General features: G+C 37.0%; 1 protein-coding gene across 3 annotated transcripts; it reads left to right on the top strand.

Annotated features, from left to right (window-relative positions):
* The first annotated feature begins 19442 nt into the window (after nt 1–19442).
* RBM26 (RNA binding motif protein 26) lies at nt 19443–74772 on the top strand. 3 transcript variants are annotated; one of them, XM_064645972.1, is made up of 22 exons: nt 19443–19552; nt 32099–32217; nt 32834–32970; nt 33848–33936; nt 34507–34718; nt 36016–36276; nt 38464–38703; nt 40135–40275; nt 40650–40790; nt 41819–41930; nt 42718–42877; nt 44229–44393; nt 47662–47793; nt 48810–48881; nt 52060–52188; nt 54368–54442; nt 55084–55254; nt 61978–62082; nt 64610–64819; nt 67156–67242; nt 70358–70471; nt 74542–74772. In XM_064645972.1, the coding sequence occupies exons 1-22, from the start codon at nt 19482–19484 to the stop codon at nt 74629–74631; spliced, it is 3033 nt and encodes a 1010-aa protein (XP_064502042.1). In that variant the 5' UTR covers nt 19443–19481; the 3' UTR covers nt 74632–74772. The 3 variants fall into 3 exon arrangements, with proteins under 3 accessions (XP_064502042.1, XP_064502041.1, XP_064502043.1); XM_064645971.1 differs by having other exon boundaries at nt 40135–40302; XM_064645973.1 differs by lacking the exon at nt 52060–52188 and having other exon boundaries at nt 40135–40302.
* The last annotated feature ends 33450 nt before the right edge of the window (nt 74773–108222 follow it).

Here is a 108222-nt window from a genome sequence, read left to right as displayed (position 1 = left end):
GTAAATCTTGACAGCTTTCTCTGTCAAGAAAAAATTTAAGAAAAAAATAAAGAAGAAGTCTTTTAATCCTAAATGGATAATTATAACAATACCAGCATGAAAAAAGTAAACGTAGGCTAACAAGATCTGTCATAGGCCACTCATGTCAAAATTAATATTTGAAAGAAAAATTCAGGTGACATAATAGTGATTAATTTTGCTGAGTGATAAATACGATTCCTACAGAGAAAATGTGACTCTCCTGCAGCAACCCTCAGGCAAATATCTGAAATATGCTAGTACAGAAAGATTCCTCTGTATGGCAGATGTTCCAATGAAGACCTTGCATTAATGTTGCCAAGTAACAATAATAAAAAAAGATAATTATGAACAGTGCTTGCTTTCTGTGACAGATCTATGGCATAATACAGAAGAATATCTTATGACATATAATGAAGCATGGGTATTAAGTGAAGCAGGTAGGAGGGAAATTTGTAAAATATAGCTCAAATATTCTTTCAGGTAATTCTTCATCAAAACTTATCCTGCATATCTTTTCCCAAGAATAAATTTTACAGGAGAACATTGAGATGTCTGAAATGTAAGAACATATATAAGTGCTTTCAAGGCTGAAGACAGAAAAATAGAATTATTTGACTTTTGAAGAATATAATTTTCACAAAGTGAAAGTGAAGGCAACATTATTTGATGGGTATTTGAGATGTAATTTTATCTACTCAGTTGTTAAAGGCTTGGGAGGGGTGTTTATGCTTACACTTGGTTTTTAAACAATTCTTTGCTAATTTTATCTTTCTGTTCATTTTTCTAATAATAAAAATGGGCCCAAGCAAACACCTTCTATGCCTTTCAACCTAACCCAGGATAAAATACACTCTAATTCTAGAGACATATGCATCTGAGTCCAAGTAGCATCCTAACTCTAAGGAAAGCTGAACACATCTTAAAAGTTCTAAGCATTCTCAGTTTCTTATGTATGTAACTAGTATTTAAAGCAATGCAAGCACTCAAGCTAGCTAAATCTGAGACTTGGCAGGACTACTTGTATTCTTGAATTTAAGCACCCACTTAATTTCTGTGAAGTCACAGGAGTTACATATTTTCACAGAATCACAGAATATTCTGAGTTCGAAGGGACCCACAAGGATCGAGTCCAACTCATAAGTGAATGGACCCACAACCTTGGCTTATTACCACTGTGCTTTAACCAGTTGAGCTAATCTCAGGGTTTTCATCTGAAATACTTTTCATTCAATCTACATTGTATATACCAACAAGCATGGTACTTCAATGGCTATATTTTTTTACCAGTTTTGTTATTTAGGAGGTATTTCCCTCATAATAGATTAGCAAAATAGATGCAAAGCAAAATAGATGCAAATCAGTCTTTAAATTAGAGTTTTCTATAATAGTCTAGTACAATACTAATCTGTCAATATGTATGAAGTCTACAATTTACAATAATTACAGAAACAAAATGTACATGTCTGTCAATAAGATGCTGAAATAAAAGAATGGTGATCAGTCCTTATTTCTGCGCTCAGGAATCCTGACTCTGCACCCTGTTGTGAATTAGCAGTGCAAACAAACTTCAAAAGGAAATACACATTCCCAAGTTTCAGCCACACATGTGCCTTGGGCGCTAGTGTTTGAAGACAAAATACACCACATAGCAGCCAGAACTGTGTCAGGAAGACCTGCATTTTCAAATACAGTATCATATTCTTGCTTTGAATTACTACAAGCAAAGATGATGATGTTCCTTCAATCACAAAGGAAAATGGTACTAATGAGCAAAGTGATAGAAGAAAAGCAACATAAAGTGTCTTGGTATAATGAATATACATGAAAAACAAGTCAAAGTTCATAAAGCACAGAACATTAAAAAGGCATGAAAAACCATGGTTATAGTTAAGCTAAAGACATGGTTTTGAAAAGTCTAGAAATCAGACTGATATTGACACTCCGTGGGATTTGTGGACTCTTTGTAATAAAAATAGCCAAGAATAGCAAGGGTGCTTATAGTAAGCTTAACTCTGGGATATTTTTCTCCTGTATAGAAGATCCACACAGTGAAATGGATAGAAAACTACTGATCTTTTTCATACATATATGTCGCTGATAATGTCGGAATGGCCAAAGCGACACAGATATCAGATGTAGTCCAGGTGTAAGGTGAACAGGAAGCTGTTTATTGCTCTCAAGTGTTTCTTTTATACTCTTTGTACACTATCGTGCCACAACACAATTGGTCAAAAGTCTCAAGCATAAAAAACTGTAGACACTGCACACACTCTTATTGGTGACACTGAAGACACTGTCCATGCTGTGACATGCTATTGGTGACACTATACACATTTTGATTGGTGACCTTTGGTCTGGGCTGCATTACATTTGTTCCGTCCGGCATTACAGTAAATATTTCCTAAAAGTTGTTTACATTCCTCGTCACTAATTGCCAGGCTGCTGACAGGTTCTCTGTCAACCCCGACACATATATAACCTGAATGGAGTATTCAAGAGAAAAATCAACAGTGTTATCCCTATGATAATTTATTGATGTACTCAGTTGTATTGTTTGTTGCCAACACATTACTAGTAACATAAATAAACATGCCGGTGTTTTTTATGTCTATATTGACAGCTACAAAATGTATATATAAACAGGTTATGTTGACTTACTGTTACACTGGTAAAAAGAGCAAGATGCTGTGGTAGCATGAATGTTATTTCTGCAGCCTATTTACAAATTACATGAAGAAAGGTATTTTTAAGCAATTGGATTTAAAATTCAGACTGTGTCCCTTTGCCAGAAATCGAAGTCCCAGCAGAAGCACCTAAATGAGCTACTAATAATTTTGCTGGTGTCAAGAAAAACTAGTAATAGGCTTAATAGCAGCCATACATTTCCTGAGGAACAGGGAGAGCTGGTCCTGTGGTTTGTTCAGGAAGAAGCCATAGCTCCATGGAAGAGAGGGCAGAGGGCACGGCCCTGCGCAAGGCATAAGAAGCCAGGGAAAGAAATGTTAAGAAAACAGACAGAATTAACAGAGAGATTGAAAATTCCATGCTATACACATTTATTAGTTTGGTATCAATGAGGTTTTGGATCAAAATATAAGACTTTGGGGAATAAAGTCCAGATTTCAGATATCTTTCATTTGGAGCAAGTGTTGTAACTGCTATAACACTGTACAGAAATGACTTCTTCCTTCCCTCCCTGGTATCTGACTGGGCCCTTCAGGGAGCACATACACCCAGATGGGATCCACCTGACCTAATTTTGGACACTTAACATGTTGATAATTAGATCTCAGTTAGCTGTCTTCATAATGAAGAAACAGCTGTACAGCACCATTCCTCTCAGTTATAATAAATACTCATAATAAATAGGTCACATTAATCACTTCCCAGAAATGTTGTTTATTATAAAGGGAGACCAAAGTGACTAACAGAGACACAGATCATAAACACACAGGATCATGCAGGCTGTAAAGGACCTTAGTAACTCTCCACTCCAACCTCCTGCTCATTGAAGTCAGATGAAGTTGCTCAGTGTTGTGTCTAGTCATATCTTGACCACCTCAAAGGACAGAGATGGCACAACCTCCCTGGGCAGCCTGCTCCCCTGCCTGACTGTCCTCATGTGGAAAAAATTCTTTCTTATTTCCAGTCTATTTCAGTTTGTGCCTGTTGTCTCTTCTCATCTCACCATGCACTAGTCTGAGGAACAAGGCTTCATCTTGCTCACCTCCCCGCAGGCACTGGGGGCTGCTGTTAGGTATCCCTGAATCTATCGCTTCTGCAGGCTGAACAAGCTCTGGTCCTCAGCATCTTCTCAGAGGCCAAGTGCTTCAGCCCCAACCACTCTGGTGGCTTTCCACTGAACTCACCCCAGTTTCCAGTACTGGGGAGTCCAAAACTGGATACAGTATTTCTAAAATCATAATGTTTTGGGTTGGAAGGGACCTTTAAAGACCATCTGGATCAATCCCTCTGCCATGGGCAGGGACACTTTACACTAGATCATGTTGCTCAAAGCCCCATCAAGCCTGGCTTTGAACACTGCCGGGGATGGGGCATCAGAAATTCTCCATGTTACCCACCAATCAGTGTGTGCAGCAGGAAGAGGCTAAACAGTAGTGAGAAAACTAAGGGACTTGAGGACTAAGTGATGGCAGGAAAAGCCTCAATTCAAAAAGTGTTTCTGCTTAGGATAAGGCTTAAACAGCTATGTAAGTCCCTGTGTCTATGTCTAGCCTGAACTGCTGGGGAAAAGTGGCATGGAGGCGTCTGTGGCTCTCTGGTTTCTGTCTAGTTTCAGTGCCTCTTTCTTTCCCTCAGAAATGAGTAAGGTATGAATGCTACCATCTGCCTCTGCCTTGCAACTGGCTGTGCATCTTTCCTGAGGAATAAGAAAATGTTCCTGGGTCTAATAATGTAAACATCACCATTGCAGTCTCATGCTGCTCAAGTAGTGAAAATCCCAGTTTGGTCAGAGAAGAGAAATCCCCTAGTACTGACACCAGTGTGTCATGGCCACTTCCAGCTAGGAATCCTCAACTGCCAGTTGCTACCAGGGAACCTGAACCACTCAATGGCCAAATGATGGACACAAAGCTTGTTTTGCACAGAAATTGGGAAATTGAGTTCAGGTCTCCTTGTATAGCTTTGACCGACTGCTGCTCCTCACTTGGGAAATGGGGCTGTTATTGGTATTTTCTGTTTAGCTTTTAAACTTTTCTGCTGCTATCTTTCACTATGCATTGACATTCTGACTGACAAAGTTCGCAGCATCAGCTGTAATTTGTAGGTATTTTAAAAAATGGAAACAATCACGAAGAAAAACAGCAAGGTAGCATTTGTTGCTGGCAACAACAGTGCTTCAATACTCAAGATGAAATGCTGACTAAAACAACAAAAAAAACCCCTGCAATATATAATTATTTTGAATGACTGGAAGAATCCTCTTCTGATCCATTTGTCCGTTACACCAGGACCATGACCTTGGATTTGCCTCACCACTATGGACTTGCCTGGAGATCACTGGAGGGTGGCTGACCTTGGTTGCTGTCACAGACACAATGCTCACCCACTGATCTGACTTTCCTTGACCCCAGACCTGCCTTATCCCCATGGACATGTCCAGCAGCCTGGATTGCTGGCTGACCTGGTTACCATCACCATGTCTCCTCTTTTCTCCTTGTCTGGGTGATGGGGATTGCTGCCCTGCCAGCCCCACCATCACTCACAGCTCCCAGCCCCACTGGCTTTGTGGAGTATCCCTCGGTTGATGCTCTCTGACAGAGCCTAGCTGTAAAGCTGGCAGCAAGCACAGCTGTATATTGAGCACCAGGAGATGCATATGGGTAATTCTATTATAGATTGTGCTACAGATATTTAGGGAAGTGCTTGTAACATTATGAACCAAATAATCCTCCTTCCTCATCCAACGCTCTTCTTGTGTCTTCATTGTGTGTCTCTCTCTTCCCCCTGTATGGCCTTGTACTTTATTGCTTTGTGTATGTCTCAAAGTATAAGTAGCTAATGTTGTGGACAATGTTTAGGCATGAACATGGCTACTTTCTGTGTATTTGCACAAAAACAAACATGAGTTTGAGGATCAATAAATAACAGAGAAATATGACATCAACCAACTAGAAAATGCCAGACCTACAGTGAAAAAAGGCCAAGTGTAGACGGTATATCTGGCCAACAACTTTTTTATTGTCTAACTATATGAAAGTTCTTTATTTTCTCTTCCTGCTCATTATCCTTTAATACAACAATTATTATATATGTATTGGATTATTTTGGCTACATAGATATTGGGCTATATACCACCCAAATAATCTTGGGCTATACCCTTGAAAAAATCAATAGAAAATGTCTGCAGGTTTTTGTTGAATGCTAAGATGTCACTTTAATTTCACTTATTAAAATGGTTTGTGTGTGTGTGTGTAGATTAACTGTACTCCACTTAAGTTATAGCTTATTAGCTTTATAACTTTTGCCAAGGAAAAATTAGATTATCTCTTCCAAAGTCATATCGTGCCCTTAGCTAAAACTGCCCACTGACTCCATTTGCAAATTGACTCTAATAGGGCCATACATTAATTAATTTAACCCACCTAAATCTGGCTGGACTTCAAAGCCAGCTGGTATTTTCCTTGCAGGGCTTAGCTGAGGCCTCCTCAGTCAGCAGAGCTGGGTCTTCCTCTTGCTTCCTCCTAATTTGACATGGTATCTATCCACAGGCTTTCAAAACCCTTTTCAATAAATAGTGAGGAGTGCTGTTTTTTAAACCAACAAGATTTCAATAAATGTTGACAGGAGTGGGATTCTGGTGCTGAAAGAAATCCCTTTCTGTGCTCCTGTATCTATGCTTTCATGGCAAGTAAATTTAAAGGAATTATTTCTGTAGAAGTTCTGTTATAATCTGTGACTGTAAACTGCATTATTATCAGCACTTTTATACATACTGTTATCCTCAAAAATATTTTTAAAACTTCTGATGTAATTTTTATGTGTGAGTTTTGCCAAAGCTATCTGAATGTTAAGGAAACCTCCCTGTCTGACCATCCAGGAGCCACTCTGGCAGTCACACTCCCACCACCAGACTATCAGTGCTGGGCTTTTATACTCTCACAGTCTGTGCTGGTAACCTCTGGTGTCTTCCAGCTGAGCCCTCGGCTCCTGCTGTGTCTCTGGGCTCAGAGTCAGGTCCCCTGGGTGGGCTGGAAATCCCTGTGCCCTTTGTTATGCAAAGGATCGACAGTTCAGGGCCTCTTTCCTGGACTTCCCAACACGCCGAGCTCAACATTCAGCTCTCTCTGCAGCTGCAACCCGAGCTACCGGCACCACGTATGTTCCTCAACGTGAATATCAAAATAATTTCTAACCATGATTTTCTGATTAGAGATCAGCGTGGAAACATAAAAAGGACTATAGAAAACAATTAAATTATTCTTTATAAAACATTCTTATCTCTAACTCCATCACCTAAATTTTAAAATGTCGTCAGTTATTTTGAATGAGTTTTTGGAAAACTTACCTGAATTATAAATGTGCCTGGTTTTGAGAAAATGCTATAATCAGAAAATACTAAGCAATCACGCTCTGAAAATTTGCCCCTTTTCAAGTATCTCAGACAGAAAATTGAAATTTAGATACTTCAAACCACAGGCTGATATTATTAACTATTAGAAGAAATTCAATTCCTGTTCAAATTCTTCCTAAAATTGATTGACTTATGTAGGGATGGTATTGTACAAGTTCTTAATGTAACAGTTGCTCAACAAACAAGAAACTTTGTTGTTGATTTTTTTTTTTTTAATCAAAGCACAGTATTGGGGAATTTAACTAGCAGAGAAGTTTCCCTTGAGCTTCCTTTTCTATTGATCTTACTTCCTCCATTCAAACCTCTGTCCTTTGGTTTGTTTATGTATACTTCATTACATTAAACTATTCCACATGTATCTTAGTATATTTATAGGAAATATCATTCCATCATGGATACCTCTTGCTGATGACAGTAACTTCTATTTTTAGTTGAACAACATATTTACTGAGCGCTGGTGCAAGTGTTTGGCTTCAGATTTGTAACACAGTCAAGGTTTACTGAGCCAACAGTTTCGTGGACATATTACTACAGATGATAATGAAGATATAAATACTTGTGTACAAATTGTGTTTATTCTTACATTTCCAAAAATTATATATCTAAAATTTTGCCAGCTTCATTCCTCAGAGTGTGCATAAGGTGTTTTTTTGAATAAACCCCCCAGCAAATATGTAACAAATAAAACCCCCAAACAAACCACACAAAAAAAAAAACAAAACACACACAACAGGAAAAAAAGGGAAAAAAAGAGCAAATACCAATATACAATTCTTTTTTTCAAAACCTGACAGAGATTTCACTTAATTTATTTAATTTTATTTATTTTATTTCACTTCAATTTATTTCACTTCATTGAAGGCTAGCCTTTACCATTGGCCCAAAACATTCCTATAAAGGCCTGTTTAGAGCAGAAGTGTCTCGGTCCGTGCAACCGTCTCCCATGAGCATTTTGGGAGAGCCCTCCCCCTAGTGGGAAAATAGGAGAGTTTTTGCAAGAGTTATTTTTCTGTCACACCACATGACTGATATACATGATGGGCCTGTGCTGCAATATGGGAAGAGGAAAGAAAAAAAGGCAATTTAATAAGAAGTTAGATGCAAAAAGAAAATAATCATTGTAGACCAGGTGCTTTATGGAACTGTATAAAAAGTGATTGTCATCTTCAGCTTTTTGTAGAGGGGAAAGATAAAGCAACAAAAAAACCAAACAAAAGCAGGTTTCTTTTATCAGATGTACTGAATCTTTTATTTTCTTTTTTTTTTAAATATATATATTTAGAAAAATCCTGCAGAACTTTGCATGACAGCAGGTAGAAAATCCTTGTATAGTCATTGATTATTCTAGGAATTAGTCCAGTTTCAGACTAATCTCTGAGAAAAATCTCTGTTCTTGCTGTATCAGCATTTAACATACGAGCCTTACTAAAATCCAGAAAAACTACATCCATTGCCTTCCCTTCATCCAGTGTGATTCATCCATTCTGAATAGGTTCATCCATTCTAATAAGTGTAGATGCACCTTCCTCAGAGGCTGCAGAAGAAAATGTAAACATAGTCTGGAAAAGGTGTTAAAAATGGGAAACCTTCATTCACTTCATATTACTATACCAGCCATTCCCTACAGCCCTTTGAGCCCTGCCATTCAGCCAGTGCTTCACCCAGCACACCATATACCTGCTCATCTCACAGTTGGACAACTTGTCTAAAAGGATGCTATGAGGGACAGTATCAAAAGCCTTACTAAAATCCAAAAAACTACATCCACTGCATTCTCTTCATCCATGAGGTCGGTGACCTTGTCATAGAAGGATATCAAATTATAGTTACAGGACTTTCTCTTTGTGAGCTCTTGTTGATTGTGCCTGATGATTGTGTTATTTTTTAAATGCCTTTCAGTAGTACCCAGCATGATCTTCTACATAATTTTTCCAGAAACTGAGGTTAGACTAAAAGATCTCTAATTCCCCGTGTCTTCCCTCACTCTCTTTTTGTTGATCAGAATAACTCTGGCCAATTTCCACTCATTAGGGACTTCCCCAGACTTCCAAGACCTTTGGTAGATGATCAAGAGGAGTCCTGCCATAACATCCACCAGCACCTTCAGAACTCTGGGATGAATCCCATCAAGCCCCACAGACTTGTGAACATTCTGCTGATACAGCTGGTCCCTTACAATTTTGGTGTCCACAAATGGAGAGTCACTGTTCCTGCAGCCCTCTGACTCAGGTGACTGGGCATCCCAAGGTTTATCACGAATATTAAAGACTAAGTCAAAAAAAGCATTAAATGCCTCTGCCTTTTCTTCATCGCCATTTGTCACGTGACCAGCTTCATCAAGTTTCAGCCCAGTATTTTCCTTAGACCTCCTCTTTCTAGGAATGTACTTTAAAAATCCCTTTTTATTGTCTTGACACAACACTGGCCAGTTTCAACTCTTGGCCTTTGTTGTTTTCTCCCTACACATGCGAACTACAGCTCTGTGATCTTCCTGCGAAGTCTGACCTCACTTCCAGAGAACATATGATTTCTTCTCCCACTCGACTGACAAAAGGAGTTCCCTGTTCAGCCAAAACAGTCTTCTACCCCACTTGCTTGACTTATGATACCGTGACATGGCCTACTCCTTTACTTTTATAAGGTGGTTCTTCAAAACTGACCTGCTCTCATAGACAGTCCTATGTCCTCCTAAAGGGGGGGGCATTGCAAACTAGCTCCCTGAGTAACTTAAAGTTTGCTCTCTTGTAGTCCAGGGTAGGGACTCTGCTGACCTTTTTTCTCATTACACTGAAAATTTTAAAAAACTCCACCATGTTATGATTCTTTTGTTACAAGGTTCTCAATAGGCATTCACAAATCCTTTCCTGCAGGCTGCAGTTCCATTGGCTCCAACTGTCCTAAAGCATAAACTTTTTGATTGGAGAACGTGACCATCCTGAGGTATCAGCACAGGAATATGTCCTCAAAATATAATACATTCACTAGCATATCTAAAATACAGTGTAAGCAATATTCTCCCTATGTTATTTTGATGCCAACAAAAATAATTCTATTTGTGGAATTTTCCTGAGTTAATGCCTTTGGGACCTCAAGTTCAAACCTAGTCAATAGGATCTGTAAAATTAATTTCAAATACAAATAAACATCATTAATAATCTGATCACCCATGGCAGTTCTGCAAAGAACACTGAAATTAGGAATAAATTTGAAGGAACACATATGGTACTATTTAAAAGACAGACATTGGCATGAAAGAAACTAAGAAAAAAAGCTGGCTTCATTAAAATCTATGGCAAAATCTACTCACATTTCTGTGATGTCAAAACTCCATTCATTTACTAGGCTGTAATTTATCTCACAGGGGGTAATAAAAGAGCCAAAGTTTGAAGAGTAGCTGCAGTACTAAACTACATTTATTCAGGAGGACAAGACCAAGATCATAATGCTACACTTCCCTTGCAAATGTCTACTCCCACAAATCCCACACAGAAGCTAGTTCAGGCAAAACCAAAGGCATAAGAGTGGATCTTTTTTTTCAGTATCACAAAGCCATCACACAGATTATACACTTGAATTTTATTTGGGGAATTCTTAAAAAAGCTTAATCCAAGTCCTGCTACAGGAAAGCAATGCAACTCTCCTACATCAACAGATTAAATGGTAGAAATGACTGTCAGGGTGAAACAAGGCATTTTCTGATGATCTTCTCTATAAAGTCAGGAACATTTAAGTGGTATAAGAAATTATAACTGAGAAATCTAAGAAATTATGACGGAAGTGAGATATGGAGATTTCTAACAATTACTGTTAAAAAGTTGGAGAGAATTTATGCACTTTTTGTATCTTTAAAATAACGTTTTTGATACCTGAAAATTACTAAGTAAATATATGAACTGAAATTAGAATAAAACTATAAAAACATGCTAAAAAAACACTTTCTAATACTAGACTGAAATGATTCAAGTTTTTCTGCTATATTTGGATTATGGTAAACTTTACCTTCCTCCGTGGCTGCAGAAGAAAATGCAAAAATACTCCTTAAAAATTTTAAAAATCTTTAAATACTATACCAGCCATTCACAAGATTGCAAACATTTTTTTTTGTTTGATAGGAATTGATGAAAATATCAAGTTTATAATTTCTTCTAATTAAATATTATTTAAAAAACTTGGGGGGAAGAAAAAGAGAAGGAAAAAAAGATTCCACAATGCCTCCTCTAAAAACAGATTTAGTGGTTTTCCTCTGGGAAATAATCCAAGTTGCCTCTACAGCATGACCAAGAAGCGGCAATGCTGTGCTCCCTCTCCTGGTTCCGCAGTAACATTGACCTGAACAAATCCTAACCAGGCTGACATCAGAGCCAAGGCCTGTGAAGAACAGAAAGAACAAGAGTGTAAAGCACCATACAGTTTCAGCGTTCTCAAAAAGAAAAAGTTGCTTCAAATAGAAATTAAAATGGTTAAAAATTTTATTTCCAAGCTTTCTGAAAGTTTTTTCCAAGATCTGACAGTTGAAAGATATAAAATTGCCTTGCACAATGGACAACAGCCCTTTTTTCCATATTTGTAATACTACAGTATTTTTTAAGAATCCATTCAGTTATAGAAATCCTTATCTCCCTGGTGGGAAATCTGAAAACTTTAATAGTTTATCTAATAAGTTGTTCACAAAGAAGATCTAAATAAACTTTTTAATGCTAAAATTAGATCCTTTCTAAATGTGTAATTGTAAACTCGGTAACTCCCTAAAACCAAACAGTAACAGAAACAAAAAATAGCCTCATCCCCTCAGGAGTAATTGATTTGTATATTTCTGTAGGAAGAACTCATAGAACCAAGAATTCGTTGCTTCACCATACATGATTCCGTATAGTCTATTATGAAGAAGAATAGTAAGTGTGAACAATACAGCTTTCACCTCAAATATAATAGAAGGTATCCTTTAAAATTCTTTGCAGTGTTTCTACTACATTCAACATGGAGCTCTTACATCTGTAGTATGAAGCCATCCGTGCTGGGTTAGTCACCTGACTTTTCAGAGCAGCCTTTAACAATGGCTGGCATTCAGTCTTAACTGAAAAAAATATTTATTTACAATTAAAACTAAATTAGTGGTTTCAAGATAAATGGATAAAGTTCATTATTGCACTTATTGTTGTCTTAATTTACTACGATTTTGATTATGATCTTAGATAGCTGAGCCATCTCAGAGGCAAAGGAGGTTCATACTGTGGCTCAGGGATGCCTTATCTCCAGCATGGTGTACCCTGCACAAAAACTCAACAAAGCAATTTTCCTCTACTCTTGTTCAACAGGAAAGTGGGCTGGGCATAAGATGTAGCAGGAAGGGCAAAATCAAGACCCTGCTTACTTCCTCCTATGGTTTTTGTATTATTAACATCTGAAATGGAGAGGGTACCATGTCTTCTATTTCTGTGTAGGATTTGCAAAGCAAAATACACTAGACAGTACCAACCCCAAATCTGCCATTCCACATGCTGTGCAATGTGGCCCAAAACTGTACGCTTGAGGCCAAAAATGGGACAGGGCATTAGGTGGTGTGTGAGACACACAGTTGACAGGACTTTGAAAATAAAATTTGGGATGGACCAACTTAATTACTAGGGAGCCAGCCTCTCTTCCCTAGCAGTAAATCCCACACACAGCACATGTGCTCCATGACATGAAAGCTGAGACCACAGCACCATCAGCAGCATCATGGTTGCCTCCAGACTCACCCAGCCACTTCCTTCACAGCGGTTTGCCCGAGGGAATTGGGGAACGTGGGCGGCCACTTCCCCCACATGCAGGCACAAATTCAGGTGTGGCTCTGCCCCGTAATCGTTTGCTCGTGCAAACCACAATGACACAGATGGTAGCTGCTGAGTGCATTAAGAAGATTTCTGGAAGATGAAGTTCTGCTGGTTGGTGTGTGTCATAGGGGCAGAGTTACGAGCTATGTCTTTCCTTTCCTGCTCCACCGCGATCTCGGAAGAAGAGGAAGTATTAATTACAGCTTAGGTCCTTTTAGAGTCATCCTTCCCATAGGCACAAGCAGGGGCTAAGCTTAATTTTGCTGCCATTGGCAAAGCAGAGCAATCTGGCCCCTGTGTTAGTACAGGTTAATGATCAAGTACACAACAAGCTATCCTTGCATCAGTACAAATTAATGACGTTCTACAACACCAGCATCTTGAATTACAAAACTGACCCTTTCTACTTTTTAAAACACAAGGCCATTCAGAGATACACGATAGAGATTTAGCATAGTGTGACTTCAGAAGTGTGATGTATTTTCTTTAATACCCACTAAATATGCACTATTGGTCTCTATATTTAAACAATAATTAAAACCACAGAGTTGACTTTTGACCGTAACGACTTGTTATGACCTTGGCTTTCAAGAAAACCTGTTGAACAACTGTTAGGTCATTTCAAAAAAGCACTGCTCAATTCTATAACTTGCAATCTCAAGCTAAATGCTACATGCACCAGCTCCAAAGATTTCAAACACTTGTGGCTTTGAGACACTCTGCCCAAATCCTTTCATAGAATTGTGGCAGGGTTGAGGTTGGAAGGGATCTCTGGAGGTCAACCCTGCTCAAGCAGGGCCATGTTGAGCCCTTTTCTCCAGCTATCCACTTCCTGCAGCAAGAGAAAGCAAGAGACATACATAATCCCAAAGTTTAGGTCTGTTGTATAGAAAGACCATGGACAAGGAAAGTTGTCAAATGTCCACAGCTTATTTAATAATTAAATTTTTGTGGTTTCAAGATTAATGGAAGACACTGACATCTTACAGACTGTCTGCTCTGAGAGCTTTTACAGGCCCCATTTTTTACGTGGCAATGGCTCTGTTTGATTCAATTCACTATGTAGGAGTCAACAATAAAAAAGCAAAGGACTAAACATTCATATAAACATTGATCTTTTTGAGGCACAGTCAAGTAAGAGTAGTACAAAGCTGACCTGCTGCTCTGTGGAAGCACTAGTAGGTGTATTTATGGGAAAAGGTAGAAGTGCCTCAGCTTTCAAGAAGTGATAGACATTTGCTACTTGTGAAGGATGGAAGGGGGAGTATTCAGGTTTGGATCAATTCTGTGACATGATCCTCAAAACTCATACTGATGCCTTCTGAGATGAAACTCAGTACAGACAAGTCAAGGAGTATCAGGAGGAATATCACTTCACCCTTTTACACAGAGCAAAGGCAGTACATCTACAGATGTGTGTCCATACATGTCTAAATAGCAACTAATAGCAAACCCCAAAACTCTATGAATGCACAAACAAAAAATCTGAACAACATACGGGAATGTTTTTGTTGCATCAGTCCATTCTGATGCCATCCAGTTTCATCAGCCCTGCTGTTTTAGCCAGTGTGTTGATGCTAGGGACTGTGGGATGCTGCAAGGACATGGAACCCTCTATGTCCAGATCATCCACTCGGATACATCTGAGGTCTATAATGCTTAAATGCTTTCTCTGGGAGACACTAGGAGCCCCAAGTCTGGAACTGGAATATTATATCCACTATGCCAAACCAGAACCACATTTAATACTGGAAGAAAACCTCCAATCAGAGATGAACATTTAAATCCAATTTCAAATGCAATCACATTTTCCTAAATAAAAAGGTGAAGCATTAGAAGGATAGATTGATGAATTTCATAATGCCATAGACCAATCTGGCAGCTTCAAAGTAAAATTAAACTCACTAAAAATCAAAAAACCAAACCAACCAAAACCCATGCAAAGAAATAAAAAACAAGAAAATTTAATCTTTTTTCCTGTATGACATAAACACTGACTGACTGATGAAGGTAGGATAGGTTTGGCAAAAAGATGAAAGTGTCTGAAAGTTACTCTCTTCTACAACTGCTTTTTGTTTTAAAAAATTGAAGAGACAAATATGAGTTAAAAAGAGATCCATGAACATTGAAGACAATGTCAGCTTTCAAAGAAAAATCTTTAACACTTAAAAATTGCAACTTTACAAAGAAAATTGCAACTTTACAAAGAAAATTGCAAATTGACAAAGATCGTTTATGAGCACAAGTATAATGGCTTTAGAGAAGATTCAGTGAAAACAAAATCTCAAGAAATGTAGGAAGGATCAACATCTCCAACTTTGCTGGCTACATTCAGCTCTCACGTGAGCAGGTGATACAATAAAAATGTGAATAAATACAACTCATTGTTTTTAGACATCAAAGGTCACTACATTGAGTTAGATAAGATTACTGCAAACTAACTGCACACCAAACCTATAAACTTTGGGAGTTATATGTGAAAACATCCATACTACTCTGAAGAACTCAACAAAGTTTTTATAAACCAAAAGGGCTGTTAGGGATCTGTCATTGTGATGCATGAATAAATAAGAGAATTAGATTTGTATTACTTTATTGACAAAACAATTTATTTATATTTTAGTTTACTGATGTTAAAATGCAGTTTTTATATTAATCCACAGAATATATATGTCTATTTTTGTAGTTTTGAAATTTCTATTATTTAGTTACTTAGTTCTTATGAAATGTTTGATATCCATAGATCATATCCATGATACAGAATATCACTATCATTTATCAGCTGGAACTGATTTTTTAAGTGAAGGTGTCAAATTGTTGAAACCTAAGGAAGTGCATTCAGTTCTTCTTTTGTTGCTTTCCAATCTTTCCAAAGATCCATTTTTTTTCCTTGTTATCTACTTCAGGGCTTTAATTGTACTGGTAGGGATAAAATCTAGGGTCTGTTTTATTTTCTCTTGGACAGTTTTTGAGTTTTACATTGAACAGCTACAGGAGAAATAGATACTTATTTGACTCACAGAAATATGACAATCACAGAAGCACAGAATATTCTGTGTTGGAAGGGACCCACAAGGGTCATCAAGTCCAACTCTTAACTGAATGGCCCATATGGGAACCAAGCCCACAACCCTGGCATTATTAGCACCATGCTCTAACCAACTGAGGTAATCTCAGGGTTGTAGAAGTTAATAATTACTTTGACCCTTTGCACAGATTCTCCATTATGTTGCATTAAATGAAATATGATCTTCATGATTTTATTTCAGTTAAAGTACTGATTTCACGTGTGAGTACATTTTTATTTAAGTAAAGACTATTTCTTTTCTTGTGTGTTTTAGAAACTGCTATTAAGAACCTAAAGACGTTGTATCTTAAATAGAAACCATCAAAGGTATAGAAGTGACTTTATATTTCAGAGGAAATTATTTCCTCAGATCTAATAAATGGTTTTATTTTGTACTCCTCTAATTCTAGCTGTGAAATGAAATTAAATGAGCCTTGCCCGAAAAATGCTACAAAACATTGCAGTCACTTCTGAAGATGTGAGATGTAAATATTTATAAGCCTTTATTATTTCAAGTCTGCAAACTCAAGAACTGGGAATATTAGCAGCATTTATTTATTTATTTATTACAGTTACTCTGAATATCACCACAGAACTGTGATAACAGTACACTTCTATAAAGACAGAAATGTTCAAAAATTACCACATGCAGACAAGTCTTATCCATTGCATAAAATGTATTTGTGAAAACCTTTTGGTGCTCACAAATTTAATTTGCTTACAGCATTGTGCTTCTGAATGGCTGAAAAGCAGTATAGAAAATGAAATATCAAACAGAAAAGTTGCTACTGTGATTATAGCTATACATTTATGTGGGGAAGCCTTAGAGAACGTGTTTTCTTGCTGCCTGTTATATATTCAGGGATTGATGTATTTACAAAGATGAGAGTGGACTGATGCAGTGCTTGCCTGAATAATTTCCACTAGACACTAGTTTTTGCAAAAGATTAAGGGCCAGATCCAGAAACAAATTAAGATTCTTATCACAAAGTCTAATTTCTATGTGCCCCTCCCTTCAGAGACCCCTCAGAATCCCAGACTTAGTGACCTTTTTTACATGTTCACGGGAAGTTAACTTACAAGCTGGTTACTATGAGCCAAGGACTTTTTACATGTCTATAGAACAGTCTCCAGAAAAATTCAGGCTCTGATGATTTTCTGTCTCCTGACTGGAGGTGCTGTTCACTCTCCACTCTGCAAGAAAACTAAAGTTTATCTTGTAATTGGGAAGTCCACACTGAAGTACCTACTAAGCTTTTAGTTTATTTGGTTGTCTTGCTACACTCTCCATTTTTCAACAAGCTTTCAAGGATGATAATCAAGCCACAAATAATTATCGGTAGGCACCTTTAGCCTCCTCCAGCTCTCATTTAGCTGTCTCAGATCCTGGATTTCTTGGCAGTCTCTCTGCTGAGGTCAAGTGGCTCTCGGTGACATGGAAAATTGGAAATAAGGGTAATAGTTACCAATGACCCTTGCTCCATTTCAGGTGCAGCAAAGTAGAGCTTTTTCAAGCAGAAGTAAATACTAGTGGTGTGTGATGGGTTCCTGTGGGCAGGATGAAGCTAGGGAGAGACCTCGAAGGAGTTCCCATGCCCAAAGAACAGGTAGGTATCATACCTTACATCCAAACATGACTTCTTGCTTTCATACCTGTTCCCTCAGTCTCCCTCTGCTGTTATCCTGACACCGCGTGACAATGGTTGGACTTCAGGATGCTCATAAATTGACAGGTCAGCCAAGACCATCGCTGCTGTGTAATCTAAGTGAATTATCTGAAGTTCATCTCTCTCTGAGAACACCAGGCAGGCAGTTTGAGAGTCATCCACTCTGCCCCAGGAAAGGCAGAGTGAATGATTTTCTTGAAACACTTGCCTTTGTTCCCTGTCTGTGCAGAATGGTTGGCTCAGGAGCTCAGGTGTGATGCAGGTCCTTCAGAAGTCCACCAACAGACTGAGGCAAATTCAATGTGGACATTTTCTTACAGCACACAGTTAACTCTGGATACCAGTGAAAGCAGCAGAGTATGAAACTGGGACCCTCACATCAGGAAGACACGGGACTTCACTGCCAACTCCCACGGGGGAGTACTGGCTGTGCCTCCCTTTTGGCTTGTGAAGGGTCCAGTTCCTTTCTGCAGCAACTCCCCTGGTTACCCAGGAGGCCAGGGAGCCACTCTCCCATTGCAGGAATGCAGTGTGTCCTTTTGTTCATGAAGACTAATGGTATCCTGGGCTGCATTAGGAAGAGCTTTGCCAGCACATTGAGGGAGGTCATCCTGCCCCTCTTACTCAGCCTTGGTGAGGCCACATCTGGAGTGCTGTGTCCAGTTCTGGGCTCCTCAGCACAAGAGAGACATGGAACTCCCGGAATGGGTCCAGGATGATTAAGGGACTGGAGCACCTCTCTTATGAGGAAAGGCTGAGGGAGCTGGGCCTGTTCAGCCTCAAGAACACACAACTGATAAGGGACCTCATCACTGTCTCTGTCTGAAGGGAAGGTGTGAAGAGGATGGAGCCAGGCTCTTCTTGGTGGTGCCAAGCAATAGGACAAGAGGCAATGGGCAGAAACTGATGCACAGGAAGTTTCACCTGAACATGAGGAAGAACTTCTTTATTGTGCAGGTGAACAGATTGCCCAGAGAGCTTGTGGAGTCTCCCTCACTGCAGATATTCAGGAACCTTTGGATAGAATCCTGTGCAATGGGGTCTAGGCTGATCCTGCTTGAGCAGAAGGTTGGACTAGATGACCCACTGTGTTCCTTCCAACCTGAACAATCCTGTGATTCTGTGACCACATTAGCAATCAGGGTTTTCAGGAAACCAAAAAAAGTACATGCTCATTTCAGGCACGAGCTGGTAAAATACAATGGATTTTTATGGTTCTTTTGCCAGTGGAGCACCGTTCTGTCCAACCGCAGACCCACAAACAGCTCACGGCGGAAGGGGCCGAGGCCATCCCCCCTTCCCAGCCTCTCTCCTCGGCCCGGCCCCGCCTCCCGGCAGACCCCGCGCGCCGCCCGCCCTCGCGAGATTCCTGGTTCTCGCGACAGCGCGGCGCCGCCATCTTACCCGTTCGCTCGGCGCTCGCTCTGTCGGGCGCTGCGGCTCCGGCAGCGCGGGGGCCGCTCTGTCTCGTCCCGCTCCCTCCCGTCCCGCTCCGCACCCGTACCGCGCTCTCGGCCGCGCCGCCTTCCGGCGGGGGACACCCACGCAGCGGCCGGGCCGCGCTCCCTGGCTGAGGAGCGGCGAGCGCGGGGCCCGCGGGGAGCAGCCGCTGCTGGGCTGGTTCCGCCCCCTCCTTGTCGCTGGGCCTCCGGCCCCTTCCAGGCGGCTCTGCCGAACCGGGAGGCGACCGAGGCCTCGGCGGGGGGTGCGGGGAGGCGCGGCGGGAGCCAGGGTGCCGGGCGGCGGGGCGGCGCGGACCCCGCCGCCGGTGCTGGTGCTGCTGCTGGCGGGGAGGCGGGGGGCCCGGGCCGCTCTGGATGGTGGTTAAAATGATCATAGAAAACTTCGAGGCGCTGAAATCCTGGCTCAGCAAAACCTTGGAGCCCATGTGAGTAGCCGCGACCCTTCCTCCCCCTCCCGCCCCCTCGAAATAAACCTGCTCCTTGCAAAAGGTGGGAACGCGCAGGGAAGGGGAACGCAGTGCCAGAGAGGCCCGTGACGACACCCGGGAGGTGCCCTCCCAGCGCCCTTCTCCCCCGGCCGCTTTCCGTGAGGGGCTGCGCCGCTCTCCCGCTCTCCCGTCGCCGTCCTCGGCCGGGAGGTAGGACCGTCTCCCTCCGGAGGATGCAGCTTCCCCCCCTAGCGACCGCGTTCTTGTTTCCCTTTGTAGCCTAGGGGAAGCGGGAGACGCTCTGTGTTTGTGCAGCTCGTTGTGCCCCCTCAGCCCCCGCAGAGGCGACGGTAATAACCACGCCCCCCCCCTTGGCCGGGGACCTGCACCGAGACAGCTCAGGTGCCACTGGGAAGTCCTCCAAGATCCTAGGATGTTCCCTGTACCATTTGATGTAGACTCTTCGCACATCGTTCTCGGTTGTTTTGATTATTTGGCGCTCTCTTGTTTCCATGCCTGCCCTCAAATAAAAATTGCATCATAAGAGAGCTTGGGAGTAGGAGCTCCAGAGAATAATTTGCCTGTTTGTGAATATCTCCGTGGCCTCTAAGCATAACATTCATGTGAGTAAGTGGGGCTCCTCTGCAAATAATCTACGTCTTCCTTCTCTGGATGATATTTTAGTGGAATTGAGGTGTGAACTTAGTTTTAAAGGTTTCTTCTTCTGCAAGTATGGTGTCTATAGACATTTCAGATTAACGTATACAATTGTTTTGTCATTTTAACTACTACTTTAACATGTCTGAATTAAATTGCTGGAGTTGGTTTAAATCAAATGAATTAGAACTTATAAATTCATTCCGGTGTTAACTTTTGCTCTGAAATGTTTGCCCACGATCGGTTTTACTCTCGTAAGTTTAAATGGGGGGAGGGGGGAAGTCTGCTTTATACCACAGGTGTTAGTTAAGTGTATGTATGTACAGGTATAGTTTGTATGGTTTATGCTGAAATAACTTGAAAAAGTTGTAAAACGTAAAATATTTTTAGGAGAGTTGGGTTGGGTTGGTTTTTTTGTCTGTTTGGGTTTTTTTTGGGTGCTGGTGTTTTTTTTCCGTAGTGCCGCATCCAGACCACACTGAAATAGATGAATCTTAAAACTTAATTTCAGTGGACTTTGAATCTGACCTGAACAAATTGCACTGAGTGTCTTTGTCATAAAAGGTTTAACTGTTAAGATACTTATTTTGGGAGAATAAAAGAGCATTATCCTGTAAAGGATGGTGAATTACTCTTCCTCTTGGGTCAGTGTAATGTAATATTCGAATAACAGAGCACGTTGTGTTCTGGGGTAGTAGATCCATCTAGTTCTCTGCTGCGTTATACTGACTATTAGTCTCTGGATACTTTCTTGCATGATTATTCTGTTAATGGCAATCACCAGTTTGATGTCCGTATTTTAGAGTCTGCTGGTTAAGAGGCTTGGAACAGACTTGGGCTGTTCCATGATTCTCTGTTTGAATATGAAACCATGAGATTTACTAGCAATATTCAGCAGTTAGAGGGTGAGATTGGAATTTTCAGCTTTACTGATCAGTGCAATTTTCTGGTGGGTTTTTTGGGGGGTTTTTTTTTGTTTTGTTTTTGTTTTTTTCTTTGTTTTGTTGTTTTGGGTTTTTTTTGTCCTTAAAGGACCAACATGTTTCTGTTAAGTTAAATGTGGTTTATAAGCAGATCAAATGTGGTTCCTGGTCTGGTGGATTTGGAGTTGTCTGAATTTTTAGGTTTTAGGAGGAAACAAACCAGCAGGGACTATTAAATTCAACTGTCATTCAGTTTTCTACAGTGTCCTATGTAACGGCATTATTGAATAAATGTTGGAATTGGTGGAGATGTACTGTCGTTTCCTAGCAGTCAACCACTCTTGGAGGTGTTCCTGATCTCGGTTATCTGATGTCGGCTGTCTGAAATGTGCCTACAGCCATAGCTTCTGGCTGTATGTAAAGTTACTTCTAAAGAAGCAGCTGCTGTTGGTGCAGTAGTGATACAGTGAGGCCCTAAGTGCTCATCCTCTGGAGGTATTGCCATAGCCTGAAAATGATTTTTGGCTTGTCTTTTCCTGTTAATGAAACAAAAACAGGTGCCAGCTGTTTTTGTCTAGTGGCTCTTTCTGTAACCTTTAGCTGCAAGATATGCTGCTTGATTTCCTAGCTAGACTAAGGAAGACACTAGTGTATTAGCTCATTATGGAGGTGGTGTCTGTGTAGTTTTAAGGGGAGAAGTGCAGTTAAGAAGAAACCTAACTAAATTCTCTACACACAGATATAGACCTGTAACTATGTGCCGGTTATGTAGAACTGAGTAGTTAGAACATGATATACTTTCCAAGTTGCCCTTTTCAAGCAGGTATCATTTTTTAATCAGGATATATAGCTTATTCCAAAGACCATAACATATGTACTTCTGAAACATAACGTTTCAGATTAGAATATAGAAGTAGCCATAAAAATTGTTTCATTTTATTATTTAAACTGTCTTAAAAATGCTGGCTTTTTAGTGTAATGAAACAAGTGTGTTACATAATTGTGTGGACTGGACGTCATTTGATTGTTGGATTGCTTGCATGTGGAGCCTCTGGGAAACTGTCCATAGACAAGAAGGGAGGAGAGAAGGGTGATGGAGGGTTTAAGATTTGGAATTTTTTGTTAATGGTGGGTCGTTGGGTTTGTTTGTTTGTTTTGGACTGCTCTAATGCCTGTGGCAAAGCGTTGGTGATCATCCATACAAAGAGGCCTTATCTGAGTTTTGTCTTGTTGCAGTGAGGCAGAAACTGCAAAAGCTACCATGCTGGAGCATTTGCAGTCCAGCTCTGCTTGAGGGGTGATGGGTCTCTGGTAACTTGCTACAGCTCTCCAAGGAGAGGCTTCTTTTTTAGTTTTGGAAATAACTCTTTGAGCAGCTCCATTGAGTGCCCAGAGAATTACTAAATATACATACAGAACCATTGCAATTACAGCTATGTAAATACAGTACCAGCGTAAACAAAGCAGGAAGAGGCTTTTTTTTTGTGCTGTGGCTACTCTGTGTTTTACTAGAACTATCTTGCATGTTCATCTCCAGTCAGCTCCGTAAAGAAGGCATTTGTCACTAGTTGTCCTCATTGCTTGCAGACAGCAGCACGCTTAGTTTCTAGTGTTACACACCTTCTTGTCCATGGCATGGTTTCTGTCAAGCGCTGGAAAATAATGTTAGACTTGGAATATAACCATATGCCTGTCACCTCTTATTTCTGTACTAACAAGGCATATCTACTGAGGCACACTGAGCCATATCTACTGTGATGGGTTTCTTTTTTGCAAGTCCATTCCAGATACTATATAAACAGTGTCCATAGTCCTTGCTGGAATATCAGGTTCTGGCTTGGCAAAGTTCCAAGTAGAGGTCTCTTCAGTTTTTTTTTTCTTGAATTTGTTTGAATCTCTACTTGTGAAAAACCCACTTCTTTTGTACTAATGCTGCACTCACCCATTTTGCTTTTAAGACATTGCAATGTTCTCCTCCTTGCCCTAATTCTCTACAATGGAAAATTTTCTTGGTTTTAATTACTTTGTGTAAAATAAATTTAATAAAAATCTTTCTGTGGCCCACTGAATTTTACTTTCAACTTGATTAAGGCTCCCATATCTAATTTTTTTCACTTCACTGTATTTACAGGCTTGTTCCTCTGCTAAATCAAACTTGCAAGGAAGATGAAATAATATCTACAACAACTCTTATGCAGTAATTAGGCATACCTCATTGAAATGGAAAGGTTTTGTGCATTGGTTAATTCTGGAGGTGAACATGGTGTTGTAACTACTTATGTCAGATGGAATAAAATCAAAATTGTTTAAAGACTATTTTGAATATATTTATCATTGGAATATTTTATGGCAAACGATCAGTGTTCTCTGGTGTTCAGTTATGGCTGCACTATTCTATTTTTGTTTGTCATGCTTTTCAACCTTTATTTTTTGGCTTCACGCAGGTGCTGAAGAAAGGTAGCAAATAAAAAAGGTTTAATAGTGGTGTAAGGAATATGCTAATAATCCAAGACATGAAAGAATAGAAAAAAGTTAAAACAAAAACCCTGTCATTCCTTTCTACAAACATGTGGCACACCATCCTCCCAGTAACACTCATTGGCCCATCAGGAAGTTTCTCTCATTTCCTGTGAAATTTCCCAAGAAATTCAAAAGCAGTAGATGTTTCTCTTCATTTCACTTCCTTTGTTAACACTTTGCATGAAGCTATTTATAACTAAGATAAATAAAGCATAAATACCCGTCACTGGTATGTCACTTTTAACACTGGTTATTTTTCTACATGTGTTATGAAACTTAGTCTGTTCACCTCATTTATGTAGAGCTACTGTGTTTGAGAAATCGAGATTCCTAGCTTAAAGTGTTGGTACTGCTAAGCTTCTGTGTAAAAATACTGTGTCAGAAGTAAAATATTGGTATTTCAAGGTATAGTTGAAAGCAGAAAATACAATGGAGAAAATTATTCCTGTTACAGGAACTCCTTCTTGTTCTTAAGGTGAACATCAGCAGTGAAGTGGAACCCCTTGACTGCATTGCAAGCCATGAGATACTGTGATGAGTTTTGTGTTCTGCACTGAATGTGTGTTGGGCAGCCAGCAAGCTGACAGCTGTTCTGCCTCTCAAGAGCTGCCTTGAATCTGGGGGTGGCATTTTAGGCTGCAGCTGTATGAACGTGTCAGATCTGATTATAATGTAATTTAGAGCTGTTGTAACGACATCTGTAATTTACGTAGCAGCATTGGAGGCTGTTGCATTCCTCGATGTATTTCTATTACATTAAGTACCATTAGAGGGTTAATGAAAGTGAGCATCCTAAGAGTGGTCCTTCTCAGCCACAGTAGTGCTTCAAGATAAAAGATGGATTTTGCTGAATGAGCCTGTCATTCATTTTACTTACTGAACGCTGTAACTTTTTATAGATTTTTTTTTAGTAGCAACGCAACAGAATGGTACAACTGCCTAAATTAGACAAGCTGCACTGCCCAATACACAGTGTACATCTTTCTGCACCCACTCAGTCCTGAAAGTACAAGGCATTTCTCTCAGCCTTTAAACATAGCTGTGTCCACTTTGACTGATATCAAGAACTGAGCAGTATTTTAGTAATTAATCTTCAGGCAACGAAACCAGACTCTGAAATTTAGGTTATTAATTCTCTGGGTCAGACTATGATAAATAACATACTTCTACATGTAATTTCTTTTACAGCAAGACCATTCACTGCCTGGAGGACTTCAGACATGGTCTTGAGGTTTCAGTGTATTGTGGTAGTTGAAATTTGTCAAGGAACTAGTTTCAGGACTTGCAGCACCTCTTTGGTTTGTACATTAATTTTAAAACTGAAGAAAAAAAAAATCCCCATAGTTTTTTTACTATCTTAAAGTTGTGTGCGCATACTAGCTGTGTCCAGAATGAAGTCTCAATTGAGAGTCTTTGCATTAGCTTGAAATAAAGAGGATGAAATATATCCGAAATGGACAAGTAGTGTTTTCACTACAAGGAAACTTTTTGAAAGTTTCTTTTCTGTCTTCAGTCTTCTCCTTCTTCCAAGCAGCTTTTATCACCTGAGTAACTGTGTTCATTTTGTGGAAACTATCAGGTTTATGATTTAACAGCTACAGCATGGGAATTTTTTTTCCTTAGTGCTTCCCTTTCCCTGCCCTATTCCCCCCCCCCAAATTGTAAAAAGGTTACATAATGTATAGTTAAATACTGCTTTTGCGTATTTCCCGTGGGGAATTTGTATACATTTTCCAGATATTTTCACCAGAGGGTAGACCTTGAAATACTAGATTTTTTTCATAGAAGGGACATGTAGAAAATTGGGAATTAGGTTATATTGCCCAAAAGCTTAAAAATATCAAATTCATTTTCTGTGTAATGGTTGAGTTGTTGTCTAATAACTGTAATATTTAATCAGCAGTTTGTTTTGTGATGCCACTGAAATTTTTAGCAAAATAAAGGATTATGCTACTGTTCAACTGGCTTCTCTAGTGTTTGCTACAGCTCCATAGTACCAGACCTGTACCAAATACTGTAGATACTACTTCTTAAAAAATGACCAGAAGTAATTACTCTTGTAAGGCTCCAGTTCAAAGTGTCCAGTTCACTTATTAAGAGCAGACTTAAAGGTTAAATTGCAGCATGAGAAACTTTTTAGCACTGGAAATGTGTTTTTTCTGAGAGGAAAATATTTGGGCTCAGATACATCAGACGTTTCCTCAAGCTAATTATTTAATACATTAGAAGACTTCAGCTTTGTATATATGTAGGAAACCTAGAGTATGTATGTTTACTCATTCTGTGCTTTGTCATGTTAACAAACATTTGAGGAAGGTAAAGGAGCAGGATAGGCAATATTAGTAAGCTATTTAAATATGTGAATTTTTCGGGTATATTATAAACTTCACAACTATCATTCTTGAGTCTGCTTGATGTTTTATAGTTCCTTGTATTTCTTCTTCTTTCTCTTGGTTTAAGAATTCATGACATGGTGGGGTGTTTTGGTTTTGGGGGGGGGTGTGTTTGGGGTTTTTTGTTTGGTGTTGGGTTTTTTTGTTTGGTTTTTTTTTGTTTGGGTTTTTTCTGTGGATCTGAGCATTCAAACAGGAGTTATAACAGCCTTATATTCAATATTTACTTGGTGGAGAGTTCAGAGCCCTGTTGGGGAGACATGCCCAAATGTCTCACTTGATAGTGGAATATTTAATCCACCAGGCTTTCAGATCACTCTTCCCTTTTCGTACCTTTTACATTAAAATTACTCGAACAGCATGCTTTGTGTTTCATTTCAATAAGTTTTTGTACTGATGCTGAAACATATTCTTGGGTACTAACCTGACAAGATATGTCCTCAGCATACTGTATTAAAAGTTTGTCTTTATTCTCTCTTAAGGAGTGAGAGATGCTTCTATTCACTGTCTTTTAAAATTGTTCTTCTGCAATATTTATGTGCAAAGGTATTTTTTTAGTTTAGCTTATCTGCCTTTTAAAATTACTTTTAGGAAAGCCTTTCAGTATAAGCTCTGTGCTAATAAGGGCTTTTGTATGTACAGCTACGCCAGTAACATGTTTTTGCAAACACCTTTAGTTTGTATTCCACATACACTACATTTCTAAGTTAAGACTGATGTCTGTAATTGTGTGGTGATTACAAAAGTCAAAGTGCGTTGTCAGAAAATATTTTATATTTTAAAATATGTAAATCTGAGTATTGGAAATGGATAGATTGAGAAGTGTTTAATGAATTGCGAAGTATTTAAATGAGAAGAAAAGAGACTGTACAGAGGTGAGTTCTCTTCAGCCAAATTACTTTCCCCTTCTCAAATATTCATTATTAAAATATTTAAGGCTTAAAGTTACTTTGACAGTTACAGCTTTTCTCTTCTGGTTTATCTTCTTTATTTGAAATGGTAATTTCATATAATGACTGCAAAACTGGATGAGATCAGAAAAAAAGGATTTTGAACTTTTCTGTGAGCTTTGTTGCAGTTGTGAACTCTTTGTCCTGTGATTGAGCAAGATATTTGATTGGGTATTACTTTCCATTTTGAAGCTTTTATCTACTGCATAGCAGTTTGAGGTATCCATATAATTCTCTGAAGAACATGTAGAGATCTAGCAGGAGAATTCTTCCGTCTTAAATATTGTTTATTAAAGCAGGATTACATGAGCAATCTCCCTTGTTTAATAGACACTGTGTATTCTCTGAGAGAGTACAGACTGCGAAAAAGCATTACCAGAGATAAAAACATTTAGCTCTATCTAACGTACTAGTTACAATCGTATATATTCAGAAGAAAACATGTAAGAAAACATGTTATGGTGTTTAATTGTAGCACACACTGGGATGTACTTGCTGCAGTGGAAATTAATTCAGATTACTTGTGCCAGCTGGTGTTTGTTTGTTTGTTAAAGAAAACATGAAAGTGAAAACAGGAGGAGAAATATGATTACAGATGCTTATTAGTGCTTGCAGCACATGGCTACAAAATGTTGAGGGAATGGAGAATTGGGAGTCAAGGTTGGGAAATATTGTCATTTCAGTGCATGTGAATGTTTTCCTAGTAGCCAGATTTTAGCATAAGAATGAAGTTATGTATCAACTTCTGTCACACTTTAAATGCACAGATTGCATTTCTGCTCAGGACTGTGATGTACCACACCATGTTCAAGTTCAGCTATGGATTCAAACCTATATTTAACAATTGAAAATATGTATCATTCAGTGAGCACTAGAATCAAAATATAAATTTACTTTTAGTTTTGAATGCAAATTAAAGTATTTGAAATGCGTTGGTGGTATTCTAATTTTTCTGAGTTGTCAATTAAGGACTTTATTAATCTTATAATATGCAAAAATATAGTAAGATATATACTGTATGATAAATCCTTGTGCTACACAGTATATTTTGCTGCCATCAGCATGGGTGCCTTTCCTGTTTTCTTTAATCTCACATTACTTGTTACAAAACAGTGTCGACTATAAGAGCATAAAATGCAAGACAAAGAGGTTTAGAATAACTGATACAGCTAGCTCAAAAGGAGTGAAAAATCCACATATGCAGAACACAGATAAAGCAAGCATATTGCATATTATTCACATACAAAGGCTGCTATTCTGTAAGAAAATACTGTCAACTAGAGAACATAAGAACTTGTTTATCAGAAAAACTCAAAGCCTCTGTGATCCAAACCAGCAGATTTTTCACTAAACCAGGGGATGAAGAATTTATACACCATACTTAAGAATTCAGTTTGAATGAAAAAATGGAAAGGAATTGTGTTTAAAAAAAGCAACTCTCCCCCAAACAAAATCATCAAAGATCCAGAACTCTAATAGCTATAAAACCCAGAAATTTTCAGGCAGACCTCCTGTATTCACAGTTTAAATTTCTTTTTTGCTTCATGAGACCAGTTACTCCTCTCTTCCACCGCTTGAAGTTTCTAGCAATTTAATTTTAGCATCATCTGGAAAAAGGGCATTTTATGAGAGTTTGAAAAGGAGTGTAGGTCAGATTATACCTTTGCTAGATCTATCTAAAATACTATTTCCAGAAACAGGCATGGCCTTCACAGAAGTGTGGAGAAGACAGATCAATTGTTTGTGGGTTTTTTCAAGCTTTGAACAACATATATGGAAGAGGAGACTTCTGTTTCAAGTCAGTACTTAAAAAAGGAAGTCAGCCTATGTCTGTATAAAGATCATTTGCAGTTTAATTTTAAAAAGTAAAAAGAAAGCACATTAAATCGTACTGTTGATCTACAGAAGCATCTTCTCCATCTCAGTCTACCACAAAATGCATTGTATTCATTATTGCTTAATTAGTATCAATTTGAAGTAATTCATCTGTTAGTATTTAAAAAGAAGGTATTTGTTGAATAGCCAAAATAAATATACAATTTTAACTTGAAAGCATGTAAGTTCTTCCTGTTGTAGAAATTCTCCTGTACACATTGAAGAATAATAGAATTCAGGACAATTGTTTTTAACTGTTCATATGTGGTTGTCTTGCATAAAGAGTGACAAATGCTAAGACTCTGCCACGGGAGAAAGTGATTGTGTATTTTGGTAATGAAAAGTACATTTTTAGTGGGGATGTTTTCTTGAGACTATCTTGGAGTTGGGTGGATGGAATTCAAGTCCTGGGCTGGACAGTATTGCTAAGGTTTTCAAAGTCATCATGACAGGGAGGGTTGAAAGCACTAATTGTTCATTATTTTTAAAGTTTTTGTTTGTTTGTGTTTTGGAGTTTTGTTTGTTGGTTTTGTTTGGGTTTGGGTTTTTTTTTGGGGGACTGGGGATATTGGAGGTTTTGTCTGTCTGTCTTTGGGGGTGGGGGTGATGATTTGTGGTTTGGATTTTTTTGTTACCTGTTTTGGAGTCTAGGTGGCTTTCCAGAGAAGATTTTCCATTTTCTATCCTGCTCATGAGAGGAATTGCTTTAAACTGAATATGAGGTTGTCATATAGTCAATACTGTAGGAGCTGGAGTATTAAAGTACATTGCAGTAACTAAAAGCAGGGTGTTTTTACTTTCTGGACTGACTCTTGGTTTTTTTCTTGTGGTTTTTGGTTTTTTTTCAGTCTTTTCCCCCCACTAAATTTTGAGTGCATGTGTCATTTAAATAAGTTGTAGCACATTTTTTACAGTGACAGCTGACTGTTTGTATTATCAGATGAGAACTAAATTTGTGAAAATTGAAATAAAAAAAAAATCAGCTTATAATGTTTTATCTGATTTTTGTGAAGAATAGAAAGGTGAAGAAAAACTGCGGATAATCACATGAAAATAGTTGCCTCCCAAAAAATTGTTTTCCTGTTATGATGAAAACAGCACACTAATTTTCCAAGGCATGATTCAGCTTGAAACTGGGAGAGTACTGAAAGTCTCCTGAAGTGCCATTGAAGTTGCATGAAAGAGCGGTAAAAAAAGTTAATAATTTTGCAAATTCAAGGATTAAAAAATTATGAAACGCTGGTCTTAGGGCCTACTGGGGGCTGTACTGAATGAGAACCCTCATTGTGGCCTGTGGTGAAAACTTTTCAGCTTTGGGCTTTTGGATAATCTGCTTGTCTGGTGTGCTGAGGTGCTTGTAGCATTAAAGAGTCTCTGCAGTCGTTCTGCTCTCACTGTGGAAGGTTATGTGCCTGCTTCCAAGATGACTTGTGAGTGCTTGGACAGCATTTTCTTCTGGATAAAGAATTGTTAAATCTGAGTGGGGCAAACCAGATGTAAAAAATTTCTGAAGAATTTTCAGTCAGTGTGCAGTCTGTTTTTTTATTAACAGTATATATTTTCATTTTGTTCGTTCAGTGTGCATGGGTTCTTTTGGAATGTAGACTGTGAACTCCCATGTCCTGTATCTATAAATAATGCAGACTAATACAGAATACTATGGTACATCCCCTAGCATCTCAAGTATCTTTTACAGCATGAAATTCTACTACTGCCTGCTTTCTAGAGGATGCTGAATTACCTTTGAAGCTCTGACCTTTAACTTCAGGGCACTGTGCTGGGCCCAGGCTATCCATAAGATCTCCTGAGAATGGATGCTGACAGATCAGCTTCCTTTGCTTAGTGGATATGTTTGCAGGGGGATGTTGCTTGCTGTGCAGGAGATAAGTGTCTTTGGGGAGGGGTGTTAGGTGGTGCAGTATGGTGATGGATCTGATTTCTTCCAATGTCCAAAATACATGTAATTTCAATGATCAACATTCGGATTGATAATTAAGATCCAGCATTTAAATTTTGTTTATTGTGAAAGGGATTTGGAACTTCTGTTCTATACCTTCATTGTGACTGTTGGACTTCTATGCTAGAACAGTATTTGTGTAATATTCATATTCAGTGCAACTCCCTGACCACAGATTAATTTTACCTGTTTCTCGGTTATTTTTGCTAGAGAGAATGTACAGTTAGGATGCATCATTCCATTTTTTTCCTCTAGTAGTTCTTTAAAATATTAGTACTAATTTTGATTACCACCCAGATAAGCTAGCTGTCTGTCTCATACAACTGATGTGCATCCCTTAAATCCTGCCTGATATTGTGGGGCCCGAAGTCTTCCTTTGGTTTATGCTAAATAACGGTATTTCAGACCAGTGTTCTCACCATTTCATTGGTTACTGTCTTTGAATTATGAAACGTGAAATGGTTTTCTGCAGTAGTCTCACTTGCTTTGGCAGGTTTTACTCTAAAGCACCACTACGAAGTTCATTGTAGATTACTATTTGTGAAACAATATAAAACATACACCAGTTATATTAAATAATGTTCTACTGAATGTGGATGTACGGCTTACTCCGTTGTAAGTTCTTTGTTCATGTGCACGAGTCCATCAGCTTCAACACTGAAGTGCTCTGTACTTAATTTTAGATTGAATTCAGATGCCAAATGGATAATGATCCCTTAATTTCCCTTTATTTTCAGAAACCTCTTAGGGAGGTTTCTGTGATAATGTATGAATTTGGAATTTTGAAACTAAGTTTTTTCAGTTAATCTGCTCTTTATGCTGTTCATATGTAAGTAATAATAAGATTCTCTAGAAGTATATTTGAGTCTCTCTTGAGAGACTGATTCCCCCCCCCTTAACGGTCACTCAGTATTACAGTTGGGATTAGTGATTCCATCTTTGGGAAATTATGGAAGTATTTGTTGTCTTTGTAATTGTTTTTAATACTATTAGGCAGTTGATAATGTTTCACTCTAAATAGTTTATTCTAGTTTGCTCTCGTGTTTTCTGTGCAGTATTGTTAGGAAATATTCTAGGCAGTTGTTCTCTTGAAAAGTGATACTTAGCAATCTTAAGTATCTGGATTCTGTTTTGAAAAACAGCCCTGAGTATTTTTCAATTACTTTGCTAGGAAGTGTTTTTGCCCTGTGTATGTATTGGTCATACCAGTTTCAGATATTATTTCTGTAATTAATTGCCTTTTTTTCTTCTAATTAATCTATTTGCAGATGTGATGCAGATCCATCTGCCCTGGCCAAATATGTACTGGCTTTGGTAAAGAAGGATAAAAGTGAAAAGGAACTGAAGGCATTATGTGTTGATCAGCTGGATGTATTTCTTCAGAAAGGTATGGGCTTTGTCTTAACAATTAAAATTCTGTCTTGTTCAATTCATTCAAACAATCTTTTACCATGGAATTGTGCATTGACCTCTTTATTACCTTTGTTACATTGAAGAATGTAATTCAGTTTTCATGAAGCAATTACAAAAAAACTCAGGTGTATGGCTCATTATGCATAGATCATCCAATTCCAACCCTCCTACCATGGGCAGAGGTGCCACCCACTAGACCAGGTTGCTCAGGGCCTTGTCTAACCAGACTTTGAATGCTTCCAGGAGTGGGGCATTCACAACTTCTTTGGGCAAGTGTTGAAATTCTGTATATATATACCAGAAATATTCTTCCAGATGTTTTATTAAGAAACATTAAATAATTCAAGAATTGAAAACTTTTGTGAAACATTGTCATTGTTGACATGTTTCTTGACTTGGTAAATGTCCTTTTTAAATATAACATTAGGAACAGAATATTTAAGGAAAATACTCTTCATTGTTTTAACTTTTTGCTGAATGCTGGTTTTGGTTGGTTGGGTTTTTTGGTTTATTTATTTATTTATTTATTGTTAGAGCAAGTGTTATTCATGGTTTTGGATAATGGCTATTTGTTTGCTCCTTACTTGTAGAAACTCAGATATTTGTGGAAAAACTGTTTGATGCTGTGAATACAAAAAGCTACCTACCTCCACCAGAACAGCCATCGTCAGGAAGCCTGAAAGTAGAATTTTTTCAGCACCAAGAAAAAGAGACAAAAAAAGAAGAGGTGGGCACTGATTTTAATTTAAATGTACATAATTTTTTCCTCATTCATGTAATTTGCTTATGTGTTTCAGCTTCATAATGTGTACTTATTTATTACTAATAGTTCCACAAATTACATGACAGCATTAAAATATGTCAGAAGATTTGTGCTTGGCACATTGAACACTGCTGCATAGTTTTTCTCAACAGAAGTGGGTGCTTCAAAGGTAAACCAAAGTGGTTTCGACTGGCAAAGGTGAATGAAGTTACTGAGTAGTGTAGGAGTTGCAGTACAACCTAGATCAGTTCTCTGCTCAAGATTGCTGTTGTAGTTATGGTGCCCTTTAATTCACTATAAATCCAGGCTGCCATGAATCCAGGCTACCATTCTAAATGGCAATCCTCATTCCTTCAGCTGCTTGATCCAGGTAGCATCCTTCCATCACAGGTGTGTATGTTGTTCACTGAGCCAGAAGAGTAGGTTTGTGCTTTTCAACAGCAGCCTAGGTTTGCCTACATGGAAGTGTGGGGGTATGAACTGAACCAGATAACCTGATGATGAAGAAAAGACTTTGCTGTCAATTTTTGGATATCCCATCCCAAAACATTAATAAGGTTTTTTTGTCCACCTGTAGCAAAAGCAGGTGTATTTTCATTGCAACGCTATAAGGATGGATTATTCTACTTTATTTTCTCCCAAGCAGTGCTTTGAATATTCCTCGAAATTGAAATCTAATACATTATGAAGATTCCTTAATTATATTAAATGGTAAATGTTTCATTTCAGTGTTACTGTTGAATTTGCTCAACATTTTGAGTTTTTGGTTTTAGTAGGCTGTGCAGAACTCTGGGTTTTAGTATACTTGCGTTTTGAGCTAATGTATATGCTTTGAATTCAGATAGTTAAAGAGGAAGAGCGAGAGAAAAAGTTCTCTAGAAGATTAAATCACAGCCCTCCTCAGTCAAGTTCTCGTTACAGAGATACCAGGTAATAAATTTTGCTTAATCCTTTGTATGATATTAGTAGTCAGATGGGTTTGGATTTTTATGATGTTACTAAATTAAATATTTTCTTTATTGTCACCTAATAAGCCCAAAAAGAAGACTTTTATTGCTCTTATGCATATGTAGTTAAATGGCGAGTATATAAGTAACAGTGTAACCTGTCTGTTGAGTTGTGCACAGCTGTCACGTTTGAGTTTTATAATTCATTTTGATGTTAGATTTGTGGTTTATGTTACAGTACTTACTCTGCTTGGTACTGAGCTTGAATTTTAATTTAGAAGCCTTCCCTTCGATAACTCTTGGTGTTTTCAATTTGGGGAAGATGCAGTATTTGGCAGAAACAGAAATTCATATGTGTTTTAAAAATCTTATGGGTGGTAAAATGAATAAACCAAATTAATTTTAAAATTCTTCTGAGACGAAGGGAATAGCCATAGTTAGATACTATTTATAGCTTTTCTCTAATTTTGCATTGCCATTTCTTGAAGCTTTTAATGGTAGTTAAGATTTAAAATTACAGCTTCATAATTCTCATAATTAATTTCATGTTTAGAAGCCGTGATGAAAGGAAAAAAGATGAACGTTCTCGGAAGAGAGATTATGACAGAAATCCTCCCAGAAGAGATTCCTATAGGGATCGATATAACAGACGAAGAGGGAGGAGTCGGAGCTACAGCAGGAGTAGAAGTAGAAGTTGGAGCAAAGAGAGATTGCGGGACCGTGATCGAGACCGGAGCAGAAGCCGGAGCAGAACACGAAGCAGAGGTACCAACAGTTGGTCTCTAAAATACGGTGAATGTTTCCTACAAAATTTAGATACTAAGCTTAAAAACTATGTTGAAGATGTACTAGAATTTCCTCTGTTGTTCTTGTTTCTTTATTCAAATTTAGGTGAAGAAATAAGGCTTATGGGATAGTGTTCTCAGGGCTTGTTTTCCTCTCTTTCTCTCCATTCTTCTTTAATACCTTTGTGTTGAGATGACTGTGCTGGACATTTTTAAGCATTGTCATAAGAGAGGCAGAAAAATCCAATGTAATTCCATTTCATTTAATTTTAGGGAGGGGCCAAAATCATTACAGTAAATATTTGCATTTCCACATATATCTATAGGACTTAAGGCTTCAGTACAGTAGTTTTTAGAATTAAACTTAGTTAAAAACAGAGCCATTTTTTCAGCTGAAAAGGATGCTTTTTCCCCTCAATAGTTTTTAATGATAAATTGGAAAAGAGCACTGAGAGTCATTTTTTATCTTTGTCCTGTCTTAGACATAACTGTTCTCTTTTAATCAGGATGATTACTGTTTATTTGGTGGTAATATTAGGAAATTAAGAGAATAGTTTGTATGTATTCAGAATAAAAGGTCGTTTTCCTTGCTGTATATACCCAGGAGTGTTCCACACCTGTCAAGCACCATTATTTCCCCTATTGTGACAAAGCTTTGCATGCAACAAATATATGCATTTGAGTGCAACATAAAATGAAGATAAAATTAAGATACAACAATAACAGTGTCTTGAAACATTAAAGATTTGTAACTTTTATAGTGTTTTTGAGTGATGGTTACCCTTTCCTGGTCATTGCTTCCCTTTATTCAGAAAAACTTTCTGTCTGAAGTTCGTAGAATATGTGCATCACTAAAGAAGATGTACTCTACCTGAAGTTAAATAGGGTATCTGCTCTACTGTGGATATAACTGTTATTAAAATACCCCCCATATCTGACTAGGTACTTCTCAGGTTATTATTTTTCTGATTAAACCTTTGGAATGTAGAATCATGGAATAATTGAGGTTAGAGGAGACCTCTGAATGTCATGCAGTTCAACACCCTTTCTCAAAGCAAATAAACTGGAGCAGGTTGCTTAGGACCAGTTGGGTTATAAATAACTCCAAGGATGGAGACTCCACAGGCACTTTGGGCAACCTGTAAAACATTTCAATTATCATGTGTTTTGAGTTGATATGGAGTAAAAATACTTACACAGGTTAGTGGCTACTTCTGCTGAAAATGTGCAGAAGGAATCATCCAATATAATTTTTATTTTTATTTTTTTTGTTACAGAGAGAGATTTGGGAAAGCCAAAATATGACATGGATAGAACAGATCCATTAGAGAACAATTATACTCCAGTTTCTTCTGTGACAAATATTTCATCTGGCCACTACCCTGTCCCTACACTGAGCAGTACTATTACTGTTATTGCTCCTGCTCATCATGGAAACAACACTACTGAAAGCTGGTCGGAGTTCCATGAAGAGCAGCTGGACCACAACTCCTACGGAAGACCTCCGCTGCCAAAGAAACGCTGTAGAGATTATGACGGTATGTCTGTAGTTTCTTAATTGTTTCCTATAGCTATGATTAGCCCCTTTCTGAAAAGATTGAGGTAATTTACTTTTCTTTTCCTTATCCTCTCTATTGCAGTGGTTTTTTTCTATTACACAATTTTTGAATGCAAATTTTGTCCCACTCCTTATTAAATTTAGACAGCTTGCTTTGTTGGTGTTTGAATATTTATTTTAGTTGCTAGAATTATTTTATAGAGATGAAAAATACTATATTTATATTGAAAAGTTATTAAAAAAATCTGGTTTTACATAGGTTTTCCGTCTTATGTCATGTTCCAGCCAAGTACTGTATTTGATAGTTTTGACCTTACTGATTTCATTGTTTTTTATTCTATCTTATCTAAGAGACAATTTTCAACCAGGAAGTTCTAGAGCTGAAACTTCCTAGGCTCATGTTAGCCCACTATTTTTTTCTGTGTAGATGTTTCTTAAGACTGACTTGGGTTTTTTTTTTTTTTTTTTGCTTATCTGTGCCTTACGCTTTCATTTTGAATGTCTTGTGCCAAACTCCGCACTAAAGGCTGCACTGCAGCTGGCAGTGCTTTAGCTAAATTCAGCCAGTCAACCTGTTAGCTTAGGAGAGTTTAAATTTCCCCATAAAGTTTTTTCTGAAGGTTTTGTTGTTGTTGTTGTTGTTGTTGTACCACAATGAGAAGTTTAAGATCTGGGCCAGTTTACATTCAGAACTCCGATCAGAATTTTTTTTTTTAAGTAAAGAAAATGGGAGGCTGAAGTCTCAAGTGTTGGCAGAGTTGTACTTGTGAAGAGTAGCTTTGCCAGTGTACAGTACAGCAATGCTGTGGAACGAGTCGAGTTGTAAGAGTGTAGTTTTGTTTTGAAATTTTCTCTCTTCAGTAGCTAACTGGTTCAGTCATACTACTCTTCCTACCTGCACTTTCACATTTTGAGCTTGACCCTTTGCAGAACTTCTGTTTTTCTTTAACATTTCAATTTATGTGTTCTATAACTCTTACTGAAGCTGCTTTTCCACATCATATTTTGAGTAAGTGGACCCTCAGCTTTCTTCCTTATTTACCAGAAAGTGTTTTGACCTTTTCCCCTGTATTGCATTGACTTGTATTGTGGTGTTTGTTAGTTTGTTTTTGGGGGGGTTGTTACTAAACAGGTAATCTAGACCAGTTTGGGTTAGAAGGACCCTTTAAAGGTCATCTAGTCTAGCACCCCTGCAGTGAGCATGGTGGTCTTCAGCTAGTTCCTGTTCCTAAGAGCCCTGTCCAACCTGACCTTGAGTATTTCCAGGTATAGGACATCTACCACTTCTCTGGGCAAGCTATTCTGGTGTTTCTCCACCCTCGTCATCATTATTTTTTTCTTATATCGAGTCTGAATCTACCCTCTTTTAATTTAAAATGACTACCCTTGTCCTATCACCACAGACCCTACTAAAAAATTTCTTGTAGTCCCCTTTTAAGTATTTGAAGGCTGCAATGAGGTCTCTCCTGAGCCTTTTCTTTTACAGGCTGAACAACCCCAACTCTTTCAGCCTTTCTTTGTAGGGAGAGGTGCTTCAGCCCCTCTGATCATTTTTGTGGCCCTTCTCTGAACTTGCTTCAATGTTTTGCTTGTGTGTAAAAGAAAAGAAGTCAATGTATATTAATTTTAATCATATATGTGTTTAATATTTACATATGTATGCATATATTCACATAATACATACATATGTAAATAACAATTTTTTCCCCTCTTACATAATCGTATTAAACTATAGCAAAATATTCTAATTGCAAAAGAGAAAAAAAATTGATTTTGTCATGTTGGAATTTTATAACATTAACTTTACAGAGGTTTCTCAATCCCAGTGTCTGTGCTTATTACTTAGAAACAATGTGATTTTGTTAATGTGATGACATTTAGATTTCATTCTTTGTTTTTACCATTTGTTACAATTCAGTGCAAAATTATTTCTTCAAGAAAAATTGAACTGCTGTATTTATTCTGCTAGAATGTTGCTGCAATCTTCCCGAGTGCTGACTCTTAACAATAAAGTTAAATGGTCAATTTCATTTTCTAATCTAAGTTTCTGCTGGTCTGCGAAGCTCTTAATTTACAAACTGCCGCATTTTACATGGAATGTCTCGTATCAACTCTGAATCAAGCTACAGCTGTTGAATACTAACAGCAATTCTTTTTGATGTTTCAGAAAAGGGTTTCTGTATGAGAGGAGACATGTGCCCTTTTGATCATGGAAGCGATCCCGTAGTGGTAGAAGATGTGAATCTTCCTGGCATTCTGCCTTTTCCAGCACAACCCCCTGTTGTTGAAGGACCACCTCCTCCTGGACTTCCTCCCCCTCCACCAATTCTGAGTCCTCCTCCTGTTAACCTTAGACCTCCAGTACCACCACCAGGCCCCTTACCACCTAGCCTTCCACCTGTAACAGGTAATTTAAAAAGATTAAACCTCATTTTTTAGTAGAAAAACCTGGATGTTACTTGAGTTGTATACAGTGCAAAACGCTGTTTTCAAGAATACAAACTGTACTTTAGAAGGTTGTACTATGCTCTATTATAGTATAGCTTACCTCAAAATGATTCTTTTTGATGATAGTTGTTGCAGAGTTGGTTGTTGTAAAATTTGCATGCTAAATGTGAATCCTGAATATGAAGTAATATTTTAATTGTATTTGAGCCAAACCATGGCATGGCAAAACTCAGTTCCTTGAATGTTATAGGAGAAGTTGTCTGAAATTGACTGCTGCTACAGAAGGAGGGAAAATCCTGGAAACAACAGATATTGTTTCATTCCTACTAATAAATTTAAAGATAATTCGTGACCACATCAAATTTACACCTGAAAATGTCATTTGGGATTAATTTTGAAACTAAACTTGTAAAGTAACTAAGAAAAATTCTCCATCTTGTTTACTCTTTCATTGGAAAGTACTTTAGCTGGAGCACTAAAAATTATGTGAAGACTTATGTGCCTGTCTTTCTTTTATAAAATAGCAGTTCAGTATTCAGTTCCCTCGGGTGGTTTAAAAGCTGCTATGTTACTTTTATGTGATTATTCCTTTCTCTCTTTTTTTATTAACTCAGATGTCCCACTTGGTAAAATTATTCAGGAATAATTGATATTTGATATTGCTTGGAGGTTTCTTAAACTCTTTTAATTTCCTGCTGATAGTATACTGAATATAAATGAATGCATTTATTTCACTTAGTATAGGGTGTAACTTTTTGGGGTGATCAGTTCTACCTTGCATGCTATTTTCAGGTCTGCTTGGGAAGTCCAAATATATGACTGTATATCTTTTTCCAAAACCTGATTTTGCCAATGAATAAACTGAAGGTCAGGCTTGACTACTTAGCTTTGAAAGTATTGCATTCCCTGTTGTCAAAAAAGTCAAACCAACCAAACAAAAAAAGTCCCTCCATTTAAAGAAGAGTTCCACCAGAGCTGAAGGTTTCTTTTTTGGGTGTTTGGAAGAATAATTGCAATCAAGTCAGTTATTGATTATTTTTGTTATATTAAAAATATTGATTTTATATTAAAAATAAGAATTGTTTCTTTGACAAGTTTTATAGAGCTTTAAAATTCTTCTATTGGTAAAGCTAAATACTGGGTTAGCAATTCAATTTTGCTTGTAGAAAGAAGATGTTTGGAGAAATGTTAAACAATTCAAATGCTTTTCTCTGTAATCCAAGTTCCGAGTCATTTGCTGTTGGGAGTGGTTTCTTGTGAATTTCTGGTACAGCATCATGTCTGCACTTGTGCCCTTTTTTCTTAAATAGCCTTAAAAACATTACACTTGAGTGTAGTGAAAGTGTAGTGGATAGTAAATGAATGCAGTGTTTTCCTTTGTTTTTCACAGGACCACCCCCTCCACTTCCACCCTTACAGCCTGCTGGCATGGATGCCCCCCCAAACTCAGCAACTAGCTCAGTTCCTACTGTTGTTACAACGGGTATTCATCACCAGCCGCCTCCTGCTCCACCCTCTCTTTTTACAGCAGGTGTAGTACTGAGGCTTTGCCCACAAGGTTTGCTAAATAGAATAACATTGATTCATATTATACTGTACTTTATAGAGATTATATAGTTTGGAAGAATAAGTTTGTGTTGTTTAAACTGTGACAGTAACTTAACGTTCTTTTTTTCAGACTTAGTTAAGGATGAAAGTAAAATTTACATATAAAATGTGAATCTTGACTGTAGAGTAGTATTTTCATTGTGTTTAAGCAGAAAACTTGGCACGACAGTTTTTTATGATAGTAGTTATACAGCTTTTTATTGTAATTGTATCTTGTAATTAAATGAAATATTATATTTGAAACCTTAGGGGTTTTAACTGCAATTTATTTTAATTAGACAATTTCTTTGTTACCAGAAACGTATGACACAGATGGCTATAATCCAGAGGCTCCAAGTATAACAAATACTTCAAGACCTATGTATAGACATAGAGTACATGCCCAAAGACCAAATTTGATAGGACTCACATCAGGTGATATGGATCTACCACCCAGAGGTATGCTCTTAAAGCTATAGTTACTTAGTTTAGCTGGTTTCCTTATATTAAAGAAGATCAAGGGAGTTTTCAGAGAATGTAATACTGGAAAACATTGCATTTTTTAAAAAATCTTCTGGAGTTGAGACATTTAATTGAATAGGGAAGTATGTTTATAGTTGCTTTGTGTGTGCATTTTTACAGGTAAAATTAAATCTCTTGCTAGAGTATTGCACAGTTTACACTGAGCTGTAATAACTAGTCACTTTGTATATCTTTTGTACAGAAAATGTTAAGGTTTCTGTAACAGAATCTTAATGTGATTTTTGCTGCAGAGAGGAAGGAGTTTTTTATGTGGTAGCAGACAGTTTTATGCATGAATAATCTTAACCTCACAGTTCCTGTGGCCCTGTGAAGAAGCAGCAGCATGCAGAATGGGAAAGGAAGAGGGATAAAACCATTTTTAATGTGGTTTTTATTTGCATTTGTATGTATTTCTGTTTAATCTTACTATGTTTCTGTTGGTGTATTTTCAGTGAGGAGTCCCCCAGTGTGATTCCTGTTCTTCAGCAAAAGTGACTCCTTTCCCACTCCATCCATAAATCTTGCTCCTAGGTCTTATGCCCCAGAGTACTGTGCATTTCCTATCATGACTGTTTTTGTGTGTGCCATCTAATAGTAGAATGGAGGTGTTAGCAGAAGTGGTGTGAGCCTCAGAGTATTGCATGGGACCTTGTGAATCATTGTGAATCAGAGTGCAGTCATCTTGAGGCAGATGCCTTCTGTCACACCTCTTTTGTTTTCCTTATGTGGGATGTTACTGTGACAAAATGAGTGCTATTAGCTATTTGGATCTGTCACAGGATCTGTTGATAGTTAAGAAAAAAAGTCGGTGACGAAGATTTGATTCAGTTAGAACAAGGATCATAGTAATTTCAAAATGAACAGTTGTGCTTTTCAGTGCAAATTCAATGTGAGCAGAATACTTTTTTGCAATTAAATACACAGAAAATACAAAAAAAGAGTAAAATCTTCTCATCTATTTACAGAAAAACCTCCTAATAAAAGTAGTATGAGAATAGTGGTAGATGCTGAATCCAGGAAAAGAACAATTGGTGCAGGGGATGGTGGAATTCCTGCAAAGAAGACTTGGTTTGACAAGTGAGTGATCATTAACACAAGGTTGGCTTAATAGTTGAAATTTTGTGAACCTCTACTGTAATCTGAAACATATGTATATCTCTATAAATGGCAAGCAAGTTAAACTGTGAGTATGTTGATAGTACTAAAATAAATCACACTGTAGTGTGATCTGTATTTGACTCTCTTCTCTCAAAGGCTGTATACAGATAGATGAAGTTGCTTTGGGTTATACTAAGATCTCTCCTTGAAAGCTGTAATGATCTAAGAAACAGGAAAGCTGCAGTTAGACATGACTGATTTTAGTTGTGAAATGTGAATTTTATCATTGCTATTTTGGTTTGAATTGCCAGGTATGTTACTGAGAAAAAACACAAGGTGCAGTGCTTAGTGACCAGGTGTCACCTGACGGGGCAGAAGTTTGGAAGAGTTTTTAAGAGATTGTTGGGACTGAGGAGAGCCTTGAAGTAATAGTTATTTGAAATGGTAGTGGGGAGATTTCATGGAATAGTTAAGAAATAGTTTTTGGAGAGAAGCAATGTGGAAGTCAAGAATTACTGACACGAGCAAATAAATGTGAATTATCTCTCAGATTTATGTGCTGAGCTATGCTGAGAATATCAATGGGGAAGACAGCAGGTGTATGGGCCTATGTGCTGTACTCTTCTACACTTTTCTAAAATTGCATGTTTTTTAAGTCTGCAGATCTTTGTGGTTCATACACATGTACTCCTGTGTAAGTGTATACAATTTAACACGTGTTTGCTAGCTTGCTATGGATTTCTGGCTTGATTTTTATTTGTTGCAGGCAAAATTTTAACAGAACAAATAGTCCAGGTTTTCAGAAGAAAGTACAGTTTGGAAATGAAAATACAAAGCTTGAATTGAGAAAAGTTCCCCCAGAACTTAACAATATCAGCAAACTTAACGAACACTTCAGTAAGTTTGGAAACTTAGTCAACCTGCAGGTAAGAGTCAACAAAGAGAAAGCAGTATGTTTTGATTTAAAGATAGCAGTAGCTGCTAAAAGGAGAATGCCAGTTGTTTTTTTCCTGGTTCCCTAAAAGTTTTCATTATTTTCCTAACTTGTTTCCTAAAGATGATCTCATTGTTTTTAATGGAATTGCCATTGAAGAAGCAGAAATTATTTCGAACAGCTGTGTTTCTCACAGATAAGACTTTTAAGATGCATTGTTTAAAACATTGAAAATTGACTGCATTGTTTTTTCTTGACCCATTTTCTCAAGTTTGACTCCGATATTGTAAACCCTCTGTAAATATGGAAAACCTTTATTTCTCCTCCAGAAAGCAGTCCCTGTGATACAATTGCTTTCTAGTCCCATAGTAATGATGGTTTTTCCTTTATAAGTACTTTGTGGTTTATTGGAGTCACCCACAGAAATAAGCAAATAATTAAAGAAAGATAGGAAAGAGATGAAAAAACTAGGGCCTAACTTAGGCTGATGTTACATATTGCTGGCTGCATGTGTAATGCCAGTATTTCATACCCAGTCTCTAAGCTACTCAGTCTGATCTTCTGCTGTGCTTCATTATCAACAAGTTTCAGATGGTAGCTTGTGTTTTTCTGTATGCTTTCCTGTTTGCAGTGAGAGCTGGAAGGAAGAATGGTTTTGTGTGTACTGATACAGTACAGAGTAAACCTTCTATTCCTGTCCGAACACTGAGGGATATTAAATCCCACTTACTTGCTGCTAAATATTTCTTAAGCCTTTCTGTAGATTTACCTAAATATGTGGGTGTATTAGCAGGAGTATTATTCAGTAAGGCAGGTAAAATAGTGTTGTAGATGTGTATAGAGAGCCAAGATATGCATGAAGATATTACAAGCTCTGCTCTTCTGCAAAGGGTATAATCTTGGCCTTAGAAGCTAAAATAATGTGCTAATGGTCAAAGGAGGCAAACCAAAATGAACTTTGCTGTCTAGCTCTGACAGTAGGTAGGACATTTTTACTAACTGACTCCTATATTTTTTGTAGCAATTTTCTTTACTTCAGGGATGCTTCCTTTTGTCTTTCAAACTACTTATATTTGCAATTAGAGATACTGGTTGACTGTTTGGGTTTGCTTTACTTTGTTTGGTTTTTTTAACTGTTCCTAAAGTTTGTTAACGTAATGTCAAGGTGGCTTTTGACACCAGACTTTTCAAACAGAATCATGAATGGGAAGTATTTATCTAATGGCCTGTATTGGGCTTAAATTGTAAGCTTCTAAGTTTAGAAACTAATGATTTTATGATAATCTAGACACAAATGAAAATCCTACATATGGTAAGTTTTGTTCTTCTGTTTTAAATTTTAGGTTGCATATCAAGGTGATCCAGAAGGTGCCCTTATTCAGTTTGCCACACATGAGGAAGCAAAGAAAGCTATATCAAGTACAGAAGCAGTATTAAATAATCGTTTTATAAAAGTTTATTGGCATCGAGAAGGCAGTGTACCGCAAATCCAAACTACCACACAGAAGGTGGAGGATCTAAGTCTGTTCTATGTAGAATATTATGTAAAAAAGAATATTCTAAACTTTTTAAAAAATATTTATATCAAGTAAACTAAGTCCTTTTGAAATAATGACTACTTCATGTAATTCATTTCCAAATGTTATTCTTTAATTGTAGATTCTTTGACCTCGTATGCAAGGTTGATTAGCAAGATAAGACCAAAGGCATTTAAAGAAAGCCTTTGGTGACTTATGGAGAATTTCACTTTGTTGTTGTCTGATGTGAAGCAAGATTTGATGCATCTTTCTGCTGAATAACATCTATTTTGCTTTAATTAGTATAGACTTTTTTATTTCTTTTGGTGAGCGTAAGAAAGTTACATATCTTCTCTTGGAAGATGATATCCTTTTTCCTCCAAAAGGTGCTATTTTTTACTCTTTTTCATAAAGAGACTAATTCTGTGGGAGTGGACCAGGGATATTTTTAAGTAGGGAGGTAGTTGCTGATCTCCCTGATATACAGTGACAGAATGTGTGGGAATGGATTGAAGATCTATCAGAGGAGGTCCACACTGGACATGAGGAAGCACGTCTTTGCCGAGAGAGTGATCAGCCAGGGGAACAGGCTTCCCAGAGAGGTGGCTGATAGCCCTAAGCCTGTCAGCAATTTAAGAGGTATTTGGACAGTGCCAGACAGCAACCTGCTTTAACTTTTGGTCAACCACTGGAAGTGACCAGACAGTTGGACTAGATGATCATTGCAGGTTCCTTCCGACTGAAATACTCTATTCTACATTTTTTGGTTGAATCACAGTGGAACACTTATTGGTAGTTGTCATGTTTGTAGTAGCGTTGGGAACACTTTAAAAAATACAACAGCAGTTACTGTTGTGAAGTGTAGATTCGTAACCTGTAGCAAGCCAAATCAGATTTGTCAGCAGGGATAGTGGCTCTACTCAAACAGAAGAGGAACCTCGGGTTCTCCCAGGCTGTGTAGGTTGTTGCATGAGAGTCTTGTCGGTATCCAGTGTAGCAAGTCTTTGGAAATACTTGAGTATCCTGCTTTATTGGATTTGCTGTCAGTGTGGAACAACACATTCTGCATTTTTAAAATATGAGGCAGGCTCTATATAAGAAATGTTCACTTATTTATGTATGCTGATATAATGTATGAATGAGTTGTTAGAGGATTCTTTCAGTTGCTGCTCTAAGTCGAGAATTCCCTCTTTCTCTTGATGGTGTATGTCATCATTCAGAATTGGTGACCCAATTTTCCATAGCAGTCCTGCTGTACAGCATTTTAAGTTTCCTTTCTCTCCTTTTGTAATAAGTGCCCTGATGTCTACCTAAAAAAATGCAGTTTTAATGACACCTGTCTCGCTGTCAGGTTATCATTGTTTAGATTTTATAAATATCCTTGATACTTGGTCAAAAAAGCTGCTTACTACTCAAAATGGTATTTTCTGAGCTTGATTTCCATCTCCTCAGCCAGAAGAGGGCAGTGCAGTATGTCGTTTGCATTCCTACAGATATTCCCTCTTGCTCAAAGGATAGCTTGGACTATGCTGTCATCTTATTTGCTGATTATGCTATCCAGCTTGGACTATTAACTATGTATTTCCAAACAAATATCTGATTTATATATTTGTTATTTTAAATAGTGCCATCACTTTTAGTGGTGTTACTAGCTTCCCAGCACACCACCTTTAGCCAGTTAACCTTGATGGTTTGAAAATAATTTCTCCGTAGTAGCAGGGAAGTGTTCCTGCCTCACAAAGAAGAACCATTCAGCATGGGTCAACAGACTACAGTTTGAAGTCTGTTATCGGCAATAGAAGGCACACAGAGACAAGAAAAACTTGTTACAGGAAATTAAAGTTCTAAGTGCAGTGCTTCTACCCCAAAATGTAACAGTTATCAAATTGTTGAATCAGTAAAGAGGTATTTTTACTTCATAAGCCTTTCAGGAGCATGAATATTTACTTCTCTTTTCATTGAAATTAATATCTGGTGTCATACCTACAAGTAGTATGAAAACTCTTCTTACAATTCTTCACATACTATAAGTATTTGAATTTTTTCAAGATTTTTTTCTTAATTAATTTCACCTGTATTTATAATGGTTTCAACCAGATTTTGTCTGTCAGGTACCAAAGACAGGCTTTTGAATTTTCTTCAGTGTAAAGTCAGTTGGCTTTTAAGTTGTCCCTTCAGTAGTATATGGTCCAGCACAATTGCTTGAGCACTGCTATTTCATCAGCAGGAGTACTTTCGAAAATATTTATTGTAGAATTTCTGAAAGAGTGGAACTACTTAGATAAAGATGATGGGAGTCAACCATAATAAATCATCAAATAAAAGGCTTCTGCCAAGAAGCTGAAATAATGTAGTCTCCTCATCTGAAGTAGATAAAACAGGAAATTCTGGACTTAAAAGGCAGCACAAAGAGATTTAGGTTAGATATTAAAAAAACATTTTCTAATGCCAAAGGATACTGAAACGCTTTTGCCTAAAGAGGTGACAGGACCTCTTTCATCAGAAATCTGTAAGAACTAGATAGATAGATACTGACAGTAGTGGCATAACTGACTTTGCCCTACAGTGGAGAAATGGATTAGGTGACCTCCTGAGGGTCATAAATATGACAATAAGTTTGCTTGGAAGCATATTTTTTCAGTCTTAAGTGTTTAATGTTTTTGTCAAAAAAAAAAAAAAAGGAAAAGTGTTAGCTGTCAGAGTATATCCATGGAAGGTTCAAAGATTAGCTGCTTTTCTTTTTCCTGTGACTGCATGTTTCTATATCCTTTTTTTTTTCTATTTTGTCCACATTAAACACATAGGAGATGAAAAGTGATACATCACTGTAAAAAGTGGGAGGCTTTGTAATACAAGTTTGTATTCTGCCTTTTCATAACTAAATGGTTGATGATAAGAGAGTTGTAAGAGGAATCAGAAGACTGCTTCTTACTTTTTAGTCAGTCCTAACAAGTAGGATCTAAGTTAGTCTGAGTAGATGTGATAAATCAGAGTTGTTTCATCACCTTTGTGAGCTGCAAGTGCAAAATAGATGTTATGGCTGTTTGTGCTACACAGATATTCAGTATAACATAATAAATCTCATGAAGCTTTTATTTTTCCTATGAGGTGAAAAAGCCATTGAATGATAGAAAGGAAGACGTGTAAATGTAAATGCCGTTGCAGTAATTTCATTGTGTACTTATTGAATGATAAATGTAGCAGTCTTTTGTTGTTAATATGGTGATGTGCTTTCTTGGGGCCGGGGTTGGTGTTACAGGTAATACAACCCTTAGTTCAGCAACCTACTTTACCAGTAGTGAAGCAATCGGTGAAGGAGCGACTGGGTCCGGTACCTGCAAGTAATATTGAACCTGCAGAAGCACAGAGTGCCAATACAGAAGTCACTCAGGTGCGTATTATAGTAAGAAATTCAGTTGCCTGTTTTTCTTTCTGTGATAGGTTCCATAGTGTATGAATGTATCAGTTACAGTTACTCTCATAGTGCAAGTACACATTTACTACTTCTAAGTGCATCTAATTGTATTATGAATGGTGTTTTCATATTAAAGTTTTCCTCAGTGCATGATACTTGGCTTTTTTACTTGAGCACGGTACTTAATTTTTAAGTATATTAGCTTTTTGCTGTATTGAAAAACTGAAAGGCTCTGAATATATTTCAGTATTGTTGTGTTTAATTGCTCGTTTCAGATTTCAAATTCTATCCAAAGAACTAAAAGCTGTCTTCTTTTTTTTTTTATATATTTTATCTGTTAAGCAGCTAAAACCATTAGAGACCGATGGTCACCATCTAGAAATGTTTTCAGAATTTGTACATCAACCCTAATACAAGGAAGAATGTAGTTGCAATATCAGTGCGAATAATGACAGACTCTGACATGTCAGTCCCATTAGAAATAACCTTTAATTTTTTATTCTGTTAGAAATATTTCATTATTAGCATTGTGCCACTACTGTAGTTTTACTTCTGGAAAGTAAGACCACCACATTTCAGAACACATTTGTAGTTTGAATTCAAACAACAGATTTCTGCAGTTGGTGCCTGCAAATAGCAGGTTATAAAATACAAGAACTGTAGTGTATTTAAAAGAGCCCATGCAGATAATCCTCTTCTAGCTGGCACGTTTTTGACTTCTTGCAAACAATATGTAGTATAATCTTTGATTCCAAATTTGGCTTTATCTTTGTCTTATCCAATCTGTAGACTTCTGTTAACTGCAAAATCAAATATCTAAAATAAATTTTATCAACTGCTTAAATATTTTTCTTGTATTGTTGCTTAAAAGTCTGTGGTTTTATTAGTTAAATTTTTTTTCTAAATTGCTAATATTTGTAGTTACAAAGGAAACAGTAAAATATTCTTAAAGTAAAGTACATTTGAACTATAATTTTGCTTTGTTTTCTTAGAATGTGACTAAATTATCTGTGAAGGATAGACTGGGTTTTGTGTCAAAGCCAGTTACTCCAACAACTGAAAAGGTAAGAGAATGTCTCATATTCTCTCATATTTAATTTCAGTAGAATTAATTTTTTTTATTGTGTCAATATTAAGTTTGTTTCATAACTATGAATAAGTTCATTTGTTCAAGATTAGTTTTAGGAAGTATAATATATCAGAGCTCAGTGGATAGCTAAATGATTATAAGAAGAAGAAAACATGCTAGGACAGAAACAGCTATTCTGTGGGTTTTGTTTTAATATAGTAGGTTCCTTTTATTCAGTCATGAAAATAACTAGATATGTTCCATAGTCCTGAGTTGTTTAGAAGTATACAGAAATAAATTTTAAAAATAAATAAATTTTGACACTATATATGAAACTATAGAAAGCAGTTCTATAAAAATGTTTCTGGACTTCTGTGCCCCTTAAAAGGTGATGCTGTAAACATTTATCCTCTTATTTGGTTTTACAATTTGCAGTACTTGTGAAAAGATAAAAGTGGAAATTTATCAGTATAGAAAGGACAAAGAGAGATAAAGTGGGAAAGGTGTGCCTGAGTTGTGCTTATGAGTTACTTATTTTGCCCAGTGGTTCCAATTTTCAGAATACAAAGTTGTGGACACGTTTACTTTAGTAGCAAAGTTTTTTAATGCTTATTTCCAGATCTGTTTAGCACTTTAGGGGACGGGCTTCCACAGTGTTTATAACATTCATTTGAGAAGAGTTGTAGTAGAAGGACAGCAAGTCTTACTCTGTAAAAGGATTCCTCTGCCTAGGTACATATCTTTTCTATTGGGAGTTGCCTTGACCTGAAATAAATGAAGCATCTGCTGCATTTACCCCTACACACATCCCCCACCCCTTTTCAGAACGGTAGTTGATAAGATTAAGTGTAATCTAACGAGTAAAATTCACTCCAGAGATACTATGCTGTACTTAGCTACTAAGGTAGCAATACTTAAAAGTTGAGTTGTAATGTTAGAGGAGGTCTCTTTGATTCATTTCAAGCCGAGCAGTCTGCCTAAATACAGTGATCTAGGCTTCTTGCCTGCATTTCGTTGTTGGTTTGATTAGTTCCATTCTTGTCGCCCAAAATTAGTTGCAGATAAATACCTTGCTGTGTATTCCTGACCTACATTTTACATACATACTATATGCTAACTTTAGAAATAGGAGGTCTGCTTCACTTTGCAGTTTGAGTGGAAATACTTCTTTTTTTTTTCGCATTCTATAAGATTTGAGTTATCCTGAAAACACTTTTCTACAAAGAGTAAATTCATGCTGGAATGGTTTTATGCTTTGTTGTCTTGCAGTATTTTGTTGTCTTATAATATTTTGATGAGCTCATAGATTTTGATGAACTGCTGGGCTGTAACTGGATTGGTTGTAAAACAACAGTTTCCTTTGACATTTTTAGTAGGGTTCTGAAGCTTGAATTGACCTGGGTTTACCTACTACTGTTCCTTTGCAAGGAAATAACTTGGTTAGTTTGCAGTGATTACATTCTACAACCATTAGAAATTAAATTATTTACAGCTGTCAGAAAACATAGATGTCATGTCCTAGATCGTTTTTTGTTTCTGATGGAATGCAGGGTTTAACAAGAACTTTCTAGTAAGAAAGGAGGTAACTATGCTTCCCAAAGAACAGGAGGAAAAGGAGATAATGTGATGCCTTTTAGGATCTGTATAGGGACTTAAAATTCGTGAACTTGTGAAGAGATTCACACTGTTCTTTCTCTTGAATAGTATTAAGAGATTTAGAAGACATTAGTCTTTCTTTTTACTTGTCTGTGTTAGTTGATGCAAGTACATCTGTTGTGACATCTCTCCTTATATTAAAAGAGATGGTGAAATATGGTTCACTCTGCCATGAAGACAGTTCAGGGCAAAAGGAGTGCGTCAGTATTTTTGTCTTTGCTTCCTTTTGTTTGTTTGTGATGTAGCCTGTCCTAAAGCTACTTCGTAATAGAAACTGTATGATTGGGACATGCATACTTTACTGTGCTTTAGTAGGTTTAGAAAAAATCCTTCATCTTTGTAATGGCCTTCTTAGAGCGTTTTATACCACCTTATATAATACCCCTTAACATGCATTGATTTTTTTTTTTTTTGCTTTTGTTTTCTCTGCAATGCCTACTCTAGAAAACACTTGAATGTGGGAAGAAATAGTATAAATAGCACACTGAAGTGAAAAGGGTTTATATGAAGCATTCTTGTTGTAAATTCTTCTGATCTCTTAGTCTACTCTGTCTTTCTGTTTCTCAGCTGTCTCTTTTTTTTCTTCTGTTGGTGGGCATTGTATCTATTTTATGGAGTGCATGGTGACCAGTAGAATCTGCATGCATCTTTTAATTTTCCACATATATAGAAAATATTTTTAAACTTGTGGAAACTATACCAATTGCATAATTTCTGTGTTTTGCTAAAAGGTGGACAAGATCATGCCTATATTATCTCTAGGACTTAGCCATGGATTTTTCAATACTAGCATGGCCAAAATGTTCTTTAAGGAATGTGCTAAGAAAATAAAATAGTCCAAATCTTCAGGTGGTGTTGCGATGTACATAGTATACTTTACAGAGATTGTAAAGCAGGCAACTATTTTCTCAGTAAGTCATGGAGAAATTTCATACCTCACTACAAATGTAGGAAAAAGAACAGAGAGATATAGGAGTCTCTTCCTTTGCTGTATGATGTTGAAGACTTCCCTGCACTTGAGTTATTTCTTGAAAATTGTGCAAGCTCTACTTTCCACAAACTGCATATGAAAAGGAAATGTTGTATTTACTTTGGACCTTATTGTCTAAAATGATGTTGACTTCTTGCTTGGAAAATTCATGCAGCCATGAAATACTATATTTTAGACTTCAAAACAGAAAAGAAAAACAAGTTATTCTTGTGACAGTCTCAATCTTCTCTTTCCTATATTATGGTCAAATACGTAAATTTTTATGTATTTGAAGCTTGGAAGTACATATGAAATCTCAATGGAGAGGATTCATAATCTGATGTTTATAACTTACATATCTGATGTTGTGCTTCCTCTTCAAAAATTGTTTAACTTCAGCAACTCCAAATTGTTACACCAGATTTTTATATTCCATATCATCAAAACAGACAAAAGAAAAGACGCTTACATATTTTTCAGCACTCATGTGGGTTTTTTAAAAGATTGAAATTCACTGGCAAAAAAATAAAATGATTTCCTCCTATAGGTTTTATCCACTTCTACTGGCTTGACAAAAACTGTGTACAACCCTGCTGCTTTGAAGGCAGCACAGAAATCTTTGCCTGTTGTTTCCACTTCCGTGCTAGACTCTAATGAAGCACAGAAGAAAAAACAGGTAAATTAAATATGCTTCTTTATAAAATGGACCTAGGTTGGGAACTTGTGACTTAGAGATAGAGCACTATGTATATTCATCTCAAGAGCATAGATGAAACTAGTCATAAGCTTAAATTCACTATGTTTTTTTTCCTTCAAAGGACAAGAAAATTCAGCATTGTTTTGTTATTTTTCGGTGTATGTTCAGGCAGCATAAGCAGGTTTAAAACTGTAGAAATTCAAAATGTGAAACACTTTTTCCTGGAATCAGAGTCTCCATGTTGAGGTATGAATTGTCTGTTTTAAGTGAAAGGGAGTGTAGTGTAGTCACTGTTCTTCTCTCTTAAGCCTTTTTGGAACTGGCCTCTCTTCTCAGTGTATTCTGTACTTGTGACCAAAATTGCTTCTTCACTTGGGAGAACTGAGAATTGTATGACTTTGCATTTTGTTGTTTCCAAGCTATAATTCTCCTGCACCCATTTTTATTTTTACATACTAGACTTCCTCTTTTTTATTTGTGTTAGAGAGGAAATGCAACAAAAAAATAGACCTTGAATAGGTCGTCCAGTTGTAGTTTAGCTTGCTTAGAACTTTCAAAAGAGCCCAGCAAATCTCGTTTGTCAGGTTTATTCTGAAAATTTATTCTATCAGTTAGAAAAACTAAATATAGGACAATGTTTATCTTTCTGGTTTTAAACCACAAATTGAGAGTTCAATACTAAGTTAGATACAAACATAAGTATTAAAAGCAATACACTTGTTAAAGGTTTTGGTCTGTTGGTAAGTTTCTATAATTCATATCTAACATATTTTGAACAAGCAGTTTGTTAGTTGCATGTCAGTTATGGCATTGGTCCAGATTTAAAAGAAAATCAGTTCTAATTTTGGGAATTCATTTCATATTTGTCCCCTAACACATGTTTTTCAGAATTAGAGCCTTCACCTTTCAAGTTAAAATGCTAAATACCTGTAAAATGGGAGAAAAATTTTAATAAAATTATTGACTTGTCATAACAGCTGTAGAGGTTTTTTGAGAGAAGACACTGAAGATGTGCTAAGTGATTGGCTCATTTTTCACTTGGTCTTGTGCTCCTACCTGCCTTCAGAAATTTCTGGTATAATATACTAGTACTTGTGGAAAAACATGATTTTGTGGGACTCACTCCCTTCCTTTCCTTCTGTCTCCCTAGTTTTTCTTAGCATTCATCCCCTTGTCATATCTTCCCTTTCCCTTCAGAAAAATTATTTAAACGCTGTATTGCAAAACTAACGTTTCATGCAGCAGAATCTGTCAGTATTTGGGTAGACATACAGAAACTTTACTATTTCTTTTTCTACATCTTTTGTGCGTTTACACTCTTTGTATAAGATATTCCACTTGCAGTGATTCCAGTTCATCATCTTCTGCCTCTCCTCTTCCATTCCATTAAATATGTTGATATCAAAGCTCTTAATGGTTTTCTGCAAGTATCCTGCTGTTTAAGACTTCTTCATATTCTGTATTTGAGAGCAAGAAGCAATTGCTTTCTCACAAGCAACGTTAGTAGGTGCTGAGCACAGCAGTGGCGGCATCTCCTCCTGCTTCTCATTCCAACTGCAATATGTCACATCCTGATCGGTTTCAGTTCATTGTGAGTTGCCCATTGCAATGCCAAGGTTCTGTTGTTGGCAGATTGAGTATTTGTCACTTCCCAGTTAAAGCAGTCAGATGCAAAAGAGGTGGTTTTCTTTGGGTAACACTTTAGAAAAGTGTTTAGAAAATAGAATGTGTTTTCTTTTTGCTTGTAAGAGTTTTGGAGAATGTGTTTTAATTGATGGACTTGATTTACATTTGCTTTCAAGATAATTGTCCTTGCACTTTAAACTCTTGCATGCTGTATGTCTTGAGGTAGTGTAATACGTTGCCTTTCATCTTTCATTGGAGTTGTGTAAGGTATTACTTTGTATGTAAGCAATAGTGAAATATCCCCAGCATAGATCTAACTGAGAAGGATAATTAGAACTTTCAGTAAGTTGGTGACATGTTGTTTTCCAAAACATAATTGGAAATACTGCCTTATTAGTATCTTGAGTTTCTGTTACTATTTTTTCCCTATTATTGTAAGTTACTACTGTATAGTTGCCAAGTATAATACGTTATTCTTCTGGCGTTATGTTTCAAAGTCTAGAAATGTTCTGTAATCTTTTTATGCTTCTAGGAGGCATTACGACTTCAACAAGAGATGAGAAAAAAGAAGCAAGAAATCTTAGAGAAGCACATTGAAACACAGAAGGTAAAGCGTTAGCATTAAAGACAGTCAGAAATTCAGTTGTATAATCTCAGTTCACTTCAAAATATTTCAGATTTTGTAAACACAAACTAAAAAAAAGGCCTATAAAATAAGCATTCTCTTAGAATGGCATTATTTTAATTATTTTTAAACATTATTTTAAGTTTAGAGTTTTAATCTAACTTGTCTTGTTAGTTCACTTTAAAAAACCTTACGAGCTTATGCAATTTAGGTGCAATTTTAGTTGAAATTGCCTAATTTGGGTGCAACGTGCATATATTTGTTGGGAGAAGGGAAAGCCTCAGTTCTGTTTGACAAGAGCAGGAGAGGGTGATGTAGAAAAGTATGTATGGCTGCACTTAGGCTTAGGAAGAGGAAAAAGGCCAAAATGTCAGTTAGTTGAATAAAAATTTTGAAATAATTCAAATGTGTCTCATTGAAATGGAAATATCAGATGTTCATTAGGAAACAAATAAGAAATTCAGACAAAGATTTTAATGTAAGCTGCTAAAAGCCCTATATGTTGAGTTTGTAGGTCGCAACAAAAGAAATGTTCAGTTTTCCTATTAGTTGTAATGAGTACTGGAAAAGAGATCTGTAATAGTAGTTGCTGAGTAAAAAGATTTTTTTTTTAAATTGGACAGATGCTGATTTCAAAGCTGGAGAAGAATAAAGCCATGAAGTCAGAAGACAAAGCAGAAATCATGAAAACACTGGAAATTTTGACTAATAGCATTACCAAGTTAAAGGATGAATTAAAAGGTGTATCACCAGGAGGAGGGACTCCTTTAAAAAGCATGAAAACTAAGACTCAGGTACTCAAGTTTTGATCAGCTTTTAATAAGATGAGTTGACTTGTTTGTGTCAGAATAAAAATATGCCATCACATCAGCAATATTTAGAACCATTACCAGTTTAATTTTCAAGTCCTCTTTGAAGTGAGATTGGTTTTGCCTTCTGTTTAAAGGAACATAGTTAATTTTGAAACCATGCTGTTTCTAAAAGCTTTATCTTTTGTTACACAGATACTGCATCATTTGGAAAATGAAAAAAAAAAAAAATCGAAAGTCTTATGATATTTTTCTTTTGCCTTATTTAATTCTTTGTGTATGGTCAATTGCTTTCTTAAATTTTGAATAGAAATTATGAAAATAGTATTTCTACTGTAAAAGGATTATAGTTAGGCTACACAAATATCTTCTCAGGTTTAATACACAAAATGTACTGGACTGATATATCATTTTCTGGGACTTTTTATGTCAGTGAAATTTGTCTATATATTAACCTTTTTAGAAGGAGGATTATACTGCTCAGTTTTCTTCTGATAGAGCTGCCCATGTTTGGGTTTTACATGTGAAAAGTTTTTCCTGTATTATCGTTCTTGTTGATATATGACTTGTAACCAGCTTCCCAATTGCTTAAAGATGCAATTATATTACCTTTTTAAAATGCAGTATTTTGCTTTTTGTAGAAGTATTTGTTCCTGAACAAATTGCAACGTGGTTAAGAATTAAGCAAGTCTTGGAGAAATAACATTTTGCGGAAGTGTTCTTTTAAATATATCACAAGCTTTCTTGCTTTATCAAGTGAAGAAGTGCATACTAATAAAATAGCAAATTTTTGTACAGTGTATTTTCCCATTAAGAAAAAAAATCTTTTTTAGCCCTTTTCATTCAGTTTTTAAATGTTTAGAATGCTTAGTCTTCTTTTGGGATGTTTGGGATACTGTTTTACAAAACTGGTGTAATGTTACAGCCCAGATATAGTTTAAATGAGTTATTAGTTTTCACTTTGAAACAGTATTTCTACTACTTTATTTTTTGTAGAAATATAGGCATTAGAAGTAACTGCAGTATCAGTTACAATGATGTACAGTTTTGAAAAGAAATACCAACAAGAAATACTGAAATTACGTGTACATGATCACTGTACCTTCTTATATAATTTGTCAGGAAAAAGTTGAAGTAGCATATATTTGCCCTGAAAATGGGCATAGATTGTAGTTTTTGGAAATCGGTTTATGCCTCTCAAAACAACGTCAGCTGCAGTGGAATATTCTGCTGTGTTTTAGAGAGGGAACTGAAGGTAATAATCTCAGAATTCAGGCACTGCCATAATGAGATTAAACTATTCGTTTTTTTGGAGATGAGAGAACTTTTTTATGTCTCTGAGAGTGTGGACATTGTCAGGTGAGAAAATATTTCTAGGAGGCCTGAAGGATGTTACCTGTCAGTAGAGTGAATTTGAACTACAAAAGTCCTAGAAATTGGCAATATTTTTAAAGCTACATTTGATTGTTAAAAGTGTCATGTTTTTGACAAATATTCTTCTGCTGGTGGTGAACAGTGCTTCATACATTTGATCCAAGAATAACAGTTGTTTGTGGATTTTGTTACATGCAAGGAAATTAATCCAGGCCCATAGAAATGAAGAAGCAGGTTGAATCATGAAATCTTGGTAAATTCTTTACTTCAATGCAACATTTTAACCCATCACAATCATTTTACGCTGAGAGTGGTCCAGTAGCTGAAATGTACAAGAAAATAGTTTGGTAACACAAAATTGTTCGAAATGGTTACGATTGGTAGGGATCTCTGGGGGTTGCTTTATTCCATCACCAGGTGTCACTATGAAGAGTCTAGATGGTGTCTTTGCTCATCCATACTAAGTATTTATATACATGGGTAAGATTCCCCCCTCCCACCTTCTCTTCCTGAAGTTAAACAATTGCAGCTCTGTTAGCCTCTGTTAGCTCATACAGGGGATGCTCCAACCCCTTAATCATCTTTGTGGGCTTATTCTGCACTCTCTCCAGTGTGTCTCTTTCATGCTCAGGAGCCTAGAGTTGGGCATTACACTCCATATGTGGCCTCACCACTGCAGAGCAGAGGAGAAGGATCACCTCCCTTAACCTGCTGGTGGTGGTCTTCCTAATGCAGCCCAGGAGGCTGTCAGCCTTCTTTTCCACACGGACACATTCCTGGCTCATGTTCAACTTCTTTTCTGCTACCAGGACCCCTCAGATTCTCTTGATCTTGGCAGCCCCCAATCTACTGGTAGCTGGGGTTATTCCTCAGCAGGTGGAGGACTTGACATTTCTCTGTGTTGAGGTGCAAGAGGTTCCCCCTGCCCCATTTCTCCATCAGGTCAAGATCCTTCTGAATGGAAACACAACCAGCTGATGTACTAGCCGCTTATCCAGATTTTGTATTTTCCACAAACTTGCTGAGAGCACACTCTGTCTTACCATCCAGGTAACTAATGAAGATGTTAATGTTGGGATACACCACTAGCAATTGTTCTTCAGCTGGACTTTGTCCCTGGTCGGAACCCTTCAAAGCCAGCAGTTCAGCCGGTTTTCAGTTCATCTCACTGTTTACCTGTCTAGTCAGCACCTCATCCTTTTGGCTGTGAGGATGTTGTTTTGAAACTCAACTGAATCTTTACTGAAGTCAGGATAACAACTTGGACTACTCTGTGCTTTTTGTCCACCAAGCCAGTCATCTCACTGTAGATGGTTGTTAAGGTCAAGTATGATTTCTCCTTCCCTTTCCCCAGTCACCTTCTTGTTCTTAATATGCTTGGAAATGGAGTCCAGGATTATTTGCTCCTTCATCTTCCCAGATATTGTGGTGAGCACATAGTTCCCCAGATCTTCTTGCCTTTCTTGAAGATCTAAATGATATTTACTTTTTCTCAGTACCCAGGAACCTCCGACAAATGTCATCATTTGTCAGAGATAGCTGAGACTGGCTTTGCGGGGTTGTCACCAAGCTCCCTCAGTACTTAATATTTGCATCCCACTGGGTCCCAGGTTTTTGTTTATATACAGTTTGTTTCCTAACTTGGTTTTCTTTCAGCAGGTCTTCTTGACTTGACCTTGACAGGTCACTTTGGCCACAACAACCCCATACAGCACTACAGGCTGGGGGCAGAGTGGCTGGAAAGCTGAACAGTGGAGAAGGACTTGGGGATGCTGGTCAACTGTCAGCTGAACATGAGTCAGCAGTGTGCCCAGGTGGCCAAGAAGGCCAATGGCATTGTGGCTTTTATCAAGAATAGTGTGACCAGCAGGACTAGGGCAGTACTGTACTTGGCACTGGTGAGCCCACACCTCGAGTGCTGTGTCCAGTTCTGGCCCCCTCACTTTAAAGAGCACATGGAGATGCTGGAGCATGTCCAGCAAAGGGCAGCAAGGCTCATGAAAGGTCTAGAAAACATGTCTTATGAGGAATGGCTGAGGGAGCTAGTTTTGTTTATTTTTGAGAAGAGGAGGCTCGGGAAGGACCTCATTGCTCTCTACGACTACCTGAAAGGAGGTCATGGTGAGGTGGGGGCCAGTCTCTTCTCCTATTCCTGCAATGAGAGGACAAGAGGAATTGGCCTTAAGCTGAGACAAGGGAGATTCAGATTAGATATTAGAAAAAAATTTTTCACTGTTCGGGTGGTCAGGCATTTGGAATAGGTTGCCCAGGGAGGTGGTGGAGTCACCATCCCTGGAAGTGTTTAAGCGTTGTCTGGATCTGGCGCTGGGTGACGTGGTTTAGTGGTTTAGGGGTTACAGAGGTAGTGCTGGATTGACAGTTGGACTTGATGATCTTAAAGGTCTTTCCCAACCTTGATGATTCTATGAATCTTGTGCCAGGCTTTTCCAGTCTCAGGATATGGGATTGATGAATCAAATCATTCCAGTAAAGACTGAGGAGTAGGAGGTATCGAGTACCTCCTCTGTTCTAGTGTCCTTTGTTGCCAGGTGCTCTTTAACATTCAGCACTCAGACCACATTTTTCACAGCACAGTGTTTGTCTTGCTGCTGAGAGATGTACTGAAACCCTTCTTCTTGAATCTGGCAAGGGGGGTGAGAAACAGCTCTGGGTGGGCTTTGGCTTTCCAAACCAATGCCTGCACACTCAGGCAATTTCTCTTATGTTCCCTTTGTACTCTCCCTGCTTCCAGCTCTTGTACAAGCTTGTTTTTGGATTTAAGTTTTGATAGGATCTCACTGTTCATCCAGGCAGGCATCTTGCTGCCTTTATTTCCTACATGCTCTGAAACTTGGAGGATGCAATTCTTGAAAATCATCCCGCCTTTTCAGCAGATGCCCAGACCCAGGATATTCAAACAGGAGGCCTCTTCCAGTTGTCTGAAGAAGGCCTCATCTACATCTTTTACCTGATTAGACAGTGCGTAGTACACAGCCACTGCAGCATCACTCACGTTGGTCTGCCGTCTTAATCCTGACTCATAAACTTCCAGCTGGCTCATCGTCTGTCCCTAGGCAGAGCTCTGGGCACTCATACTGCACTCTCTAATAAAGGGCAACTCCTGCTTCTTGCCATCCTGACTCATCCTTTTTAAGAGACTCTGTCTGTCCACTGTACCACTCCAGTTGGGTCACTTTTTCTACGATGTTTCAGTAGTCCCAAGGAGACTGTAGCCCTGTAACTGCACACAGACCTTCTCTGTGTGCCTTCTCTTTGTTTCACCTATTTTGTGTATTAATGTCTAAGCTCTTCAGAGAGGCACTGATTTACCAGAAAAGAAAGGAGATCTTCCCCCTGTGATACTGTTCTGTAGGCCCTCCCTCATTTATATGGATTGGTATGTGTATGTTTGAGGTGGTCCCCCTTCAGCCCAGTTTTGTTGATCTGGAGATCTCTTCTCCCCACATCACCCTTTGCTTGTAACCTGGTCCACCACTTCCTTACATGATTCTTGTTCCTACTAAGCAAAAGTGAGGCAATATGCTAATTTTGAATTGCAGTTTTAATGAAGTTTTTGAGCTGCTTTTCTATTTTCTTCATAATATGGAAAATGAAGAAACATTTTAAGCAAACCCACTTCATAGAAGTAGAAATTGTATAAAAAGTTGATTTTATTGACACCTTTCATTTTAGGGATATTGTGCATTAACTGTGAGCATTGTTTTGTTAACATTTTAAATAGAGAAAACAATGAGTCCTATCTAACTTCTGTGAAAGTGAAGATTTTACAGAGCCTTCAGTTAAAGTTTACAACTTTGACAGTTTTCTAAAAGACTTTGCTCTAGGTTCTCTTTCATTTTCTTTGAAAAAGCTAGGTAGCTCTGAAGAAGACCCTGCAGGCTTGGAAGATGAGACCCATGTGACTGTGCCATTATCTTTACCTATTTCTGTCTTCTTCCAGTTCATTCAGATTACAAAATGCTCTTCCCCCTTGAGTGAGAAACCTTTGCTGCCTCTTGGTGTATCTTGAAGGAGGTATTTTCTTCTTGAGACCTGGCACAGCTCTATAAAAGAAGTCTTCGTTAAGAGCAATAAAAAAACCCCTCAAAAGTCTTTATTACACCAGTGTCTCTGACTGCTCTGTGAGTGCTAACTGCTGGTCATTATTAAACTTCAGAAGTGCTTGTTTTGCCGTGTCACTGATGTATTGCAACACAGTGGGATTTGAGAGAAGCACTGATTCCAATTTTGAAAACTTGGAAAACTATTATACAGGAGTTAAAAGACTTTTTCTGTGGTTGCTGTAGATAATCAGAAAATGGTGCTGAATGGGCTTGAGGTTGAAGTTGCCAGTTGAATAATCCAGCTTTTTTTCTTTTAAAGTTTCCAGGAAAAAACAAAGAAACAAAACCATCCTTCTTTATCAGTGGTGATACTTGTTTTCCAACTGTCACAGCTGCAAAACCTTCATCTCTTGACATCCAGCCTTTGAATATATTACGTGCTGTGATTTTGAAACAATGAGTGTAAATGTAAACTGTTTCACAGTCATCTATAATTTTATCCTTTATTTGTGATGTCACTGGAACATTTGGGTGCTGCTTCTTCCATTAAAAAAAACAAAAACAAAAACAAAATGAAACAAAACAAAACAAAACAAAAAGTTTCAGTTTGGAACAGAACTTCTAATAAAATTTTCGTGGTTGCCTCAAGTCTTTCCCTGCACCTCAGTGGTTGCAAAGAACATGTCTAAATTGGGGTTCAGAGGCACCTTTCAGTTTCATGTATATTTTATGAACTTTCTAATAATTTTTTTAAGATTCTGGAAGGCAACTGCATCAGAGACTATTTTTTTTTGTTAGCAGACGTCTTATTACTTACTGTGTTTTTATTACTGTGGTCTGAACAGAACTACCATTTGTGCTTTTGCTTTATGGAATTGCAGTAAATTTAGATACATTTTCTCAGTACTGATTATAGATTTTGTATTCATTAATACTTGTACTGCCTTTCTTTTTTTTGTAGAATTCCTTTTATCTCATCATCATTACCGTATAATGTCTTGCATTTTCTACTTATTGTATCTTCAGTTTAGAAAAAATTCCGTTGGCTTTGGCTTTGCGTAGTAGTCTAAAAGGTTTGACATCACAAAGCTCAGAGTATGCTATTGCACGTGGAAGTTTTATCTTGCCACAAAGGCTCCTAAGCTTGTGCTTGGTTTCTTTTTGAAGGTGGAAAATCAGCGTACCGGCCAAGAGCTTTTTATTGAAAAATTATTTCCTCAGTAGCGAATGTGAACTGTGGAACTAATAATTTACTATAACGGTTTCTTAGATGCAGAAAGAATTACTAGATACCGAACTGGATTTATACAAGAAGATGCAAGCTGGGGAGGAAGTTACTGAATTAAGACGAAAATATACAGAACTACAGCTGGAAGTATGTTTGCCTCTTCTTTTTTAGCAATTAACTTCTAATCAAATATTTTCCCCTATGTTTATCAGCCTGTGTATTGTATCATAAACTTTTTTTCCTAGAGTGCAGTATTAAGTTGCATGTAGATGGAGACATTTAGCAATAATATTTAAGAAAAACCAGTTTCTCTACTTCAGTGGCATCCAGAAATAGTATTGTCTTTAATTTTGATTGCTAATCTGTTTAAATTCTATAACTATTTAGATGACATGGTGTTTTACAGATTTGTGGTTAATAATACTTCCTTGAGAACATGCAGTGTTTTTTAATTGTTTCCTGTAGGTCATTTTGTGTTTAATACAGAAGAGTTAAAAAACAGTGCCTGATCTTTTATTCTTAAGTGTCAGCATCCTCTTAATGAGTTGTTAGCATCCTCTTAATGAGATTAATCAAAAAACCGAAGGTGCCAAAAGTAATATTGTTGTGGCGTTGGTTTCAAGAAGGACTTAACAAAAGCAAATACGTTTCAGGGAGTATTCAATGTATACAAATACACTTTTTCTTCAAGTACTTGCTTTAAAAAAAAAATTGAGATGGCTGTGCAAGATTCTTCGTATCTGTGTCTAATTTTGAGAAATTATGGATGCTGTGGGTGCTATTCTGTGTTATATTGCACTGTCTTAAATCGCATGATAATCTTATCTCTTTTTACTGTTAAGCAGGCTGCTGTGTCGCTTAAATCCCTCTTGTCTTAATGAAGTTTGGTCATGTCTTATGTATAACTACATATGAATACAGTGCAAATACGTGCGGTGAAGTTGCATTAAAATCTTGCTTCAAAACTAAGTTGTTATGCAGCTTTGGTAGTTGTGAACATAGTTTTGTTAATAAACCAAGCCAATTGAATAGAGATGGCACAAAATCTTATGTTAACAATGTATATTCTGATGGTGAGTAATATTTCATACTCATGTGGACTGAAAGCTTATTCATAAATTGTACATTCCAGAAAATATGTGAATTGAATGACTTGTAAAATAGCAGCAGAAAGCAGGTGCTTGTTCAAGATAAAGTTATACCACAGTTGAGTGCGCTAATCCTACTCCGTCTCTCAATAAATCTGTTTGTTTTTTGAGTTGAGGGCAAAAAAGAGTAGCTCTTTCAGGGAAGTAATATTTGCTAGTAAAATGAATTTTCTGAACCCTTTAGCAAATACCAAGCAAAGTAGATGGAGAAAAACCGGGTTATTAGTGATGCACGTTGATACGTTTCAAGGAACAACATGAAATGTATCCCTTGTACAATGTACAAAAGGGTGTTGTTTTTTTTTCCCATTGACATTTGTTTGATTCTTCAATATTCTTACAAATTCTTAAAAAAAGTTCTAATATTCACATATTGTGTTTGTGACTCTGACTCCCACAATATTTCACGTTTCTTCTTTGACTTATAACCTGCTGTTCCGTTCCAGGTAACCCTGATTTTACTGTAAGAAAACCCAAATAGATTACAGCTTGTTTGTTGAGTCAGCATACCTTGAATTATTCATTTAAATATTTTAAAGTGTTTAAAAAAAAACCTGCCAAAGAACAAAACTAAAAACCCCAAACCCCTTAGGATTCTCTTTATAAAAAATTAAAGTGAATTAGATACTATTGTAAAATTATCTGAATAATTTCATTAATAAAGCTGTAACAGATTGATCTCCCCATGGGTGCTGTCACTGGCATGCATTAAAGTAGTGCCGTCACCGCTTGAGTTGTAAACATAGTTATGGTGATTTGATTTAACTTTTGATTCTTATGGCAGATTTACTTGAGTTTAAAAAAGTTTTATTTTCTAGTTAAAAACATGGAAATTAAGTACCTGAAAGGGCCCTTTTGAAACTTAAAGTAACTTTTGCAGATTATTTTTTAAATGACTTGTCTGTCACTGTTATTGGCCTTTTGACTGTTCTTGGAGGGTACATGCCAGTTCTTTAGAAGGGTTACACAGGTATTGTGGGAATGGAAATTATTGAGTACATAGAGCCAAGTGTTAGTGAATATTTTGTTCTTGGTAGTGGCCGTTAAAAGCCTTTGTTTCACACCTTGCAGTTCTGTGGCCAAAAGCTCTTATGTGGCATCAGTTCTGGTCAGAATAAAAGTCTTGCCTGAACTTTCAGAGACAAAAAAGCAAAAGTAAAGAGACAAATAAAGTAGATAGACACCGTATCAAGAAGTTTTGCTAATGAAATTTCAGTTGTACTGCAGTTCCTTTTTTTGAGAAGTTAATGCTCACAGATAAGGGCTCTGTTGATATCACTATTTAATATCTGGTTCTTTTTTCCTATTTCCATCCTATTTTTTGTCTGTTAATAATTAACAGTATTAGCTTTTGAATGGTATTAAAATATTCACCTTTTGTTATTTTAAGACCTGCAAGCTGCTCTTTCTGGGGCTGTTTTGGGGATGTGTTTTTAGGAAGAATCAGAATATGTGTTTGCTAATTTTGTATAAATATGTAGATTGTGAATTTTAATTTATCAATATGTTATGTATAAACATCTTAGGCTGCCAAACGAGGGATTCTTTCTTCAGTTCGTGGTAGAGGGGTTCATGCAAGAGGTCGGGGCGCATCACGTAGCAGAGGTAGAGGAATACGAGGCCGGGGAAGAGGCAGAGGAGTTCCTGTGCATGCAGTTGTGGATCATCGACCTAGGGCGTTAGAAATCTCTGCCTTTACAGAAAGCGATAGAGAAGATCTTCTTCCTCATTTTGCGGTATGTTGCAGTTTCACCTTTTTTGTTTTTTGGATGACATTCTTCTATTGAATGACTTGTTTCCTCTTGATTCAGTTCATCTTGATTCAGTTCATCTGGAAATATTATTTAGGAGTAAATCTTTAACATGATATGCAGAGGATGCATCAGAAAAAGGTGTAACAGGAAAATTACACGATTGATTCAACTAGTTATAAGTGTAATCTCATAGCATTTACAAGGCTTCTGGATTTTTTCTTCTTAAAAGGAAAGGAAAATGGCTCATAATATTTATTTTTTCAGGATTTATGTAAATTTTTTACAAATTTTTAGTTACTGAAATACAATAACTGAAGGGATGGTGAGAATACAGACTGTCAGTGCCAAACTTTCAGTACCTGAAGTGTGTTTATCTTTGTTGAATTATCTTAAGTGCTTAATGAAAATTTTCATTAAACATTTTCAGTGCTTTTGCCTGACTTTCTGAATTTAAGAATTAAGATGAAAATTATGCAAATATATGCAGATCTTGGAAGAGCATCCAGAGATTTCTGTCTGTTCGTGTATTTAAACTTAAGTCAGAGCTTTTTCTACTTTTTTTCTGTTTTCAGTCTAAGAAATGATAACTTGACATACATCATTTTTAGCACATTTTTCTTTGAAAATATAATAGTGAAAAATGAACATAAATTTATAAAAACCGTTTTCCTCCATTAAAAAAGAGTATGATAAAAGCAGATTTGTTTATTTTGTGGAATGAATGCTAAGAATATCTAGTGGCAAAAATCGTGTGAATTGCTGACTGTGCCCTTTTCCCCTTGTTTGTTTGGGATTTTTTTCCCCCAACATTTAATTGTAGTGGTCCTCTCTGAAGGAAAAAGTCAAGAAGCCAGTAAGTTCAGTAAATTTTACTCCAGTCAATGTACTTAATATTTCCTGTCTGGCAGTCATGCGAGCAGCTTTTCAAAAGAACAAGAACCAATAAGGATCTGTCTCTGCTTTTTAAAATAAATAAAAAATTCAAAACAAAACAACAAAAACAACAGCAGCAAAAATTACAACCAAAAAACCCTTCCACTGTTATACTGGGTTTTTTAAGGTGTCTTGTTTCCAGGAACTATGTGTGCACACATACATAAAGGTATATATATATATTTTGTTCCCCTTAAGTACACTGCATCAATCCTCTATAGGGGAACAAAAAAGGAGCCGTCATACCTGTAAGAACAAAATTACTTCCTATGGAGATAAATAACCGATCATACATTTATACATATCTATATATATATTTGTGTGTGTAATTAAGGGGAATAAAAGTACTTTCTATAGAGATGTATGAGGGATTGAACATTTGACCATGACTTAACAAATCTTTCTGTAAAAGTAAGAACATGTAACTTTAAAATGAAGTGATATGTTCTACTTGGAGGTTTCTGAATCCAGTTTTGATGATGCATGTTAGAAAAAAAAATTATTTGTAATATACAGCATTGAGATGTAGTCTGTCTTGCGAATATTGCTAAATGAAATATTGCTGGTCACCTTTCATAGTTTTCATTTCATTATGTACTTTTCTTAGTGCAAACTTCATGTTTTCCTATACATTATTTTTTTAGAGAAAATAGAAAACTTACAATCATTAACAAGCAAAAATATTAATCATAAACTTAGTAACATCAACAAGACCATTCCATTCACCATGTTAGTAGGATAACACTGAGAAAAAAAAGTGAATTACTTAATTTTGCAGGTTGTGGGTTTACTTCAAGTTTTAAACTTGCTGCAAATTCCATGGAAATATTCTGAGCTATATTTCTGTCTCTGTGATATGATACCGCAACTGTGCACATCAGCAGTGCAGTCTGCTTGCACAGACATGTTTGATGGGCTTTGCAGCTCACAGTGATGGCAGCATTAAAGGTAGTGATACCATAGCAGCCATTACTGGAATAGGTGGGAATATTAAGATGCTGAAGAACAGTTAAGTTTTGATACATTTTCTGCAGTCCCTGCCACTAACAAAGCTTTTGGTGGAAGAGTTTTGCAATAGGCTAATGAAATAATCTCAAGATTCCTTCTTTCTAGTAAAAAAAAGAAATGTTGAAGCAAGGCAACCTTTCTGTCATAACTTTACTTCATATCTGTAGGAATTAGGAAATCCAGAGACAAGAGCACTTTGGTGTTTTAGAAATGCAAGTACAAGGAAAAGTATTCTTGACTAAGACAAGTACTCTGGCATTTAGACTGTGAATACACTATTCTAATTTTCTGTGGTTTTTTGAGGGCATTTGATTTAGAACTGCATTTTTAGAGGTGGAGAACTATTTTACTAAAATTTTTTTACTGTTTACCAAAAGCAATATGGTGAAATTGAAGATTGCCAGATAGATGACTCTTCTCTCCATGCGGTGATTACTTTCAAAACAAGAGCAGAAGCCGAAGCTGTGAGTATAGACTTTCTCAAAAATATTCTGCAGCATTCAAGTACTTTCTGGTTATGTTACACTTCTGTATTTGATTAAATATAATACTGCTAGTTATTTTAAAACTATTGACACAAAAGTTGAATTCTAAATACAACAAAATTGTCAGAACATCGTATTACTGAAATATTTAGGAAATGAGGATGTTTATAGCAAGTGGAGGATGTAAGAGAGAAATTAAGAGAAACACTGAGGAATCAATAGTTTGATGTCTTGGTTCATCTTCATTTAGTTGCGATGGTTTTTTACCTGAAGACTTGCTACCCTCACAGTCTTCCTGAAATGTCACTGACATCCTGCAGAGCAAGCCTGTGTGTTTTGTTTGTCTTTGATTGGATCTACCTTTGCCTGAAAACCTGTGGTAGTGTAAATGATATTTGATCTCATGGGATTTGCTTTTTGTTTTCTTTTTTTCCCCCTTTTTATTTAGAAATTTATGAAATTGCAGAAGCACAGAACTGTCGAAGTAACTTCTAGACACTAAAATCTAGAGTTAACTTATGTTGTAATTCAGCATCCTTACATGTGGATCATTAGGACTTTATACATTTAGCTCAGTGGCACTCCTGCCTTAACCGGTCCGTAGCGTAGGCATTATGTGAACCTGCACAAAATAATGAACATAATTGTTCTGCAAATTATTTTGTTTCCTTTAAAATGCATCCATCACTTGGGAGGGAGTATCCTGAAAATAACAGGGACTCCAGAAAGAATGGATTCATATTTATGATATGGTTGTATGGAAAGATTTCATTTTATAATTTGCACAAAGTTTATCTTGTGCAGTTTACCTGAACATGATTTTCATACCTGGCTAGGCTATTCTCTTTCTCGTCTTGAGTCACCAGTGACCTGATTGACAGAAATACTGGTATTTACAATGCAGATTAAGCCAATGGGGGAAATAGTTTTGAACACTTAGAATATAGTTTATGATTACATATTTTAAGAAATAGTTTGATCCATGTACCAAAGATGTTTTACAGAAACATAAAGTTTTGTTTGTGAAACTCTTAGGTATAGCAGTGATGAGCAGTAACTGTATGAAGATTGTAACTATTCTATAAAAAAGGAAGAGTAATTAATGGTAGGTCATGTATACTGACTCATGAGGAAAAACAGTATTGTACAGCTGTATCAAAGGAACACAGTTCAACAGTGAACCATAGTTTTGTGGAGAATGAGAGATACTGCAGATAAAAGCAGTTGTAATTAATATATTCACAAGTGAACTGAAGTAAGGTTGGGATTTCAGTTTTAGTGCTTCCTGGCACAGGATACTTCATTTTGCAACTTCATATTCTTTGACATTGTAGTTACAAGAAATACTCCTAGGTATTGAGAGGAACGTCTGCTTCCCTGAAAAGAAAAATAGGTTACCTAGAGCAATAATCTGTTTTGTGGACTATCCAAATAAAGGCTTTACTTCTTCCAGATGGAGTATGATTCACTACAAGGATCTTGTCAGTATCTTGCTAAAGATATTTGTTTATCAGCAAAATATATTAGAACATGTTTAGAACATGCTTTACCTAAAAATTGGCAAGTAACGTCTTCTCTGCCTTACCTAAACTTCTACATGTAAAAAGCAGGGAATGGTAGTATTTTGGAATCAAACACAGAAGTGTAGAGACAAGAAGCACTTGAAAAGGAAGATAACACAGAATAAAAAAAGATGTGGGCAGGGGGAGAAGGGACATATATTTGGTGGAAAGGTTGAAGTCAATGTTATGTACTTCTCTCTCTTTTTTTTTTGTGATGCATTTCAGTGCATTTAAAAAGCAGTATAATTTTCCTCAATCACTCTCAAATAGAATAGGTGGAGTTTTCAAGCTGTATTAAAGGTGAAGTTCAGAATGCCCTTTGAAAATAGGGATATTACACCTTCATTTTTAAGTGAAAGTGTTATGAAAACTGGCTTCAATCAAATCTAGTAAAATATGTATTTTCCTTCAGATATTCCTATTTATTAAATATATTTCCACTGGAATTTCTGTGTTTATGGCTAAAGCAGAATTAGTTATAGAAGGTAATCATTAAAAACCTCTGTGGAGGCCAATTGTGAGGTAAATGCAGCTAGTATTTTACCTTCTTAAATTAAAATAGGCCTAGGCTTTATGTTCATATATGTTGTAGCCTGGAAGGAAGAGGAAGATTCCCTGTTGTAAAATGTTGCATTTTTATGTAGTAGTAATTTCTTCCTAAGATTACAAGTTGTTTCTGGACCTAAATGTCACGTGTAAGTACTTTTACAAATTCTGGTTGTGTGACATTGTGATGAGACCATGGACAAAAAGCTCCTGAGCTGCATTTTAATAAGCATAGAATCTTTTAAATTTATCATAAATTTATATGTACAGATTTAAAATTTATACCTGGGGACTTTAATATCACACAATTCATGTTCAGATGTCATTGAACATGTAATTGTTTCTACATTTCACATTATGCTGTGCTTTCAGATTGTATTATAAATCTTTTGTGACCATGACGGTTATTTCGGAATGTTGCTAACACTGATTTATGCTCATTCATGTTACTTTAATTTGAACATACTCTTTCCAAAGCAGCCACTTAATGCAGCTGGTACTTAGAAGGGCATGAATATCCCATAAGTTAAAAATTTTTACATTTCAATTACAACGGCTTTACAGGAAGTGGAACATTTTCCAGTAGATTTAAATTGTAATCACAAAGGGGCTTTTTTTTTAGTTGTTTGGTTGTTGGGTTTTTTAAAATATACTAAATCATTTGTGAGATATCTTACTTCTTCCACTAAGTTATATATTAACAGTTTTGTGTCCATCTTTGAAAGGTGAGGAACCCATCAAGATAATATTAAAAACAAGGTGTTAGTTCAGTATGTTGCCTACATCACCTAATGATTGATGGTTTTCCAAGCTTATTTTCTTCTGAACATATTTTGATCATTTTCTTCAAAGGATGTATGAATTCCATGTGCAGTGAATGAAGTTGTTTTGTTTAGCCTATTAACAGTAATTCAGTGATGAATATATTACAGCTTGGACTTCTTTTGTAAAATCGCATATAACTAAGATGTTTAAACTTGTTTTAGGCTGCAATTCATGGATCTCGTTTTAAAGGACAAGAGCTGAAGTTGGCATGGAACAAGCCTGTTGCTAGTATGTCAGCTGTTGAAACAGAAGAAGCTGAACCCGATGAAGAAGAAGTAAGCTTGCTTTTTCTTTAATTTTCATTTTTTCCTCTTTAAGGTAAAATAGCTTTTTCAAGAAAAGTTGATTCATGCTCCTATTTTTTTAATCTAATTCATATTTTGATATCAGAAAGTGTATTTTGGGGATTTAGGTTTTGAAAGTCTAGATATTTTACTTTTCCTTGGAGAAATGTTTTATTTCTTACCCAACAAAAAACTCTAGAGGATATATCTAAAAAATGGAAGTGGTGGGTTTTAACTTTCATGAGAGAGTGAGGATTTTGTCCAAAACATGAGTTTGTGCCATTTACATTTGGCACTAATTTCTTAGAGAATCAAATTTCAGACTCTTTTGTTCCTTTATAGAGATATTGCTTGGAGGATACAGGTGAAGGAGTAATTCAGACCATTTACTGACTTCATTCAGACATGTAAAGTAGCTCTGCTGAGTGTTAGTCTTCATCATTGTGCATGAAAGATACTAAAGCCATGTCCAAATAACTTAATTGGTTAATGTAGAAGTGGTGGGGCAACAAGTCATGATCCAGTCTAACTCATTACATTCAAAATACCAATATTTGTGAATTTAGAAAAACAAATGCCACTTGGGGATGAAGTCAAGCAGTCTTTTTCCTAATTTATTTACCGTAAATAAAGTGTACACGCGTAATTGCCATAGAATGGCTGAAGTAGAAGTGCACTTTGACTTACTCGGTGATAGTATTTGTATGTATCTTTTTTCCTGTGGTATTTTGGCACATCAGCCATAGAAGCAGCTTCACAAGTTTGCTTTGATTTAAATTTGGTTAGTTCTTTTACATTTGGTAATGTTCACTTTCTGTTTTATTTCCTGAAGACACCAGTTTGTCTGTCTGCTTCCTGTCTCCAAAAATGCTAATTTGTTTTTAGCATGCCTGTCAAAGACAGTGTAGTCTACCTCCACCTCTGTGTATTCATATTAGGCATTTGTGCATTGTGACTTACTAAATGCTACTCTCCTTGTGTGCACAAACCTCAGGCATTGTTAGGTAGTCATGAGCTGTGAGTGAACAAGAGACTACATTATGGAATCTTGAGAGCATCTTAGATATTTTGTCACATCTCCTTCAGGGATGTATTACTGGGGAACATCAACAACAGTGCCTGTTGCTGCAAGGGATGTGCGTTATTGAGAGGTCTCATTGAGTAACCACTTCATTGAGATTTGGGTGATGAAGGAAGGGCATTCAGGGGTATGCAAAAACTTCAGCAGAGTAGAGGAAGGAAAGTACATATTTGTTGGTAGGTAAACTACAGAGAGATTTGCCTTCTAACTGCCTTCCCCTTCCCGAGACACTTGAGTGTAGGAGGGAACCTCTGGGATATAGTGGGGGAAAAAGGGAAAGAAGATAGTAAAAGTGACATGCCCTGGCAAAGAGAAAGAACAGATTTACAAACTCAGACCTAGATGTGTGATGACAACTTGTCAGCTGAGAAGTGCTTGTGCTAGTGGGATATATCTATTTTAGGTGATGGTTATTCTCCTTAACAGGAGTCATCAGGTATGGAAAGAAAACTGAGGGAAAAGACTGCATAGGATTGTTTTCTGCAGTTCATAAATTGATGGACTCATCTAAAACTTTCCAGGTTTTCAAAATTTAAGTAAAAAGGGGAAGTAACTTGGTTTTAAATAAATAATTTAATTATTGGAATGTTTAACTTTATTATAGATTGTTTTTTCCCTGACCTTTTATTTTTCTGACACTTTCCTTGAGATCCGATTTTGTTCTTTAACTGCTTTTATTTGTTTCGGGACTGTTTTTGTAGTCATTCCTCAGCTAATTATTCTTGTGGAAAATATCTAGCAGCTGATCTTGGGTTAAAAGCCTTAGCTGTTCATTGGTTTTGTCTGCTTGCTGAAATCTTTGCAATAACAAATCTGTAATATAAAAATATTAGTTTACATCAGGTATTTCTACTAGATAATCCTTGGGAAATTTTGCTTTTAAATGCCATTCTTTCATTCTGTGAGCTCTGTATTGCTTCTAACATTTGATTAAGTTAGTATTTGAAGTGTAATGTTATGATCCCTATGTCCAAAATGAATGAGGTCAAGAACTTCATGTTCATGTGCTGAAGTTCAACTAGTTGCAAAAAGAAATTTTACATAGTGTTACTGTTTAAAATTTATACTTAGGCAGGCTTAGTTTGAGATTGGGCTTGTAGTCAGTGGCCTGAATTTCAGTCATACATTCTTTATACATGTAAAATATCTTGAGTTTCTGCATACCTACTTATTTAACTTGATTTTATAGCAGCTATTGTAAACACATGAAAAAGGTTTCCTTCATTTTTCCATGTCTAAACTACCATTTTAGTTCAGCTGAGGAGTATTGATGCTAAAGAGGGATAGCAGGCATAGGACTTAGGTGAAACTTGATGTTTCAAAAAAAAAAAAAGAAAAAAAGGAGCTAGATCATTCAGCAGAGTGAGATTCTTAATAACAAAACAGGGTTCCTAGTCTATTTATGAAAGTAAGAGGAAAGCCTTTTGGACTTAAGTGCTTTAGAAAATCCCTGGTGAATAACCAGCTAATTATGAAAGCACTGGGTCTTCCTAGATGCCTTATGTTCTACACCTGGGTGCCTAACAAAAGAGCTGACTCTACTGAGTCAACAACTGATGCTTAGGAAGAGTACAAACACATAAATAGATATAAGCTTTTAATCAGCAGTGATTTGCAGTTCAGGGACCTGTTGAGTCAGAGATGTTGAGTCGGATGTAGTTGAAAGCCCTTGATATGTGTTTATTACGTGAATTTATCTGGTTCTTTGGAATCTGAATAGCATCTGTAATGTCCTGTAAAAGAGAATGCTGCTGTTCACCTATGTCTACCCAGAATAAGTATCTTCCTGTTGAATCCACCACCTGCATGTTTAATTTTGATGTTCTTCTGCTCTTGCATCGAAAAGACAACCATCATTCTCTCTTCACTTTCTCTCAGATACTTAATATAGAACGATAACGTCTTACGTTCCCTCAGTTATTTTCTCTCCCTATAGTTGTTCCCCTATATGGAAGTTGTTCCAGTCTTTTTGATCTTTTTGGAGATAGTAGTTTCTCCTTCTTGTAAAAGAACCTACTGGAAAGAGAAGACTTAGTTTGAGGCTTACTTCAGCCTAGAGCCTCTTATCTCTCCAGAAGAGTTCCTAATTTCACAAATCAGCCTGCACACCACTTGCTGAATTTGGAAGTTCTGTAGCAAAACCCCCACAATTACTGGGACAAAAAGCGTAAGCAAGGAAGACCATAGCTGTTATTTCACAGCTGAGAGATTTTGCTAGGGAAAGACATCCTTGTATTTTAGTCCTTGCTTTAGCTAGCACAGAGTTTGCTGGGTTAGGTGCCACTGTCAAAAAAGTCCCAAAATATAATAGTAGTTTATATACACCCCTGTGTCTTTATGTAGATAAAAATTGAAACACCTTACTGTTTGTTTAACTTTGCCTTTCTACAGCCTGCTACTGTTCACCTGAAATATTTAGGGCTTTGAAGTCTGTCAAGTTACTGTGTTGTTACTGAAAGGAATAGAAATACAGTAATATATCTTGTCTGTCTCCCTGCCTCAAACTTTTAAATTTTTATATTGATTTTAAGTTTGATTAAGCTGTCAAAATCAAAAAGTCTCAGATTCAACCTTTTTGATACTGTGACACAGGTGGATTAAGCTCTGGGATGAAAACCAGCATAGTTACTGTGAGCCTGAAAAAAAACATTAGTTTTCAGTATAGCATGCTAAGTTCTGTGGAAATGTAGCAGCTTGGGCATGAATTATATGCTGAAGAATCAGAAGAGCTATTTAAGGATGAGGTGCATATGTCTTGGTAATTTTAAAGTCTGTTGAAGAGAAAAAAACTTTCCTTTGCCATTTGCTAATATATATATATGACATATATATATACAGTATACTTCTTTGAAAGCATTACTGTTTACCTCTTAAACCCCAAAATATTTTCTTTATCAAATTGCAAATATCAGAGATTTGTATTTTGCCTTTTGATTTTTAGCATTTTCTGGTGTAACATTGTCACCTTTATCTCTTGAAGTTTCAGGAAGAATCTTTGGTGGATGACTCGTTGCTTCAAGATGATGATGAAGAGGAGGAGGAGAATGAATCTCGTTCATGGAGAAGATGATTCAACTGATCAATGACAGTGCTAGAACTGCACCTGTGTTGCATTAGTATTACCTAATGTACTTCTGCATCTTTGTATTAAAAGGGGTTTTGTGATGAAGTTGGATTCAGATATAGATTAAAAAGCAGCTGGTCAATTATACGTTTTGAGAGATTGATGTTTGAGTTACATTTCAGTAAATGATTGCTAAAGACATCATACTAGGAACATATGCAATGTTTTTATTACATAGTTCTACAGAAAGTTACAGAATTCTTTGGGTTCTTTGTAATTTACTGAATTGGTCAAACACAAATGACCAAAAGTTGTTATAACATAGATAATTTTTGTTCTATTCCAGATACGGAATGAAAATTTGCATTTAAAATCTTTGTGAATGTTTTCAGAAATGAATAGATAACAGTACTAAACCGAAGTCTCTAAAGTTATGTATTCATAATATTGCATAGTAGTATGCTTAGGCTTTACTATGTACTAGCCTTTTGTTGGATTTGTGTACGTATTTTACCTATGGGTTTTAATGATAAAGTGTATGACTGCTTTGCATATAAGTCCTTATGACTTTAAGATGTTAAAAAATAAAGAAATGGAATGGTCTTCAAAAAAAAAAAAGAAAAAAGAAAAAAAAAGCAATAACCAAAAAAAGCTAAGGCAATGGTCCTTCATGATGAAAAAAAGAAAAAAAAAAAAAAGACAAAAGACCATTCCAAATGGCAACCCCCACCCCCATGTTCACAAAAGGAGCTTGAATCACTATCACTCATACTAAAATAATACTGAATATATATATATGTAAAAAATCTAAATCACGTTTCATGTACATTAACACAGGTATACTCTACAAAAAAAACTTTTGAGTGTTCTGAATTTGAAAGTGATGTAAGTCAAACAGTAAATGGAATAATATTCCAACAATAAGGAATTTTTTCTATAACCCTGCACTGTGCAACAGTAGAAGAAAATTTCATCCCACAAAAATAATATGCAGTACTGAAATATAATTTGGAAGAATACGTGAGAAGTGGGATATTTGGTAGATAATATTCTAAAAAATTTTACTGTACACACTAATTCATCTTTTATATTCGTGTTTTTCTGTGATAACATTTTTCCATTTCAAAAGTAACACTCAGCAGATAGTAAGTTCACACAATCACGTATATTCATCATTCAAAAATATACGTACGCAAAATTTTAATGTGCTCCACAGAACTACTTCATTGGCTCTTTCTAACAGGTCATTCTGTTATGTGAGGTCTGAAGTTTCTCTGCTTCTTAGGAAGGGGAAACTGCCTAGTCCTTTGCAGTAAAGGACATCTCAGAAAGACTTGTTTTTATTCCCATTAAGTGGCATTTTGCTGCACTGTTTTCAAAAGAAAATCCAATTATTAACTATTAGAGTAATGGGTTTTATTTTTGTTTTGGAGAGGACGAGGAGGTTGTTTTGTTTTTAATATTTTCTTCCCCCCCCATCAATTCATTAGTGAGTGTATCATAAAACCATCAAATAGATGGACATGAACCCGTATGACCATTAACTTAAGAGTTGGACCCGATGTTCCTTGTGGGTCCATTCCAATGCAGAATATTCTCTGATTCTGTGATAGTACTTCAGTTAACAGGGTATTTTCTTTAGTCCGTGATTTTGTCTTTTGCTGGGGAGACAGGAGAACTAGTCTAAGTCATGTCCCTGCCCTTTTTTTTTAATTCCAAAGTAGGAAAGTAGAAGTAGTAGCATTTCAGAAAGATCTCCAGCTGTAGAATTTTTGTTTGTGCCATTGAATTACTTGAAGGGATTTTGAGACCTGGATCTTGCTTTGGGGTTTTTTTGTTGAGGGGGTTTCTGTTTGATTTGGTTTGGGTTTTTTCCTCTGTCCCTGTGTGTATGCATATCTTGTGGCAAAAAATATGCACTTAAAGTTTTTGTATAGTCTTAGTTTCACATTGAAATGTCACAATTGACAGCCATGCTTGTTACAGTAAGTTCTAAATTTTGCCAGAAGGAATTGAATTTGGGAAATTGATTTCCTTTTACACTGAATTTCAGGCAAAATAAAATATTTTAAGAACCTTTTTATCCAATGCTCTCAATGAGCTGTTCTAGTTCACTGAATTAAATACAAGCTTTTCTACTTTGTTTTTTTAACGATTTAGTGTATTTGAAAAGTGCCAAATCAACGGTCCAGAAAGTGGAAGTTTTTTGTGTGTTGTCTTAGAGAACAGGTACAACACAGGAAAAGACTGTCCATACTGCCTTAAGCATGGCATGCTTTATCTACTCCTCAAACTTACCTTTTCACTGCAGTCAGTCAAAACACAAGCTAATGACAACTATCAGTGTGTTTTTTGCATGGGTGCTTCTTACAAATCATCTGAAATTGCTGTGTCACATCATTTTAAAACCAGTATTCCAAGTTTGCCTGCCTGTTTTGAATTCAGCCTGGTAATGCATCCATGCAAGATTCATATCCTAATAACTTTGCACCTTGATCTACTTGTAAGGGGATGAAACCTTTAAAAATTCTTTTTGCCATCTTCCTCCCACAAACTTCCTACTGGTGTGTATTTTGTCCCCTGCTGTTACCTTGTGACACTGAATGGTTGAAGAACACCTGGATCAGAATTGTTGTTTATTCTCACTTTAAAAACAAGCCCAAATGTTTCTTTCAGTCGAAACCCATCTGTGGTTGTATGTCATTCAGCATAAGGAAACAGTGTCCCTGTTGCAATCTGTACATATTTCTGTCCTTATCAAATTACTTTCTTTGTTTGATTTCCTTTTGGCTTTCTCTGTCTTCATATTCCTTGTCTAGCTTCCTCTCCCCTACATTTTTTTTCCAACTATTGTAATTTCAGTTCAGTCAGATCCTTATTAACAAAGCCTTCAGTGAAATCTGTTGTCAACTGGAGCAGCATCCTTCCTTGTTTGAATCAACAAACCAAACATCCTGCTGGCTTGGTTTTCCTCAGACAGCTTTTCAAAATTTCCATGGAAAAAAAGGTAAACATTTTAGAAGGTATTTTCTTTTCCACTTGGATACTAAAGGGCTTGAATAAGATAAAAGCTGACATGCAGTTCAACAGCAATATGATTTTAAACCACATTTGGTTGAACTACAAAAAAATTTGAAGTAATAGGAGTCATTAATTCAGAATATATTTTAATCTCTACAAAACAGTAAAGTAACAAGAATACTTTTGTGAAGCATCACTTAGGGCCAGTACTATTTATGTTTTTTCTTCTGTTAAAACTCATTTATTTCCACTCAGAATATTCGTAAAAGAAATCAAATATATTTATTAGTGAAACACAAAGGTTTTGGACTTATTTTACAAGCAAACTGGACAGGTCTATTTCTTAAATAGAAAAAGCACATGTTGAAAAGTAATCTTGTAACTTCAGACACCTAATTTGTGTTCTAAACTACACTGAAAACAGTCTATTCCTTAACTAGAAAAGAAATATACTATCCAGATAACTTAAGTATCTGAGAACATAATTGTACTTAATTAAAACGTCTCACTTCATTGTTGACCTAGCTCTGAAGAGGACCTCAAACTGCCTAAGCTTTTCTGTTCTTGTCAGCCCTTGGGTAACTTTAAAAAGCTGTACATTTATTTGAGGGTTTTGTATGCAGAACAGATAATTTTTGTCAGTTTTTGCATGACCATAAAAGAAAACAAAAACATGTGTAAAAGTTGGGTTTGACTCAAAGAAGTGACTTTGGATGTTCCCTGTATTTTTTTAACTAAACTGTGAACTAGTAGGTCTCACCAGAAATACATGGGGAGGGAGGAAGGAATATTTTTTTATTTTCCAGCAGTCACAGACTACGGTTGTACAAACACACAAAGTAACATGAAGGGGCAGAGACCTTCAGTGAAGCACCTCATTTACTCTAATTCAACATTATTGTTTTATGTTGCAACTAAAGAAGACATAGTCAAATATAATCCTGTATTACTTATCTTTTGTTGCCATTAGAAAAGTAAGTTACAATTAACAAATCAAGATTAGAACAGCTGGAACAAATAGCAGAAATTTGAGGGATTTCTGGAAAAATAAGTGTGAGAATTTAAACAATTTTATTGTTCTTCATCATACTTTTCTGAGTGAAACTGTTTCCTACTGTATTGATATCATAGCACTCGATTACTTTCAAATGAACCTGTTAAGACAAAGTAAAAGTTCGTGATCAAGATTAAAGACAAAGGTTTTTTTTTTCAACTGAGTAAATAGAGCTGTAAACTGATCCTTAGGGAAAATGAACCCTTAGTTTTTGTGGACTTGTAAAATGTAGACCTTTCTAAACTCATGAGTATTCTTGTCACACAGTTGCCTAAATACTGTAGTTTTATAGAATAATTATTTTTTATTTAAATATGCCTTTGCATGTTTTATCTTGCACCATGTTTTAAATCTGTAGACATCAAAAATACTTGCAACAAAACCAGACTTTGGCGATTTCAGTCTTTTATTTTAATCCTTTGGGGATCTAATTGTAAAGCTAATGAGAGGGATTTCAAGAACGTACTGCACAAGAAATTTCTTTTTTTCCTAATAGATTGTTATTTGTAAAATCCTTCTATATGTGTTAATGCTAAAACTTATCTGAATGATGGTACTTTGTTCTTGGTCCGTGTGAGTGAAGATTAACTTTTTTTCTTCTTCTTGCAGTAAGCTCATAATCCTGAGACCCGCTGATGTCTTCAAAAATCATCTCATCTGACCCTGTGGTATTTTGAAGTAATTTTCATGTTACAATTTGAATTCTTAAATTCCAAGATCTTTCCTGCTTTGTTAGCAGAACAGACTAATTCAGTTTCTCACCTTTCTCTTCCAAAGACTGGGACACCACATTCAGCAAATGTGTCTGCACTAGTTGATGAACTGGATTTTAGTATTTCTCTATCAGCAAATGCGAGAAAATATTTTGAGGCATGTCCTCTTCAAAATTCATTTTTCTGAAAAATATCTGTAGTATAGACTTGTTTTATTTTGACCTTTTGAATACAGAGAGGGTAAAATCATCTTTTTACTCTTTTACACTATTTTACTCTTCTGTGTTGCAGATTCACATAAATTTTTTTATAGTAATTTGGTAGGTAAAAATTTTCTTTAAAAACCAGATCTTTTTGTATCATCTAGCACATACTTTTATTTTAAAAGAAAGAGGAAGAAAAAAAAGCAAATGTATTTACAGTTCCTCCTGACAAGCTCTGGAGATTATTTGAAATCAAAAATGTTGTTTACAGGCCTCAAAACTTCAACAGTGCAGATGTTCATTTCCTGGTTGCTGAAGAATGACTTCTGTTTCTTAAGCTTAGTGTTCTTTTAAATGTGAAGGGAAAAGAAACACTAACTTCTCAAAAATGTTTTTGTAATGATCTGCAGCTAGACAGAATATTTCCAAGCTCTAAGGCATATGAACTCTTCTCTCTAACCAATGATTTGCTCTCTAGGGAAATGAGAAAAGTTTCTTAGGTTTTAAAGGTTATAATATATTCTTCTCACCCAAAATTTGGTGCAATAAAGATGCTTGAACCAAAGAGAAAACAAAGACTTCACAAAAATGTATGTTGATCTGTGCATGTAAAAATCTATATCCTTTTGCCAAAATCGTGTGCATGTTGCTAATGCATGTATGGTGTAGTTGAGATCTACAGAATCACAGAAATGCCTTTAGGGTACAAAACCTCTCATTTTTATACAGCTTCCCAGTTCTGCAGAGCTGTGCTGCATAAAAGCTGAAAGAAGTGTCCTTTCCATTAAAGTACCTTGTTTTAACATGAAGGAATGTTCTTCCTCACATTTGCAAACTGTCCTTTTTCTGCTTAAAAAAACCTGAACAACCTAGTTCTGATTTTGTGTAATTTCTTTTTCCACAAGATAAAGCCTTGTATTTTCTCTTTTGGCTGCTGGAGGGCACTATGGCTACACAAGTGAAACAAAAGTGGAAAGAATTTGTTCCCATTTCAACACTTCTGTGATATTTTTCCTGTTTCAGTTCTCATGTTAATATTTGCATTTCTTGCAAAAACCTGTATGCATCTCTACTATGTCAGCAGAAATTCTGTTTCTGTGAACTGAAAGTATCTCTCTTTGGATTTAGGTACCAATAATAAAACATGACTCCAGGTGTTTAAATCTGAATAAAAACCAGAAGAATGTTTCTGCGTTGCAAGAGGCATGTATCCATCTCCTTTTCTGCTCTGGGAGTTGAATTAGTGTTTGATAGGTTACAGTTGAATTTATAGAAAACTTTGGGCAGCTACATTTTGTTTGTCAAAGCTTTCGTAAGAATTCATCTTTTAAAAATATTTGTGCTCTGGAATAGGGCATATGCAGTGAATGGAAAGCTAAAATTTATGGCTGGGAAGTGAAGGGGGGCAGAAGTGGCCCACAACATTGTGTTTTTATACAAACTACAAAAGAAATCACTGGCCTAACATGGGGTAAACAAATTTCACCACTGTAGCCAGTTATCTTTGCTTTATGGTAGGCTCATCCTAAATACCTCAACTAATTACTACTGTAGCTCCACTAATTGGTACAGTGTAATTATACAAAATAATTTTTCATCTATGATGTGAAATAATTGCACATCCTGTCTGTTACTGTCTTGCCTGAGTGCATCAGGAAGCTCCTAGTAGCCCCTGCGTCTCTACACTTAGAACTCTGAGTGTGCAACGCCCATGCACACAAGTCATATTTAGGCCAAGAACATGCAGGATGTGACTCATTCTGTTGTTTTTGTTGTAATACTTTACCTTAGAAAACAGAGAAAGAGCGTTAGGATACTATTTATTTATTTGCACAGTCTTAACCTTTCTCATTGCTGCTGTCTTCAAAATGCCTCTATAATTTGTACCATCCTTTTTGTATTAGGCAGAAAAAAGTTGTGTAAGGTTAAGTAGAATTAAAAGTTTTATCAAGAACACAAAAATAGAAATATCCAGTAACCAGCAAGTGAGCAGGTTTAGAAAACTTTGCTGCAGCATAGAATTTTGCAGTATAGATGTTCAGAAAGGTGGACTTTGTATACCTGACTAATTGAAATCTTGACCATTTTTCAAACAAGTTATTACACGAAAGAGAAATATTACCTGCCCACACTTGAAAACTTCTATGCATTGTTCTAGTAATTGAATGGGCCTGGATGTGGAAGCATAACTGCTTATCTACTGGAACATATTTTAAATGTGTTAATCCTTCTACAAAGAGAATAGAAATCTGCCTCTGCTGCTATACCCAAGAGTACTTATTCAGTATCTTTGGGGGAGAGGAATCTGTCTACTTTTAAAGTACGAAGTCAATAATTGGTGAATATTTATTTGTTTCTAGTATTTCTATTCAGAAGTTTGCAAAACTACCTTTTGAAATATGAAAAAGGCATTTTGTGATTTTATAATTCAGAATTCTTTGTTCCCAGAAGCAACATCCTGTGTATTGTGTAATTAGATTTGTTAATGCGATGTAGTCAAATTTATCTGTGAGAGTATTCTGTTACTGAAAAATGGAAGATTAAAGAGCAAAGAGCAATAGTGATAACCCTTTTGGTGGAAGAAGCAAAATGCTGGTCAGCAGATGTACTGCATGACCTGAATTACAAAATAAGTTTTCTATTAGAAGTTATGTAAGGATATTGACAGTATAGCAGAATGAAATGGAGCAGTTTTTACTGTTGATATACAGTGAAAAATTAAGGAATGTAAACCATCATTAGACCTTGTTAACTTTTAACAGGTTACTTCTGTATTTGCAGTTTTGTATTGGTGAACTTCCTGATATTATTTACATGTCTTCACTAAATTTATGTACCAATAACTTTAAAATTAAAATAATTTAAAATATATTTGTTTCTTCAGTTTCTATGTTGAACTATCTCTAAATATCCTTGCAAGTGAGTTTAAAGTAAGTACTTTTTCTTTTCCATCCTCATTTGCACTAATCCTTCCTCTACTAAAAATACTGATGTCTTTGCTCTTGTTCTCTGCAAATCTACTATGTATTGAATTTTTTGAAGACAGCTTGCTAGAAAAACACAGAAGAAACAGAGAATAAATTAGAGAAATTGGAATCTGAAATAATAAAAAGATTACCCAGCAGTATTCACTACTCATTTTTAAGATGGCAGTATATCGTGCTATAACACTATCTGGAGATAAGCTTTTTTAAACTTTTAAAGTAATTTGAGTAGGTAATTACTAGTGTGTTAGTAGTCTAACTAGATTGTAGATTGATGACAGCTTGATTGGCTGTAGCAGTTACTAAAGTTCACATTTTATGACCTCCTTAAAAATATTAATTTAGAAGCTTATGAATTACTCTCTGGAGTTATACTGAATTAACAAATACTGAGCTATCCTTTAGGTTTTGAATCTTTCTGTGAAATAATTTCTGGCCACTATTGAAATTTAGAGTGTGTTTCAAAAACTCATTTTCTAGATAAGGCAGTATTAACTCTTTGATGCCTAGGACTAAGTTGTGAAAAATATTCTCATAGTCTCGTTCCATGCCAGCATCAGAAGAGACCCTGGCTGGTCACTCCTGCCCATTCTCTCTGCTTGGCACAGCAGGTATTTGTGTGATAATGTAGTGATTGAGGAGCTGGCTATGCTTTTAAAAATGAGATAGTGCAACTGAATAACCTTCCTAATCTACTTCACTGGATGGCTGAAAAGACATTACTGGTGGGGAATACTGGGGCAGGAATGAGGAGTTGGGAATCAGTAGATCTCTTCATCCCATAATTCTGGTTCAACCCATGCTACTTTCATTGGAAAAACTAGCACACTATGTTGTTCTTGTATGTTTGGCTTCAGCTCTTGGTTTTTCTCTTCCCCCTGATTTACAGGAGGCAGGACAAAACATTTAACAACACGTGTAGTGAGCATAATGTGGAAGCTGAAATGCTTCTGCAGAATGTCAGGTGAGCAGTTGAGAACAGAAGCATTGCACTTGCTACTCATAAACACAAGATATGCTGCAGTTCAGTAGTGACCCACTAAACTGAAAGCTCTATGGCCCTGCATTTTTGAGCTGACTCTCTGTACCCATTTGTATTCTTAACAGCCTTACAAACAGAGACTTTGCTGTGGGAAATTTTGGCAAATCCCTTTTGGCAAATCCCTCAGTAGTTTTGATGGGGGGAAAGCAGCCTCAGATCAGTAAAGGATCACCTCCAAAGGAGGTGTGAGAAACCTTGAAAGAATTTTGTCAGACCTTTTGGATCTTCGTTTAGCTTATTATGAGTATAGTAGCTTTGTGTCAAAGGCTGTGTGACTCGTGTTAGTACAGTGCTAATGCACTAGCAGCAGGTTACTGAGGAGATGCTTCCTCCTCTACTCACCATTGTGTAGCACAGCCACTGCTTGCACTTTCACTTCCTAGGAGAACTCAGGTTTGCCAGTTGGGTAAAGCAGCCCTGAGGCTAGGCTGGAACAGGAAGAGATAATTTTCTCTAATGGATCTGTGTAGACAAGCTAAACCACTGTCCGGGAACACAGACAATTCTGACGGCATTTAGGGACCTTAGCCAGTCACGGAACCAAGCAGGTGGGAAGAAAGCAGAGTAAGTGTAGGGATGTACCATGCCCTATAGGACTTGTGATTAGGTTAGACAGCAGAAAGGCTGTTTCTGTTTAATTTTGTTAGGTGTTGGTGAAATAAACTGATATTAAAATTCTAGAAGGAGGTGCTGAGGCAGATGGAAGCTGAGATTTCAAGTTCTTGGCCAAACAATTGGTGATGTGCATGTTTCATTTCCTGCAATCTACCCACTCTCTATCACACCTGTGGGTACCTTAATTTGTTGCAGGCAAGACGTGCTATAAAAAATTTGCTAAATCCACAGAATAGGGCCAGAATAGAGAATTGGTTCTCTGCCTAGTGCTTTCACAGAGGCTTCCATCTACAACTTTAAAGTAGCATCAAAGATACCCAGAAGTTTAGAGAAACCTCACTTTAAGTGATTGCTTCTAGATGGCGTAATGATCACAGAATTCAGTGTTCCTTGCTATGAATCCCTATGGAGTATGTTGTGTCAACAGTCAGTTGCTGTTTTGAAAGACTCTTTCCATGCAAGCAGTGTTTGTGTGTTCAAACCAGTTTGTCCAAGTTAGGTAGATTAGCTTCAATAACTCAAGTAATGGATCTTTCCTGTTTTTAAGCTATTTAACCTGTTTCCTGAGTGAATAAGTTAGGAAGCAGTTACATGAGCCACTTGATGGGCAGATCATAATTTCAGGTGGGAAATTGCATGATGATGAGTTGTGATACAGGAGTAGGGGATCCTCTTTGGCATTGTGGCTGCAGAATAAGATGAAAGGTACTGGTCTAAACTCTTAATGGTTACATTAACTGGAGCTTGTGTCAACTGAACCTTTAGAAATGGACTCTTTTGCAGTGTAAAGCATTTCAGTGCCTAACTCCTTTCAGACATCTCTCTAGCTGTACGAAGAATCAATGGTCCTGTCTTGTCCTTCCTTCTCTGACTGATTTGAAACTGTTCTGAACATTTAAAGTGTTAGGAGCCATCCCTAGTATTGTCTTATCTGAGAGAGTTTGTGTATGCTTTGATGACTGCTTCCTAAAGTCAGGTAAGCAAAATCATTCACCAATAAAATATTTATGTGAAAGGAAAGGTAAACTGTAACCTTAAGTCTTTGTTGGAGTCCAAAAATCACAATGAGAAGTAATTTTCTACATTTATCTCCATGGATCAACTGCTCAATTTAAAGAGTTCTCAAAGCTGTTAGTAGCACATATGCAAAACTAAAATATCCCCAAATACCATACATACTGTTATTTGCAAAAATACACATTGGCTTTTGAAGAACTCAACAGTTTGTTTTCTTCCAAACATCTGAACAAAGAATGAGTAATCTTATCTAGCCACTCTGTTTTTAGTATTGTTTAGTGGTTATGGGGACAATGTGTTAGGAACCCTTAGCATGAATTCCATAATCCTGTTTACAAAGACATTGAATGAAATTTTGAGTTGATGTGGACATCTCAGACCCTTTTGAATTTTTCTTCTACCCCAACAACCAAATGAATGGTGAGAAAAGCCCATGAATGTTCTTGCAACACCAGCTGCTCCTGCCTGTAGCAACTTGCCTAAAGATTTTGCAAAGTGGTAGGCTATGGTGGCTTCCAAATGCCTTCATGTCATGCTGTCATGCTGTGGTTTAGTCTGCTGCCTATCCAGCACTATCACATTTCAGCATGTCTTTGTAGTTTTTGCTTTTAGCAGAACTCACTGGAGACATAGGTTATTTCAGTGTCTTGTTCCCTGTCGGAATGTTGGTACTCAGCCTCCTTGTCTACATAAATACTAGTAAATTGAACATGGCTGGGACCGTTCTCTGACGCTGAGGCCAACTGGCATGGAATAACTCTCATACACACTATTACACTTCAAAACAGGACAACCACATCCACATTCTCCACTGGAAATGGTCTGTCTTGGGATAGCTGATCTGAGTCTCTGTGAGGCCTAACAATGTAAGAGGGCCCACAATAGAGGTCCAGTGCCTATGATATATGCTGGACCTGTTCATTTCACTAATTCAGATGTGTCTGAGTTGCCAAGCTTTGTCCAACAGGAGCAGGTTATATAGTCTATTTCTGTTGGTAGACGAAGGGGTTTTGAGGAAAATCTGTTCTTTGGAAAAGCAATGACAATTGACAACAGTGGTCTGCAAGGAATCCATTCCTCTCTAGCGATAAAAGTCACTAGATAAAAGCATGAACAAGTACATAAAAAAAAAATCCTAGTGCTTTTGCTAATGGACAAATAAATTACAATTAGCAATCAAAAATTTATAGACCATAGTAACTATTGGATTCAATGAGAAGTGTAAAATACATGATGATCTTGAGAGATACAGTTAGAAAAACCTTATTAAAGAAAATGAATAACTATCTCCAATTTGAAATGCATGTAGGCAATTTTATTCAAACTTTTCTATCATCAGTAAGATTTGGAGGTCTCTTGAACTATTCCTAATTGTTACCAGCCGTCTTAAAAGTTAACCCAGCAGTAATGCAATGGTTTAGTTGAAGTAACAAGCTGCAATACTCTTCTGGCTCACCTACCTATAGAATTTCAGTTTTCTATAAACTAACAAAGTGGGAGCTCTACACATATATCTGAAGGATAATTCATCCTTCAGCCCTTCATGTGTAAGTATGTTTTTAGCACAATGCATCACCTTAATTATTATACCTTCTGCAGCAAGATAGAATTCTCTGACCTAATCATTTTTGTTGCCAAATTACTTGTAAGTACATTGTGAAAATATTTTCTGTGTCTGTACCTGTATTTCATCAGCCATGCTCCCATCTGTCAAAGTAGAGTGAATGCTTTAATTGCCTAATCAGCTTTCTGGGTCTCCCATGCAGGCACAAGAACACCACAGCGAGTTGTATAGTTACATGATGGTGCATAAGCAATTATCAGAGGGAGTTTTTTCAAGTTTTGTATTCTAGGCAAAGAAGCGTGTTGGATTTAGTTAGATTATAAGCATGATTATTTACTAGCAGAAGCTGATGTTTTTGTCCCCTCTATTTTTATATTTCAGGATAAAGTACAATTTATGTTCTGGGCATCATCTTGTGGAAGTTCTAAATCACTTCATGAGGCTTTCAGCCTGGGTTATGTCATTTATCCATCAGCACTCAGTCCATTTAATCCAGACCTCTCAGCTGTACAGACCTAGCTCCTGTTGTGAGTGATCGGCCTGCTTGAGTGCTCCCAGCTTCTCCTGTCACATCACATTTGCATAAAAGAGGACAGATAACCAAATTTGAGCACACAAATGAAAATGCTAAGCGTTGAACCTGTCACAGTTGTTGTTCAACTAATTGTGAAAAATTTGATTTGCTGGCTTTTCACTGTTTATCATGTGGACCCCCTTCTCAAATTTGCCTTGGCTTCTGCTTCTGTACATGTAGCTTTTAAACTCTCTACACAAGCAGCCCACCCTGGGGATTACTTACCTCTCCTACCAGCTTTTAATGTTGGCTCATCTACTTGACTAAATTAGGCCACCATGGCAAACAAACACATAATTAAAAACCTGGGAAAGACAACTGCAGTTGCACTTCTTAAATTGATTTTGCAGTCTATTACTGGTATCTGCCTTTGCATTTTGCCATTTTTATCTTGTCCTCCTGTAAACCCTGAAAATGCCTTTGCTTTTGATTGTATATAGGAGGGATATATATTATTTCAGAATGAAGACTAATATTTTCTTCTGAAATGGGAACAGTAAATAAAAAAAACATTCTTAATTCTGAGTATTTTGTGGCAGCTTATTACAGAGGTGCTGTATTCTTTTGAAATTAAGACCCATTTTTGAACTGGCATTGGAAGGTCATGGATGAGGTATTGTTCAAATGATTGTGATTTTCTAAATTCTGCAGTTTGACTTTATTTTCCAAATGTGCTTACAACTGCTGTCCTATTTCTATTTCAGGACACCTTCTCTTAGCTGTATAATTTACACATCACCTCTTATGATTTATACCAAAAAATCACCAATTAAAACAGTTGGATGTCACGTTGCTTTTTTGTGATGGTAAAGGAGGTTCAGATAAACAATTATCTATAAAAAAATAAGATCATCTACATATCCAAATCATCCATCCCTTTGGTATTGGCATTATTTGGTTATACTCTGAATACCCATAACTGTCATCATTTAAGAAGATGCATGATAACATGGGCATAGTGGATATAAATCTATACTAAGATTGAAGGCTTCTAAAAACAACCTGATAAGAAAAGCTGGTATTTAGATATATACCAACAATTTAGATTTTTCTAGCAGTTCTAAAATATAAAAATAATTGTTATCAAATAAAAAAATAATTTCTCATCAGCTATGGATATGAAATATTGTTGAAAAAAATAAAATCTTCACTTAAAATCCTTTTAAATTTTATTTTATTATGTTTGTGAAGGGGGAAAAGTCCCTAAAGTGACTTTTATGTCAAGCAGAGTTTACTGAAAACAGCTGTAGTAGTCGGGCATAATCTCTTTCATAAACTGATCATAATGTATCTTAAAACTGTTTCTCTGGTAAAGTTGTACCAGAAAAAAAAAAAAAGACATATTTTCTTCTGATTATTAAGAATTATATGATTTGTAGCCTAAACTTACATCCAAGTTATTGTGGTTAGCTGTCCTTTGTTGTAAATGTCTTTTCTCCCTTCATGACGTTTTACTTCCTTGAGATATTCATTAACAGCTGTCATGTTGTTGCAGCCTTCATTTCACTAGGCTAAATGGGTTAAACTCTTAAAGGCCTTTGACAAAGCCTGATGTATTTAATTGCAGCAATATCAGATCATAACATTCACAGATTAGTATGCTGGAGACCACTGTCCTTCTCCATTAAATTTTACTCTTTTCCTAATTTTAAAGACTGAATTCTACTGTCATTAAAATGCACGTGGAGAAGTAACTTGTGCCATACTCTATTCTGCATTTGCCTTGTGATCACTAGAATACTATCGGTTTCCTTTTCCACATCCTTCACACTACTTCATCTCCTTCCTCATTAACAGCTTTCCAAAGTTGACCCCCTCTCCTGCCCTCTTTCTCAAGTTTGCCAATGAGTTACACTAAATACACAGATCATATTTTCAAAATAAAATATTTGGAAAAGTAGGATACAGACATGTTTCGAAGAGACTATTCATTAGTATATCAGGCCCACAGCATCAAATTACGGATCAGCAAAAATTCAAGAAATTAGTTATTTAACGAAAAACTTCATTTTGTACCTGACAAACTGCAACTATACTGCCAACAGGTTTGGTTCTGAAAACCAATGAAATAGCAGCTCTTGGTCCAGATCAAAAAGATCACTTGCAGATTTCTGGAAGGTTGTTGCATCTTTTAGGTTACTCTGAGTAACCTTCAACAAGATGCTACAGAGTGACTCTAATATTCCCTCCCAGCTTCTTCCATTTGCAAAAACATCCCAATAGCTGAAATGTCCAGAGATATCTTTGTGACCAAAGAGGCAGAAGAAGATTTATCTACTCAAGAAAATCACACTGTTTTCAAAATTCATTTTCTTCATATGAAGAGAAGAATAAAAATTTTTAGTTACCCTGTTCTTCAACAGTAGGGCTAGTGTTTATTGATAAACTGTTACCTCAGCTTACCATGCAATGATTTGATCTGGAAATCTCACAGATTTGTTAAAGCTGATAGAACTGAATTAAGTATTTGGGTTTGTATGCTGTATTGGTCTTAGAAAAAACTATGCTTACAGATAAGATTATTTGCTCAGATTTTAACAAGAAAGCAATACAAAATAATGTCTTGCTTTGTAATTTAACTTATTGAAACATGGAAATTTTATTGTTAAATCCTGGAAGTTTTGCATTCGTTAAAAAAATAATAATCATCGCTTGTTTTTTCTCCTTTGCCTCTCTCTGAACTTAGTTATGTGTATTATATTAGATTTATTCTGAAGTAGTGCGAGAAAAGGAGAATGGAAGGGAGCAAATACAACAGCCACAAAACAAAATATCAGCTCTCAAGGTAAGTTTTGGAGTCAAAATACCTGTGACAGTAGAACTTAAAGGGAGTTTCTGAAAAGAGACTTTGTTCTAAACTTTCTTCATTAAGCTAATCTGTCTCCTAAGTAAATGTGAATATGCAGATCTCCAAACTGAGATCATTTACTTGATGTAAATGTCTGATTTATAAATTCAGAAACTACTTTGCAGAATTTCTTTAAGTTCTATATCGTTCAATATCCTTTTCCATAAAATGTTTTGCTAGGCAAGTCAGATAAAAATGACGGAGCAAGGGCAAGAAATGTGTTTAAAATTTTGATCAAGTACAAATGAAAAATGTTTTGCCATATTCCCTCAGCTCTAATAAAATGTACCCTTTCCATTTATTCTTCAACTAGATATCTATTGATGTTTGATTAAAAACAATCTCCCCTGCTTCTGTAAGTACCTTCATGTAATTAATGGGATTTTCTCATTTTCCCAGGTCTACTTGGGTAAATAAAGGTTTCTTCTCAGCTCAGTTTCTTAGGTTGGATGTTGAAATAAACAAACTTCCATTAACTTGCTTTTTGTTCTGCTTTAGATTGCAAGTAATTCATCAGCATTTAAGAGAGACAACTGCTCCATCTTTCCCTATATATTTTTTTATTCAAAGATGACCCCTTCCCATGAGCTTAGCTCCTGACTATAGATAAATGCAAAAGAATAAACACACAGAGAAATGATTAGCATCTTGCACATACACATCTCCATGGTCTGCAGGTATATACAAAGAAAGACATGTTAAATTGCCTGCTCTTTTTATATAAAAAAGAAAACTTATTCACCCTATGGGTAAAATGTGAGTTGACCTACTGCATTACAGTATAAGCATGAACAAGGTTACTCTTCCCCCCTTTCTGCTAAATAATAAGGCAACTCATGCTGAGGGTGCACTTAAACTATATCTATAACTCTTGGAAATTCATAGATCGTAAGGCCAAATGGGACCATTATGATCATCTTGCCTGACCTCCTCTATAGCACAAGCCATAGGGTTTCGACAACATAACAGTATTTGTAATTTCATATCCATTAGAGTGCTATTTATAGGATATATATTGTATTGAAATGGCAGAATATTCATTGCTCTGAAATTCTGCTGGATAATTTTACTACTGTAGTGTTATCTACAGGGTTCTTGGTACACATTAATAACAAAAAAAATCAAAATTTCAAGTAATTTGCTAAAAATGTGACCATCTAATAAGCAGATTGCTTGGGACAACAGCTGCAAAAACATATATTTAATGTTGATATAAGAGAATCCAAATAATCTATTAATTATCGAGTACTGTAGAATCTGAAGTCTAATTAAGAAAAGAAATGGACCAGCTGGTCCATTGCAACAATTGGAGTATTTTAGCAAGAACGGAGAAAACTAAACCAAAATCTGTATACTTTTCACAAGGCTTATTCTTCTCCTCTACTGAAGCTCTTTTTTCTTTGGACTGATATCAAGAACTATGGTGCCTAATTTTCATGATACCATTCCTATAAAATGTCTGCTACAAGTGGAAACTGATTTTAAATAGTGATTATGGCGGAAATAGGCATCTCCACTGTTACACATGTAAAGCAAACAACCTCATCCCCTGCCTTGCTTTGTAAAACTATCACTATTAGCCCTCAAGTTTCATTTCCCATCTATCTGAAACAGCAGAAAAAGTCCTCTGCCTTTTCTGTAGGAGCCACTAATGAAATGTACTACATTGAGCAGTCCTAGACGTCCCCATCAAACCAAACCACCTTCACTGCTCAAATCTTGGAAACACATAATATACCTGATTTTTAAAGATAGGAATCCAGATATGACCCATGTTTGTATTTGCTGCTGGGAAGGGAGCAATAAAAGGTCAATTAGGATTTCTACTGATCATTGGTTAAAATGATTTAACTCGTCTTTTAGCAAAGTAATAAAGGTCTTCGAAGTAATTACATCATTTTGTTAAATGCTAAGAATGATGAGATAAAACAGCATGGATGGCATTGGTCAAAGATGTTTATCTGTGTGTATTAAAAGGTTTTAAACATGAGCTTATAGAAAAGCCTATGCCATTCAGTTCAGTCCCCCAGTCTTCTCTAAAATCAAAGACATATGAACAAGGATGCCTTAAAAAGAGGATGTATCACTTATTTATCGTGTAAGAGAAAACTTCAGGAATTCAGTAAAATAATCAGTAAAATATCAGTAAAATAACCAGATTTTGTAAAATCTGAAATGCTTTGTTCAGAGAGTCTCCTTGCTATGAGGGAGCTTTGAAAAACTCTTGTGACAAGTACAGGAGGAGGGCTGTATCTCAAGGTTTTCATTTTGATCTGTTCACTGGTAAATTCTCCAAAACCATAGGTAATTAGAACATTTAGCTAAAAAAGGTTAGTTTAAAAGCAATTTTTAAAGGCATTTCAATAGAGGGAAAGAGAGGAGGAATGAAGAGGCCAATTAACCAATTTTTCTTGGCCTTTCTCTCACGCACAGACACATTCAGCACAAACCCCTGTTTTGATGTATTATTTTAATTAATCCCAGTCTTTTGATTTCTACAAAAAAGAAGGTTAGCAAATGTAACAATGCTCGAGAGTTTCTTTATCGTAAAAGACACATAATTTCAAGCATTTAATAAGGTAGATTTATTCTGGGTAGTTTAGTTTGCACATTCACTCAAACAGCCCTCCCCAAAGACAACATTAAAAATGTGATTAGTTAGCTGCCATCAATAACACAAAATAGGAAAACACTCTCTGAAGGGACAGCTTTGTGGAGGGCACTACACAGTGTGTAGTAAAAAATATATGGCCTAATAAGTTTACATTTGCAGGCTCATTTGTTAAAACTCTTGAATTTCTAATTTGTGTCAGAAAGATAAATGGATGGGGCCTCAGTAAAGTGTAAGATTAATACTGATGGATGGGGATTCAGATTTTTGCTAGCCTCTTACTTCTATACAACTCAGTAGGCAGTTTATGGGGAAAACCAAATGTAAATAAAAAAGAGGACATTATTTACCTTGGTCAAGGCCAATTACCAGTTATATTGTTCTTTTCAACTTTATTGTTTGGATGTAAATTATCCTTATCTAATTATTGTTTAATGCATTTTGGTAATCAAGCCCTTACAAAGTGTAATTAGACGCTAAAAAGGACAGGCACCCCACGGTTACTTTGAAACACTGCAAATAATCAAATGGTAGAAGTAGAGACCTCTGGGACCTTTTGGGGTATAAGGTGGAAGAATAATAATAAAGCATACTATATAATAAAAACCTGCCTTACACCTGAATCAAAATGCTCATACAAAATGAAAATGAGCTGAGGTTAATATGAATAATAAAATAGGTGGGATATGCATATGCTGTGCACAGTTGATTTCACCAGCTTTTCTTCCACATGCAGTGCCTGTGCAGTGTTACCATCATACTGCATTTTCAGCTCCTGAGCCTGAAGCTTTGGAATAACCTGCCTCACTGCCTGTTTTGCACTGAGGACAAAAAAGGACAGGATGCATCTTCTTCCTGCAACTCTTTCCTAAGTGCTGTGCTGTAATTCAACAGTAAATTACTGTACATGATGCAGAAACTACTGACTAAAATTCTACAGCTGGTTTTAATATGGAGGTCAGAATAGATGTGCTCATGCCACTTCTTACTACCTTTGCAAACTCTGAATCTGTTAAAACAGAAGAAAACTGCTGGCTGTTATTATTATACAAGTTTAGCTCTAGTTTCTGTATGACTCATGCGTTGATATGAGTGCATGATTAAATGCACGTTCGTGTGAAAAGGTCACGACACTAATGCCAGAACAGCCCTTTTGCTGTGAATAAAGTTATTGCCTTATTTTTAACTGACTGCAGCTTTACATTCTGGCCAGATAAAGGATCCATTTGTATTACAGAAACTCACAGCTTGAAATTTGAATTTCATCACTGGAAGCAATTACAGTATCAGTGCAGTCTCTGGATGTAATCTCTCATTTAGTAATTTAATTAAAAACAAGTAGTACCATGAGCACCAGAACTAATGAAGCTTAGTTTCCGATAGAACTGTGTTCACATGGTTGATTGACTTTTAACTGAGCTATGAGGAAGCTTCTGTGAAGTCCCTCCTCTGTTTCTATAATTCCAGAAAATACTCAATTTCTAGTTCAACAACATTAAACATTTTGTATCTCTATTGTTCATGACATAGCTCAGAGTTGCAAGAAGGAAGAAAGTTTGGTTGGGGCAGCCATAGTAAGAAAATGCTCCTCAGAAAGAACTGGGCACCCAAAACCCCAACAACCACTGCTTCAAGTGTATTTGTGCAGTACACTTGTCACAACTGCCCCAGCCAAACTGGCTTCCTTCTTGCAACTCTGAACTGTGGGTCTGCATGGAGAGAACATTCTCTCTTGCATGAGAGAATGTATCCATTAAATATGACAAAGGGGAAACTAAGACTTCTAAGAGTTAAGTTACAAAATGTACCGAATGCAAGTTTTCAGTGCAGTGTTTCAGCCACATCGAAACATTCAAATCTGCCACATGCACATGGCACATATGTTCAAACCAAGGGCACCATACCTTTATGGGATGTGATGTGGCGGCTGGTAAACTGTGTTTTCGGTTTCGGTGCCTCCACCCCTGAAGGGTGTTAGAAAAAAAGAGGTAGCTCAACATGTGTCTTCTGTTTCTGTCTTACTGAAAACTGGCCGTCCAATCCATGATGGAGAAACTGCTGATATCAACTGTTTCCAGAACAAAACAATGTGAATATTTGCTAGTGGGATGAAGCAAAAATGCTTAAGATTAGAAACATGAGAAGTGACAACAGCTTGAAATTAAGTGTAAAATTGTCATCAATTTAATCCTTCACTTTAGAAAGAAAATGGTACTTTTTTGTTTGATTTAAATCTAGTGATAATGAACCTTTTATTCTAGACGCTTGAGTTAATGGTTACTAATTACAGAGTTTTATTTGGAGATGCCTCCAAAAATATTTATTTTTATAGTCTCTTTAGACAATTGCTTCTGGTAAACTTTTATTGATGATAGCACATAGGGATTAAAACTACACATCCACTGAGTCTGTTGTTTTGTAATATAATCAAAGCTCCAGAAAAAATATTTGAAATTACATTCACATTGATACCCACATTAAGAAAGTCATATATTCAAGTCCATATATATTGAACAAAGAAGGTAGGCATATCTTTAACATTATACATGGATTTTAACTTCTGTTGTTTTCACCAAGATTTAAACAGATTCTTGAGTGCTTTGCTGGTAACATAAACATAAGCTTTCTGTCTAGCACTGACAATGTCACAAATGTTGTATCTTCAATCTATTAACCACATTTAATAACAAGTTTTCGTGATGTTTTCAGATCTGTCAAGGCAGAATTTTGTATCCCTCATTCTGTATACATCATTCTAGTCTTGCTAGTGCAGTTTTTAGGAAATGTTTATTAAAATGACTAAATGAATTCTCTACCTGTTCTCTGTGTGACTGATCAAAACTATGGTTCTTTGAATTAGTTTGAAAGAAAAAATTTGTATTTTGTATTATATAATTTTAAAATTTCCTAACCCATCTATAATAGCAGGCTGTTTAAATGGAATACCAGATTTAAAAAAAAATATGGTTTTCCATAAAATAAAATAATTGACACTCTTTTGAATTATTTCTACTCTGTTTTTTTCAGTGAAACGTGGCTCTAGGGAACTCGGTTTAGCCTCTTCCTTTAAAAGTTTATTACCATACATGGCTTCAGAGTTGCATCAGAAATGCAACACAAGACTAACCTGTTGGAATGAGTCCAAAGGAGGGCCAGAGTTGACCAGAGGGCTGGGGCACCTCTCCTATGAAGACAGGCTGAGAGAGTTGGGCTGTTCAGCCTGGAGAAGAGAAGCCTCCAGGGAGACCTTTGAGCAGCCTTCCAGTATGTGAAGGTGGCTTACAAGAAGGCTGCAGAGGGACTTTTTACCAGGGTATGTAGTGATAGGACAAGAGGGAACGGCTTTAAACTGAAAGAAAGTAGGTTTAGATTACAAACTGGGAAGGAATTCTTTACTGTGAGGGTGATGAGGCACAGGAACGGGTTGCCCAGAGATGCTGTGGCTGTCCCATCCCTGGAAGTATTCAAGGCCAGGTTGGATGGGGCTTTGAGCAGTGTGGTCTAGTAGAACGTGTCCCTGCCCACGTCAGGAGGGTTGGAACTAGATGATCTTTTGGGTCCCTTCTAACCCAAATCTTTTTATGATTCTAGGATTCTAAAAGTGTATTGAGGGCTGTATGCTCAAGAGTTTCAGCAACAAAAGGGCCAGGAGGGGACTTCACTGCATGCCTGAATAAATGTTAGCCAAAAGGTAGGTCATCCTCTCAAAAGTCAGTAGAACTTATAGAACTGAGGTTGGCTGGTTACATTGTTCTTCATGAATTTTATGCAGAACGGGTATAAATTCTGTAATGAATCCATGTGGAATTGCTTTCAATTCTTCTCCAAACAGATGACAATGCTCTGTGTGTTCATCCACATTCGCAGCTCAGATGGATCACTGCACCTGACATTTCAAAGGCTAAAAGTGATCTAAAAAATAAACACACTGCAATAACTTTGAAGGCTGATCAGGCTTTTAATGTGGTGTCAGTTGACTGTTATTTTGTAAATTAGGCAGCGATTTGATTCTTTATCAATTTTTAGTGGTGTTTAACATCACCTAACTCATGAAGAAGGCAGCATTGGTAGCCTGAAATGTAATGATGCTTTTATCTACTTTAGAAACAATGACAAGTCTTTAAAATATTTGGGATGACTTAAGTACTTGTTAAAGAGATGCTAACACAGATACCATGCCAGCATGCCTTGTGAGCTTCCAGGCAGAGCTCTGACAAGTCCCCTCCATCTGCCAGCAGGAGTTTCAGTAAGGGGTATGTGCTTGAGCAATGAATCTTGTTGAAAAAGGGGGAATTCAAAAAGGATGATATGAATACCAAGTTCCCCTGGATCTGGGAACTTTACTTTCTTCAAGTCTTCAGTAATGGAAAGTGCACTCCCAAGACACTTAATAAGGAACTGGTTTTGGTGGTTTCAGTAGAGGGGAACTCCTTAAGTCTCAGTTTTGAGGAATGAGTATAGTTTCATTAATGTGACTCAGCCATTGCTACTGGTAATCAGAACTGAAGCACCTGTTTTGTGTTTTCTTCTCTTTTGAGGCTTTACACAATGTAATATATTTTTTAAAGGATGTTTTATTTTATTTTTGAGGGCTTCTAGATCCTAATATAAAAACATAAGCGGCATCATACTGTAGATGTATCTACTGAAAAAAAAGTTTGCCTAGAAAAGAAGTCTGGATCACAGAATGTAGGATATCCTGAGTTGAAAGTGACCTACAAGGGGCATCAAGTCCAGCTCCTGGCCCTGCAAATGACCACCCCAAGAATCACACCATTTGCCTGAGAGCATTGTCCAGACACTTCTTGAACTCTTATCAGGCTTGGTGCAGTGACAACTTCCCTAGAGATCCAGTTCCAATGCCCAACCACTCTCTGGGTGAACTCTTTTTCTAATATCTGACCTAAACATTCCCTGACACAACTTCAGACCATTCTGTGGTGGTTTGAAACTCCCAAGAATCTAATTTCTAAGTTCAAACCCCCCTCCCACAATTTGCCCCTGTGAGAGGGTTTAGTGATGGCATGGACTTGATATCTTCCTCACCTCATGTGGAGAGTTGGGAGAGATTTAACACCATCCGTGTTGACACAGACTCCGGTTGTGTGAGAGTTTTCAGACAAAACACAACCATTCGGTATTGGGGGGAGGGGAAAATATTTATAAATGTTTATTTACATACATATATAGATATTTACATTAAATTAAATTTCTCTTTTTCTTCAATAAAAGTCCAAGAAGAAAAAAGTCTTTCTGTTACTCCTCAGGCCACAGTCTCTTCATTTCAGTTTTTTGTGGCCCTGGTTAGTGTCTTTAATTTTTTCCAAGGCAGCAGATTTAAGTATGGCAGTCAGGATTTTTGTTCTTACTTTGTGGAAATTCCAACCTCGAGCCCGAGCCTTCAGGGGATTTCCTTGGAGACTTTCGCTTCTCTTGGGTTAGAACATTTAAGGCAGCTTTCAGTTCAGTCTTACCAGAGCTCCTCTGCTCTCTCAGCTCGCCAGCATGGTAGCAGCAGCAGCAGCAGCGGAGGGCAAGGCTACCTCCTCCGCATTCTGTTCTGGTTCAGCTCTCAGGATGACTCCGAGTTTTTCAGCTCCTTTCTCTCTCTCTCTAGCTGCTGCTGCATTTCAGGACTCCCTAAGGGTTTGGAAGTCCACCCCTCCTCTTCAGGAGGTCTCTGGTTTTTGGGAAAGTGATACAGTCTTACCCCCAAACAGCTCTGTTGAGTTTTTCTCTGTTTTGTTGCCAGCTCTCCCTCCTGCAGGAACATCTCTGCGTCTCTCAGCCGACTTCCCATTATCTCACTGCTACTGGCTATCTTTTGGCTTTTAGCCATCGCTGCCTCTGTTCAGGACTGCTCCACTGCTGCTTTCAATGTCTTCTGCTGCTGCTGACAGTAAGGAAACTCTTCCAGCTCTTGATTATGGGACCCGGTCCAGCTTTGACACTATACCGGGTCTCCCACAGCCTCAGCTGGGGGCTGGGGCCCCTTGGCCCCCAGAGGGGCTCACTGGCCCCCTGCTTCCTCCTGGCTCAGATCATGGCTACCTACGTTCTAAACTATCTCTACCACCTTCTCTTCCGTTTCTGTGGGTATGTAATTTCCATAGGGCGCATGTGAACTTTTGATTGGTCCAGTATTAAACACACTATCAGTGGGGCAAACCATTACTACCCCAGAGAAAAGGTTTTTCAAACCACCACACATTCCCTCGGGTCATGTCACTGGTCACCACAGAGAAGAGATCAGTGCCTGCCCCTCCTCTTTCCCTCACGAGGAAGTTGTAACTGCAATGGGGTCTCCCCTCAGTCTCCTCTTCTCCAGGCTGAACAGACCAAGTGACCTCAGCCACTCATCATACGGCTTCCCCTCAAGGCCCTTCACCATCTTCCTTTGGATGCTATTCCTAAAAATGATAAGATATTTTAAAAAGTTCTGCAGAAAACGTTTGCTAGATATTGAATGCTTCAGTCAAGGCTATCCTGGCACTTCTGTTTACTTCTAAGTGATTTTGTCAGTGACACAACCAACTTCATGCAGAGCTTTCAACACAATACATTAGCAGTGAAATTGCTGTCAAGGTATTTTTCTTTCCAATCTTGCTTTCATGGAGGTAAAGAGTGTGTTTTGGATTAATTTAATTTACCATTAAATTTGTTATTTAAATTAGCTGACCATAAGATAACTGCTCTGTGGGAGGCAGACAGGTATGTGGTAGTGTAGAAATAATTTGAGTTGTTTGAATTGATTATAATTTAAAATAGAATCATAGAATCAATCAGGTTGGAAAAGACCTCCAAGATCATCAATTCCAAGCCTTGATCCAACACTGCCATGTTTACTAGACCATGGCACTAAGTGCCTCATCCAGTCTCATCTTAGAAATCTCCGGGGATGGAGAATCCACCACTTCCCTGGGCAGCCCATTCTAATGTCTTATTACTCTCTCTGTAAAAAATTTCTTCCTAATATCCAACCTAAACTTCCCCTGGCAGAGTTTAAGACCACGCCTCTTATCCTACTACTGGTTGCCTGGGAGAAGAGACCGACACCCACCTGGCTACAACCTCCTTTCAGGTAGTTGTGGAGAGTGATGAAGTCTCCCCTGAGCCTCCTCTTCTCCAGGCTAAACAACCCCAGTTCCCTCAGCCTCTCCTCACAGGACTTGTGCTCCAGTCCCTTCAGCAGCCTTGTTGCTCTTCTCTGGACCTGCTCCAGCACCTCAATGTCCTTCCTGAACTGAGGGGCCCAGAGCTGAACACAGTACTCCAGGTGTGACCTCCCCAGCGCTGAGTACAGGGGAAGAATCACCTCCCTGGTCCTGCTGGCCACACTGTTCCTGATAGAAGAGGTGGGTTTGAGGTCTCTGGAATGGACAAGCAAAGAGAATATACTTTTCGTTAGAAATAAAGTGCGCAAGCTACTCTGCATGTAGTTATAGGCAATGATGTGGTTGATTACTCTGCAATAAAATGGTTAATGCAGCGATCACCAAGTGAGTTAGGTTTTGTAAAAAAGGCAAGTTGATAATCCTCCTTATTTTTAAAATATTTTCCAAGAAATAGGAAGTTTAAACCCTTTATGCTCATGCTGTCAAAATGGTTTCATGACCTGTCTCTCAGCCTTTGAGTTCTACTTTAAGACAGAAAAATGTGTCTTGTATGAGTTTTCAGCATACTTGGTAGGACTTGTCTGAACAAGTCAGTGGCACTAAAACAGGTTTTATGGACCAAAAACTGCCCAGGTGTTTGATGGAGACATATAGGTGCATTTAGGACATGAAAATAAAAAAGACAAGTTCTGGCTTCTGCTAAATCAGTATGAGCCCAGAACAATTCTACTGAGGTGCATCAGGGATGAAGAAACAACAGCATACAGATAAGGACTCTTATTCTGGATTGCAGTGCTGGGACGATGGCTTGCTCATTGTGTGTACAAGTCTTAAAAGTGATAGCTAATAGTTCCAAATGTACTTTCTTTTTAAAATGGTGGAATAATTACCTGTGGGTAGTGAATATTAGGAAGTATATGAGCAGCAAATAATTTACTACTGGCATTATCTAATAATTATCTCTAGATGAAATTGCAAGACTGCAGTGTTTTTAGAGCCCATTTGTGACCCATAAAATATGGGTTAAAACCTCACATTCCACCACTTGCTTTTGCAATTATTACTGCAAATGGTGGGAAAGTACAAAGCAATCACCAGTAAAAGAGATCTTTTAACTACTATAATTTCTAAAACTATTAAAAGAGATAGAACTTACCCCAAAACTTGATACCTGATCTCATTTTATTCATCAGTGAGACAACATTGTAGTAGTAGCAATCTCTCTTTCCAAATAAATCTTCTTCTAAGTGATAATATAATTTTTCTACCATAAGAGACAATAAGACAGGGTCTAAGCCTACATTTAGAAAGGAAATTAAGAGACTAAAGCAAGGAACAAAACAGAATAAGACTGCCTTTTAGAAGCCTATCAGCATAATTTCTGGGGGAAATAGAAGAGCTTCAACCATGAAAAAAAATAAGCTTTGCTCATAATAAATGTACATAAGAGTTGATAATAGTTTCTTCTTTTGATTACAGCAATGAGAAAAAAGCTTTCCCACATGAAAAATGAGGGCAAAGTCCTGAAGGAACAGTTTTAATGTAGAATTTGACAAATTCACGACAGAGACAATGTGTTCTACGCAGTCATCCTTAGTAATATTGAATTGGATTGAAAGATCAGGAAGACCCTATTAGTCCAAAATTTTTGTGATGAAAATAAAACCTAAAGTCAGGGAAATTTCTTTTTTTTTTTTTTGTGACTAAACTGAGATAAGTCATTTGCCTCATGCTCAGGACACCAACAACAAATAGGAAACCTTACATCACTGGCAGTGCCAAATATAAGGGATATTCAAGCTCTTGGAAAGCTCACAAAGTGTAAAATCCAGAGAACATAGCTTAGGACTCAAGACACAATCGAAACAAAATTTAGGAGCTCAGTTCTTGTGCCCTAGTTCTGAGGCTAATTTTCATTGTATTCAATAAGATTCAGACAAGCTACATATCAGGTCCAAAGTCAACTTTCAATACAAAATAGGCTGCAGGCAAAACATGAGGGAGAGATGTCTGAAGAGGGTGTGTAAATATACAAGTAAAAGGCTTTACCCTAAGGAGCACATTGACTTCAACCAGTATTATTTAGCTTTATAAACTCTGATGACAAGAAGAAAAATATTATTTCCAAACTATTTGTGTAAAAAACAAACCAAATCCAGTTGAAACCAGATAAGATCCCTAGGCCCCACTCTCTGTAGAGTGAAAATAAATGAACTGATTAATGGCAGATGTCTACCCCTTCATGGAAGCCAAGTTCGCCTCCCCTTGCCATGCTGCATTCCTGTCACTGAGTGGCAGTATGTTAAAGTAGTTACACAGGCAGCACCACAAGTAAGGGCTTGCAAAGCCCTTCGTCTTTCTCATAACCTAAAATGGCTGTATGCCAACCTTGTGTCTTTCCCTAACTCCCCAGAAAAATACTGAGATGTAAGGAAAAGTTTCTCACATCTCAATCTTTTGAGATCAAAAGTAGTTAGAAGAAACTGACTATGAAGCACAGTGACTTTGCAAATGGATTCATACTTCTTTCTTTTTTCTTTAAGACCTTCCTTATAACTTAGTCTAAGTTTTAATACAAAGACCTGTGTTTTGAAATAGTATCCAGATCAACACCTTGGTTTCCACATTCCTATTATAACTTGATCTCTCACAAGAAATTCTGGAAGAGTTGTTAACAGAAAGAACTGAAACAGTAGAGGCACTGAAATAGCTTCTTGGAAGTAATTGTAACATCTATTGACCTCACTGTAAGAGTATTTTATGATAGGATCACAAGCTGCTCAGGTAAAATGAGCTAGGCAGACCCCAAAAGTACCTACATAATCTGTGTAGCAGTGGCTTCTGTGGAAGAGTCTTGTGCCAATTTACAGTAGAAACCGTGTCCTCTAGACTCTGATGAAAACATATGTCTTTGGCACACAGCCACTATTTTGCTGGTGAAGTGTATAGGGGTAGGTACAAGCTGAGTGGCACGCTGTGAATTTGGTTTGGTTTTTTTTTTCCAGAAAGGCACGTGACCAGATCACTTAATGAAGTTGTAATTGAGTTATCCTTGAGTTCTCTGCAGCTTCTCATTTGATCATATCTCTACCTCTTTTCTTGAAACCCCTTTGGTTTAAGCCATTGTTGCAGTTTTGGACCTGGCTCCCCGCCAAGTCCCTGAACCACACTGAACATCCTTCCCTTCCCCCTCCCCTTTCTGGGCAAAGGAGAGAGAGAAGGAAAAAAAAAACAGAGAACCGAGAACAACAGAATCAAAGCAGTATGTATTTATTTACACTTATTTACAGTTATAAAAACACTATATACATATAAGTCTATCTCGTATTGGCCTCATAAGCCACCAGCGTGCCTGTAAAAAACGTGGATAGAGCCTTCCCAAATCTTCGTTTGAGAAGCCTAGCCATGATATACATATAAGAAAAGAGAACCCAAACCCCCAAAACAGAAAAACAGATATACCCAACCAATAAAGAACTAACAAACCAAAATTTTAATACTTTCTTCAAGAAGACGAAAGCCACTCCACCAGATCTCTCCACTCGGATCGGGGAAACAACAGGCCATAGGAGACCTCACTCCTAGATAAGTGAGACCGGCCTCAGGGACCTGCTGTCTTCAAGTCCAATGGAAGAGAAGAGGGCAGAACCTTCTCTCTCCTTCTTATTTATACTTTTGCTTATGTAAAAAATAGGAGGGAATACTGGGACATGGCCACTTCCCTAGTTTTGACCTGGTTACCAGGAAGGCCTAGGCTAAAACCACTACAGCCATAGCTCAAAGGAAGAGGCATTTTTGCTATATAGTTCAGTGGAAACAAGTTTTACAGAGTAATACCCATCTGCAGCACTAGGTACCAGAAACAGGGCATACAGTGCCTTCAAGGAGGACTTTTGCCAGGCAGGGAGGAAGAGGGAAGAAGAAAGGAGAAGGAAGGAAGTGGGATCCCACAGTTATGTCTGAGCCATTGATGAATCATGAGCAGGAATCTCAGGCATGTCACCTGCAGCATCACACATGCTTTACAAAGATTGTTTTTGGGGTAGAACTGTCCAAAACACATTACAATAGGCATTGTTTCTAGTGTCATCAATTACTTCGTTACTCTTAAAAAACCATAAAAGGTTGATATTACCTAATTAAACTCCAAGAAAGTGAGATAAGGTCAGGAATCCCCTGTCTCTGACATCGATGAGTGCAATGAAAGCACAATTTCACTGTCCATTCATCATGGTCCTCAAATGCTGGTCCTCAAAGAGAATTTGTGGTGGCTCATGCCTTAAAAATTGCTAGTGGTAGAATGCTGGGATATTTTTAACTTTGCCTATGCATAGTTTCAGTAGGATAGGAAAAACTCCCAATTAAGCTTTCCGAATAAAATATAAACATTTAAAAGCAGCACAACTCTAGCACTGCTGAAACCTGAAACAGTTCACACAAGAAAAAACTGTTGCTCTCTCTTTTCAAGTGAAAGTGCCAGTTGGCTAAACATATTTGCATGGAGGACAAAGGGAGGGAGGGAGGGACTGACCCTGAGATGGATAGCAAGGGCTAATAGTCACCTCTTCCACCCTCATCTCCTGCAATGCTGTTTTGTTTTTCCCTGTCCAATTTGGCTCTCATAGGAAGAATGCATTCTAGGATCTAACAGTTTCAATGGCTCCCACAACTGTCACAAATTCCCACAGATTTTGTTTGTCTCCATACTCACTTCAGGGAAGGTAAAGGAGGGAAATGGGAAAAATCCTTTTTCCAGAAATTATGACGTCTTGTCCATCTATCTAAGAGGACATGGAGAGACAGCAGCATTCATTCCATCTTTATGGCAGAAAGGCATCCTGATCTCCCAGACTCCAGCTGCAACAGCTTGGAAAAGGAAAGAGGAAAAACTGTCTAGAAACCTGTATCCATAGTTGAGGTTCTTTTTTTCTTTTTTTTTTTTTTTTGGTGGGAGGGAGAGTTATGCCTTGTGGTTTTTTCAGATTTACATTTAATTTTTTCACTGAAGTTTTAGAATGGGCTGAGAAACACAAAGCTGGCAATACTAAGATAGTCTTGCAAATACTTTGGGGCAAAAAAAGCCTAAAATATTAAAAATATCTAAATAATTTCCAAAAGTCTTCATTTATGACAATCTTATTGATACTTTTCAAACAGCTCAAATTTTCAGCCTTTCGGATCACCAAGAGACAAACATAATTATTTTCTTTGGAGTTAAATTTTATAATTTATCTAGTTTCCAAAGGTATGAAACTCATATGATAGTGCTCCGTGATCATCTGTGTATGTATATGTTGTCACTCATGTATGCATATGTATCTGTCCTCCTCACCATAATAATTGCAAATGCATTACTCACTTTGATAAGTTGCTACATTTTTGCAAGTGTTGTAGAAATAAGTGACTGTAGAGATAGGCAAGAGTTCCTATTCCTGCCCTAGAGGAAAGGCTGCAATGCAAGCACTGGTGCTGCAGCTGGAGGTAAGCCTGGAGATAGAAATTCTTAACAAATGAGGTATCATCTAGTCTGACAGTGGAAAATCTACCAGGTTTCAGAACTACCAGAAAACCAATTGGTTAGTTCTTTGAGAAACCAGTCTCTACTATAAGGTGTCCTGAGACTATTTTGTCTTTCCTGGACGCAGCCATCTGTCCCGCCCAGAACACCTTGAATATCACTTGGGTTTGGCTTCCTTTCTGAGCTATTAAGATGTCCTTTTATACAGAAAAAAAATTAAATCTCTTTAGCAATGCTGAAGGGCTCACTTCTTCCATATCCCCCTAAGATATTCCAGTTCAACTCCTGGATGAACTCCCACAGTAGGGTTACTAGTCTGCATCAAAGAATAATAGTTCCTGTTGAGTTCTTTTTGTTTGGAGCTCTACCTCCTACTTCAGTTTCCCCTTTATCCCTAGCATTGGTTTAAACATGCTTCTTCAATAGCTGTGTTTCCATGCTCTGTGTGTGCATGAACACAACTAAAACTTTGCCTGTATTTCCCTGTGGCCACACATCAGCAGAAAGCAGCTGATGCTTCATACCAGGGAGTCTTGAGTGCAGAAAGGAGCCTTGTGGTACTGAAATAGTTTATTTGGGGAATGAAGGACAGTTCTCTGTCTAAAGGTTTCATCACACTGTCTTGAGAGAGAAATTTTCTTCCCTTGTATTTCTGACATTTCTGCAAATCCCTTTATTTCATGTGCTGTTCTTGCCTTCTGACTGTTGACCTTTTCTTTTCCAATTCACCTCTCTACTTAACAAGTGTCTCTACCTCCCTTTTGCCATCAAAGGATGTACTGCCACTTGGTGAACTGCTTGACATCAAACTGTGCATGTGACTTAGGGAGGTTTGATTTCCAGCTCCATTAGGTCAGCACAGACTGGTTCAATATTCTTCAGATACCAAGCTGGCTCACTCTTCTGCATGGAGCTGGCAAAGAAACGTTCCCTCCCTCTCCTCTTCATTTTATGTAGACATTAAAAGTATCCATGACCAAATCAAAAATTGTGCAGCTGTTTCAATAGCTGCAAAACTGCTTAGAACAGAGAGCCCAGAGTATAGAGAAAGAGACCTTTGTGAATTGAACACTCTCTGAACTAACTTGTTTGTGAAAATCCATGTATAATTAAAGCCTCTCTTGTTAGTGAATGGAGCCATACTTAAATACACACAATGTATATCTTTATTTCCAGCTCAGATTTTTTTACGAGACATTTTCCAGCAATGTGTATTATGTGGCTTTGGCAACTGCCGTGCGTCGTCATCATCATCATTCAAACAGTGGAGCTCCCAGCTTCATTACGAGCATCTTTCCCCTAAAATACTTTTTGATGGACTACAGTACAGGCAGTCTAGACCTGAACTGCATAATAAATGGATGCTATGATTCCTCTAATGGCAAGGTCCTTTCTCCCACTGCAAATGGAGATGCAATTCAGATGCACACTATCTCACCCTTTGCATGCTGAGAGACAAAATAAACAGCAGCATTCATTTGTCTGTTTCCATTTCCCTTACCAAAAAGTCAACTTCCAAGGAAAATGTTTACCAAAACATTTCCCTGAACAATCTGAATAATATTTTAATGGACCACTTACTTAGTTAGTATCTAATTAAATTTTGCATCATGAAGAGCATATTCAAATCACTGTGGTATTGTGAATAACGTTTCAATAAAAAATACGGGATAAAAGAAATCTGCAAAATAACCACCATTAAACTAATGAGTAAAAATTCAGCAGCTATAATAAAATACACCAGAGAACAAATAAACTGGAAACAACCATATTACCAAACAATATTAGTCAGGTTTCATCTTGTTCCCTCATGCATCCCAGCACAGAACAGGAAAAAAACCAAATACTCAGAGGAGAATATTTTGACGGAAGTAAGGGCCAAACATACATACGTGGGGAGATGCAGTAAACACTAGCAGCTGCATGGCTTAAGGTACCAAATAGTATAAAATCTCTTAATTAAAAAATGAATTAATTGTGAGTGTATTTCTCTTGACAGAGCACATTTTCACTTCTGCAGAATGCAATCGTTAACACATTTAAAAAATAAACTTTGACAGTTATACCTGTAATATAAGGGGATAATACTAAGAACAAGGAAGCATGCAATCACTTTCACTTGAAATTGGGCTTATCGCACCCCACCTGGATCCTATAAATATTTTCCTAAAGGTTGTTTGGTTTCTACACTGCTCCACAACCCAATTCAGCAATAGGCATCTGTAAGACTAAGCTTGAGCTGCTCCTCTGATTAGCTGCTGACAGTGCCCCCTGTCCTCCCCGTTGACACTACTGTTTATATACTGGCTCACTTAAAAAGTGCAGTGAGCAAGTGTTCAGAGCCCTGCAAAGAGGTTCTGTCCCTTGAGCTCTGGGAGTGTTGGTAGTCTGATCTCAACTCTGTGGCTAGTGCTTGAAATCAAGCAGGCATGAGCATTTTGAGGATTTGAGAAAATTGAGTATTTGCAGGATCCAAATTTCCGTAGATTCATAATTAGGAGTTCGACCAGCATAAGAGAGGAGTTCACTACTCTGAGTTGTTGTTCCAGGTAAAGAACATATTTCTGAAAGAGTGACATCCTCGATGTTCCCAATTTTTGGGATGCTTTCCAGTCCACTTCCTCTTGGCCCATGTTTGAGCAAGATGCAAACTACAGATATCAGAAAGCTCTCTGTGTATATTGGTTTGCTGCAGTTAAAGCAGTACTTGCAGGTAAA

Source organism: Pseudopipra pipra, chromosome 2 (genome assembly GCF_036250125.1).
Source record: "Pseudopipra pipra isolate bDixPip1 chromosome 2, bDixPip1.hap1, whole genome shotgun sequence".
NCBI lineage: Eukaryota > Metazoa > Chordata > Aves > Passeriformes > Pipridae > Pseudopipra > Pseudopipra pipra.
This window is presented reverse-complemented; position numbering and strand designations above follow the sequence as displayed.

Bases quoted from the DNA above. Each gene is read 5' to 3' on its own strand.
- RBM26 (XM_064645971.1), top strand. From the start codon at position 19,482: ATGGTGGTTAAAATGATCATAGAAAACTTCGAGGCGCTGAAATCCTGG. The intron at 62,083-64,609 runs GTATGTTTGCCT...TAAACATCTTAG, and splicing joins ATACAGAACTACAGCTGGAA to GCTGCCAAACGAGGGATTCT. The intron at 70,472-74,541 runs GTAAGCTTGCTT...TATCTCTTGAAG, and splicing joins CTGAACCCGATGAAGAAGAA to TTTCAGGAAGAATCTTTGGT.